At 41.7% G+C, this 133,041-nt stretch overlaps 20 protein-coding genes and 8 long non-coding RNA genes across 50 annotated transcripts; 12 read left to right on the plus strand and 16 right to left on the minus strand.

The window, feature by feature from the left end:
- The first annotated feature begins 4,327 nt into the window (after positions 1–4,327).
- LOC124328514 (probable Dol-P-Man:Man(7)GlcNAc(2)-PP-Dol alpha-1,6-mannosyltransferase) lies at positions 4,328–6,763 on the plus strand. Of its 2 annotated transcripts, none has more exons than XM_046787316.1 (9): positions 4,328–4,402; positions 4,596–4,737; positions 4,795–4,927; positions 4,987–5,160; positions 5,229–5,382; positions 5,447–5,591; positions 5,678–5,904; positions 5,958–6,203; positions 6,273–6,763. In XM_046787316.1, the coding sequence occupies exons 2-9, from the start codon at positions 4,612–4,614 to the stop codon at positions 6,685–6,687; spliced, it is 1,620 nt and encodes a 539-aa protein (XP_046643272.1). In that variant the 5' UTR covers positions 4,328–4,402; positions 4,596–4,611; the 3' UTR covers positions 6,688–6,763. The 2 variants fall into 2 exon arrangements, with proteins under 2 accessions (XP_046643272.1, XP_046643273.1); XM_046787317.1 differs by having other exon boundaries at positions 4,397–4,418.
- A 3,227-nt stretch (positions 6,764–9,990) lies between these two features.
- On the plus strand, positions 9,991–12,710 carry LOC124328556 (endoribonuclease CG2145-like). Of its 3 annotated transcripts, none has more exons than XM_046787398.1 (10): positions 9,991–10,192; positions 10,316–10,523; positions 10,585–10,899; positions 11,002–11,130; positions 11,215–11,417; positions 11,472–11,616; positions 11,685–11,884; positions 11,941–12,173; positions 12,246–12,517; positions 12,575–12,710. In XM_046787398.1, the coding sequence occupies exons 5-9, from the start codon at positions 11,333–11,335 to the stop codon at positions 12,477–12,479; spliced, it is 897 nt and encodes a 298-aa protein (XP_046643354.1). In that variant the 5' UTR covers positions 9,991–10,192; positions 10,316–10,523; positions 10,585–10,899; positions 11,002–11,130; positions 11,215–11,332; the 3' UTR covers positions 12,480–12,517; positions 12,575–12,710. The 3 variants fall into 3 exon arrangements, with proteins under 3 accessions (XP_046643354.1, XP_046643355.1, XP_046643353.1); XM_046787399.1 differs by having other exon boundaries at positions 12,580–12,710; XM_046787397.1 differs by having other exon boundaries at positions 9,997–10,192; positions 12,246–12,710.
- A 568-nt stretch (positions 12,711–13,278) lies between these two features.
- LOC124328501 (endochitinase A-like) lies at positions 13,279–17,207 on the plus strand. Of its 3 annotated transcripts, XM_046787292.1 has the most exons (7): positions 13,279–13,907; positions 13,986–14,156; positions 14,251–14,671; positions 14,749–14,866; positions 15,000–15,847; positions 15,938–16,033; positions 16,101–17,207. In XM_046787292.1, exons 2-7 carry the CDS (start codon positions 14,135–14,137, stop codon positions 16,603–16,605), a joined length of 2,010 nt encoding a protein of 669 aa, XP_046643248.1. In that variant the 5' UTR covers positions 13,279–13,907; positions 13,986–14,134; the 3' UTR covers positions 16,606–17,207. The 3 variants fall into 3 exon arrangements, with proteins under 3 accessions (XP_046643248.1, XP_046643250.1, XP_046643249.1); XM_046787294.1 differs by lacking the exon at positions 15,938–16,033 and having other exon boundaries at positions 13,386–13,907; XM_046787293.1 differs by lacking the exon at positions 15,938–16,033 and having other exon boundaries at positions 13,387–13,907; positions 16,098–17,207.
- A 168-nt stretch (positions 17,208–17,375) lies between these two features.
- On the plus strand, positions 17,376–20,561 carry LOC124328526 (protein pellino-like). Of its 2 annotated transcripts, none has more exons than XM_046787343.1 (9): positions 17,376–17,905; positions 18,217–18,291; positions 18,716–18,845; positions 18,932–19,033; positions 19,096–19,347; positions 19,417–19,605; positions 19,678–19,776; positions 19,845–20,170; positions 20,253–20,561. In XM_046787343.1, exons 1-9 carry the CDS (start codon positions 17,895–17,897, stop codon positions 20,377–20,379), a joined length of 1,311 nt encoding a protein of 436 aa, XP_046643299.1. In that variant the 5' UTR covers positions 17,376–17,894; the 3' UTR covers positions 20,380–20,561. The 2 variants fall into 2 exon arrangements, with proteins under 2 accessions (XP_046643299.1, XP_046643300.1); XM_046787344.1 differs by having other exon boundaries at positions 18,220–18,291.
- On the minus strand, positions 20,403–21,494 carry LOC124328580 (ADP-ribosylation factor-like protein 2). The gene is made up of 5 exons (XM_046787433.1): positions 21,339–21,494; positions 21,125–21,235; positions 20,888–21,050; positions 20,748–20,828; positions 20,403–20,681 (listed from the first exon to the last, which is right to left on the minus strand). The coding sequence occupies exons 1-5, from the start codon at positions 21,401–21,403 to the stop codon at positions 20,547–20,549; spliced, it is 555 nt and encodes a 184-aa protein (XP_046643389.1). The 5' UTR covers positions 21,404–21,494; the 3' UTR covers positions 20,403–20,546.
- A 202-nt stretch (positions 21,495–21,696) lies between these two features.
- Positions 21,697–23,719, minus strand: LOC124329475 (lactosylceramide 4-alpha-galactosyltransferase-like). The gene is made up of 4 exons (XM_046788534.1): positions 23,477–23,719; positions 22,819–23,372; positions 22,109–22,749; positions 21,697–22,045 (listed from the first exon to the last, which is right to left on the minus strand). Exons 2-4 carry the CDS (start codon positions 22,957–22,959, stop codon positions 21,697–21,699), a joined length of 1,131 nt encoding a protein of 376 aa, XP_046644490.1. The 5' UTR covers positions 22,960–23,372; positions 23,477–23,719.
- A 454-nt stretch (positions 23,720–24,173) lies between these two features.
- LOC124328609 lies at positions 24,174–25,685 on the plus strand. The gene is made up of 3 exons (XR_006916355.1): positions 24,174–24,271; positions 24,675–24,784; positions 25,231–25,685. It is a non-coding gene; the product is annotated as an uncharacterized LOC124328609 (long non-coding RNA).
- A 615-nt stretch (positions 25,686–26,300) lies between these two features.
- Positions 26,301–28,078, minus strand: LOC124328625. 4 transcript variants are annotated; one of them, XR_006916387.1, is made up of 5 exons: positions 28,008–28,078; positions 27,789–27,916; positions 27,593–27,707; positions 27,228–27,504; positions 26,301–26,413 (listed from the first exon to the last, which is right to left on the minus strand). It is a non-coding gene; the product is annotated as an uncharacterized LOC124328625 (long non-coding RNA). The 4 variants fall into 4 exon arrangements; XR_006916388.1 differs by lacking the exon at positions 28,008–28,078 and adding an exon at positions 27,954–27,966 and having other exon boundaries at positions 27,789–27,893; XR_006916386.1 differs by lacking the exon at positions 28,008–28,078 and having other exon boundaries at positions 27,789–27,959.
- Positions 28,079–30,473: 2,395 nt separating this feature from the next.
- On the minus strand, positions 30,474–32,928 carry LOC124328619. Of its 2 annotated transcripts, none has more exons than XR_006916376.1 (7): positions 32,849–32,928; positions 32,149–32,367; positions 31,983–32,060; positions 31,860–31,914; positions 31,678–31,779; positions 31,344–31,596; positions 30,474–31,271 (listed from the first exon to the last, which is right to left on the minus strand). It is a non-coding gene; the product is annotated as an uncharacterized LOC124328619 (long non-coding RNA). The 2 variants fall into 2 exon arrangements; XR_006916377.1 differs by having other exon boundaries at positions 31,848–31,914.
- Positions 32,929–33,578: 650 nt separating this feature from the next.
- LOC124329476 lies at positions 33,579–38,646 on the minus strand. Its single transcript, XM_046788536.1, has 5 exons — positions 38,348–38,646; positions 36,797–38,285; positions 36,539–36,726; positions 34,667–36,478; positions 33,579–34,565 (listed from the first exon to the last, which is right to left on the minus strand). Exons 1-5 carry the CDS (start codon positions 38,537–38,539, stop codon positions 33,849–33,851), a joined length of 4,398 nt encoding a protein of 1,465 aa, XP_046644492.1. The 5' UTR covers positions 38,540–38,646; the 3' UTR covers positions 33,579–33,848.
- An 884-nt stretch (positions 38,647–39,530) lies between these two features.
- Positions 39,531–42,702, minus strand: LOC124328539 (transmembrane protein adipocyte-associated 1 homolog). Of its 2 annotated transcripts, none has more exons than XM_046787366.1 (8): positions 42,599–42,702; positions 41,206–41,532; positions 41,006–41,138; positions 40,785–40,947; positions 40,530–40,726; positions 40,206–40,453; positions 40,014–40,143; positions 39,531–39,948 (listed from the first exon to the last, which is right to left on the minus strand). In XM_046787366.1, the coding sequence occupies exons 2-8, from the start codon at positions 41,319–41,321 to the stop codon at positions 39,802–39,804; spliced, it is 1,134 nt and encodes a 377-aa protein (XP_046643322.1). In that variant the 5' UTR covers positions 41,322–41,532; positions 42,599–42,702; the 3' UTR covers positions 39,531–39,801. The 2 variants fall into 2 exon arrangements, with proteins under 2 accessions (XP_046643322.1, XP_046643323.1); XM_046787367.1 differs by lacking the exon at positions 42,599–42,702 and adding an exon at positions 41,849–41,933.
- LOC124328497 (sphingomyelin phosphodiesterase-like) lies at positions 42,373–47,258 on the plus strand. Of its 4 annotated transcripts, none has more exons than XM_046787286.1 (11): positions 42,373–43,051; positions 43,783–43,887; positions 44,184–44,636; positions 44,699–45,231; positions 45,292–45,464; positions 45,526–45,717; positions 45,793–45,963; positions 46,025–46,195; positions 46,260–46,472; positions 46,537–46,934; positions 47,022–47,258. In XM_046787286.1, the coding sequence occupies exons 2-10, from the start codon at positions 43,836–43,838 to the stop codon at positions 46,787–46,789; spliced, it is 2,211 nt and encodes a 736-aa protein (XP_046643242.1). In that variant the 5' UTR covers positions 42,373–43,051; positions 43,783–43,835; the 3' UTR covers positions 46,790–46,934; positions 47,022–47,258. The 4 variants fall into 4 exon arrangements, with proteins under 4 accessions (XP_046643242.1, XP_046643243.1, XP_046643241.1 ...); XM_046787287.1 differs by having other exon boundaries at positions 42,373–43,021; positions 43,798–43,887; XM_046787285.1 differs by having other exon boundaries at positions 42,374–43,049; positions 43,798–43,887.
- LOC124328553 lies at positions 47,241–49,028 on the minus strand. Of its 2 annotated transcripts, none has more exons than XM_046787394.1 (2): positions 48,863–49,028; positions 47,241–48,698 (listed from the first exon to the last, which is right to left on the minus strand). In XM_046787394.1, exon 2 carries the CDS (start codon positions 48,694–48,696, stop codon positions 47,785–47,787), a length of 912 nt encoding a protein of 303 aa, XP_046643350.1. In that variant the 5' UTR covers positions 48,697–48,698; positions 48,863–49,028; the 3' UTR covers positions 47,241–47,784. The 2 variants fall into 2 exon arrangements, with proteins under 2 accessions (XP_046643350.1, XP_046643349.1); XM_046787393.1 differs by having other exon boundaries at positions 48,867–49,027.
- A 1,222-nt stretch (positions 49,029–50,250) lies between these two features.
- On the plus strand, positions 50,251–58,544 carry LOC124328478 (transcription factor HIVEP3-like). Of its 2 annotated transcripts, none has more exons than XM_046787252.1 (6): positions 50,251–50,544; positions 52,573–52,668; positions 52,749–56,971; positions 57,036–57,487; positions 57,549–58,035; positions 58,095–58,544. In XM_046787252.1, the coding sequence occupies exons 1-6, from the start codon at positions 50,499–50,501 to the stop codon at positions 58,209–58,211; spliced, it is 5,421 nt and encodes a 1,806-aa protein (XP_046643208.1). In that variant the 5' UTR covers positions 50,251–50,498; the 3' UTR covers positions 58,212–58,544. The 2 variants fall into 2 exon arrangements, with proteins under 2 accessions (XP_046643208.1, XP_046643207.1); XM_046787251.1 differs by lacking the exon at positions 50,251–50,544 and adding an exon at positions 52,208–52,421.
- Positions 58,545–58,713: 169 nt separating this feature from the next.
- LOC124328509 (guanine nucleotide-binding protein-like 1) lies at positions 58,714–61,152 on the plus strand. The gene is made up of 10 exons (XM_046787310.1): positions 58,714–58,922; positions 58,984–59,279; positions 59,337–59,504; positions 59,561–59,710; positions 59,770–59,895; positions 59,957–59,984; positions 60,050–60,141; positions 60,204–60,288; positions 60,352–60,392; positions 60,451–61,152. Exons 1-10 carry the CDS (start codon positions 58,805–58,807, stop codon positions 61,090–61,092), a joined length of 1,746 nt encoding a protein of 581 aa, XP_046643266.1. The 5' UTR covers positions 58,714–58,804; the 3' UTR covers positions 61,093–61,152.
- On the minus strand, positions 61,126–66,969 carry LOC124328484 (nuclear pore complex protein Nup153-like). 2 transcript variants are annotated; one of them, XM_046787260.1, is made up of 7 exons: positions 66,618–66,969; positions 66,308–66,551; positions 66,142–66,234; positions 65,792–66,079; positions 65,562–65,707; positions 65,148–65,499; positions 61,126–65,087 (listed from the first exon to the last, which is right to left on the minus strand). In XM_046787260.1, the coding sequence occupies exons 1-7, from the start codon at positions 66,687–66,689 to the stop codon at positions 61,915–61,917; spliced, it is 4,368 nt and encodes a 1,455-aa protein (XP_046643216.1). In that variant the 5' UTR covers positions 66,690–66,969; the 3' UTR covers positions 61,126–61,914. The 2 variants fall into 2 exon arrangements, with proteins under 2 accessions (XP_046643216.1, XP_046643215.1); XM_046787259.1 differs by having other exon boundaries at positions 66,142–66,237.
- A 396-nt stretch (positions 66,970–67,365) lies between these two features.
- LOC124328500 (double-stranded RNA-binding protein Staufen homolog) lies at positions 67,366–70,629 on the minus strand. Its single transcript, XM_046787291.1, has 12 exons — positions 70,451–70,629; positions 70,045–70,301; positions 69,898–69,973; positions 69,443–69,825; positions 69,194–69,371; positions 69,027–69,133; positions 68,863–68,955; positions 68,624–68,785; positions 68,090–68,563; positions 67,939–68,025; positions 67,777–67,875; positions 67,366–67,694 (listed from the first exon to the last, which is right to left on the minus strand). Exons 1-12 carry the CDS (start codon positions 70,509–70,511, stop codon positions 67,593–67,595), a joined length of 2,079 nt encoding a protein of 692 aa, XP_046643247.1. The 5' UTR covers positions 70,512–70,629; the 3' UTR covers positions 67,366–67,592.
- A 700-nt stretch (positions 70,630–71,329) lies between these two features.
- On the plus strand, positions 71,330–72,575 carry LOC124328574 (alpha-ketoglutarate-dependent dioxygenase alkB homolog 6-like). Its single transcript, XM_046787427.1, has 5 exons — positions 71,330–71,570; positions 71,651–71,766; positions 71,863–71,923; positions 71,996–72,097; positions 72,164–72,575. Exons 1-5 carry the CDS (start codon positions 71,547–71,549, stop codon positions 72,494–72,496), a joined length of 636 nt encoding a protein of 211 aa, XP_046643383.1. The 5' UTR covers positions 71,330–71,546; the 3' UTR covers positions 72,497–72,575.
- LOC124328593 (ribonuclease H2 subunit C-like) lies at positions 72,494–73,178 on the minus strand. The gene is made up of 3 exons (XM_046787447.1): positions 72,905–73,178; positions 72,610–72,842; positions 72,494–72,546 (listed from the first exon to the last, which is right to left on the minus strand). Exons 1-3 carry the CDS (start codon positions 73,065–73,067, stop codon positions 72,529–72,531), a joined length of 414 nt encoding a protein of 137 aa, XP_046643403.1. The 5' UTR covers positions 73,068–73,178; the 3' UTR covers positions 72,494–72,528.
- Positions 73,179–73,329: 151 nt separating this feature from the next.
- Positions 73,330–76,384, plus strand: LOC124328499 (exostosin-2-like). Its single transcript, XM_046787289.1, has 6 exons — positions 73,330–74,259; positions 74,334–74,718; positions 74,791–75,381; positions 75,443–75,537; positions 75,630–75,890; positions 75,961–76,384. The coding sequence occupies exons 1-6, from the start codon at positions 73,700–73,702 to the stop codon at positions 76,241–76,243; spliced, it is 2,175 nt and encodes a 724-aa protein (XP_046643245.1). The 5' UTR covers positions 73,330–73,699; the 3' UTR covers positions 76,244–76,384.
- A 1,477-nt stretch (positions 76,385–77,861) lies between these two features.
- LOC124328524 lies at positions 77,862–91,117 on the plus strand. 3 transcript variants are annotated; one of them, XM_046787340.1, is made up of 8 exons: positions 77,862–78,021; positions 78,202–78,305; positions 78,520–78,734; positions 88,132–88,343; positions 88,418–88,522; positions 88,591–88,770; positions 89,437–89,812; positions 90,141–91,117. In XM_046787340.1, the coding sequence occupies exons 2-8, from the start codon at positions 78,241–78,243 to the stop codon at positions 90,338–90,340; spliced, it is 1,353 nt and encodes a 450-aa protein (XP_046643296.1). In that variant the 5' UTR covers positions 77,862–78,021; positions 78,202–78,240; the 3' UTR covers positions 90,341–91,117. The 3 variants fall into 3 exon arrangements, with proteins under 3 accessions (XP_046643296.1, XP_046643294.1, XP_046643293.1); XM_046787338.1 differs by lacking the exons at positions 77,862–78,021; positions 78,202–78,305; positions 78,520–78,734 and adding an exon at positions 86,691–87,198 and having other exon boundaries at positions 90,144–91,117; XM_046787337.1 differs by lacking the exons at positions 77,862–78,021; positions 78,202–78,305; positions 78,520–78,734 and adding an exon at positions 86,692–87,198.
- Positions 91,118–91,456: 339 nt separating this feature from the next.
- LOC124328620 lies at positions 91,457–93,247 on the plus strand. The gene is made up of 5 exons (XR_006916379.1): positions 91,457–91,585; positions 91,658–91,808; positions 91,868–92,083; positions 92,145–92,373; positions 93,194–93,247. It is a non-coding gene; the product is annotated as an uncharacterized LOC124328620 (long non-coding RNA).
- A 1,432-nt stretch (positions 93,248–94,679) lies between these two features.
- LOC124328604 lies at positions 94,680–97,099 on the minus strand. 4 transcript variants are annotated; one of them, XR_006916338.1, is made up of 9 exons: positions 96,964–97,099; positions 96,764–96,906; positions 96,618–96,697; positions 96,047–96,518; positions 95,819–95,968; positions 95,365–95,610; positions 95,156–95,300; positions 94,819–95,001; positions 94,680–94,721 (listed from the first exon to the last, which is right to left on the minus strand). It is a non-coding gene; the product is annotated as an uncharacterized LOC124328604 (long non-coding RNA). The 4 variants fall into 4 exon arrangements; XR_006916337.1 differs by having other exon boundaries at positions 96,618–96,906; XR_006916340.1 differs by having other exon boundaries at positions 95,819–95,974; positions 96,618–96,906.
- Positions 97,100–97,894: 795 nt separating this feature from the next.
- On the minus strand, positions 97,895–99,742 carry LOC124328611. Its single transcript, XR_006916357.1, has 6 exons — positions 99,455–99,742; positions 99,300–99,388; positions 98,763–98,841; positions 98,173–98,699; positions 98,025–98,110; positions 97,895–97,971 (listed from the first exon to the last, which is right to left on the minus strand). It is a non-coding gene; the product is annotated as an uncharacterized LOC124328611 (long non-coding RNA).
- Positions 99,743–111,494: 11,752 nt separating this feature from the next.
- LOC124328641 lies at positions 111,495–113,195 on the minus strand. The gene is made up of 7 exons (XR_006916411.1): positions 113,005–113,195; positions 112,718–112,816; positions 112,381–112,601; positions 112,167–112,235; positions 112,070–112,095; positions 111,934–112,007; positions 111,495–111,770 (listed from the first exon to the last, which is right to left on the minus strand). It is a non-coding gene; the product is annotated as an uncharacterized LOC124328641 (long non-coding RNA).
- A 9,764-nt stretch (positions 113,196–122,959) lies between these two features.
- Positions 122,960–124,729, minus strand: LOC124328545. Its single transcript, XM_046787377.1, has 4 exons — positions 123,480–124,729; positions 123,293–123,411; positions 123,145–123,234; positions 122,960–123,085 (listed from the first exon to the last, which is right to left on the minus strand). Exon 1 carries the CDS (start codon positions 124,627–124,629, stop codon positions 123,622–123,624), a length of 1,008 nt encoding a protein of 335 aa, XP_046643333.1. The 5' UTR covers positions 124,630–124,729; the 3' UTR covers positions 122,960–123,085; positions 123,145–123,234; positions 123,293–123,411; positions 123,480–123,621.
- A 42-nt stretch (positions 124,730–124,771) lies between these two features.
- Positions 124,772–129,084, minus strand: LOC124329477. The gene is made up of 2 exons (XM_046788537.1): positions 124,953–129,084; positions 124,772–124,887 (listed from the first exon to the last, which is right to left on the minus strand). The coding sequence occupies exons 1-2, from the start codon at positions 129,082–129,084 to the stop codon at positions 124,772–124,774; spliced, it is 4,248 nt and encodes a 1,415-aa protein (XP_046644493.1).
- A 484-nt stretch (positions 129,085–129,568) lies between these two features.
- On the minus strand, positions 129,569–130,248 carry LOC124328649. The gene is made up of 3 exons (XR_006916418.1): positions 130,178–130,248; positions 130,030–130,119; positions 129,569–129,970 (listed from the first exon to the last, which is right to left on the minus strand). It is a non-coding gene; the product is annotated as an uncharacterized LOC124328649 (long non-coding RNA).
- Positions 130,249–133,041: the final 2,793 nt, after the last annotated feature.

Genomic DNA, 133,041 nt, shown 5'->3' on the forward strand with positions numbered 1-133,041 from the left:
TCATCAAATCAAATTGAAAAGACTCAGAAGAAGGGAACAGTCCAACTAAATTTCTCATTCCAGTCCCTTTACAATTGTGAAGTCAGGCTGTTTAGGAGAATTTCAGTTGGACCGTTCCCTAATAATAATTTAACTTGTTGAAGTAAGGGAAACCTTAACTCAGAAGAAGGGAACGGTCCAACTAAATTCTTCATTCACAGTCCATGACTTCAATACTATAAAAGTACTGCGAATGAGAAATTTATTTGGACTGTTCCCTTATATTGAGTCACTTCAAACATATTCCTGATGCAAAGGATTGAAGTGGGACCGTTCCCAATGATACAGTCAATGTCTTCTTCAAAAAGAAGATATAATTACTTCAACAAGTTAAATTATTATTAGGGAACGGTCCAACTGAAATTCTCCTAAACAGTCTGACTTCACAATTGTAAAGGGACTGGAATGAGAAATTTTCAAATTTAGTTGGACCGTTCCCTTCTTCTGAGTCTTTTCAATTTGATTTGATGACAAAGGTTTGAGTTGGACCGTTCCCATTGATCAGCTATGAAACACACATTTTCCTCCTTCATCCTTATTACCTTACAAAAATATCAATATCTATGAACAAAAAACAGCAGTTAATATTTGTTATGGTTACAGGCTATATTTTTTATGCTGGAGGGGGATTGGCAACTTACTCTATTCAAGTCCTCCAATGAGTTGAGGGTTTCCCTTGAAATTTCAAAATCAGCCGGGGCCAGAATTGCTGGGAATTCGGCTGCTAATGATGAAGGGAGGGCATTAGCCGCTAGATGGCGCGCGGAAAAGTGTCATGGCCGCTTTAACACGGCAGTGTCGCATCTCCTTATCTCTGTATGGGACACTTTACTTTTAACACTGTATCATTAAGAGAAAACAAAAATGAGTTGTTATCAATGGCAACTGTTAGTCTGTTACTAGTGCGATTCCGTCACTCTGAGATGCACCCGTACGAATACAGTCAGGCATAACAATACGAAAATGCCAAGCATATGGTTCTGTTATTGATAAAACGTGAGTGAATTTGCTATATTTTGCGATTTTTTTTGTTTTTCACGGTTGAGCGCACTTGGGTACTGCCCCCAAGGCCCTGCCCGTGCTCCTTATTTGGTCCGTAGACCGAGGCGGAAGTTATTTCCTCTTGATAGTTATTTTGACATTCGTAGGCTACCACTTTCGCTGGCAGACAGCGATTCTGATACCTGGATGAAGTATTTCTTTGCCTGGCCAAACAGCAGCCAAAAATATCAACGATGGAACCCATAATCTCGTTACGGTTATCGAAATTATGGGAAGAAGAAACTGGCTGGAAATGATTTTGAAAATCAACCTCTCCGTATCAACCACCAACCCCCAGAAGAGAGATTGTAATATGATAATAAATGCGTGTATGATCACCGTTGATCGAATCACACATGTATTTTGATGTACGTAGATACTGAAACTGCAAAAAAATCAGCCACCGCCGTAAAGCACGCGTTCAAACACAACGTGACAATACTAATTAGTATTGGCTATAGTGTTACCACTTAGCCAAACCACTTAGCTTTTTAAATGATTTTTTTAAGGCTTTTAACAAATGGCGAAAGCAAAAAGGCCATTTCGATTTCTACAATTATTTTCGAAAAATGCGCTAAACGTATTTTTTGAATGATGGACTGCTGCTTGACCTCCAACAGATTTGGCAGCAGTGCCCTCAGGAAGTAGATTTTCGTTCGGTTTTTCACCGATTTTTCCCAATTTTCCCCGCGTGACATGATTTCATTTTGTTCATTCACATTGCCCCCCCCCCACCCCACCCTCGGTAGAAAAATCAACCCCTCCTTATTGTCCACCCACCCACCTTAACCAAATGGCTGCCGAAGAGGCAAAGAGAAGTTTGGCTTCACGCGGTTCAGTTAAAAAATATCAACACCGACAGGCTCCTGCCCCGAAATGTGCGTGAAAGACACAGGCTCCTCCCCCCAAAAGCTTGTTCCCGCCAATCTGAAAAACAGCATTGCCATTTTTATTCGAAATTTTATTCGAAATGGCTATCACCGCAAAAAATTCCTCCCTGCCCAAACTTGGGTGGTATGGCAATAAAGTAAATTTTAGCCCGTCCAGGGCCGGTCATCAGTGGGCCTAGTGTAAAGTAGGCATTTTATGCAAGTTCCCTTTCCCGTTCTGTTTCCCTTGCCCGTGACAGTCTTGCCCGTGAGCGATCGTACCCATCCCCTGTCACGCCGATATACACGATAAACGATGTTGGCGGGAGGCGGACATGTACCACCTTTTCTTTGAATCGTGAAGCCAGAGCCATAGCCATCACACCAACAGCAACTACTATGAAGCGACCTTTGCAAGAGTGCATTAGCCTCCGGCGGTAAATTTGCAGGGTAGAGGGGCTTCACGCTTAGTCTCTTGCGTTACATTTGCACGACAGAGGATATTCACGCATGGCCTCCGGCGGTAAATTTGTAGGGTAGAGCGGCCTAAAATAATTTAAATATTTTAAATATGTCCGTACAGGTTATAAAGCATCACAGACCGCACACATATGTTTTTTGGCGGAGCGGGTAACTGGCTTCGATAAGAAAGGATTTATTATCCCTTTATATAAGGTAAATTTGTAGGGTAGAGCGGCCTAGCCTCCGGCGGTAAATTTGTAGGATAGAGGTGGTGACGTATTGCCTCCGGCGGCGATAATACTCCAAATTAACAAATTACGACGCAAACGGCTACGTCTTAGGTCCAGAGATAAGACTGGGACCCTGATTTCCGCCAAAGCAAGAAATATTCAAATCAGCCTCCCCACCCCCCGGTAAAAAATAAACCCCTCCTTGTCCACTCACCCAATAAAATAAACCCTTCCCACCCATTTTCAAACTTTCAAAAATTCCCGCCAATAGAAGTTTTTCGGCCTCAAGAGAAGAAAAGCAAAAGAAAAACTCTGAGTTTGATTTTCAAACTCATCCAGCTATAACGGTATTATACCCAATAGCCCCTTCGAAAAAAATGCGCTCAATATGGGAGATGGGTATTGCTTTATTGCTACCCCAAAAAATTAAAATTTTGGAAATTACATCCATTACAGATACAGTTAAAAGATCAACCCCAAACTTGTGGCGTGGTATGGCAATAAACTCAAATTGCAGCAACTGTGGAAAATTATTCCACACTTTGCTGCGACTTGACTCGCCGACAACAACCAAAAGTTTTTTAGTTTTTTTTAAATGAATTTATATTTAAATTCAACCAGCCTACCCTGTTGAGAGCACCGGTGATGTGGCAATCAAACTCAAATGGCATCAACTGCGGAAAATTATTTCCGCACTTGCTGCGACTTGACGCGCCCACACCACCGACTACTCTGAATCGTTGGCCCGTTTGACAAGTCAATATTACCCACACACGCATGGCGTGAATCAACTGCAATACGATAACTAGACCTCCTCATCTAGTAACAGACCCAGCACCTTTGGACGAAATTGGAGTGACTATTGTTGTTGCTGCTGTTTAGAGTAGGAACGTGGGTTTTCTTTAGGTTCTTGTTTCACCATCGATGTTGGGAATCAGCTGAAATCTGAAACTCGTTCACCAGTTCAAGACCTCCTTCTTCACATTTTAAGGCCCAATTCAGAGAATAGTTAAACGCTGTATTGAGAGAAAACAAACGATAGCCTACTGATTTTTACCGCTCTTTTTGGCCAACTCTTTGGCTCTCCAAAATGAACTAAAGAGTTGGCTTAATAGGAGTTCAAGGACATATCTTTTTCAATACTGATTTCAAATGTGATCACGGGATACTATAAATACCTTCTTCATTTTTCACCGCTCTCTTTTTTTCTATTTGAAACGTTTTGGCCGGTTTTGGCGTACGTGTCATATGACATATATAATAACGGTAACACAAATAAATAAAATGTACAAAAATAAAAACCATTTTAAAACTTTTTATTTTATTAAAAAAGTATTATAGTCGGGATTAAAAAAAGTGATATAACATCTCGAGAGAATGGTCATTTGGCATATTATTAAAAATAGGTGGAAGCAAATGAAAAGGAAATATAATGAAACGAATTCATTTGGGTGTGTCAAGTGTCGTTTTGAAATTGCGTCACACATTGAGAGCTGAGAGGGGCCGGAGGGGGTTGAAATTCATTTTTTCATCTTTTTGAGTATCTGGGAGGAACTTTTAATTTGAAAAAGAAGGAAAGAAATAAAAGATAAATTGGAAAATCAAATTAAATTAAAACAAAATCAACAAAAGTAATTCAGTTTGGCACACTCGTCTTCTTTATCTATGGTCTGGTGACGTTGGATTTGCATATATTTCTATGGCAACCGCGATTCATTGTGCAGACGAATTAATCTGTTATCAAAGTTAATGGCGTTAATGGTAATACATTTAAACGGTGATTTTCAAAGATTATTTTGTTTGTAACTGTGTGAACAATAACCTTTAACTTTTGTGTTATATAACATCATTAATTCCAATAACATTTGTCCTTCCAAAAAATGAGGCTAGCATGAGGATGCTCTATTTATACACCTCGACTAAAGAACTGCGAATATTTTGAATGGTTCTGCAGGACGCGAAGTGAAAAAATGGATTGGCTTCTGATTCTTTGCTCTCTAGTCCACATATTCCTATGTCCATTCACCAAAGTTGAAGAGAGTTTCAATCTTCAAGCTATACATGACATACTTTACCATCGGACAGACATTCAAGAGGTAAATTTTACTTTCATTTCAGCTTCAGAAATGTAATAACTTTTGGTATTTCACTAGTATGACCACTTGGAATTTCCTGGAGTGGTCCCACGCACTTTCCTTGGCCCAATAGCTGTTTCGTTTGTGTCTGCTCCATTTGTGGCCTTGTTCCGTGCCTTGGAAATTCCCAAAGATGCTTCCTTGTATTTAGGTAATACCCTTTGAATCCTTTTTGGTTTTAATCATCTCGTAACCCAATCAATTTCTTAGTGAGATGTGCTTTGGGGGCTATTGTTCTATGGCCACTCATTAAATTGAGAAAGAGGATCCAAGAAATGTTGGGCCAGGGAACATCTAACTGGTTTGTTTTTATTACCGTTTCCCAGTTCCACTTTCTTTTCTACCTCAGCCGGCCCCTTCCTAACACTATGGCTCTCCCTCTTGGTAAAGTTTTGTTTTACTTGAGGAGAACTATTGAACACTCTTTTACCAGTGGCTTTTACCATTTGCAGTGCTGCTTGCTTATTACTACTGGCTTGGCCAGCAGCACGGGAAGTTTATCGCTTGTTCAGCGGCTGCTATTCTCATCTTCCGCGGCGAATTGGCCATCCTTCTTGGCTTGATATTGCTGGGTGAATTATTGACCCGGCGTCTGTCTTTAGTCAAGTATGTAACACGATTTTATTGTTTAATTAATGAACAACTAATAGATTGAAATTCTTTCCACTAGAACTGTGATTTTTGCCGTGCCTTCTGGACTCATCTGGCTGAGTCTAACTGTTTTGGTTGACTCTTTCTATTGGCAACGACTTTTGTGGCCTGAAGGAGAAGTTCTGTGGTTCAATGTCGTTTTGAACAAGAGCGGCGATTGGGGTGTATCCTTTTTGAAATCAAGAAAAATATTATCTAATCAAAATATTGTTTAAATGGTATATCAACCTTAACTTGAACTCGTAACTAGACTTCTCCGTTTCTTTGGTACTTCTACTCGGCCATCCCGCGAGCTATGGGCACGTCGCTGGCCCTGGTACCTGTGGGCATGTTTTTGGAACGAAGAGTTTTGCCTTTGACGCTACCACCGCTGTTCTTTGTCCTAGCCTATTCGTTCCTGCCTCACAAGGAGCTGCGATTCATCGTCTATGCTCTACCGCTGCTCAACGTCGCAGCTGCGGCCGCCTGCAGCCGATTGTAAGAGCCAATCCATATTTTAACTATTACCAAACTAATTGTCTAAATTGTAGGTGGGAGAACCGGACGAAGGGCAAATGGCGAACGTTACTGGCACTAGTGGCTATCGGTCATTTGGTGGCCAACTTGGTGTTGACTAGTTTCCTTTTGATGGTCTCGCGTGCTAATTATCCTGGCGGAGAAGCCCTTTCCCTACTTCACAAAATGGAAAGCTACGAATCCAACGTGACTGTCCACATTGATGTGCTGGCTGCCCAAACAGGCATTTCTCGTTTCGGACAACTTCACGATAATTGGATGTAAATAATTTTATATTTGAAGCCAATTACTGTTATTTGATAGTTGCTAATGTTTTAAATTTCAAAAAGGTACGACAAGACGGAGAATCTCAAAGCCGGAAGTCCGGAATTGAGGATGTTTAATTATTTGATTGCAGAAGCGAAAAGTAAACACGCCTACAATTTACGACCCTACTCGGACACGCATGATATCGTAGCCCATATCGAAGGATTCTCTCACATCCGTTCTAGCTACAACCATTTCCCGCCTATTCGAATCAAAACCAAACCTTGCCTCTTTATTCTCAAAAACAAATACCCACCAGAAGAACCAGACTTTTCATTTACTTTGAGAAAACATCCAGTAGATATTCTTGAGGAACAAGCTACACCACCCGCAGCAGATGTTGAAGTACCAGATCTTGAATTGACTCACCACTCTGAAACTGAAGGATTGCTACCTGATAACTCTACTGAAATCCCTGTTTCGATTCAGAATGTGTAAGATTGAATTATCTGATACTTGGGTGTGTTTTACTGTTTTGTATCTATCTAGTCAGATTACAGCTGCACAAACTGCTCACAGTCTTTTTTTTTATTTTTCAGCAAACTTTGCCTATATACAGTCTAATCAACACAAACTTTCATGATGTTATGTTTAGGCTTTCTTGGGGAAAGCAAAGTCGTAGTAGAACTTCAGTGTCATTCCCATACCAACAGTAATCAGCGCAGAGCTCAAATAAAACCCCACACGGTCAGCTGAGGTCTTTTCATGGACCATGTTTCCATCAGCCATCTAAAATAAAATAAATTGTTTTACTAACATAAATTGCTTGTTGAAATCCTCTGTTAAATTTAACTGCACTGAAACAAGATCTGGAGTACCCAAAAGTAGTTTCAAATTCTAAATTTTGCTAAGAACTGTTACTTTCATAGGGCTTGAGTTCTTTGTATCTAAAACAACAGCATTTGTCAATAAAATACCTGAAAGAATTCTTGTTTGGCTCTGATTTTGGCCAGTTCTGGTGTCATTTTTGCCGAACTCATTTGGCGAGTACCAGCCAGGCGCGAAACAGTTGCAAGACGCTGAAATAAGGAAAACAACAAACTTAAGTAACGAGTAGGTTTAATTTAACACACTAAATCAGCTATTTACCTGAACAGCATTCATGATTGTAGTTTTTCAATATCGACGTGCGAGAAATGTAGACTGTAATGGCGACTGGAGCTTATCGACTAATGCGACGTTGAGTTTCAGCGGTGAAAAAACAAACTAAAGTTGGTGTGAACGATAAGCTTGAATATCGATTATTATATCGGCCGCGCCAATTTTATAAGATCTTCAGACAAAATCCGCATTCGTTGCATTTCTGTTTTTAATGGATTTTCTTTCTAATTCGAGTCGGATTTGAAAAGTGTGTCGCGGATATAAAATGTAAATGTAAGTGGACAGGAGAGATTTACAGAACAATTTCAAAAGTAATAAATAAAGCTAAAAATAAGATTACATACCACCGTGTTGAATCAATTTTTAAAAGTAATTTCAAATAATCGGACGTGGGCCAAGTTTTCCAAGTAGGATCTTTTGTTTGTAACGCCGCTAGGTTCTCTAGTAGTAGATCTATCCCGCTATCCGTCCTCCTGTCAGTGTGGCAGGATTCTTCGTGGAACACGGACGACCAAAAGTGTAATAAAACCTCATCTCAAACCTCATATAAAACTTGTGAGTATTATTATTGTACCTCTAACGTTTAGCGTCTGATAATAAAGTTATAAGAAGGTTGTTCAGTCGATTGAAATAAACGGTTATGTGAGATGTGTGTTTATAAATGAATCGATTGAACAATCTCTTTTGTGTGTTCCTAAAAGTAATAATAAAAGAAAAGACGAAAATTTTGTTTTGAAATTTTTGTTTTTATTTATTGATATCAAACGTATTCCATTTAATTTAAGACGAATAAGAAATTTTGACATTTCAATATGTTGTTCAGCTCCGGTGTTTATCCTTTCCACTAGCCCTCCAGATCGTCTTTAATCTTCTGATACAACACCAAGCTGCCATAATCCGCTTGTCCGACAAGTGCCATCCGGATTTCATCACCAAGTCCCGTGCTAGTTACCGTAGTGTCAGATGAAACGGTGCTGCCCGACTCTGTGGGGGTCCCTGCTGACTGCGGGTCTTTGAATTTCGTTTCATCAGACTCCGTGTTGCTCTCGTTGCCGTCAGGTTTGAACGTTTGTGTCGTTGCATCCGATTTCTGTATTTCCACGGCCGGTTGTTGTTGAGGCTCTTTGTGTGCCGCTCCTTCCAGATGAACCATGCTGACGCAGGCCAGCAATTGTCTCTGTCGTGAGGACGGGGTGATTGGATCACAATTTTCTCCGGGTTCAGCGATGAAAAGCGTCGTCAGGAAGCAGATGAGTTCTTCAATCGATTGTTCAGTGTTGACTCCGGTCCCGAGACGATGGACCAGCGCATCGGCACAATCTGTGATCCAACCGTCCGGCACTCCTGGAATTTCTCTCTTGAAAATGGCGGCCATCAGTTTGAGGTTGTTCAATTTCTTGAGTTTCGAATCGCCATTTATTTCGTCGTCACTGGGAAGCGGCCGGTTGAATTCCTCGACGGCGAGTTGGAACAAGAGACGGGCGATGTTTTGTGTCCAGCCTTTCTGGTTGCCGCTCCTCAGTCGCTTCAACAGTTTGGCGTAAAGGTGAGAAATGCTTCCGTTTTCTAAAGCTCTGCTGAAAATGATATCGACAAATTCTTGTTCCACTTCCGATCGACGGGATTGGTGGTTAAACATCAGGACCTCGATGATGTCACTAGCCACCTTCTCGATTGACTCTGGCGTATTCTTCAACTTGCTCAGGTAGTCGTCGATTAATTCGATTTTAAAATAAGAGACGCAAAGAGGTGCCATTTCATCCCACTTGCGTCCCTTGAATAAATCTCTCAGAGGTAACGCAGTCATCTGTTCAAATTCTGATTCCATTAGACTGACATTATGTCGATCTTCCAGCTTGCGAGTCGGTTGTAGTACTGGTAATCCTCGCAGTTTCAGCTCCGATTTGCATGGAGATTTTCTCAAGTTGCGTAGAGTGCGAACGCACCAACTGGCCAAGAGACCCGCAATAAAAGCGACAGAGACGAGAGAAATAATCATGTTGGTGGTGAAAGACATGGTTGTTGAATTCATGTTTTGATCTCTGAAATTCAGTTAATTTTTTAGAAAACTTTGGTACCCTATAAGTAACCTTTGGTGGCCAACAGTCGACTGGCAACTCCATTTTTCCTAGTTTGAGTGGCGCCATAATTAAAATTTAATTCATTTCAGGTTGCAAATTATGTTAATCGAATGTCAAATATTTTTTCGAATATTTATCAATTAAAATATTGGCAAATGGTTTAATATCACATGTGTAAATTTTGATTCGAAAATTGCAACATCTCAATCCGACTGAACGTGAAGACCGCGAAATAATCGTGCAATTATTTAACCCTCAGTGTCAACGTCAGTGTGTGGAATAAAGATTGTCCTCGTGGAACACCGACAACGAGAAAACGTAAACATAATAAAACCTCGATTAACATCTCATTATTAATTTTCCGAATCTCATATAATACTTGTGAGTTTGTAAGTTAAAGCTTGATCTTTTAACTCATTTGATTAAGATGGATGTTGTGTGAATCTTTGGAAATGTTTAGGCTTCAGTTGGCTAGCTATTGTGCTTGCAAACAGCTAGCTGAAACAGTATATTACCATGTTATTATTGTTACCAGTATATATTATTGTATATTATGCAGTGTAATTGGCACCCAAGAAGTTGGCAACACAACAAACTTTGTCATCACCCTGGCTCATGCATGGCTGCTGCTGCTGCCTGGCTGAATCGCAAATTCACATAAATCTGACTTAAAATGAAATTGTTGGAGGTTTTAGTTGTACGAAAAGGCATTAGGAATTCTGCCCAGTTTGTTGTGCCTCAAGATGTCTTTACGATAACCAGTAAAACTGCCTATTTCCTGATCTTTTCATTACATTATTGTGAAGCTTGTAGTACATAAAATGTAGATATAAGAGAACTATTCCTTATTGTGATTTGTGACAAATTCTAAATTAAAAAAACAGTATCGATCCTGACGAACAAAGAAACGACGACATTCAACGACGAAATACGAGTTTCCAAATTCCTGTTTGCTGCCTGCATATCAATCACACGTCGTGCAGTGAATGGTTTTCAATCGTCAAGTAAAAGTTGACTTTAGAAAGTCAAAATCGTCGTCTACAAACTTGTTTCCATCGACTCCATGTCCTTACTAAGACAAAACCACATTTGGTAAATTGCCATTTTAAATTAATTCAATTCATGGTATATTTATTTGTCTCTTTTGTTTTAGATTCAACAATTAGCCGAGGAGAATTGATATGGCTGATCATATATCTACACGGACTGGCTGGGCCAGGGGTCTGATAGCAATTGGATGAAAATGTTGCATTTTGTAGTTAACAATTAACTTGCTTTGTAGTACGATGGGCAAGAACTAAAAAACGGAAATCAATTGCTATACAGCCAGTTGGTTGTTGGACGATATTAATGCATCTATTCAACTTTCAAAGTAACGGTATTTCGGTACGGAATTGGAGTTGTACAACATGGACAACTCGTCTCAAATGTCGATGCGCAGTTTCCCTGTCAACAGTCTCAATCAAAAGTAAGTTTATTATGTCTCCCTAAATTTTCAATTAGATTTTCTCCATCGTAAGAAAATTTCATAATCTTGGACTGATCTTAAAATTTTAAATATTCAATGCAGCGATCGTCATCTGTCGTCATCCGTGCGTGTTCTATTTATTAACGAAAGAATTGACGCATAGAAATAATAATGGCCGCAACATCTGCACGGCACATCTGTTAATAACACCGCATCCGCATGAATACATAGGTACACAACACACAGATTCGTACTGCACAGGTGAGGTCAAGTGATGCCGCAACTAATGTATTCTCAATTGCGTGTCACATTTAGAAATTCGAGCGATGGAAATGCTTACACACCCAGCTGCAGTCATTGTACGAAACTGCCATAAATAAAGGTAGAAGCTCAAGGTTCGTTTCAAAAAGATCCACAAGCTGTCCAGTTCGCCATGAAGTGCATTGCTGTGATGGCCGTTTGCGTTGCTGTGATCGCCGTTTGCTTCATCAGCGCCCTCCATGTTAAAGCCAATGCAGGTAGAAATAAGACAATTCTGTCGTTATAGATTGATTTATCATTTTGTTATTTAGTTGAAAGGGCCACTGTAACTGATGCCGAGCTTCAGGCTCTTTCCCAACAGCTTCACATTGATGACGTCAACGCTGTCCAGGGGATCGTTTTGAACGTGCAATCCACCACGACATCTGGAAGCACCACCGACAAAGCCCCATTGCCGTCAGTCGATCCTATTAGACCCTTAATGATTATATAGGCTATTGATTTTTCTAAATATTTTGATGTAGGTTGTTTTCGAGTGTCCCGGCTGGTGCATTTTCCGGGCCAACAGTAAGCAAACTGCTTGCTCTTTTCGACAACTACGACGAGAACTGCAAAGTGACTGAGGTCATCACAGCTGAAGAACAGACTGAAAACGATGCCTTCCTCGATGCCATTTTGGGCACTAGCGTAATGCAACAAGCCCACCAGTTTCTCGTCTCTAAAGGTTAGTCCGTCAAATAAATAAAATACCTGTGTAATAATAATTTCATCTTAAATCAGGCTTGGCTGACTCCAGTGTGGCTGTTTTCAAGGAATACCTGCGTCAGATTTGGCTCGGCCAATACAACCGCGGAGGCGGGTATCAAAGTTCATCCGGATTTGAACACATTTTCCTCGGCGAAAAAGACAACACGACCATCCAGGGCTATCACAGCTGGTTCAAATATTACCGGGACGAGCAAGCAGGAAAGATCAACTACCTGGGCTATTTGCGTAACATTAATCTGGGAGTGGTACGTCTATACATTTATTAGTCTACACACCCTTTTTTATTGTTTTAATGTTTTATTTCTTGGATATGTCAGAGCTCCGTCATTGGTCTGCCTATGAGTTGGAATGGCCTTTACAAGTCAATCAGTTCCATCTCTATATCTGGCAGCCCCGAAATCGAATTGGCGTTGGCCACCGTCTGTTTCCTGGCCAGGCCCAACGCCAAGTGTCCCCTGTACGGTGCCAATGCAACACCTTACGCCTACCAGACTTATACTCTCACTTACAACAGCAAAACTTATATCGGTAGCGCTTACCCCACCTATTAGTCTTCTAACGTAAGAGGCCCTGCAATAGTCTTACATAGGTGATTTAAATGTTTAATATTTGCTGCTTTCCTGGACAAATGAATATTTTCATTTAGTACAGTAACTAAATTGAAAGCCTGCAATTTACCACACAGACCACTGAATCTTAAATTGTCACCGTATAGTGCAAATCGACATAATTAACAACTTATTACAGAGAAATAAAGTGCTTTATTTGCATGGCCTGTTCAATCAAGTTCTCCTTGTTCATTTTATAATTTTAATTTTTCAATTCTGCAGTATCAATTGCTAAATTAATTTATATTGACACGACCCATCTAGAAGCCCATTAATTTATACTTTGATCGGCATCTCAAGAAGAAAACAATTGCGTAATGGAATTTGGTTATCGAAAAAGTCAAATGCGCATCTATAGATTGTCATAACTCCAAAATGCCACGTGCCATCTAACCGTGTCGTCGCCGTTTTATCCGACATCCTTGCCCAAAGCAGTTGTTTATTTGAGGAATGTGAAAAATTCAGTTTTCATTGACGTTCTTATTTCAGGTCATGGAACATAAAGATTACAGCAACTGGTTATGTTTACTATTACCAAAATTTCAAAGAATGAAATATGCCGGTTGAAGGACAACCGACTAGTTTTAGAAGCCTGGACAATTTATGCCAAATATGTAAGTCATACATAGTTTTGAAATCCTTGTTATTATATGCATATTGGTTATACCTATAAATTATTCATCACAACTTTGTTCTTTCAGCAGGTATTTGGGAAGGGCAGCCTACATGTGATATTGATTGCATTCATTTGAGATGGCGAATTATTATACTTGCCGTTAAAGTTTTAAATTAACATTTTAAATTCAGCTGATTATTTGGTTTTATTTTTCCTTGAAAAAAAACCCGACAAGCAAAATATATAAAAAGGGTCTCGTCCTCTATAGTTTTAGATTATAGTCGGTGGAAATGCTATTAAGGAGATAACCGTTTTAATGATTCAAAAGAAGTTTCATAATATCCGTCTTTTCAGCAGACCCCTTTAATAGGAAAAAGGACGGAGCGGCCATGAAATTTCCCAGCAGCAGTTTGAGCTGGTGGTGGGCCATCACCTGACTTTTTTGGGTCTCTCAACACAACCTGCTGCAGAGATAAAATTTGATCAGACGTTTTCGCCGAGAGAACGTGCGCGTTAAAAAAGGCGTTGTTCATTCTTGTTTGGATTGATTGTCACGTGATTTAGATTCTAACCAATCGTCGTCCACCTGTTTTCACAGTGTACACACAACGTTGCCCCGGGCAACCTCTGGCTCGACCGTTTTTAACTACAGATACACTTGCCTATTTGTTTATCAGCCACTCTGCACCGAGCGAGGCTGCTTCGTTTTCGACGTTTCTCGGCCGTGTTGTGTCGTTTTTCTCATCGGTTTTCAGGTAAATCTCTGTATTCAATCTCCATAATGACGATGCAATCGTTTCACTGACGATTGCAATCTGATTTCACCTGTTTAGTCGATTTTTCGTCGACATGTGTGAAGTTGAGGGCCACTTGTTCTTATGGTGAACCTCATCACCAGTCTCGGCTCTCCCCCGGGCACTGGGTGAAGGTCTCACCGCCGTGAAAGTGTCCCTGCTCTTTTCATCACACACACACAGCAGCCATGTACAAACTATTCAACAGAGGTAACGTAATCTCTCTCTCATTACTCCACTTTCTCAGATTTCTCAAATCTAATTACCATGTTCATTGCGTCTTCTTTTTTCACGAAACAAGCAGCTGTGGAAACACCCAAGACCACCACTCTTCCTCCTCCCCCGCCCAAGACTGCCGTAGTCAATGCAGTGGAGGAAGAGCCACCTGCTCAGCTGATCCTGCTACCTTGCCCGATATGTTTCAGAACTTTCAAAGTCGAATCTCTGGAGCGGCACAAAAATGTCTGCCAGAAGGTGGCCACCAAGAAGCGCAAGGTGTTTGATTCCGCCAAGCAGAGGCTGGAAGATCTGCCAGATGTGCCCAAAGTCAGTCTGTCGTCACCCCAGCAGCAGCCAAAGGTCCCGTCATCACCTCTTCTGGTCAGAAGGTCTCTCCTCGATTCAAACAAAAAAGTCCCTCCATGGAAGGAGAAACACCTCAGTTTGATTAAAACGGTCCGCCAAGCTAGAGGAGCCGACTCCAATCGCTGCCCTTGCTGCGAGAGGTATATACTATATTTTCGATGATAATTCTGGTCCGGGTTGGCATTGACAAATAAATGTCGTCTTCTCGTGTGTCCAGGAATTTCGGCGATAAGGCATTCGATAGGCATGTGGAGTGGTGCAGGGAGCAGCAGTCACGGATCCCCAAGTCTCCGACAAACACAGAAGCCAAAGAGCGATGGGAAGCGCGTACCAAAGTGAGTCGGTGGGGTCTTTCTTTGCCAACAAGAGGCCGGACGTGACATGCATAATGATGCTACCTGCTGGCCTTGTCTTGTTTGTTTTTAAAACCTTTCTTCTAATTTTATTTTTACTTTTTTAAAATTCCAGTACCAAGCCCCGCTACTGCGTCGTTCCATTCGTTCCAAGTACTCACCGACCAGGAGTTTGTTTAGCACGTCGGGCAGCCCAGCCCCGTCGGTCGATGGCCGGCTCACCGTGCCCGACTGCGCTCAGAGTTTGAGCGGCAGCCGGGCGTCGTTGGACTCGCGAGCTTCATCAACTTATTCATACCAGCCAACCAGCACGTTCAGTCGCAGCTACAACAGCAATTACAACAACAACAACAATAACAACAACAGCAGCAGTAGCAGTCAGAAGAAAAACTTGTACAATAGCAGCACGTTGGGTCGGACGGGCGGAAGCGCTTTTTTGCGCCAGTCCAACGACCGTCGCTCACTTCGAGTGACTCCGCCGTCTCCGCCGCCCATTCGACGCGTCGTCGAACCGCCACCGCCGCCACCCGTCCGGCGTGTCACCGAACCGCCGGTGGCCGTCACTTTGACGCCCCTCAACAACAACCGGACGTCAGCGCTGAGGGCTAGTCTCCGAATGAAGAATCCTTTCACGTCCATGGCCAGTTCTTTCCAGTCCAACCATCCGCCCAACAAACCAATTCAGCGACAACCGACCCTCGTTGCTCCGGCCTCACTGCCGGCCTCTTCGTCATCAGCTGCAGCCAGTACCAATAAACGTCCGACCGTTTTGCAGTTGTTTACGTCAGCGTTCAGCCGCCCCAGTCCAGTAGCCCCGGCCAAGAATCGTGGCAACACGACGTCGACGCTATCCATCGGTCAATTGGGTCAAGGAAGAAGGGTGGAGCCGGAAGGAGTCGAGTCTAAACTCATGACAGGCAGCTGCTACAATTATCCAGCGCCCAGTAAAATCAAACCCAGCAGGTTAGTAATTTAATTATTTCCCTTCACGTTACTAACATAAGCCTCACCCTCTGTTTTTCTAATCTTATCTCTTCAACTAAAACCACAAAGATCAACTCCTAATCTTGGGAAACGTTTGGTGATTGGAACTTGTCTTCTCCCTAACAAAATCCGTCCTCTAACTTATACAAAACAAACAGGCAGAAGGTTAATATTTGCATGTTAGGCCTTTCATCTTTATTCCCTCTAAATGATTTCCCCTTTTAATCAGCAGGTTCGGGAGTGACAATTACAACCCGTATTTGTCTGCCGAGCGCCAGATGGCCGAACTGTTTGACGACCGCCCGAAACGAGACTCTTTAATGAAAGATCATCCGAGCGATAGTGCCGTCACGACTCCGACCACCCCTACTGCCAATAATAGCACAGCCCAGGCAGACGAGACGGCCAGTATGGAGCAGCTGGAACTCGATTTGAAGAGTATCCTATCGGAAATCAGTCAGCTGGGCCAGACGAGCAACAATGAACGAGAGACCAGCTGGCAAAATAAGAAATCGGCTGCTGCTGCCGCTGCTACTGGTCCGTCCACTATGACGCCGCCCGTCCGTCTATCAACGACACCCAGAGTGGCCACTGCTGTGACGACAGTGGAACAACCCAAGGAAGAGGAACCGCCGAAACCGGTCCCGAAATTCTGTCATTCATGCGGCGCTTCTTATCCGGAACGCCACACCGTCAAATTTTGCTGCCAATGCGGCGCCCGTCGCCTTTACGTTTGAAAAGCGAAAGGAAAAAAGGCGATGAAATCGTGAAGAAAAATATGTATAACAACTCTGGAAAAAAACGTGTTGCTTAACCCCAGATTATTTGTACTAAATCTGATTCAGGTTGGTGAAGGGGCAACCAAAGGAAACCCATTTATTTTTATCTTAGATTTTTCTGTTGTCAATGTATTATTTGTATTGATTTTTATTAGCCTTTCGGTGCCATTATTTCCGTCCAACAACAATAGCAGCAAAATGCTTTTTATTTTTTTTTTCAAATGATAACCGACCAAATCCAACGAGTTAGTAAAAAATTTCGTTCGTCGGCGTCTAATAACCAAAAGTGAATTAATTAAAAAAACGAATTGATGACAATTTTGTGTGCACAACTACCAAATGACCAATCTAAAACAAATTAATGCCGCCGTTAGATGGCAGACTTACGGCCTTGATAAAAACTCGTGCGTGTCAATTAAATTCGTGTGTGCGTGACTCTGTGTGTGTGCGTATTATAACGGACCAATTATTTTTGATCGTCTTTTTCATCCGTCCTTATATAATTTTCCCTTTCTGTCTTTAATCATTTATGCAAGAAATCAACTTTTTTCTGTTGGAAATTTTCCAAGGATTTTTTTGTTTTTTGTTTGTTGGGAACTTGCACATGACACACAGGATGGCTAGGCGCATTGCGCCATTTCGCTACTTTATTTTACAACATCGCGCGCGTCACTTTGGCGTTTCCTGCCGTCTAGTCGTTTCCTCCCTTTTTTTCGTGGATCAGTTTCCGGTGTACGAGTCCTAACGTCGTAATATTTGTCACACCGAGTCGATAATATCAACAGAGAGAGAAAAAAGGGCGTTTGCTGTGTGTATGCCATTAGCTGATGAAAATGCGACAATGCTCATAGAAAGTCATTTTTCCAAATCAACTTTTTTGCCATTGGAGGATCATTTGAATAGATCGCAGTTGTTGTTGGGGCGTTTTCACTATCATCATCCCCAAGGTTGGTTGGTTGGTAACCGTCACTCTGCGATTGCGTCGTCACACGAAATTGAGTCCAAAACAAATTTTGAATGGAATGCGCCGTCAGTAGTCCAAAGTAGTTGATAAAATGACCGCTAGGTGGCCTACGGCTGATTGGAATAGCCCAAAGCTTCTCCTCCTCCTCTCATGTACGGACTCGTCTAACCACGCAGCAGCAGCAGCGTAAAAAGCAGCAGACTCTCTTGTGTCTTGTGTGTTGTTTAATTCACATTGTGTTATTCATCTGCCAAGTGTAAATTGACCATCAGGGTTTTCATCAATGCCATCAGAGTGAGTTTCTTGATTCATCTTTTCAATGCGACTTGCTCATCTCTGTGTACACCTTTCACTAGAAAAGTGAAATGTTTGGGTCGTATTTTCACTGCTCTCCCGCAAGGTTTTTTCTTTTTCCAACACGCTCTTCGACCCTTTGTTTGGTTCCCTTACGTGTACACTGACCCTTTTCGTGTGTCTCTCATCTCATTAAATGTGTTGCTCATGATTTTGTCTCTTTGTTGTTGAATGTGTTGATAACGTTGGAGTATGTGTCAGCTGATTTCATTTCATCACATTTTTTTCTCTTGTCTTTTTCATGTTGACAGCAGTCGTGGCAGCAGCAGTGGAGGAAGCCAGGTGGGAAGCAATGGCAAGATTCATGGATACCTCATCGTTCTTGGGTGAGTTTCGCCCAGCACAAACTCTCTGGTTTGACAGTTGAAACACAGCTGACAGATAGTGCTTTTTTTTATTATTATTCTTCAAAAATTCCTTGGCAATCAGTTCAGTGTTGACTCTCGTGTGGGTAGCGCTTCGTTACTCGTATCAGGGCATGCCCGGACCTGTCCGTGTGTTGCCTGGACATTCCCAACCCGCCGAGGGGATCAGAAAGGGGGAGAGAAACAAGGCAGGGCAGGATGAGTGGGGGGGAAGTTGTTGCAATCAGATACGTATAGCGCTGCTAGCTGCCTTTATACTGCCTCCTTAAATATTTTTGAATATATGGTGTCGTATTCTCGGCCACCTTTTTATTGTCATGTTCTTTATTTTTCCCCATTTTGATTTGATGGAATTTTAATCCCTTTTGAAATTTTCTTAATGCAGGAACAATGGCAGTTTACCCTCGGGCGACAAGGGTCGCAAGCGTTCCAAATACGGCGTGATGCAGCGGCCGAAACCCAACGGAGTCCAGCCATCCAACCAATACCGCGTCCAAACACCTCAAACCCATCCCGTAAATATCCCAAACTGCGTCATTTCGAGAGAAAGAGAGAGGGTGTGTTTTTCTTTTTTCTCTATGTCATGTGATATATCTTCCAGGCTGTAACGGATGTGAATCAGCACACGATTTTCTACACTTTGCCCCGGCACCAGGCCGTCATCGTCGAGTACACTTCCGATCCTACAAAGGACATGTATCAGGTAGTCCTCTACTTCCGTTATCTCCTTTCCAGGATTTATTTTATTTTGTTTAAACTATTCAGATTGGCAGATCTTCAGAGGAACCCATCGACTTTGTGGTTGCCGATACTGTGCCGGGGAATTTAAACAAGTCGTCGGTGAATCGGACGTCTTCCTGCCCAAGCAATGGTGGTCAAGTCATGGCAGTTGGCAGAGTGGCACAGAGCACCATCAGTCGCTTCGCTTGTCGTCTTCTAGTCGAAAGAGACAGTCTACCTGCCAGAGCTTATGTCTACGCTGCTGGATTCGATTCGTCTCGCAACATTTTTCTAGGCGTAAGGAATAACAATTAAAAACCCCACAATTGTTTTTAGGATAATATTGACGTTCTTTTTGTTTGACAGGAAAAGGCGACCAAATGGGAGACGGACAAAGGCATCGATGGCCTCACGACAAATGGAGTCTTGCTGCTGCAACCCAAAGGAGAATTTGAAGGTGGGGCCTCTTTGCCTGGACAATGGGTCGAAGTCTCAGTCGGAGGAGCCTTGTACCATTTAAGAGATTCCAGATCTGCTCCGCAAAAGAAATCACAGGTTCGTTTTCACCTGCTCCTATTTTTACTATCCAATTTTTCATCCATTGATTTTTTTCTAAAATTTGGTTAGGTGGAGAATGAATTGAATTTGCTGGTGGATGGATCATTAATCGATTTGTGTGGCGCCACTCTGCTGTGGAGGAGTGCCGAAGGCCTTGCCAAAGGACCGGTACTATTGCTTTTCAATAAATCATTAACAGTTTATTTGATGTGTTTGCATTGGTTTGTGTATTGCAGACGGCTAGACATTTGGAAAAGATGGTTGACGAGTTGAATGCAGGCAAACCGCAGTGTCCAGTCGGTTTGAACACGCTGGTGTTGCCGAGAAAGTCGACTTTACCACCACCCGATCAGACTCCGTACGTTTATTTGAAATGTGGGCACGTTCAGGGCCAGCATCACTGGGGGAAAGAAGGAGAAGATCGAACATGCCCCATCTGCCTTAAAGTTGGCCCTGTCTCACAACTCAGCATGGGTCTCGAACCAGCCTTTTGGGTGGATCGCGAACCACCCACGTACGCGTTCAATCCCTGCGGTCATATGGCTTCCGAGAAAACAGTCAAGTATGCAATCGCTTTTTAATTTGCACACTCGGCCTTTTTTGTATTGATCCGACTCTTATATTATTATCAAACACAATTATAGATACTGGGGAGCTATTCCTATTCCTCACGGTACTAACGGATTCATTGGCAAATGCCCGTTTTGCGCCACACCGCTGGAGGATCGAGGCTTCGCAAAATTAATATTCCAGGACCATTTAGATAGTTAATTAAAATAATTGAATGAATGCCGTTTTGTTTTGTTGCCTTTTTTTTCCACGGTCTGTCTAATTCTTTTCATCGATTGTACATTATAAAATTAAGACGGCCACAATTTCTTATAACCTCCCAGCCCGTACTGACTTTTAGAGAGAACGAGAGAGAGAGAGAATACACATTACTCTAATGTAAATATCCTGGCTCCGATATCTTCGACTAGCCAATCGATTCCTGACAATAAATTGTCTCCGTTCATGGCGCTGCAGCCGACGATACGCCAGTGATGAGTTTCAATGCTGTCGAGATTCAGTGCCTATTGACATTACAACGTGATTAATTTAACTGTAGTGACGTGAATGGATGGCAGTGGACAATATACCTCTTTGATTTCATCAGCTGTCATTGACCCTGGGAGATCTTGCTTGTTGGCAAAAACAAGCAATGTTGCACCTGCCAATCTCTTTTAAAAGGTAGGAATGTAAAAATGTTTTTTAAAAATACCAATAAGTAAGGAACTACCTCTTCTTGTAGTAAGGAATGTAATTCTTTTGTGCAATCTTCCATCCTCCTTCTGTCAATGCTGTCGACAACCCAAACTAGGCCATCTGTGCTTTCAAAGTAGTTTCGCCAGTAGGACCTCAACGATTTTTGCCCTCCAACGTCCCATATATTGAGCTGGTAACTTTTAAAAATAGAAGCATGTTGTTAATTACAGTAGTCTAAAAAGTAAGAATAATGAATAAGGTCAATTGGCACTTTTGGTGTTCCAGGGTCTTGATGTTGAATCCGAGAGTTGGTGAAATCGTATGGACATCTTCTCCATTGAATTTTTTTAATATTGTGGTTTTGCCAGCATTGTCAAGGCCCCTGAAACACAGTTATAAATTGTACAAGTTAGCAATCAAACTCTGAAAGAGGTTAATTTTTTAAGAGTTATTTTGAATAGAAAACGATTGAAGGAAAAACTGACAGCATAAGTAGACGCATTTCTTTCTCTTTCTGTTTCAATTTTTTTAGTATGGTCAATAAGACCATTCTGGTTACTGAGGCAAGTAGCAATTTATTTGATTTCACTTGGTTTGACTTGTTTGTTGTTGACAGTTTGTTTGCAAGGGGCAGGACTTGAACAAATAAGACCCGCCCTTTTTTCAAGTTTAAACAGCGCCATCTGTTGGCTAAAAATTGTATCGTGTCATCTCGACAAACGACCGGAAGAAAAATACAGGACAGGTCACTGTTTGACGTTTAAGAAAGTCGATTGAAAATTCCGTCCAAAACTAGGTGTATATTTGCAAAGAGATGTAGTAAATTTACAAGTCATTTATTTTTTAAAACTCTTCAGGTGCGACTTCGAAGATGAGAGGACAAGAAGAACGCGCCATCTGCGCGTAATACTGATTGGAATTCTTGTTGACTAACCAATGAGAGCTCATGCTGTTCCAAACGTGAGCCCCGACAACAGACTCGTCCCAGTTCACCTTATCCACTGGTCTGTCGCCACGTTTGTAAAAGTAATCTCTCCATCGATGATAGTGCACTGGGTAAAATGACTTTGGCGCTAAAATCCGGAACCCTTGGCATCGCTCCGGAGTCATCCAGCTAATGTAGTAAACTTGACACAAATTTTGTAGGATCCGCGTTACCAAATCGGGCCCATTGTGAGACCAAACATACCACCTGTATTATCAAGAATTCTATTGAAAATGAGATCACTAAAGGTTTTATTAAATTATTTAGTACTTGTAATCAGCTGCAAATTTTTCGACAGCAGTTCGAATGATTGGATGTTGATGGTCGACGTGAATGACACTCGATCCGAGTTTGTCACCGTCTTCGGCCACCACAAAATTGCGGTACGGCGTCACGGGTCGGAGTTGGATCACGTCTAAATCGAAATAGTATCCGCCGTACTTGGACAGGGTTAGAAATCGTAGAGCATCGCTAAGATGAGCCACGGCGTACCATCCGCGGTTCCACTCTGTGCAGAAATACCAACGCTCCAGCGGAGTGGCGACCATGTAGTCGCCCAAATTGATGCTGGTGATTTGCACGTTGGGGTAGTTGAGCCTCAGCGTTTTCATCGTCACTGAATTTAGATCTAAATGCTGGCCCGTCATGAGGAGGTGAACGGTCAAGTTGGGATTGTGAAAGGCCAGCGATTCGACCACGCAAGCCTGGCGGAAGTTGAGAAAAGTGGCGCCGGAAGTTTCGTGAAAAAACGCCTTGTCCTGAGTAACATTTAAATGTTTGTATTCCTGCAAAGCAGGATATGGGCACGGCCATAGGCAATCTGGTCGTCCGCACATGTCGGAACCACTGGTGTTGCCCGCCAGACAACATCTGGATCTTCCAGCTCTACGAACGTTCACTCGAGGATCCATCTTGCGTGTGATTCAAATGCGTTAATTTACAGAAATAATTGAAGATATAAAAACACTTTTGATAATTACCTGGTGCAGAAAGATTTCTGACGTGAGGTAATTATAAACTATCAAGAAAAGAACCGAAAATGAAAACATTCCATAGTAGAAACGGCGACGTGTGACCGAACGGCAAATACGGGAACGGTTATTCGAAAATTTTAGATCCATTCTTCTGGCGATTGGCCTTCAAAATGGTAAGTAGATGCAGCACTTTGACACAGCCGCATTGCCACCAAAATTTGATGGTGATTTCTTTAAAATCTGATGAAATAAAATCGTAGTTTGGCCGAGGCTTTGCACCCGCACGTCCCTCAGCACCGACGAATGTTTTCTTGTGATCTTTGGCTTTCAGAATGAAGTCGGACGGTAGTGCCAGAAATAAAATAATTGAGCAGTCGTTATCAGCAGACAGCCAGATTTTTAACTGTGACTAATCTGGATAACAACTGATAAACGACTACGGTGGGTTGGGTCCGCATCGAATGGCTGCTCAAGTATACGTCAATAAAAACCTACGTACTATCAAATATCAATGTTGACGAAGCTGCCTTTCAAGTGTCAATTGTCACACGGCGATACTCCTGTTTTTAATTATAGTTCATTTTAGTATAGTGTATCTATAAAATTCAATTGCATTATATTATATTAGCCAGAACTAAAATGAGGAAGGGGTGATTGCATTTACCTTGCCTTATGGGGAAGAGGAAAGCCGACTCAGGAAATAGGGGGGACCCATAAAAGACGTAAAATATTTCTGTGTAAAACCAGTTTGAAGCACAACCTTTCCGTGTAACGTTGAAGGGGTCCTGACTCGTTCATTACATTTCCTCGACTGACTGATGCATAACATGACTAAATTGATTTTTCTTTCTTTCGTCATTGTTTATTCAAGAAATGGGCGGGGAGTTAAACCCAACCTGGCGGCCTTCCTTAATTATTCATCGGAAGTATGGGGGGGGGGGACAATGTCCGAAACGGGCACAGCTGTGGAAGGACACACCTGAGATCGAATAACCGTTATTGACAAACAAGCCGACAGGAAACAGCCGATCGCAATAACGCACTCACAGAAACGAGAAATGTACACACACACCAAGTCTAAATAGTCCCTCCAGAGAGGAAGTCTCGTTTTGTGTTTACTTAACCGCTTTGAAAGTTCTTCAATTGCACTACACGTCGAGTAGTTGTAGTAAAAAATGCTGGACTTATTTTTCATTATTAAGACATTTGCTGTGTCATTAGGGTAAAAATACTTTGCTTAGCTTTGTATTGTTGCAAAACCAACCCGTATTTAAACTGGAGAAATTTCAACATTTTTTGCCGCTTTATTATTTACAAAACGCCATCTAGAAGAATAATTGTGTACTGCTTCATGGGTTTTTGTTTTATCATTCGTCGTCTGCTTCGTTCTCGCATGGCTGTCTCCGAAGCGTGCTGGTTGTTCGTAATCTCCGAATGACGAATGTCTTTTCAATTCTAAGTATCTTTCTGACTATATTTCTAATTGTTTCAATGTGATTGAACTAGCACACAGTTATTGGTTTAAAAATTCCATGTGTAGAGTCAAGTTTATTTTTGAATACCGCAATGGTGGGTGTGACAACACCTCTTTTAGAACTTTCCTTCATTTTGCTTGGTTTCATTTTGAAACATGGCCTGTTTTGAAAATCTGCTTTGACACATTTACATTCCAGTTTTGTAGTGTAACTAAAACTTTCGCAAACTCATGCAAAATTAGGTATCACATTTTCAAAGAATGTAACACAGTTTTCTTTTTATGATTCAGAATGTAATTTTTGCTAACTAGTTCTATCCATTTATCATTAGATGTTATGATTGACAAACAAGCTGTGTGTAATAATTGTTTCTTTTCATATATCTAGACTACCTGACTGAAAGAAGTTTGAATCTTTTGTTGGATTGGTGGAGTACATGTGGTGAATCCAGAACAGAAAATGAAGATTGCCTTGATGGGGATTCACACCATTTATAGGTGTGAATATTTTATAGGCTTATTCCTTGAATATGTCTTTTGTTGAATCTTGAACTAGAGTAGAAGAAGGAAAACTGCCATGCTTGATTGTTTTGGTTTAAATTCCAGTCTCTCGTTGTGGGGCATAAAGTGCAAACCCTATTATTGGGGAACAATCGTCGCTTGACAAGACATAGTTTTGATTAAAGTTTAAAACTTCCTTGTCTTTACCTTTCTCCAACTTTGTTTCATTTTTAAAATCTTCTTTGACACATTAGCTTTCCAGTTTCCGCAATAAAATTTGTTGGGCTATTATATTTTAAAAGAACATGGTGCAAGCGTGCAACACAATTTCCTTTTAATAATTTGAAATGTAATTCTCATTAGTACCTATTTTTATCACTGTGATAATGTGGTTAAATATGAACATGCCAGGAATAATTTCTTTTTTCTTTTCTTGTTTCTAGATTCCCTGATTGAAAGAAGTTTCGAATATTTGTGTTGGAGTTGTGGAGTACCTGTGGTGATTCCAGAACAGAAAATGGAAAATGAGATTGCCTTAATCACCATACAAACCCCATGTCACTGACAATGTCTATTTTTTTAGCAAAATTTCTTAATACTTGTTATGTTGACTCTTTTATTTATTAAGTATTTGAACTAGAGAGGAAGAGGAAAACTGCCATGCATGATAGTCTTACTTTAAATTTCATTCTCTTGGTGGGGGGAAGGACAACCTATTTTCGGATTTTATTCTTTTACATCATTTACGTGAGTTTTTGTAAGAACTGCAATCTTTCTGTATACCGAATTTTAATCAATCATAATCGAAAGACTCGGGGGAAGGAGGTGATAAAGCGGATGGATGCTTTAAAATTAGTTCGGTTTTAATCTTAGAGAATGAAAATAAATAAAATTGTAAGTATGCAAAGTAGAATTGTTTTATTTGTCCCAACTCCACCCACAATTCCACCAATTTTCAACATATATACATACATACACACATTTACACATACACTTAAGGTAACCCATTGGCTGCCACGCCATACACCCCGTAGGTTGCTCTCTACTACTCTACGCGCCACGTCTGAAGGATCCATGGCCAAGGTGGGACTTGCCATTGCTGACAAGTCCGGGCTGACACGGTGACAGGAGAAGATGGAATGCACAACCTCTAGAATCCATCACCGTATCGAAAAGGGGGAAGTCCCTATGGTGCATTGCCTAACGGGGCCTTTCGGCGAATCTGGGGCTGGTGCGACTGTCCGACCCCGCGGCATGAAAACCACGAGACCGAACAGCGCGGCCCGTGCTAAGGAGCTAGGGGAGAACAAAGGCGTGGCAGCCAACGGGTTAACTAACACAAACGCAATAATACCAACAATACAATGATCCACGTTGATGACGAGTGTCGGTGTCCATTTCCAATTGCCAGAAGTATTTTGTTGGCGCATTCTAATCAGATAAAAAAAATTGGATTAGAATACAATACACACAACCTAAATGTGATTAACTTGTAAATGATGAACTTGCATCCATTCACTCCACCGAGTTTCGTTCGCACCAGGAGCAGGGGCTACATCCGACGGAGACCGGTGACGATTGTTAAAGATGAGAAAATCCATCTTCTCGACGTCTCTTCTGCATTACCTGAATAAAGACAAAACAATTCTTATTTAGTGACATGCCAATAAAAGTTACATAATACATGTACGTACATTGATCTGTTTTTTTCCTCAAAACTTCAAAGGCGCGCTTTACATTTGCTTAAAATCTACCAAACAATATTGAGAACTGACCACATCACAAAGCTCACTTGCTAGTCTTAAATAAAAAATTCCGGAAGTATACCGGAAGTAACCAGAGCACCTCAACCATTGAGCTGTCGTCAAATTAAACCACATATTCGTGATCTCCATGAAATTTGGGGTCGATTGAGTGTCATTTAAACGAAATCCAAAATTTGGCCAAAATCGAGAATTTTCCTGAACTATAGTTCAGGAAAACTCTCAAAACCGGAAGTACGAATACGTAAAAAATGAAACATGAACTTTACCACAAATTCGACGAGGATCACGAATAAGTGGTTCTTTTGTGCGTCAGATGAATTTTTACTGAACTACTGACTAAAATAAGTAAACCAGAAGTAGAAAAAAAAGACAATTATCGAAAATTTAACAAGTGAGCTTTGTTGCTGGAATAGTAATCGTCAGTTATCACTAAATATTTCAACAAAATAACTCCCAATAAATGTTTAAAAAGATGTGAAAGTAATTAAAGCTGACTGTTTTGACAGCTGCAAATTTTCAAAAAGCCATCTAGCGTTAGAAAAAAGAAACGTTCAGGTAAAACTTTTGTTTGCGCGCAAGAAGGGCCTGATTTTGGAATTATTACACAGACACAAAGTTTAACGCAACTAGATTATTAGTAGATAATCTACGAAAGTAAGTCAATTGTCGGTTACCTGGACATAATCCCGTGGCGAGTGACTGCAGGTATTTCACAGCGGACGGAAGCGAACACTGAAGTGATCTTATTCGCCAGTGAAGCACAAGAAGCAGCGTACGTCGTGAAGATAAGGATCCGAACGTTGGTAGAAGTCCCTCTTCTGTCATGGACAAATCCAGCATTGACTCAAGGATCTCCGTGCCAGGCCAGGACCTCACGATTCCACGAAGAAACTGCGTTGTAGATTGAAACTGGTGGCGGACTCGCGATCTTATGGGACGTCACAAATAGTTCTGTAAAAACGAGTTGGGAATTAAAAGGAAGCTCAAACAAAATTACCTCATAGTAGTAACTCGTGTAAAAGGTGATAATGATGTTTACCTTTATCATTTGGGTGACGAATTCAGTAAGGCATTTGACTTTCATCAAGCAGATCTAGTACATGCTCATGGCAGGTTATTCACTTCACACTCTTCATGTCACTGAAACTGGAACTCTAAGTAGCAATGAGATAAGGAAAATTATCTACATTACTTACAAATTTACACAAATTTACCGATGAAAAATAAAACTCTACCTATTTCTCAGCTGGGTGCTTTCCAGACAAATGTAGAAAACAGCCATAACAACAAACATGCTGCCACAGGTTACACCATCGACATTGCAAGATTCAGATAAGATACTATGGTTCACGAACAAGAAGACCTACATTGTTTGAAAATCTGAATTATAATGGTTTTACTGCTTCATTGTTCTGGTTGGTACTGCTTAGTAATGGTCAGTAATGGGAAAATACCTTGCACATTGTCTGATTTCCATTGTTTTTGGCTTTTGGCTTTTGGCAGCATGAGGAGCTAATGGATGGAAGGTGACTGCATCTGGAATTTGAAGAAATAAATGGGTATAATATAAAACAATAAGGAAACTAGGTAAAGAAAAACCCACGTTTGATATGCAGTTCAATTTGGTATTTGCAATAACAGAAAAACAAGTATAAATTAGCAACAATTTGTTTCACCATGTTTCATGATGCATGAACAACAATGGCGACACTGCGACATCTAGTGATGATTTTCTGAATTTTATACATTTTAAAGAATCCTAAATCCTACTAAAAAGAAATTGGTTGCTAACAGTACAGTAGAACTCCAGCGACAGTAGAACTCCTTTTTTTTTTTAAATATTATTAAAAATACCCGACAATAGAACTCCAGTGCCCGACAGTAGAATTCCACTACCGACAATAGAACTCCAATAATTTGTATAACTATTTTCATGGCCAACAATAGAACTCCAACGATTTAGCACTTGTGCGGACAAGGCGGGATGAGTATATACCAACTATCAAAGTATGTTATCCAGAGAACAACACACATTGTGCGACGGGAAGAATGAATCTTGTGAGTTTATTCAAGTCCGAATAAATAAAAGCAAAAGTTGGCAATAGGATGTAATAGCCTTGGGGGGCATTTTCTTTCTATTTTTAAATTCGATTTCATCCGAAAAATCTGATTGCTCGTTATTGGAATAAGAGATTTCATTACGAGAGAATTAAATGAACTGTTAATATTTGTGAACATAGATCGATGTATTCATTTTTCGATTACAGACGATCGATCCATCTTATTTGTGATGTAACATTTTTAATTTACTGTCTCAGCCCGTTCGCAAAATCAAGCCGGTCAAGCCATTAAATAGACCGGAATAGACCAACCATGGACCAACACAACACAGAAATTGAAAGTCGTACGAAAATCCAACCCATGAAGGTGTCGAAAGTCTCGATGTTTTCTTGTTCTTTTGGATACTGCTCGTATGTTACAATGTTGCCTGGTCCTTTGCATATGGGACAAGTTTCCTTGACCTGAATCCAGCTATAGAGGCAACTGAAGCAAAAGGTATGCCCGCAACGGGGCCGCGACGCGTTGACATGCGCACCCAAGCATATTGCGCACACTCCGTCGTCAAAAATCGCGAACGTTTGGTCTTCCATTTCGTCATCATTTACATTTATGGTCATGTTAAACTGCAGATCAATCTTGAAGTACTTATTCGTTATCAGAAGACAGGCGAAACACATGTGTAGGATGTATGGACTGAGACTTGGCAAGTTGAATTCATGGACGATATTCAGATCAGGCTGCAGGGCCTGCAGCGCTTGTATCTCGGCTTGTATTATGGACAGGAGGCCAGTTAAAAAAGATGTAATTCCAAAGTGGGCGAGATAGATCATACTGTAGTCGTTAAAAACCCTTCGAATTACTTGCTGACTTGGTGGAACGATTTTCAAAATCGTCCTTTTGAAAATTAATCCAAGAAAAAAAAAAGCACAGATGCTGGCGAAATAGGAATCATCCAAGAATCCATTCCAAAATACTCCGGCGATAATCCCAATGAAAATCTCGGTCACGAACGATGTAATTATCTTAATCATTTTGGTTTGTAAAAGTGAATGCTCAAGATGTGGTGTTATTCTACGTCACATCGTTGTTCCCTTAATATAGACATTTCGTTGCACTGCAAGAGGAGCAAACCTCCAATCTTCTGATTTTTCGTAATTAACGATCAAAATCTCAAATAGCAATTAGCAAGAGATGACATTTTCAGTAAATTAGTAATTTTACGCATATAATTCAAAATTAATCACACCCAATTTAAACAGAATTAAAAAACTAAATGAAAAAAAGCTATTATACCACGTAAAGGAGGGATCTTATGCGTGGACCAATTGTGCGCCGTCTGGTGTTGTTGCTTGGTAGCCATTCGACTGTACAGGCGATCGTGGAAGTGCAAAAGGATATAATAGGCTTGGGGCTTCGTCCATCACCTGCGCGATTTTCTAAACAGTTACAACAGGACTTACATACCGAATTCACATTCGTTTTCAACAAAACCAACAGCAATAACTCGCCAAGTAGTGAATGCGCATAGCTAAGAATTTAGCTAGAAAGCGTTTTGGAATCACAATGAAAAAATTCCGTGAAATTTGAGACACTGTTGCAGGTACGGCGTCACAAATGAATTATTTTAACGATTTAACCAAGGGTTTTTTCCCCTCAAGGTTGCGGGGACCACTTTTCGCAATAGCCGACGCCATCAAATTACAATTTGGTCGAATAAATAAAACGGTGGCCAAGCGCCAGGATAAACTTTAGCCATCGAATGCGGTGGGAGGGGAAAGGAAAAAATAGTTAATGGGAACGAAAAGTGGATCAACAGGCGCAGATGATCGAGGCAAAAAAACAAAACGAAACCACCAGAGTACAAAGAATTGTCGTCTAATTTGAAAAGAATGAGACAATACGATCAAAGGAGAAAGAAAACGAAAAAGAGACGGTTCGATGTGAAGAGCGCATACATTCCCTATGATAACATTTTTTGCACACATTCATCACTTTCCATTTTTAGAATGAATGAAAATTCGAAATCTATTCATAACATATTCGCAATGCACCATTTACCTAACAAAGGGGGGGGGAGGAGTTCAAACAAAAATGAACAATTTCGCATGTGAATTTAAGAAATTGAAAAATGGTCCGTACTCCCAGATTGAATTTCCCGATTCAAGAGAAAAAGGTAATCGGAAAAAAAATCCCTCGCATCAAAAACCCAATCCCAGGTGTCTTCTCGTCAAGTAATGAATTGTTCATCGTTTTGCAATTTTCGTTTTGTTTTCTGCTCCAAACTATTAGTCATTAGATAACCAAATAATTTTCTGTTTGCCTTTCACATCAAAACATATCTGCCACCCTGCCCAACAAAAAGGCACACTGATGTACAACGAGCAAAGAGAAATAGAATATCAATCGAAACAAAAAGAAAAGAAAGCTCAGACTAGTTTTTCTTATCTTCAAAACATGACTCCCCCCCCCCCCACACAAATCTTTGTCTAGAATCCTCAACGGAATCTTTTCTATGTCCAATCCGTCAAAAAGCTCTTGTCAGAATTTCTGCATAGAACCATTGTTACTTGTGCACATGTTGTGCAGTGGCTTCGCCACAACCGCCTTACGCTTATGTCGGAATTGCGACGCTAGGCACTCCCTAATAAGACGAAGATCTGAAAACCAACCAAAAATAACAAACAAATTCGTGACAATTTCTAATAAAATATGATAAATCAATCTTTTACCGATCACTGGAACTGTGGTGGTTTCCGATTTCGAATAATGAACAACAACTTCATTTGGTACGAGACAGGTACGAGATCGGAAAATCCGGCCAAAGAGTCCCCAAATGGCGGGAGTGAATAACCGAGTTGATCCTGGACCAGATATGTAAGTTGTGAGCGGACCGGGTCATCTGAGAAAACAGAGATCTTCTTCAGCCAAAGGAATGATGCGATCCACGATCCAAATTCGGCAGCACTTGATCGAATTCCAAATCTATCGATTTCAAAGGTGCCCGAAAATAAAATTAGAGTTCAATTCTAATTGCAAGTTCCAATAGGTATAATTTGTACCCACCAATTTTCATGGAATAACCACAAGAGGTTTGCGGCTGCGGCGAATTTTCTTCAATCAGTTTGACTGGAGGGCAAACTCAGTCCACACTGGTAAGAATTTGATCTAATGTAAAACCCACCACAATTGAATAGATTTGAGTCACACATACAGTAGTTCTAATGGAATTTTACTCGGTAGGATACCTCTGTCTCTTCCGATAACAAAATAGCGTTCTAGTTTCGAAATTTGATGAAGGTCCTTTCAAATTAAAATTCATCTTCAATTCAATAACGTTAGATTTTTAAATTATGAAATTAAATAGCTACTTTTGCAAGGCGATTAAATTGAATCTGAGTGAACACTTCCCGTGGATCGATTCTTTGGCTTGGATCTCCGACTAGAAGCTACTTTTTAAATTAATATCTCTATTTTGCCTAATTTCTGAGATTGCTAGTTCTTCTTAAATGAATTTAAAACAATCAAAAATTATACCACGGGATGAGGTGAGGGAATGTTGGAAGTGTCTGTTCTTCGTCTGGGTGGTCCAGCACCAGTGGTCTTGGGTCCGCCAACACCCTGCATCTACAGGTTCTCCATTTCTTACGTCATTTTGCTGGCCTGGGCTTGCAGATAACTTCAAGCCTCTTTCTTCTCATCCATTTGCCTTCACTAGTAATCGAACATCATCAATGGTAAACAGCATCATATTGACTGTAAAGAAAATATGTTTTGACATAAGAAATAGTTCAATGTTGTTGTATAATCTATTAAATTATTTGTTATGCTGTATTATTTTTAGAGAAAACTTTCATTAGAACACTAGAAGTGTCCTGTTTCTTTTCAAACCACAAACATTGTTCTATAAGCAAGAATGAAAAATACAAAGATTATCGAAAATATCAAAGCAATACAATATAGCCTAAAAATTGACGATAATTTACCTAAAAATGCATTGATGAATTTAATTAGGCCGCAAAACTATTTGTGACAACAAAACAGAAGTAAGAAAACCACCTACATGCCGCCATGATGGTGGCACCAAGGCAAGTACATAACAACGGTGTCAAAGGTCTTAAAATAATCTGTTAGTGTTGCAATAGAACATACCTACACATTCATGATTTTAATCTATCAGGAATAAATTATTTTAATTAAAGTATTACGCGAGAATTAGAACATAGCCATGACATACCAGCACGTATTCAAAGTTCCAACACAGACAGTGGTTCCAACATGACTGTACCGCCGCTGTACGATACGAATATGCGTGGGGGTGGCCGGTGGGGCCGTGCCGCCGTGGGCATGAGACGTTAACCGATTATCGGTTAACGTTTACCGATAGATTGTGCGATTCACATAGAATTTTCTTGAAATTATATTGGATAGCTTTTATTACTACAAATGCGATAGTCCTATAGTAAACGTTCGTAAAATCGCAAAATAACAACCTTAATTCCCCCTTATGCATTCCCATATTCATGGAATAAGTGCTATCAATAATATTGCCAACAAATTCAGAATGGAAAAAAAAAATTTCAAAGATCCTCTGAGGCAATCATTCCGATTGACAGAGGAGTTTTCACACGTTAAAAGTTAAAACTAAACGTTATGAACCTGAAGCTTAACAGTCTACGAATTTTTTTTTTTTTTTTTTTAAATACAAGGATCACAAATTAAGGTCACCGTACAGCAGTGGCAGCAAAATTACAGCATTAGAAATTCGAAACTCAAAATCACGCAACTGAAAGAGATATTCCGATTACTGCCACCAGTTATTGAGAGGCCACTTCTTCAACAAAAGGGTCCAATAATTATTAATTTTGTAACGAAACCAATCAGTCAATCACATAAAAAGTATTAACCATCACTTTTTTACTCTCGTTTCTTAGTTTTACACCATTTTGAAAGAATATCGTCTTTGTATTTCACTGATTACATGCATAATCCAATTAAGTACAGAGTATTATTTTTTTAAAGGCTGCATGCATAGGGAAGGTCACTTATGCCAGTTAAACTTATTTTAAAGGTACCTGAGATCGTCAACCAATAAAGGATGGGAATAATTTTAATGGGACAGCATTTAGGGCAATATATCACATAAAAGAGCGTTACTTCATTCAGCGAATTGTGTACCAGTTGACTGATTCAAGGCCTTTTGATGAGTTGAAATACAAACGATAATTAAATCATGATTAGCTAGCCTTATGAAAGTGAACCGTTAATCGATGTCTAGAGAGCTTGTCTCTCCGAGTAAAGGTCTTATCGCATTGATCACAATCTAGTCGTTCTCCGGTGTGAATTACGAGGTGGCGATTTAATTTGTCTCTGGTGACAAAAGCCTGTTCACATTCTTCACATCTAAAAGCTCTTGTACCTGAGTGAATTAGCTGATGGCGATTTAATTTGTCTCTGGTGACAAAAGTCTGTCCACATTCTTCACATCTAAAAGCTCTTGTACCTGAGTGAATTAGCTGATGGCGATCGAGTCGGTACTTTTCTGTGAAGAATTTGAAGCAAAACCCACACTCGAATGGGGGCTCCCCGGAATGAATACGCAGATGACTTTTTAACCGACTGCCATCGTAAAAGGTACGTCCACATTTCTGACATTGAAATGAACGGTGGCGTTGAGGCGGTGATGGAGTTTCTGTGGGATTTGAAGAGTGTCGTCGGCTTCTTCTCAACTTTTTGGGTGTGGATACTTCTGTCATCACTGGCCCATCATTCGTGCCGACAACATCAAATTGAAACGACGAAGGCTCGTCATCTAGAATCGGAAGCGTTCGAGCAGGAACAGTTTCGGATCCGCCACCGAAATTGGAAAATGGTGACATGAGGCCTACTGAATGGGTGGAGTCTGAGCTAATTATCTGGTGTAAGCCATCGACGGAAACCAGCATGTGTCCATCCTGTCAAATAAAATATTCGTAATTAGTTCAGAAAAAAATACGCGTCGAACCTTTTCAAAAGAAAAGACTCGAAACGAACGAAAAAGGCAACAATAACCGACCTTGATATTATTCGGAATGTCCATCTCGTTTTGCATATTCATGGGCAGGATTTCTGTGATGGGTGCAGTAGGCATCGTCGGTAAAACAGCTAAACTGAAATCAACCGGCACTTGTAGCCTGGTTAGTTGTCTTTCTGTCTGACTGCTGATTGATTTGACGCGTTCTTGTAAGTCAATGCGCAACTTTTCCACTTGCCATAGCTCCGATTGTCTGGCATGAAATGATTTCAAGACTATTTCACAATCACTATTGTTCTTCTCTATTTTGCAAAATGCCTTTTTTCCAATTCCGCCAAAGGATGAATGAACGCTGAATCCATTTCTTGGTCCTGATTGATTGTCGAGTAATTTGCCAAACTGACGAGCTTCATTGATGCCACGAAATTTTGAATAGATCATACTTTCTTCCGACGAACGAAGAAATGTTTCTACTTCGGGATAGGCAGGAAATGAAGCTTGGGGCATACTCCAGTCGACAGCTGGTGGATTCTTTGTCGGACTTGACTCTTCTATCCAGTGATCCAAGATGCGATTAAAAACGGTTAGACCAAGAGGGGCTTCCACAAGAGTTTCTTGAAGGGCTTCATTGCTGACTACAAACTGCACAAAGAGATTTCCTTCCTCGGAAGGAAAAGATTTACAAATTTGAACTTTAAAGCTTTCCCAGCAAAGTTCGTCGTTCAGCCACAAAAGGCAATCAAAAATCTTCTTTATTACTCCATCTCCCACGGAGTTAACCAAATGGACAAAGTCTTGCTTGCTAAAGAGTTGACAGGCATTACGATACCAGTCAATGCAGAGAGGTAATTGCTTGATGTCAGAAAGTGCAGATAAGCCAAGATTAAAAACAAGTTCCACTAGTTGTGGGGTCGATATCTTTTTCATCAGCTGCTGTAGAACTCGAGAAGTAATCAATCGATTATTCTCTGCATCAGAGAAATGATTTTTTTCGACGTCGATGAAGAATTGGACACAGTCGACGAGCAGAGACGTACTGCTGTTTGAAAGGTCGCTAGAGTTCAATAGTTGTTTAACTTCCGAGATCCCCAACAAAACGAGATCGCTACAAGTTTTCAATACCATCAACTTGGAACTGGAATTCAAATTCACCCATATGTCAGACGTTGACATGAGCATTCGAAATAGCTTCTGTTTTTCCTGGTGGGCCCAGCTTCCGGATATTTCATTAACACAGACGTGTTGAAGAAGCGTATGCGTTTGGGACTCGTCGCCTGCCTGTAGGAGCCATCTCACCATTTCCAGGATCACTTGTCGGCGTGGCATGGCAGTTGACTTGTCCTCCACAAGAGGTAAAAATGATCTGCAGATGAGAGGAATCATGACGGACTGGCCCACTTCAGAAGTGGTAGCCAACTGATAGATGACGGGCGAAGTAATCAGTTTTTCGATCAAATCCTTCTTCATCAGGATAAATGTTTGACTTTCCGATACAGTCGGCTCTCGGCACACATTAGAGATGAAAGTTTCAAGCCACTGGGCATTTCCAAGACGAAGAAAACAGCTCACCAAGTCCACGGCGAAACACTTGACGGACGGCGCGTAAATGTTGCAAGTAATCGCCAAAATCTTCTGGCATAAACCATGTAGAATGAATTGACAGGACGGGTGCTTCTTCGAATAATGTGAGCAGAATCTGGTTTCAAAATCGAGCACAAATCGACACTGCATTGTTAACTGGAGCTTGGAAAAGAATAGAAAAAATGAGGCGATTCTCTCTCTGCTGGCGGTTTCAGGATTCATCTCCAACGCCACAATCATGTCCATATAGGATTCTACATGGGACTGCTTTGACTGCAAAATAAAATATGATTCAAACGAAATTATATTATATGAAATTATATTATTAGATACTTGTGAAGCTTTAAGCAAGTCGATATTAGTGAATGAGGAAGATACAGCCTCTCCAATCATGATAGCTCCTTCCTTGAAATTGAGATCAAGAAAACATTTTCCCAGCTTGACAATCGGGATTAACTGTTTGGCAATGATCCGGCTCGAAGAGATAATTCGCTTAATTAATTCAGCGACATCGTCCCAATCTAAAAATAAAATAAATGTACAGTAAAATTTATCCCAAATTTACACAATGAAGAAACAAAGGCTTATTACCACTGACTTGGCGCACAAAATCGGCACACACGAATTCCGCAATTGTCTGAGCAACTTCCTCGGTTTGAATTCCTTCAAACTTCTCAATGCCGTGCCAGGACTCTTCATAAAAATTGGAGCAGACCAGTTTCAAGAGATCGATGCCCTCTTCACGAGCCTTCAAGGTGATGCAGAAACGGAACAATCTTAACGTCAGTTCACCATTTTCCATTCCAGCCAACGTCCAGACTTTTTCAGGTTCGGCGCAACAAAACGAAATAAGCTGCCGTAATTCGTTTTTGGCTTGTTGTCGCCTTTCTTCCTTCCAGTTGGGCGCTAACACCAATGATTTGCTCATCCGGATGAGAAGTGACTGAAGACCATATCGGCAGTACATCTGGAAAGAATGATGTTTGGGCCAAATTACTAGTACTCCGTGATGCTCAGTGTTTCCTCCTCGATTTTCCATTTTCTTATCTTGATCCAATTTGGTCCTACTCGATGAAAAACGATCTTCAATCCGTCCAACAAAATGCTGGTTCGAATTCAATTCGATGCTCAAGTTTCTAACCACATCATCAGAATCTATCCAACGCAATTTTTCAACTGAATTAAAGTCGACGGAATCTTTGTCGTCAATTTGTTGAATTGAATGTGTGGCCATCGCGAGGTGAATATCGAGGAAACCGCAGCTTTTGAATAGTTCGGCCGCTTTTCTATCTTGACTGCAAAGGAATTCAAATGCAAAATTTTCAATATCGTATTTGTCGTGTAGAACGAAGAACAAAATATTTTCTTTCAATTCCTTCTCGGAGTACAGGTAATCGTGCTGTGTGTTATGAGCAGAAAGTTCGATCTCTTCAGACTCGGAGTCTTCTAGTTCGCTTTCTTCCGAATCCAGGGAGTTTTCCTGCTTGACTTGAATCAACCACGGTTTAAGTACTTCTTTAACTTGTTTCAGAGAGGTAAGAAACACCGGAAAATCCTGGGGAATTCTGATCTTGGCATTCGTCCAAATGAGATCAAAAACTAGGGTTAATTGGTATCCTTGCGTTAAGGGTTCAGTAAAATATTCGCAACAGTCGAAAAAGGTAGTGATGTAAAAGTTTCGGTCACTGCTTGCATGGTTTTCAAAGGCTTGATTTCTTCCTTTATATTCGACACTCAAACACCCACCTTGGTGCCCTCCTTCAACTGGCACTTGAAGGATCGCAGTACCAAATTTACCATCAACACCACAGCAACCAGGGTTTATGATTTTGTTGCACGATTGACCACCATGTTTGTAAAGCACAAGTTTTTGAAGCTGTGCTTTGACATTCATCAGTTTAGTGGGCAGTCGAAAGAAGCAGCTGATCAAGGATGATAAACCGAGGCCTTCATAGGTTGAATCACATATTTCTGATGCACTGATCTCCCACTCGTGTCTTTCAGAAGGATCAACATGTCTGTTGTATCTCGCACTGCCAGCTGTTGATTTATTGGCAACCTCTTTCAGCCTCACGATATTCTAAATGAAATTAGCAGTAAGAAATAGGGTTCCAGTTGCTAAAACATAATTTTTTTTCTTACCTTATAAGAAACTGGTATCTTGACGTTTTTATTGTCAAGTTCTTTGATAGCTATAATGTTCAAAGTGAATTGTTCCGCTGACAATTGCTTTCCACAAGCAAAATCAACCAAACTACCTTGGTTTTCAAAATTCACAGCTTTTGTTAATAGCTTCTTATTAACAAAGCAGCACTCTTCATTTGAAGCAGCCATATTTTTTTTTGTTATTGACTGAGAATTATGCGCAATTAATGTTTACCAACAAAATAAAAACTATTTTTTCTAACAGTCTACCATCGTGCTGAAATGTGAAACAGAGGCACAGACTACGACAGTACGACGTCGACGTGCTACTGCGGCTGTGGCCCGGGACGTTTTTAGCGGTTTTTTTTTTTATGGGTTTTTTAGACGGGTTTTTCTTCTTCCGTGGGTCGGAGCGGGTTGGGCCAACTGAGTGAACGGGTTTGGCCCGGGCCAACCCATGGGTCAAAAAAATTTTACCGGCCGGGTAACGGCCCGGGTAAAAAATCGGGTCAAACACACTTTTTTTTTACAAACTTTAAAAAATTCCCTAAATTTCTTAATTATCTACTTCTTCCAACAGTGACACATCAATTCTGTCTTCTGAACACCCCTGAACGCCCTTTTCTACCACTTATCCTACTTTTCATGCTACGAAATTATCGTAGAGCATTTGGCGGCAATATTTTGAGGCCGCAGGCATAGAGAATAACGAGCTTCTCTATGTGACTACTAGATGGCGCCACTGCTCGGGTTGGCCCGCGGACCCGGGGGTTTAACCCGTCGCCCGCCCCGTTAAAAAAAATGCCTCGGTGGGTCGAGTCGGGTTGGGTTTTTTTTCGTTCAGCCCGGGCGGTGGCCCGGGTTTTCATCGCCCGGGCCACAGCCCTACGTGCTACTACGAATACGATTCCAATTTCATTAGAACCATAGCCAGTGACATCTAGCGTTCGGAGTTGAGGATAAACTAATTTGAATATTTATTTTCGATTACCGATGAATTTCCTTAGCTCGGTGAATATTCCGTTACCAATTAAGTCCTTTATAGCTGAGTGAATATTTTCAAAGTTAATAAAACGAGCGTTGTTCAAGGTTTTGAATTTCAAGTCAGTCAAGCACTGGATTTCTTTCGAGTTGTACACCTACACCAATGAAATTGAAACAGTAGCCGAGAATGTTTAACTGCTCTATAACACAATATATTACCTTCAAAGAAATAGCTCGATTACATCAATTAATTATAAGAAAAGGGTTATATAAATATACAAATAAGTATATCTGCGATCTCTATGACTAGGAATATATGGTTGAGCTCTTTGTGTCATCATATTAGCTTTTTAAACAATTTAAAGATTTCTTAAAATATACAAGTCGACATTTAAAAAATTGCGAAAAACATGAAGCAGGGCTCAGAGAATTTGAAAATTTCGAGTGCAATTTTAACAGATCTTTCTTTACTGGAAAGTGACGGAATGGTCAGCATTCACACTAGAGATACTATAGCCTGTAACACTGTCGGGACTTCGGAGCGAGACTGCGTACAACGGATGAATTGGAGTTGAGCTAATATCTAGCTGAGTACTGTCATAGAAGCCGTTTGCCTAAGAAAAAAATGAACAGTCAAAAGGAGTGAATGCTCAGCCAGTAAGAGAACCAATCTATTTACCTGATAGATGTAATCAGAATCCGCTTTGAGGGACGAGAACGAATGTTGGTGAGGTAGAGACACGCTCTCCTCCTCTCCAGAATCGTCAATTTGGGATTTGTACGAAAATAAAAGTACCGGCTGGGCGACACTACAATTTCAAAATATTATTTCATAACTTTTAACAGAGTAATTATGTAACTTGATAAGCACCTGAAAAAATCTGACAAAAAAGTGTAATAGACAAAAGGTGTCAGCAGAGTGTAATAAAGAAGAGTGGTGACGTCGACTATGCACAGCCCACATTCCGTAACACGATAGAGAAGTAGTCCACTGCCCACACATTGGATTCCGTTAAGTCCAGATAGGATTGCAACGTAGTAATAGAAATTCTTTTTAGTTGGCAAAGCTAGTCTTTCTCTTAATCTTGACCAGGGGAGAAGTGTGATGATTGCATAAACCTGAAACAAAAATTGTTTTTGAAAACAAAAGTGATTATTCTGTTGATCAGATTGATTCAAATTCATCAATACTTACTGATGCAAAAACAATGGATGAAACAAACCAAAACATCATTCCACCATGGCCAAACAGATCATAATCCTTGGTATGCACATGAAATGATTCATCTGGAGAAACAAATTCTAGAGCTCCTTGACTAACTGAGAATGCTAGAGAAATACACGAGGTTGCCAACAGGACTCTTCTTATACTTGTTTTACTTTCAAGATGACCTAAAGAAGAAATGTATTAAAAATGGCATCCTACTTCCATATTGTTGATAAAACCTACCAAAAGCAAGTCCAAAAATCACCACACTCATTTCTGTAGAGAGAAGGAAAAACCGCACGACTATCCACAACACCTTGTCTGCATAGTCTCCTGCAGCTAAAGAGGCGTTCACAGTCATTGAGACTATGCAACGAATCAGACTTATGAGAACATTAAGAACCACCTATGAAAACACACATGAATTATGGAATAACTATTTCATTTCATTTACTTTAAATTACCAAACTAAAGAATGTAGCGAAAATAGGGCTTGATGTAGCTCTTAATTTCAGTCTAGCTCTGTTGAATCGCACAAGCATAAACAAGAAGAAAATAAAGTTGGGGATGAAAATGGCCAAATCCCAAATCCTGACTCTGCAAAAATAAAAACACGTGAGACAGTTATAATTCGATTTTTCACTCCAAAAATGCAAGATTTTACCGTGAATATCCCACTTCATAATAAAGAATCCACTTGCAAAAAAAATCTTCATCACTAGGCTGAACTGGTTGAATTGTTGTGTTTTCCGGAGATTCTAAGGGAAACTCTGTGTTCATCCTTGATTAACTAGGATCAAAGGATCAATTACAACTTTTGGCACGAAACAAAATATCGTGATTTTGGGTAAAAAGTCAACAGTAAAGACCGTGGTAACTGGTAACGACCATTGGAGATTCGACTACTACAACAGAGACCCAGTCTCGTGTGACAGATCTCGGTGTGTTTACAGCTTGCAGGCCTGTAAGGTGGGCGGTGGGGGCGAATGGGCTATTCCACGGAAAAATAAAACAAAAATATCAATAAATAGAATATTAAACGCTGATTCAAAGTGGATCAATTGTTTTTAGTGAAATATATTAGTTAAGAAACTATTTCCATATTAATTTAAGAAGGAGGGGTAAAAATGGGAGCAACAGTGGTGCTATCTAGTGCCCAACATCTAAGCTCTTGGAAATGTACACAATACAAAAGTCAATAAGACATGAGCAAATGGCTATCGACCTATCGTTTGGACTTTGGATATCAGAAGGGGCAACAGCCGCAACATTTCACACGAAGGAAAAACGCAAATGAGTTTATTTACTCTAATATCGCGTACGGATATACGGAAGTTGAGAGCCGCAGTTGAGCATGCACCGGATGTGGTCAATTTCCGAATGTTTGTTGAAGACGAATTTAAGTAATTCACGAAAAAACGATCGGCGCTATGCACCAGTCAATTAGAGTCCCTAATTTTCCCGTGAGAAAATCGCCATTTTAGTTCCTTGGTGAATTTTATGTCGAATTCTAAACTATAAGTTATTGTTCATTATTTTCCGTTTACGAAAATTCGCCGGTATAATAAAGACACCCAATTGGCGTCACTGAGCGCAATTTGCAGTTAGCCGATGATGATCTTGTTATCACCAAAATAAAAATGACATTAAACTTTGTGTTTTCGAACCCCTTCTATTATTTGATGTGGTGATATCGTGTGAATTGGTGCGTAACTCGACGTACAGATGGCATTGGCCTTGTTGTTCGACATGGCTCATTATTGTTCTGTTGATTATATATCTTGCTACTGCGTACTGCTGTTGTTCTTGTTGATTAATCAAAATTAATTGGGCGTGACAAGTCAACGTACTTAACCCTTTTCAATTACAATCATTAGTGTGCGTCTAGCGTGAAAATGAGTTGATTTCAGGCATATTTCCAGTTGAGAGAACGATATGTACTCGTTTCCTCAATTATGCCAACGAATCTAACTGTCGATCTACATATTTTAGTCCAGTGTAGTCTACATGTAAATATACAGGCAACATGACATTTGAAAAGAGTTTCAATATAATACCTCCAAGTTGGCTGTGAAGCAAAACAGACGACGACAATAGATTCTTTTGTGTTGATTGTCAATTGCCATCGTCCATAGGCTAACGGTAAATTATTGACTGTATCGAAGAACAACGTCTACTACTACAAGAAAAGGTGCATACTCCTATGGTACAGGGGGAGGAGGAACAAACTTTAAGAGTTGGAGGAGTTGTATAGTTTCCTGGTGCAGCAACCAACCGGACCATCAGTTGCAAGTCCGCCGCGGTCCGAGTCGCACACAAACTCGAAACACGTCCGACCAAAATTCAATTTCTACAATTTAAAAAAAAAAAACAAGTGGCATTTATTCATAATGTACGTCGTATAAAGTTATCACCGTTATTCATTGTCATCACTTTTATAGTGAACGTGAGTTATTAATCCCGGAGCAGAGGAGGAGGAGGTGAGTTTGATCATCTGACCCACGACAGGTGGGTGCAAAGACCTTTTTCTAGTTCTTCATTTTTATTTTGTTGTTTTTTTTGGCTTCCTGGGTGTATATGACACTGAATGTTTCTTCCAAGGGACTTGTTGGGGTTTTTGTTGTTGGGTGCTCTAGAATCATTCGAGTTAAAATTGGGGTTTTTTCAGGGAAAAAATGTCGAGGTATAAAAATTTGTTGAGCTGCTAGCACAGGTGGCCGTGAATTGCCCATGAAGAAAATGGCTGATCTCGTAACGGTACTTTGCGATGTATCTCGTCGCCCCCCACCATTTTCTGTTTATACTTCCGTGTCTGTGTGGAGGGCACTGGCCCGACTATACAACACAACAGCCTTTCTTTCAGTAGAATAACAACAAGCCGTCGTTTTAAACGCTAGAAAGTAATCAATTGATGGTGTTGGTCAGAGAAAGAGAAAAGGACTAGAAAGTGTTTTCTCCGTGCTCTTATTGAACTCTTCAAACCATATCTAATAATAAAATAGTACCTCACTATTTCACATTTTTTAAACTGGCCCCCTCCCTGCGGATGGATTTAAAATTTAGATAGAAAAGAGAACTTTCTCTCTATATAGGAGAAAGGAATCCGACATCAGATAAAAATTAAAATACCCCATGAAGAGGTCATGAACCTTGTGGCAAGGATGAGTCGCCAAAGGTCAAGGAACCTCAAATTATATTTGTCTTTTATTAGTTTAAACCAACTTGTCTTTTATTTTGATCGTTTTATATCGAGCAGGAAAATACGACTGGACGTTTTCATCTGGCAATCTCATCATGACTATTTACATTCTAGTGGCACTGTCGGCCAGTTTCGTCACCATCTACGGTAAGAAAAATGTGATAAAATAAAACTATAAACAATTTCACCGAGAAAGTGACGAGCTTTCTAATAGACTTTTTTATCTTTTCTGAATTTTTTTGAATTTAAAAGAGTTATTTGATATTTGTGAAAATATGTCGAGTCAAGTGTGACCTAGATTTGCTTGTTCCATGTCTGTAGTAGTAGTAGATGTGCTATCGTTTTTCTTGTATTTCTAAGGCCAGAGGCGAGTTGTTGATCGCCTGACCCCGATAGACATTTGCGGGTTGTTTTTTTAATGCTGATTTTTCAATTTGACGCAGGCAACCCGCTGGACCAGCCATTGCCGCTCAATTCCGACTTTTGGGAGAAAAAGTCGCAATATTATTCGCACGGAACATCCAGCGACGAAGATGTCCGATTGGCTGAAGAAGTCGTCGCCCATCGACTCCAATTAAAACACGACGACAAGAGTAGACGATTAGAAGCTCAACTGGAACTTATCGCTCCGGTGGTGGACAAGGCCGAGCGCAAATGGGCCGAACTGGTCGACGATGTGGACCATTTGAATTTCACGGCTATCGAATGGGAAATTGAAAACGAATTGCCCGAGCCCAACGACCGGACTTGGCGTAAAGGACGTGAGCGGGGTCGAGGGGCACGAGGATTGCCGGCCTTCCTGGGCAACGCTGTCAAATTGTTCGACCTCAAACAGGTCGTCAAAGAATTGGAAACATCTGTGATGACGTCAGTTTCCTGCTCGGCTTGTAAAGCAGGTACAATCTCAAACGGGATAATAATCTAAACCCGTTACGTTATTTCATCAACATTTCAACAGGTGTCGGTCTGCTGCAGCATTACGTCGATTCCGGCAAGTCGACGGATGAAATCGTTCACGCCTCCACCAAACTGTGCATGAGTCTGAAAATTGAATCACGCCGAGTGTGCGAGGGCATCATCCTGGCCATGGCCGACGAAGTTGTTTTCGTCCTGTCCAGGCTCATTCTGACGGCCGATGAAATTTGCGGTTTCGTCATTGGCGACGTTTGCGCCATCCCTTACAATCCGTACCACGACTGGGAAGTGGCCCTGCCGCCCATTCCCAAACCGGCCCTCATTAGCCAACAAATGCCCAACGGCGGCGTCAGCAGCCCACCGTTGAAGGTCCTTCACCTGTCCGACACCCACTTTGATCCGTACTATCACGAAGGAAGTACAGCCAATTGCAACGAGCCGCTTTGCTGCCGGCTGACGGACGGCATTCCCGATTCGCCCACTAACGGGGCTGGACGCTGGGGTGATTACCGTAAATGCGACACGCCCAGGCACACCATCGAAAGCATGCTCCAACACATTGCCAACTATCATCAGGTTTGATTTCATTTATTATTATTTTACCTTTTTTGAATGAACTGATTGATTAAAAATTAGGATATCGATTTCATCATTTGGACGGGTGATTTGCCTCCTCACGACGTCTGGAATCAAACACGCAACGACAATCTTTACGTTTTGCGTGAAACTGTCCGCCAATTGACCTTCTACTTTCCCAATACGCGAATTTTCCCCGCCCTGGGCAATCACGAAAGCGCACCTGTCAACAGGTGAGTGCCTATTAAAAGTCAAAATAGCGTCGAGTAGAGTCTTAACAGCGTTGATGACTAGTTTCCCGCCACCCAACATCGAGGCCACTCACACGATGGATTGGCTCTACGACGAACTGGATCTCCTCTGGCGACGATGGCTGCCCGATTCCACTTCGCCCACCGTACGCAAAGGCGCCTTCTATTCGGTTCTCGTCAGTCCAGGCTTCCGAATGCTTTCATTAAACATGAACTATTGCAACAACAAAAACTGGTTCGTCTGTGCTAAACTTGTTTTATCAAATGTTTGATTCGATTTAAAAAAAACGAGTTTTATTTCGTGCCACAGGTGGTTGCTGCTCAACAGCACAGATCCAGCCCAGGAGCTTCAGTGGCTCGTTTATGAACTTCAAAGTGCCGAGCTCAAAGGCGAAAAGGTGCACATTCTAGGTCACATACCCCCTGGGCACAGCGATTGTCTCAAAGTTTGGTCTCACAATTATTACCGAATCGTCAACAGGTATCTTATAAACATGAATTCGATAAGTGAATAAAGATTTATAAAATTTTATCCGCGATAGGTACGAGGCTACCATTAGCGGCCAGTTTTTCGGCCACACACATTTCGACGAATACGAAGTCTTTTACGACGAAGTCTACCGCGGACGGGCCTCCAGCATCGCCTACATCGGACCTTCAGTCACGCCTTATTACGGCCTCAATCCAGGCTACCGAATCTACCACGTCGACGGGTATAGAATTTCAACTATTTAAAAAAAATTCCCGCGTGATTAAATTCATTTGACGGTTTATTAGCAACTACGCTGGGACGTCGCGAATGGTTGTCGATCACGAAACGTGGATCATGGACCTTCAAGAAGCCAATCGGCACAATGTCGATTCGCCACGATGGTACCGCCTTTACACGGCCCGAGAAGCCTTCCGCATGCCGTCGTTGACGCCTCAAGATTGGGACCATTTGGTCCACCGGATGACCTACGACGACAATCTCTTCCAAACTTATTACAAGTATAAAATCCATTTTAATTCCAATTTTGTTTTAGACTGACAGTTTTGTATCATATCATTGTAGGTACTATTGGAAGGCGTCACCTGTGCGGCCCAGCTGCGATGCGGATTGCAAGAAGCGGTTGCTGTGCGATCTGAAATCGGGTCGATCCAACGATCGGAAATTGACCTGCCAAGAAATCGAGGAGCGAATCGACAGCACCAAAAAGAGTTCCTCGTGGAAAACGTGGCTTTTCAATGGGTTCGCTATTTCATCCGTTTTCACTTTTTTGGGAGGATTTGGCTGGCTGGGCGACTCGGTTGGATCTTTCTTCTAAAAAATAATCTTCCAATTGCCTCATTTCGGTCGACATCTGCGGGAATCTGTTTTTTAATTTAATTTTTCCGGTGCTGGTATTTTTATTTTTCTTCCATTTTTCGAGCTGCTTGGACCCTCGCATATCAATTGTTATTTCCTTGGCTGTAAGTTTATAACGCTTATATTTCAGCCCACCAGTGTGTGTACAACCATTCCTATTGTCTTGTAACGATTCTCAATTGATTGGACAGAGTTTCAGTGTTGGCACTCGGTTTCACCTTACCACATCTGCCAGCCCTATTCGGTTGATCATCAGAGAGAGCCTTTCCGTCTGGATTTTGTTGAAAGTGATACTCGACCTTTTTCGTACCATATTAAAAGAGGAAACAAAACCATTTTCTACCGCATATTATTGTTGCCCGTGTACATAAATTAAAAAATGATGAAAAACAAATTAAAAAATTATTGAATCGTGTTTCCCATCATAATATGGCATTCTGTATTTATTCACGATTATTATATTTGGCATCAACACATGAGTATAGACACATACTTTAAAGAGGGAGAGCATTATTATGTTTCCAAAGAAAGTTGTTCGGTAAATTTGTTTGAAAAGAGTAGCGCCAAGGCACGAAAGAGAAATGCCAATTTCTGTTGGAATGAGAAGGTTGTTGGTCTTCTTTGCAAAGTTTTTAAAAAGGCAGTTTCGGATGAGCAAAATGGCGATTGAGCAATTGATAAAAAGGAAAGAAATTTTTTTCATGACAGATAAAATCACGCTCTCTGAAGTTTGATACCAAACCGAAATAGAAATTAAATATAGTATAAACAAAAGAGGACACAATAAGAAAATAATTTGCAATGTAAAAACCAATGTACAAAAAGAGTATTTTCCTTAAAAAGAAAAGACCGGGCCGTGTGCGATTCGGGCGCTCAAATAAATTGAAAAAATAGGACAGACAAGAATGAAGGAGAATAAACAAAAATAAAAACATTTTTAAGAGGAGCAATTTCTCATCTGTGAGTTGCAAACAGTTTCGCTTTCGTAACGGGCCGACTACTTCCGATTTTACGCCCGGAACGTTGAGAACAGCGTTGACATTCCACCAATTTGGGATGATGGAGCCGGACGGCGATGAGGCTACGGCAAGTGTGACAATTTGTGACGCAATGATGTTCAGACAATGTCCTGGTCATACCAATCAGTGTCTGAAGCTGGCGAGGAATGCTGTTCATGTCGACGCTTTCCAATGGAGACGGGACCGTCCAGACGACTCCACTCTGCGTTAGAGGCATCACATTTTGAATGGGGCGGAGGACTCCTCCATAAGGCCGGCCGTCGTTGTTGTGGCTCAACGTCGTTCGATTCTCACCGTTTTGCTGGGTGGAAATGAGAAATTTCGACAGCCGTTTGAGGCAAGATTGATCATCACATACAGCTCCACAATATTCATCTGAAACTTGACAGAGCCTCATGAGATCTTCATCTCCAAGGTACATCAGGATCCTTTGGATGGAGGGTGTACAGCGACTTCTGATCAAGCAACTCAGAACGTCATTTGGACACTCGGTGGAATCTTGATCAAGGGCAGTTGTCCCCCTGTTGAGAGGAACCCGATCTTCTGTGAAACTTGCCCTGCTTGACGAAACTGATTGAACAGGAGTATCTAGCACTGGGTCTAAATTGCTTGTTGTGTAGGGTAAAATTGAGTCTTCGGTGACTGGAGTGCTGCAATAAAGGCGTGATGACAAATCTGAGACATCTGACGATGGAGTGAAGGAGTTGGTTAATGAGGCAAAGCTGGACTGGTAGCCAGAATCTGCTGTCCGATTAAGAGAACTCTCATGAAGTCTCGAGAAACTGCTCATCATCAGTGGTGTAAGCCTAGGGTTGCCCCTTACACTGCCAGGATATCTTCCAGTCATTTCTAATGAGACAAATAATGGACAATAATGGAAATTATTCAACAATTTTGAACAAATTTGAAAATTTCAGTCAAAATGGCAGTTAACATTCGTTACAAAAATGCAGTTGGTGTGACGACCTTGGAAACATGGGTTTGAATAATTAAAAGTTTATAAAGTGATAAACTTACTGTGTTTTAAAAAGAGCCAAGTATTAGTTCTTGGTCAGCTTTTGCTCGTGTATCTAAGACATGAATTAATATTCTATAAAATTGCCTCACACCGATAACGTGACGTGAGGCACTGAGCGTCGACAGCAGTTTGGACTGTTTGGTTTTGAATTCGAAATAAGCCCAACGGTATCCTAGAGGGGGTTACTGGTTAGCGTTGCCATATTTATCAAATGTTGCTTACTTTTTCTTTTACTTCTTTTAACGTGCATTTTTTCTCTGCACTTCTTTTTATTTTCGTAAAATAAATTAAAGAAAACAGTGTTAATTTTTGGTAATTTAACAAGTAGGCCGTAAACGTTAATTATTTTCTAGCGTTTTCAACGGTTTATGCATCTGGATTTTATACTCGAGTGTCAAGAAAGTCAACGCTATTTTCGAAACTATTTGAATTCTTGGAATTTTGTCAAATTGGAAGTCGGTATTTCCGAAGTATTTTCGTAGGAAATTTTGCGAATAACGGTTGTAAACAACTAAATGTTATTTTATTTTTTAAGAAATCCTTGTGTAGTTTGGCCACAAATAGCAGAGTCCACCACTACTGGCGTGATCTTTATCTGCGGCTAACAGAAAATATTTTTTCCCATTTTTCTATCCCGTTTTTCTTGTTTTTTTCGTTTTCTACAAGAGTCTGACACGACGACCGTTAGATGGCTAGGATCAAAAACTAATTTCATCAGCCAATAGATGGCGTCTGTTCCAAAATGATAAATAATTCCCCTCCCCCAACTCCCCCCTTTTTTCTTTTACCGTGAAAAGTGCGCGGTGATTCCCAACAAACCTCCTTCCCATCCTTTTCCGCCTCCTACTCGTAGCGGAAGAGGGGGGGAAAAACTACGCAGTTAAAGTGTCTTGAGGGGGAAGGGGTGCTATCGAGTGGAGTGGGTGGGTGACTGGGTGAATGAATAAGGCTTTCCTCTGACTCAGTGCCAACACACATACGTTCTTCTTCCACACACATATCCCAACGCGTATACATATTTATATATAAATTGTTCATTTCTCTGCTCTGTTGTTTCATATGAGAAAAATGTCGAAATTTATTTAACGAGCAGCACAGCACATCCTTTTTGGCTGAACTTTCGTCACGACGTGGTGGCTGCTGCTGGTCAGATATAATAAAAAGAGATTTTCGGTTAAAAGGAAAAACAGTCAAGTGACGTACTACTAGGCTGTGGCCTGTGGGCTGGGGAAAATACCACCGGTGAATGGTCGCCCATGTTATATACACTCCTCCTCTCCCTTTATCCTCTCATTCGTTTCACACACGAAAGGAAGAAGAAAGAGGAGAGAACTGAGAAAGGGGCTATCCCTTTTGGCGTTTCAAAACAAAATCCCCAAAAAGTTTCGTTTCCCAGTTAGACGGGAGCATCTCACCCGGTTGGACTCGTTGAAATTTTGCGCTATACCTATTTGAGTGTGTTTTAATTTCATCAAGTTTTTTAATTCAACACAAAAGAGTTTCGTTTGGTGTGTCATGTGACCGTTAATCAATTTTCGACAATGGCCATGGGGATAAGATAGTCGCCGAAGAAAACATTTTTGTTTTTACATTTTTTAAGTAGACAAAAATTGTGTCTCCCAACACCTGTCATGCCACGACGGAGAGGATCGACCAACGCTGGACGTCGTACCACCAGTAAGTTTTTTTAATTATCTATTTCCGACGTCATTCCCCCATCTATTTGCAATGACGTCACTTGAAATTGAACTAGTAGACGCTTAAAGAATTTCTGGAAACTTGGTTTCAACCAGTTCAATCGTTAACTTTTTGTGTATATTTATTTTTATTTTGAGAAGAGTCGCCACGATGAGTCGTGTATGTGAATGGTTGAATAGCCACCCACCCACCCACCTCCTACAAGGTTGGCACAGTGCCGGCCACCAGACCCTCTCCAGACTGCGTCCTCCTCCCACCCTCGGCATCACCCACCGTCGTTTACTTGTCCGCTTTTTTTATTCCTGTTTTTCTCACGAAAAATAGATAACGATTAGTCCCGATAATATTTTGATGCAACTAGTATGAAAAATAATTTTTAGTTGAAAATAATATTTAAAAAAATGAATAGATTCGAGTTGAGGAATCCCCCGCAGTTTTTCGGTTGGTTGGTGGCAGCACTGGGCGTCCTTGAACGAGTACGTCCGAACCCATAGACAAAAATTGTCGTTGGACGACTACGACAAGGAAACGCACAACTTGTATTTTGTGTGTCGGGGAATTCAAGTGCCCTGAATTATAATCGGAATGATTTCTCCTTTAAACTCGTGAGGTCAGACATTTTTTTTTAACAAAAAGAAGATTGGGCGCCAGACGAAATTGGCAGTTGTCAAAATGGCGCCGACGACGTACGACGGAGAATGTGCGGGCAAATGGCCAAAACGTCGAAAAAGATTGTCGTTTGCTACTCTCAACTAGTGAGAAAAGAAAAGCCCCAACATGGGGTTTCTCATATTATTATTTTTCAGGCCTCCTTTTTCTACGAAATTCCGTCCAGCACACACACACACACCTGATGTCGGAATGTTGTGGAAAGAAGAAGGAAGAAATAAAAAAGATAAAGGAAAAAAGATGGCGGTAGCCACCAGGCCACCACGTTAGGGGGGGATAGCCCGGGTGGGTTCGCGCAAGGGTTTCCCTCCCACCACACCAGCCTTGCCTTCAACCTTGACAGCCTCCGGGGGAATTGGACTCTGTTCTCTCATTGGTTCAAAACTATCAGCAAAAGATTGGGAGGAATGCGCGCGCCCTCCCCTTTTTCCCGCCGACAGCCACGTCTCCCCCCCCCCATTCACCGTGGTGGCGCGCGATGTTGCCACTTTGCCCGTAATTTTAATTTCAAAAAAGATGACGGAATTGATAATGAAAAATCAATCACACACACACACACGCCGAGGTCATTTTATATAATAATCTGTAAACGATATTTCTCTCATATCATCTTGACGCAAGTTATTGGACTTTGATTGGCATAGGAAAAGTTAAAAGCCGCTGCTGTTTTGGTTTGGCTGGGGTCGCCCCTAGTCTATTTTCTGGTTCTAACGGATCCGTCCAAAAGTGTCTGGTTTTGGCTCGTATATTTTAGGGCTTTTGTGTTGTATTCAATGGAGAATGAGGAGGAGGGTGGTGGTAGAAGGAGGAGGTTGTTGTGTGACTACATTCCATTTTGACTGCTGTTCTCCGCAGACCCGCCATTGAGGCGCCAACGCGTTACCCTGCCGACAGTCTCATCTTCTTTTCCAAAAAAATATTATTAGATTTAAATTAATTCATAACAAACACAATCGGGTTATTATATTATTTGGTCGTTTTATTTTATTTAAAAAAAGAACAAATGGCGTAGTTGTAACACACAAGTGGGTGAATTTAGTCATCCGGTCAAATACCTTGAGGGCATTAGCCAGAAGGAGAAAGGGGCCACATCGTCAACTCTGTAAATAAACAAAGTGCACTGCGGATGGAGGAATGGAATGTGACCTTGCCAAACAGGTCATCCGGCAAGAGCCCCCGTTGTCAAGGTTTCCTTCTCACCTCAAGGCTCTTTTCACCTGTCTCTCTTTTATCCCCCCCATTCTTATACCCACCACTACTTGATGATTCAATTCAATGGGATTTCCCTCACACACTAAGAATTAACATTTTTCCTTTTTATTTTGGACATTCTCGCAGTTGACGATGGACGTTGCAACGGCAATAATAAGAAACCCATGGCGCCTATCCGAGCTGCCAAAGTCACGGCACCCGCCGTCTCACCGTCACAATCAGGTACAATCATTTGAAAATCTAAATTCCATTATCAGCTCTTATCTAATCTTTAATTCTTTTGTCTTTTTTGTTAAATAAAGTCAACGAAGCTACTCCGGAAGCCACTCAATCCAGCGATCTTGGCTATTTGCACAAGAAATTCAAAAAAGTAGCCGCCACTTTTTCAACTACTCCGGAACCGGCTCTTCCAGCGGTGGCGGCTGATCCGCCGACGGATGAATCATGTGCTGTTGTTGTTGTTGATCCAGCCAAAAAGGAGGATCAACAACCCGATAGCAATGGCTCGTCAAAATCTTCCAGTAAAGGTGGCCGGTATGTTTGTCACTACTGCCAACACGCCTGCGCAAAGCCCAGCGTCCTGGAGAAACACATCCGGGCGCATACAAACGAACGGCCCTACCCGTGCGTTCCGTGCGGATTTGCTTTCAAAACCAAAAGTAACCTCTACAAACACTGCAAGTCACGCACACACGTTCTCAAATTGGAAGAAAACGGAACGGCCCATCCGCAGTTAACTGGATCAGCCGGAATCATCATCGATCCAGTCGAAGGCGGAAGTGATGATACTTCAGACGACAATGTTATGCTCGACGATAGCGACGAGGGAGAGCCACTGGTTGTTGCTGTTCCGCCACAGCCGGCCGAAATCATCGTGTCCGTTTCATCCGCACCATCCACTCCGGAGAAATTCAAAACGCCGTACAAACCCAAATTTCATAATTTAAAAAGTTCAGACGACATTTTAGAAACTCCACCGACCACCGACGAAGGACGACCCAGCCCTGGATTCCTCCACGAAAGGATCAGTCAAATCATCAGCAAGAATCAAGCCATTGTCGAAACGCTGGATCCAATTTGGCCCAGGCGATATGTCCGCCAATCCAGTCGAGACAATAAAGAAACGGCCAAAAGTCCCCGGCCGGACATTGTCATTTCATCTCCATCAATCAAGAAATCCGGTCTAGCCGGAAGAGAAAGAAGTTGCAGTTTAAGTTTGGTTCCGCATGCGGATCAGACGACCGACTCGATGGTTCTGGCCGTCCCCTCGTCTGTTGCTCCATCGTCGACCCACCGACTGTTGCAAGAAGATGAAAATCAGAGGAAGAGATGCTACTCGGAAGGTCCAGCCGTCACCGAAATTCGTCATTCCGTCCGGAATTTATTGCAACAGTCTCCCAAGCCGCCGCGAACGGACGTTTTCAATCCACAAAATCCGGAAGGTTCCATCATTAAGGATATTTTGTTAAAAAGTCGCGGATTACTTCCGGCCAACTGCGAGGCTAAAGAATCGGCGGTGGCCGTAGTCGATCCGCCGACGAAAATGTCATCGTCATTCACCGTGAGTGCTCTACTGAATCCGTCCACGACCCGTGCCAAACCCACGGTCGAATTTCCCCATCCACATATCAGTTTAGATCCGGCGGATGATCCGGCAGAACGGCCGCCATCAAAACGATCCAAGATTTCAGACGTTACGCAATCCGCTCCATTTCCACGTCCGCCAGTCGATCCTGAAATGATCCGATCAACATCGTCGTCTTCTTTTGTGGCCGATCGAATCCGGACGTCGCTTCCGCTTTTCGGAGGTGAAGTGGAGATCCATGACGGTCCCCAGAGGACAGTGTTGCGAATCGATCCGGCGGGTTACGTTGAATCAAATCGATCCAACGGCCAATCTACTGCAACCGCCGAGTCGCCGTCCTCAGTTGTCGTGACAAAAGTGTCGAATTTAAATAATTCCGGTGGTCTATTTCGTCTGCAACCGCAGGAATCCCGCATTTCCGTTTTCCCCGTCATGAAAACCGCCGAAACCAAATCCGGCGGTGATCCAGCCCGTGGCGTCATCATTCATCAACCTTCCGTGCCTTATATTCCGGGAATTCCCGGCCCCTACAGTTCAAGCGGATGGCTTCCGGCTTCCACCATGACGTCTGTCACCGTTTCCTACACCACCACCACCACGGTGTGTACCAGCCAATCAACAACAACATCACAACGTCCGGTTCCATCGATTACGGTGCATCCGCCAGCCGCTAGTCTCCTACAACCTCCGCACCCGGAAGAGCGAACGGATAGCGGATTCGACGATGAAGATCCATCGACCCAGGCGTCACCCAAATTCCTTCGCCCCAATTCTTTATCGTTGCAGCCGGGCACGTTCAATTTGAAAAAGAACAACATGGCCGGCCTGGATCCCCAGAGCGGACAGCCCAACATGCTGTGCGTTTCGGGAGCGGGAATGACGCTCATCAGTCCCGAGACGCCTCGTCCGCGCAAGCTATTTCGCCAGTTATATCTCAACGGCCACGCCTACACCTATTTGGGCCTCAAATGCTCGACCAGGGTCTATTTTTGCTGCCTGTCCCGGGCCCAGCCCATGTACGTCCCGCATCATCCCAAATTGTCCATGTATTCGCAATGGAAGACGAGAGCTCCAGCCTCAGCCGGCCCGCCGGGATTGGAAGCCTCCAGCCCGACTCAAACCATGTCCCTTTACGATTCCAGACAACGCCCGACGACTTGTACGACGGCCCAATCGACCGATCACGGCCGGATGATTTTGACTCATTCGTCTTATTGGACCAATCGCGACAGACCCACAACGACGCATTTCAAATTGCAAGTAACCGCCGCCCAGGACGTCGTTCACATTGAAATTCCTCCTCCTCCTCCTGCTCAATCGACTCCGGAAGAATCCCGTCCGCCGGATCAAGTCATCAGTCCAACGGCCCAGGCCCAGACGAAACCGGTTCAACCCAAACGAGTGCGGATCTTTGCCGGCGGCTACAAATCCACCGAGGACTACACGTACGTTCGTGGTCGAGGGCGAGGCCGTTACGTGTGCGAAGAATGCGGCATCCGCTGTAAGAAGCCATCCATGTTAAAGAAACACATCCGCACGCACACGGACCTGCGCCCCTACACTTGCCGCCAATGCAATTTCAGTTTCAAAACCAAAGGCAATTTGACTAAGCACATGAAATCTAAAGCTCACCACAAAAAGTGCACCGAGCTGGGCATCGTGCCCGTCCCTACCACCGTCGACGAGGCCAACATTGACGAGGACAGTCTGGCCCGGCAGGAAACGCTCAAAAAGATGAAACTGGCCGGCGGGTCCGGCAATGAAGGCGATTCCGATTTGGACGACGATGAAGATGAGGATGAAGATGACGAGGAAGACGAAGAAATTGAAGGTGAAGAGGAGGAAGATGAAACGGAAGATGATCCGCCAGTGACGACTAAATTATTGCCAACTGGACAATTTGAAGATGCCACAGCAGCCGAACCGGTTCGTGAAGAACGTGAGCAAGAAGTGGCCAGGAGTTTACTGGATTTAGGTGTTATTGCTCCAGCTGGATGTAAACCCACGACTTATCCTTACGCCAGCCATTTCCATCCGCCGGAAGAGGAACAACATCCTTCGGTTGAAATGAAGGAAGAGCCTCCAGCGCCCGTTTGTAAACAACAGCCGATGGATTTATCCACTTCAACCGCTGCTTCATCGGCTCTTTTGGCTTCCATCTATTCGCCCATCGTGAGCGAAACGGCCGCTCGTCGATTATCTCCCGAAAATTCCGTCCAGCCGGCCACCAGCGGTATGCTGCAAGCTTACCTGACGGAAAAAGCTTTGAAGGAGGGACTGATGAAACGTCACCAGGTCAAATTGATGACTCCGCCCTCAGTCGTGGTCGAGAATCCCGTCGTCACTTTATTCCCGACTCAATCCAAATCCAGTCGTTCGGAATTTGTGGTGCCTTTGTCGTCGACTTGTCCGGCGGCCATTCCGACCTCGGTGACGGCCTACAAATTGACAGATGACGGCAAAACGGCGTGCAGCATTTGCAACAAAGTTTTCACGAAACCGTCGCAACTGCGATTGCACATCAACATCCATTACTTTGAGCGGCCGTTTCGGTGCGAGGCCTGCGCCGTTTCCTTCCGCACCAAGGGCCACCTGCAGAAGCACAAGCGATCCGTGACGCATTTCAATAAAGTCAACATGAATTTGACTTTCGGCACGCCCAGCACGGAGAATCCTCGACCGTTTAAATGTTCCGACTGCATGATCGCCTTCCGCATTCACGGCCACCTGGCCAAACATCTCCGCTCCAAAATGCACATCATGAAACTGGAATGCCTGGGCAAATTGCCCTTTGGCACTTATGCCGAAATGGAACGATCGGGAATCAATCTCAACGAAATTGACACGACCGATTGCCACAATTCACTCGAAAGTCTCCAATCATTGGCCCATCGTCTCTACAAACAAGATCCATCCAAAATCCAGCAATGGCAACAAGAGGTATATATCTATTTAATCCATTTGGAATTCTTTTTAATTAATTCATTTTTAACTACTTATTTAGGCTCAAGTGGTAGCAGAGGCTAATTTGAGGGAACGGACAATTAGCGAATCGTCGGAAGAATTTTCGGATGTTGCGGATGATGAGCTGGATGAAGATGGGGAAGATAGCGACGGCTTGCCGGATGGAGCCGGTGTCGAAGAAGCTCCTCCTCCACGAAAATTGACACCAGTTGAAACGCTTCCGGCACAGCCAGAAATGAGCCATCCGCCTCGTGCTGCTGCCATGTCTCCAGACGCCAGAAAGGCTCCGCCCCCGCCACCAGTCATGTATTGTTCCGCTTGCGGAGATTCGTGCGTTTCCATGGAAGCGTTCCAATCACACGTCATGGAAAAACATCGGCCTCTGTCACCACCTACGACTAGGACACCCTTCAAGGCTTCTCCTCCCGCAACGGCTCCCGAGTCTCCCGCCAAATTGGCACCACCGTCCAACATCCAGCCAGACATTGGCAGGTATATCTTGTTGCACTCGACTTGGTTTGTTCTTTTTACAAATCTCATTTGCATTCAAAAGGGTCGTCAATTTGGCTGTGGAATCGAGACGATCTCCATCCCGCGTGATGGAGACTGGCCCCAAGCCTGGCCCACCCTGGAACCGTGGTCCAGGTGACCTGCAATATGCACAACCCCGTGGTGGCTTTTACGGTGGCCCACCGCATTCATCTTCGACCATGTGGCCACCACCACAACCGCGACAGCCAACAATCGGTGACCTCATGAGCCTGGGCAATCCGCTGTCGGCTATTCCACCTCAGTGGCATCAGGATCCAGCCGCCATGGCCTGGATCGCATCCCGCCACATGATGCTGCCGGGTCATCCGCCCACTTACACTACTCCGCACCACTCTGGCGGCCATCACACCACCAACGGAGTAGCCATGCAGCCGCGCCTCTACAGTCCCACCTCCTCGAGTTCTTCCATCGCAGCCAACGACGTCGACGTCGTTTTCCCCTGCGAACTTTGTGGAAAATCTTTCAATGCCAAAGAGACACTCCGACAGGTATATTAACAATTAAAGAAATGTAATCATCTCATCAATTAATTAATTTTTCTTTCCAGCACATGTTGGCTCACGCTCAACCGCGACCGTTTGTTTGTGAGTTTTGCGACGCTGGGTTCACGACTCAGAAGCACCTTGAATCGCATCTGGTTCTGCATCGGCCTCGTACATCCTGATGATGCCAGTTTGATGACGTCACCCGGTGAAGTGTCCTCTCCACGATGTATATCTCTGATATATAAGCCTCACGATTTTTCGTGAACCGAGAACGTTTTTGTTTGTTGTAAATAATTGGCTTTTGCTATAGACACTGTTGGTCGCTTTCTTTTTATTCTTGCTTGTAAATCCCTTTTGCGGTATTTTATCACGTTCTTCAGACATGGCGTAATTCAGAAACATATCAGATTGACCCTAATCTTAATCGAAATGTATAGATGACAACTAAGTTTTGCGTTTACTTTATACCTGCTCAATCAAACTTGTTAATAAACTTATTTTTCAATACGGGATTTATTTTCATTTTTCTCGACTTTCTTTATTTTCCATAGACAATAAAAATAATTTATTTTATTAATTAATTGTTTAATTTTATCAAATGAATTTTGGTTGGAATGAATTTAATCTTTTTAAAAAAGCGAAAATTTAACGAATTGGCATCGTTAGGTTCTAGAAAAAATCGTCTGCTTCGTGTGTTGACATCATTCCGAACATCTGATTTTCCGCATGCGTTCAATCATTCCACGTTGATCTTCAATTTAACCCAAACAAAATGGCTCCACCAAGTCGTCGCGTAGCTTTTTCTGCCAAAGCAAAGAAGAAGCAATTACAGAACAAACGAGAAGAAAACCGAGAACGTGACAAGGGAGATGGAGACTTTTTGGAAAAACGTAATACAAATTTATAGTTATTTGTTAACTGTCTCTTGAAAAATTTGTTGTCTTGAAACAGGTAAAAAGAACTATGTTGCCCAACACCTGTTGACAAATGACAGTCAGGTTGCAGCAGGTCCATCAATGGAGGCAATTAATCTTCAACCCGGAACGGGCAGGAATGTCAACCGATTCAATTTGAAATTTCACGTAGAATCCAAGGAAGAAATTGAAGCGAGGAAAGAAATTGCCAGACAGGCAATTGTCCCTGAAGCAGAATCAGGTCTTGAACTGGGAACAGATTTCTGCTTCGTTCCAGGGCTTGAATTCCCCCAGAGACCAAAATGGGACTATAATCTAACACAACAAAAGCTGGTATTGTGGTTTTTCTTTTAGTTGCATTAATATGACTAAATTTTTATTATATTGCAGGACATGAAAGAAAACAAGTATTTTCGTGAGTACATTGATGAAATTGAAAAGTCTTTTCCTTTAGCTGAATTAAGCTACTTTGAATTGAATCTGGAAACATGGAGGCAGTTGTGGCGTGTTTTGGAAATGACTGACATATTGCTTGTTGTCATTGATTCCAGATTTCCAGTAAAGTTTCACTCAGTCCTTTTATAAAATCATTGTTCTAATTTTTTATTTTGTAGTCTTTGCTGTTTCCTCCATCTCTGTACAATTATGTTTCACAGCACCTAAAAAGAGATGTCATCTTGGTTTTCAACAAAATCGATTTGGTTCCCGCATCTGTTTTAGCTGCATGGAAACACTACTTTCAAACACAGTTTCCCTTACTACGCGTAAGTATACTCACTTTTATGTTTTCCCCGAGTTGATTACTGATTTTCCCGGTTTTTAGATTGTTTTCTTTACGTCTTTGCCTTCTTATAACTTGAGAGATGGAGGTAGCAAGTCTGGTATGAAAACACAGCGCCGTAAAGGAACTATGAAAATGGCTGCTGAAGGTGCCCAAAAATTACTCGAGGTACCATTTATTATTATTGTACGTTATGCAATTATTTTAAAACTTTGTCTTTTCCACTCAGGTTTGCGAGGATATCTGTGGAACTCAAGGCAAGTTTCATTCAGTTGTTATGTTACGGTAAGGTCAGGATATAACGAAATAATAATTGATGCAGTTGATTTGAGCGCTTGGCGGTCTAAAATCACTGAAGAAATGGCATTAAAAGGTGACGATGAAGAAGTCGAAATCGGAGAACTTATTCAGCAGGTTTGTGCCATTTAATATTGCAAACTATTGAAATCTTTGATCAAGTAGTCTATCGGTTACAGGTAAAGAAACCTGATGTAGGTTTTCATCAACAAGAAAGATTCCAAAGCGGTATGCTGACTATTGGATGTGTTGGACAGCCTAACGGTATATTTGTTATACTTAAAAACTTGTAATATTCTTTTGTTTAATTCCCGTATTTAAATTTAGTTGGAAAAAGTTCCCTTATTAATGCATTGATGGGGAAAAAGGTAAAAATCCTGTCAGTTTCAAAGTCAATGTTTTAAATAACTTGTTATCGATATACAGGTTGTGAGTGTTTCCAGAACTCCAGGTCATACCAAACATTTCCAAACCATCTTCCTGACACCCAATGTGAAATTGTGCGATTGTCCGGGATTGGTTTTCCCCTCTCAACTTCCACGTACGCTGCAGGTGTTGGTAGGAAGCTATCCCATCGCCCACCTACGAGAGCCTTACACAGCTGTTGGTTACGTTGGCAAGTATTTGAATTTGCCGGAATTGCTAAAGATGGGCCATCCTAGTGGCGAGAAAGCAACAGAAGGTCAAGAATGGTCGGCCTACGATATCTGCGAAGGATGGGCTATCAAACGAGGTTTTATGACCAAACGGGCTGCCCGACCCGATGTGGCTCGTTCTGCCAATCATCTTCTAAGGCTAATATTGGAGGGGAGAATCACTTTGTACTTGCGGCCACCCAACTATAAAGCGGAAGAGTCAAAATGGCAGTCACACCCGGATGTAGCCGAAATTACCAACATTCAAGCACTCGGTCAAATGAAAGACGATGGTTGGCTGGAAGCAGCCGCAGAGGTGGTGGAAGAGGAAGATTCTAATGAAGAGAGTGAAGAAGAAGAAGATGATGAAAGCGAAGAAGAGCAAGTCCCTGCGTCTTCGAATAAATTTGCTTTATTGGAAGATGATGATTAAAATGTATCAGATGTGTGAGATATATATACCGAATCACAAATCAACGTCGTTTATTTGAAAGAGCACTAGTTGGAACGCTTTTGTTTCTATAACATCGGTTCACATCGCCGTAGTTCCAAGTAAGATGAGAGCCACTGAGCAAGGAAGAGAAAATAATTCATTTTATAGAGTCGATCCGCTTACAAAATTTTTCCCACAAGTTCCACAAAGTAAAACTCCCCGACATTATTATATCTAACTAACCCCCCGCAATTCAGAAGAAATGAATTTGTCGGTTGTTCCGGTAATGTATGACGACTTCCAGATTTGAATTTTGTTAGGTAATATGTCAAGAAAAAAAGCAAACAGGATAAGAGGTTGAATTTAGAGCATTTCACACACCATTAAATTCAACCCCTGGTAAAGAGCAGACACATTAAATATAGATGAAGAAAAAGGCCGAATGGAAATGCCATGCACATTCTCTCAGATTGCCAAGTATAAGAAATCAGATTGATCTAATTTCGCATTTTACTAATTTCTGTACAGAAAAATCACAACGGGTCATCGACGTGTCCCTTCTAATGTAAAAAAAAAAAAGAGCCCTGAAGCTCCAATTGGCCCCGAGAATGTGAAAGGCAAGTTCAATGCCACATGAAAAGTTCTGAAAAAGGTAAAGGGATGAAAGAGAGAAGTAATTACACATGGGAATTTCATACATACACTTGCGCGCACACACGCTCTTCCGCACACACACACACACACACACAGTTTAAAAAAAAAAAAATGTTTTCAAGTCGCTTAATGTTGGGTCATACCCCCACCAAAGGGCTGCTCTCTTGTCTATCTTCGTCGAACTGCCTTGCGCATTTTCCGGGCTCCACCTACACTGCCGGTGTTGTCAAAAGGGTTGGCTCCAGGAAAACCCGCAGCGAACCCGGGAGACGGAGCATCAGGCGGATTAAACGTCGCAGCCGGTGGAAAATTGAAACCCGAATTGACGGCTGGTGGAGCGGCATTCATGCCAAACTGAAAGAGGCCGGGCGGTTGTTGAGGCGGAGCAGCGGAGGCAGGAGCAGCAGCAGACCCACTAAAATTGAAACTAGATGACGCAGTGAAGGCGGATGAAGCAGAAGCCGATGGGGCACTGAATGAAAAAGGTGCAGCAGCAGCAGCAGCAGCCCCAAAACCTGTCGGTTGTAATGAACCAAACGGAGACGATGCTGCGGCTCCAAATGCAGGAGTAGAAGATGGTGTGGCATTGAATCCTGAAAACGGAGCCGACGTGGTCTTGGGAGCACCAGTACCGAAAGTTCCAAAAGTAGGAGCAGCGACCGTTGAAGGTGTTGTTTGCTGGGAAGTTGCAAAGTTAAACTGCATTTTGGGTGCCTCTGAAGGAGTCGTGACCGGAGTGGCAACGTTTGAAGCTCCAAAAGCAAATGACGATGGGACGGACGTTGTTGAAGCACCAAACCCGAATCCACCACTACTAGCGGGTTTGGCGGCATCTTTAGGAAATTGATACGCTGGGGGAGCAGGTGATCCGAAATTGATGAACGATGCGGTCGTAGTCTGTGGCGTTCCAAACGAAAAAGACATAGACGGCGCAGCGGCCGTAGACGTGCTAGTCGTAGGCGTAGCTCCCGCACCTGAAACAAAATTAAAAAGGGAGCTAGAGCTTGCCGGAACAGCCGATCCCAAGGTAGATTTCGTGGTAGTAGTAGGTAAACTGAAACTGGGGGGAGCAGCCGTCATTCCAAATGCCGTGGGGGCGACGGCCGTTGCAGTTTGTGAACCAAAAGTTGGGAGAGATGTTGTAGAGGTCGATAGACCGAAAGCAATCGACGACGCAGTAGTAGTAGGTAATCCAAAAGTGGAAGGAGCAGGTGCTGAAGTTGTGATGCCAAAGGGCGGGCTCGTAGACGTTGCGACAGTTGTTGAAGCACCGAAAGTTGGTGCCGATGAAACTGAAGCACCAAATACTGTTGGGCCACCAAAATTGAAAGACGGCGCAGTAGCCGGTTTGAATAGCGATAGAGAAGGAGTCGACGTCGCACCTCCAGTGAAGCTAAACGGAGTTGATGTGGTGGTAGTAGTAGTAGGTATCGACGATGTACTTTTGGGAATCTGCGATTCTTTCTCGGTGGCCTCACCAAAATTGAAGGTTGGCTTTTCTGTCGATGTCTCTGGTTTGCCAAACGCAAATGTAGGCTTTGTTTGTTCCGTTGCTCCAAAAGAAAATGAGGATGCCGAACTGACAGGAGCCTGTTTAATGTCCGATGGGGCCGTGGGTTTCTTCCCGAGAATATCCATCACGCTGCCGGTTTCCAGTAAAGACACCTTCGAGTCAGGAACTGCAGGTGCAAAGCTAAAAATGGGACTCGATTTAGAGGCTGACGATGTGGTTGTCGGTGCAACATTGAACGCTGCTGGATTGGATAGGACCGAAGTTTTAAATTGTGAATCCGCCACTGTTTTCTTCTCGTCGTCTGTCGCCAAGTCCGTCTGGCGCCCAAACACAATTGGTTCTTCAGCTTTCTGTGTTGGCTCTTTTGGTTTGATTTGGAATAATTCGATGGGTCCTGTGTTTTGAGAAGCTACAGGCGCAGTAGAAGTGATAGCTTTGGTTTCTTCTAGTTTCTTCTCAATTCCAAATTTAAATCCACCACTTGTTTCTTCCGTTTTCTTGCTTGGTTCAATCGATGTACCAAATTTAAAGCCTGCTTTTTCAGGAATTTTACTGGGTTCAACGACTTGAACTACTGATTCGCTAGAAGACGCTTCTATTTTCTTAGAGGGTTCTATCACATTTCCAAACTTGAATCCAGGGGTGACACTTTTATCTTTCGATACTTCAATGCTGGCGCCAAATTTGAATCCTGAAGAAGAACTTTCTTCCTTTTCGCTAGAAGTCCCAAAAGAAAACCCTTTTGTTTGGGTCAAAGTTGACGATTCCGTTCCAAACTTGGGAGCTGTTTGTTGTCCAGGTTGAATGCCGAATTTAAAGGTTGAAACCGAACTGGGTTTAACTGCAGGCTTGGATCCCGGGCGTGCTTCGTCGCAAGATTTGCATCGATCTTCTTTATCAGCGTTCCTGATCATACACACAGAACATTCCCATTGAGCGGCGGTCATTTTAAATTGATCACCGAATCCTTTTGTTGGAGGTACAACAGGAGCAGCAGCAGCAGGAGCAATAGGCATTGCTTTTACTGCATTGGGGGCTGGAGATTCGCATGCCACACACGAAGATTTGTCCTTGGAATTGGGAACGCAACAGACAGAACAAGTCCAAGAATCGGTAGGTGCCTTGAATTTATCTCCAAATCCTGAAAGAACCGGTGGTGACTTTGTTACTGGCTCCAAAACGGGCACAGCTTCTTGACTTTTCCCTCTGAGAACATCAAGGACACTTCCAGATTTCAATTCCACTTCTGCGGGTTTAGTTGGAGTCTCCTTCTCTGGTGTTTTTTTCGGAGAAGCGTTGACGAGCAATGGGGAGCTGAAGTTGAAACTGAGCGGCTTCGAACTGACGGCTGCATCTACCTTGTACGGACTGACGGTAACCAACGGTGCTGAAAACGTGAAAGCTGGACGAGCTGCTGAGGTACTCGTCATTGAAGAACTAACCAATCCATTGGAACTCATTACTGCTGCTGTTTTCACTGAAGACTTTGTCGATACAACAGTTGCTTTTTCTACCACCGAGGAAGGAGGTAGCAAGTTGAAACTAGGTAGACCTGCTATACTAATGGGCATTGGCACAGCAGTGAGCTCCTCCGACTCTACATCTTCATCCTCTCGAATACGAGGAGCCGATTTACGAAGTGGTGCTGACATCCTCATTCGCATCTTGCCACCAACTTGGGCACTGATGGGGGTGCTCGATACTAGTGCTGGTTCTATTTGAGACAAGTTTGCTGGAGCTGGTCGGGTGACAATCTGTGCCGGAGTACCGACAGATAATTTGGAAGTTGGAGGTCCCAAATTTGGACGTCGGCGACTCAAACCAAACCCTTTAAACACAAAGCGAAATTATTATAACGTTAAGCCATTCATAACTTTTATCAATTTACCAGTGAACGAAAGTTCTTCGCCTTGTAAAGAAGTGGATCGTTTACTGTTGGATGCAGCAGGAATCCTTTTTGCATCTCTCACTGGTGTTGACATGGCTTCGAGTGCTTGAAGGATTCGTTGAGCTGAACTACTAAGTACAACATTTGACGAACTGGTAGAAGCAACAGAACTCGAAGTGGATGGAGCTGAAGACGCAGGCCTAGCCTGAATTCGACTTCGCACGTATGGGAATAGTGCAGCTGAAGGTTGTAAAGTGGCACGGCGATAAGCTGAAGCACCACCGTAAGTCGTCTTACCAGCATAAAATGGTGAGTCTACAACACTCTCGTTCATTAAAGACCGCCTAGCCTCCTGTTGGAAGTAATAAAAGAATAGAGTCCAGACTTTGTTTTCAAATTAAATTTAAGACTTACAGCAGCCGTAGGTCCAAATGAAGTTATATTGAAGCGTGGTCTCTTGCTTCCATACGATGAAAGTTGAGGTTGGGAAAGGTCTCGCTTGGCAGCTGAACGATTGAGTGAAGTGTCGTCTTTGTCGAAAAATGAGCCACTAGCCTCTTCTACAAATCAAAAACAATACATTAGACTCATTTGAAAGCAAAATTCTTGACTACAAAATGATGAAAATGTCATTAGAAATCTACCTGTATCCTTGTGGAACCTTGATTCTTCTGTGGGAGTTATACCTGAACTTGTATCATGACCAAAAGTATGAAGGCTGAGAGTTTTGCGTCCACGGCTATTTTTGAGGTCAACTGCTAGGGACTTGCTCAAAGAGCTTCCAATGATTTGCAGTGAAGATTGATTAATAGAGAGAGGTTCAGCAACTCCCAAACTTGATAGTTCTATATTTCTGCTCTCCCTCTTATGCTCGAGATGGGGTAACAATGAGGAACATCCGCTAGTTGACTCTGAGTTGGAGTCATCATCACCTGTCAGAAGAAATGAGATGTGAGATGTCATAAAAGTTTGAAAATCAGTGTTTAATACAAACCATTTGTTTGAACGATTTGTTCTCTTGAACTTGATTCAACCACTACTGGCTCTGGAAGTAAGTCCAAAGAAGGGACATTTGGACGAGCTCTTACTGCTAGTCAAACAAAAAAGAAGCATGTGTTACACAGTTTGAAGGAAGCAGAACATTGATGAAAAAAACTTACTGTTGCTTTGTTCTTTGGATGTCCCAGGTGGTCTGCGAAATATGAAGGACTCTCTTTCAACACCTTCTCGGTGGGAGCTGTTACCATTGCTGGATGAACTGGTTGACGGCACAGGTTGTTCTTCCTCAACTTCATCATTTTCACTATCTTCTTTTTTAGCTGATGTAGATTGTAACCAGTTCACCAGCCAAGAAGGTTGTGGTAACAATCCAGTAACTGAATCTGTTACTCGCCTCAAAATCGACTGATAGACAAAAAGCCGGATATAGTTGGGGTTTCACAAACTCACACAAACGTATTTTAGTCTTACCTTGGGCCTTTCGTATGGTTTTGAATTTTTGCTCCGCCTTGCCTTGACTTTACCTAAATTATCTTCCCACATGACTGTTTTAGAAATTATCAATCAATACGGAAATCAGATACTGTTGCAAGAAAACAGCTTTAACCCGTCGCACCACGACCCACACGCGGCGAGGAAAAAAGTGCCGAGAAAAGATGGCGGATTTTTTTTAAGTTTAGAAAGATCTGATTGGCGGTTACGAGAAACAAATGAAGAACGATGTTGCTCAAAGAACTTATAAATTTGTCAGTAGAGGGCGTTTGTGACGGGCTATAGTTTGGCTCCAGCGGAACACTTCTCGACCATTCTCGATGAATCAACCGATCGAACTAAAAGAAATTGCCTAATTCGCATGCGGTAACCCCCCCCCCTCCATGCATGAAATTAATTTTCATTTTGGCTAGCGCTGTTACATAAAACATCCACTAGTAATGTGGTATCACGCTGTGCCATGTAAAAAAAAAAAACGTAATTTATTTATTTCAGTAGTGCAGTATTACGTAAAAGTATGATCAGTATGATTGCATAATCGCTATTTAAACGGTCTAAGCTTGGAACTTGCACCTAATCATTTTCTGATTTTCGTTCTTTTAGTCAACGGTACAGATTATTCATTTTCAAAATTCTTCTTTTTTCTTCCACACATGATAAGAGTCAGCAAGAGATAAGCTCCTGATTTTATTTGAAAATAAATACAAATAACCGTTAAATGAAAAATAATGAAATAAAAAGCTGAACCGTGTACAATGTAGAAGGGGGAAAAAAAGAGTGAAATACAAAGAAAAATAGTTTTGACTGCAAACCCACAAAGGAAAAACAAAAGAAAAATCGTGATATCGTGCTTGAATATTAAGTTAAATGACACAAAAACTAAATTAAATAGATATGAGACAATCTCATTTCAAATCTCAACATATCAAACAGGGCATTATAGGAAAAACAAAATTATTGGGGTCCTGTGCTTCGTTGATCTGCGTTTTCTTTGTTGGGACCAACGGTGTCATCTTGAGACCCTTCAGAAAGCAATTTCATCATATTGGAAGCAGCCTGTGCAAAGAATTAAGAAAAAGAACATCAATTAAATAATTAACTTAAGCTGATTGCCAAAATATAGTCAAGTTATGATTACGTTATCATGGGCTTCTTCCAAAGTGGCACCCAGTCCGTGCGACACTTGCGGAGGATTTGTATTCAAGGTCACAAGGCTAACGAAATCTCCTTTCTTGCCCTAATAATATTACATTAATTCCAACAGTAAATTAAAATTAGTTTTTTAAATGTTTATTATTACCTTTGGAAAATCGGAAAATTCGACCTCGTATTCCAGTACTTGGGCCAAGTACCTTAGACGTATTTCCGGGCGCAACCCTCCAGAAGTCTAAAGATTAAGTAATAAATATATGATTTTAAGAAGTGTTGAGAGAGGCATAAGAAAAACATGCCTTGGGCGGACGAGACGATTGAGTAGTTTCTTTAATTCCAGTGGCATTCGATGAATCGGTTATGAATGGAGAGTCAATTTTCCTACTCTGTCCGCCTCCTAATAAAAGAAGACCCGGAACCATTTGACGACCTGTGCAATTGCTGTTGGAGAGTGGCGCATCCTGTAAGAGCGTCTCAACAGCAACTGATGTATCGCTAGAAGCAGATGACTTGCTGGAATCACCAAGAGCATCCAGCGCCTTGAGAGCAGCAGCGCGTTTGGCGTCTTTTTTTTTAGTTCCAACACCTGTTGCCGTTACTGAGCCAACAGCAACTTCTACAACAAATTCGGGGGACTGACGGGGGATTCCCCTTTCTGACAAAACAGTAAATACTGGTTCCTTTTCTTTCCTCGCCTGCTGCAGTTGAACTAGTTGAGATATTGGATCTTGAGGTTTTGTGCCAAGGCAACCGTTAGATGCAGATGTAACATCCTATTAAACACACGGTATAAATAAGCAAGAATGATATTATTTGAAAGTAAACAGACAAACCTTGACTAAATTGCGTGGCTTTTTCCTGGCGATGGTTGATTTATTTTTGACGCGGATGCGTGGTGGGCTTACGGTATTTCCTTCCAAAGGACGCAAGACTCCGTTAGGGTGGACCTTCTTTAATTCATCGATCATGATCTCTGCTGCTTTTCTTTTGGCCACCTAACCCGATCAAATGAATAAAAAGAAATTTCAAGATTTAAAAGCGGAACGTATTAAAATTATAACACACGACGCACCTTTTTACAGTTTCCTTCTCCTTGAGTAGTAACTTCCCCTAGTTTGCATTGCACGATGAAATTTCTCATGTGGGGCGGTCCACTCTCATTCAACTAACGATAAAAAAAACTCAGTATTTATTGGATTCACGAATTCTCTTAACGAATCAATTAAAGAAACTTACAACTGTAAATTCTACAGTTAAATTTAACTTTAGTGCCAATTCGTGAACTAAGGAGACGGGAGATTTTAAATCCGAGTCCGTGTTGGCTTCGCTAATAACTGCAGCCTCTGTAGAATGATGATAAGTATAAACGAGGGTACTAAGTAACATTTAATGAGAGAACTTGCCATCCAATTGCACTTTGTCAATCAACGTTTGGCCCCGTAACTGCTCCAGTGCCTGTTGTGCAGCGTGGTGCCGCGCTGCTTGAGGTTGAAGTCCTTCACCAGTAACGAAAACATGACCAACTGCTAAAGTAACTCTATGCGTCACTGGTGCTTGTTGGTAACGATTAAAGTAGTATCTCTAATTAAAAGAAGAAGAAAAAAACGTAAGAAGAATTACATGTTTTGCTTGGCTACAAACGAAAAGTATACCTGATTTGAGCTTGAGGGAAATCGCTGAGACGTGTGAGTATGTTGACGCTGAAAATCGGCGTTTAAAAATCTTTCGTTTTGATCCACTTGATTTAATCGAAAGTCACCTTTACACACGGGTGATTGCTCACCATCTTCTTGGATCTTGGATTTAATAGACAAAGGCGCCAGATTTGTGTATACAGGTTGAAAATTTAGCTTCATAGCCAAAGCATTAAGTTCCACAGTTGGGGTAATAGGTTTGTCACATTGAGAGTTTGACATGCATTTCACTTTAGGTTTAGGTTCAGGAACTTGGTAATCAGTCTTCTTAAGGGCTAGTTCAGCAGCAGCATGTTGTGCTTTCTTAATACTTTGTCCAGTTGCACTATACTGCTCCTCACCTATAAGATATAGAATATTTCAATCCTAAATATTACACATGTAATGAAATTGCTTTTTTAAAGAGATTTTACCCAATTTCAGGTTCACAACAAATGTTTTCTGATGTGCAGGTCCTGATTCCTCTGTCAGACGATACTGAGGCTGTATCTGGAAAGAAGAAATTCAAAGGTGACTGTTTAGAAATTTTCTTTTGAATTTTTTAGCAGGTGAAAAGTAACCTTATGGTGGCGAGCAAGCTCATTGACTAGACACATTGGGGTTTTCTTTTTCCCATTCTGCTCAGATTTGTCTTGTAAACCCATTGAGAAATCAGTATCATCAGTAGATTCACACCGATTTTCTTTCTCAATGCATCCAACATTCTCAAATGTTTCAATTTTGTGTATCTCATCAATTGTGTTCTTCAACTCTAGACCTTGAACTGGTATGAGGGCTTCTTGTGCACCACCTGACATTTTCCAATTAGGTTCAAATACTGTGAAAACAAAAATATTTATTTAGTTTTAATTTAAAATGAGCAACTAATGTTATATTTTCCTCTTTAATCTTTCACATTTCAAGATAGATACTTGGAACACATCACATAAAACAATTTCAAATATTTTGCAAATATATGAAACATACCCTGATCTTTAACATCTCTGTTTCTTGATTCATAAGCACTTCTTTCTTGAACATTATTCATTATAAACAATGAAAACAAGTGCCTTTTTTAGTTCAATCATAAGAAAACCAGGAGTTTGTTTAATCTTCTCGACACTTGAAATAACCACAAAAAGTTGGTTTGACTCACAGAATATGTTACAAAAATGTTGAGGAATATTTGAGAAAAAAATATCAGTACGATTCCATTACAATTAATAGTTAATAAGTGTACGACGAGGAATTTGACATACTATAGTCTCAACTCTCAAATAAATCCGTTTCCTATGATTTATGGAATCAACTTATTCGTTTACGCATTAACTATTCCAATATTTTTGTAAAGTTTCGCAGTTCCTTTTGTAAAGTTTCGCAGTTCCTATGAATATTCGTGCACGATGTACTTCACTAAATTATACAGGTCTTTCTAATGTAAATGTAATTAGCAGTGCGTCTGCAAGAACTGCCGCATTTCCTATGTTATGTTACCTCAACAACACTGTTTATACGTGGAAAGGAAATATGGAAGTGGGAAGGGATCATAGCCTACTCTATTTGAAGAAGCCGAAAGGTTACCGTGTCGGAAAGTGAAGCAAATTTTGATGCTTATACCCTTTCCTCCAACTTTCCTGCCTGGATATTACTCTGCCATCTAGTGGTCGATATAATATTTCTTTGAAAAAATTCGGACGTTTTTCTAGAAAAGCAAGAAGTTAACGAAACGAAAAAGTGGGTGACTCAATGAAGCGAGAGATAGCCTTCAAAGTTTAGTACCAATTTTCCGTAATAAAATTCATTTTGGGATTAGACATTTAGACATCCATAACTCCTCCTCCTCGGATGGTCTATGTTGATTGGTCCTGCTCACTCCCGTATAGTCCCGTAATTACGTCGTCTGCTATTCAAGATTTTTATGTTTGTTTGTTTTTTTCATAAAGGTCCTGTCTAATTCGCTGTGGAATTAGTGAATTACATTTTATGCCGGTTGGATTTCCTCAGTATCATTGATCATATATATTTTATTGTTGCATTACTTAGTAGTTAGGCTACTTGAGATTGTTTTCAAGAAACGACGGCGATGGAAATACATCGGCTAGAAAAGGTAGAACAATATAACTGAATGTCATGAACACAGGTCTGATGAGTAAATGCTAACCTTATTGTTAATGATTTCTATTACAGTGTCCAAGTAGTGCATATTACATTAAAGATTTTCTTACTGTGGAAGAAGAGGTGTTCTTATTGAAGAATGTATACAATGTTCCTCAAACAAAATGGACTCAGTTATTAAGAAGAAGGTATGAGGTTGATCATGTTGCACTCTTATATGGAAGTAGTTTTTACATATTGTAACCTTCATAAATACATAAACACAATTTGTCTTAATTTATTAGGCTCCAAAACTGGGGTGGTGTTCCTCACCCTAATGGTATGATCCCTGAAGCTATTCCACAGGTATAATTATAGTTACTTATTGTCAGTTGTGAGGTACCATGAATAACTTTTGATGTTTGATGCATTATACAGTGGCTTCAGACATGTATAGACAAAGTAGTGGCACTGAATGCATTCTGTGATGCTCCAAACCATGTATTGATAAATGAATATAAACCAAATGAAGGAATAATGGTAACAATTTTCTTGGACAACCTAGTAGTTCTAATTTAAGTTTTGATCATTTTCTTTAAATAAAAGCCCCATTTAGATGGACCACTATACTCTTCAACAATTGCGACGGTGAATCTTGGCTCTCACACAGTACTAAATTTCTATGATTCGAAAGACAGAGAAAAGGTTTCATTCTCGTTGTTTCTGGAGCCACAAAGTTTATTAGTCCAACAAGGGAATATTTATGAAACCTATTTACACGGAATCGATGAAAAATACGAAGACATTCTTGACAACTCAATTTTTAATGTGCCTAGCAATTACCAGATGAATCAGTCTTTGAAGAGGGAAACACGTGTTTCTCTTACAATAAGACATGTGCAGAAAGTATCAAAACTCAAGATAAAATTGGGGAGATGAGATTAATGATAAATGTTATGTTGAAATCTTCTTCATTCAGTTTCATGAATCTAAAAATAAATACACAATGTTAATAAGGGCTAAAGAAAATTTTTATAAAAAAAGCTTTTAACCATTTTAGAGAGTGTGAGCCAATCCATGGATTGATTAATTGAATCATTGTTGACTGGGAAGCAATCCCAGTTCCAATATGTAATTTTATCAAATTTCTTACTGACAACAAGATTTCTCTCCTCAATGTCAGTCAACGGTTTCTTCATTTCAGTGACCACAATTCCTGTGAAACCATCTGGTATTACAGTTTCTTTTCCTTGCAAAGGATAACCTCGGAATGAAGCTTGTTTAACTAGATGTAATTAAAAGTGTTACCGGATCCATAAAAAAATATACTTAAGATAAAAAAATTACCTCCATCACTACTATCATCCAGCTCTTTATTTTCAATGTAGGGTGAAAAGAATCCTGAAACATTTGCTTGACCGTCGTGATTGATTTTACAGGGCATCGAATGAACCACGCAATTTTCATCAAGTTTCAAATCAGGAGAATTCACTTGGATGTGTACAGCCATGTTTACAGTGTTTTTTTTATTTTTTCGTGTTAAAGACTAAATAGCTGAAAAATAACACAAAGATGTTAAAGAATTTTACAAAGCCTGATTCCCGCCAATTTCATTGAAAAGAAAAAGTTAAAAGATGTTCTGCTGTTTGCTTTATCACACGAGGAGAATTCACAGAGATGGCGTTGGGGCTGGCTGGTTCAGAAATTTAGAGGATGGGACGGTCACGTGACTTTCGAAGGGCGGGACTTATTGGGCGATCCATCTAGTGGCAAAAGTATCACTAGTTCCGTAGTTCGTTAGCTGACAGATTGACAGTTTACAATCACAATCACAATATCATATTCAGTCTATTTGATATGAATATACTAAGTCCGAAACTCCGAATATTACATATTAGATAGTACACTACACGCTATAAAATATTGCACAATCAATAACATAGTCGTTTCGCTGGTACCTAAAACTAAATTCTTTCCCTTAATCTGGTCACTTTCAAAACAGAATAAAATATCATAGCTAACAAGATTGCCTGCAATTAATACATCCCACAATCAACTGTAGTGTTTCTCATCTAATCTTAAATTTTGAATGCTCATTCTAGGGATCCACTTTGCTTCCTTGATTATTTTTATGTAAAGAAAATGAAAGGAAAATGTCCCAAATCATTTACTGTTTTCACTGAAAATTCCTCATCCTTTACTAATCGGACCATTGTTACTTTTAATTTCAGGCATTTCTTCTTAGGATTTGCTTACCTCTTGCTGTTTATCTTTCTAGCGCTATCAATTCTATTATGGGTTCCGCTGCACACACGTCATAGCCTAGAACCTTCAGTTTTATTAGAAAGAGCTTCACTTGATCATTTACCAGAATTAGTTGTCTTAAATAACTCATTATCATTTGCCACTCAAAAGAATTGCACATACTACACATGTTTTGATGTTTACAAATGTAGTCACACACACAGTGGAAGAATAGGAGTCTATGTGTATCCTGTAGTTGAATTTGTTGACAAAGATAAAGTACCCATAACCAAGAAAATTACGTCAGAGTTTTACAACATTTTAAAAGCCATAACCAAGAGTATGTACTTCACATCTAACCCAAATGAAGCATGCTTATTTATCCCTACAATTGATTTACTCAACCAAAACCGAATTCGCCCCAAGGACGTAGGAAAAGCCTTGAGCTCACTACCATAGTAAGCAAATACTTGAATTAAATATCCAAAGGTTCCAAAAGTAAATAATAAAAACTTCGTCTGTTCTAATTTAGTTGGAACGAGGGACGCAATCATTTGATTTTTAACATACTTCCTGGATCCATGCCGGAGTACCATCCGTTTTTGGAGGTTGACATTGGTTATGCCATGATGACTAGCGGTGGATTCTCATCTTTGACGTACCGTTCCGGATTCGACGTCTCCGTCCCAGTATACAGTCCGCTAGCAGCCGAGCTGAGAACACAAAGTTCACTAGATCGAAATTGGCTCGTCATTTCTTCTCAACCCTATATCCATGAAGACTTTCGTGAAGTTATCTCGGAAATGGCTGCCGAACATCCTGGATTTCTCGTTTTGAACAGCTGCGGATCGAGTCCGTTGGATACGAAACTTCGCTGCCGAGACGAAGAAACCTACAATTTCCCAGACGTATTAATGGTATTTGAAGAACTTGCTGTATAGTTACATTTCATTTAAACACTAACAACTTTGTACGTTTTTCTGTTTCAGAATGCAACTTTTTGCTTGGTGGTTCGTGGCGCTCGACTGGGACAACCCACATTAATGGAATCTCTAGCTGCTGGATGCATCCCAGTGGTAGTGTCGGACTCGTATGTCCTTCCCTACGACGAGGTGATTGACTGGAAAACTGCTGTCCTTCAGCTCTACGAGGACGATCTCAGTAAAATGATGGACTTGCTACGGGGTGTGTCTTCTGACCGTATTAGCGAAATGCGTCAAAAAGGAAACTGGATTTACACTCGATATTTCACTTCTATGGAACGAATAGCCTTGACAACGTTGCGCATCATCAACGATCGTGTCTTCCCACACATAGGGCGGTCCTATTCCGACTGGAATGATCCTCCCATTGAACGTCGTCATTTAACTTACAAGACCTTTGCTCTGCCAATGGGACCGCCACGTTCGCAAGGCTTTACAGCCGTCGTATTGACGTATGACCGTCTCGAAAGTCTGTTTCACGTTCTAGAACGAATTTCAAAAGCGCCCAGTCTTGCCAAGATTGTCATTGTTTGGAACAATCAATTCAAAGATCCTCCGCCTATTTCTTCTTGGCCACGTCTGCCAAAACCACTTCAGGTACAAACGTGTTACATTCATGATTTTGGTAATTGTTTTAATGGATTCTTTTCGTCCTTAGATTGTTCGAACTAAACGGAATCAACTCAGCAACCGCTTCTATCCATTCCCAGAAATTGAAACAGAGGCTATATTAGCAATGGACGACGATATTATGTAAGAGAAGAACAGTATATTTTCAATTCAGTTTACACTTTGGTTATATCGCTAACGTTAAATATTCTCCCAATTTTTCTGTGTACTTTCAGTATGTTGACTACAGATGAATTAGAGTTTGGCTTCGAAGTCTGGCGCCAATTTCCAGATCGTATTGTAGGATTCCCTTCGCGAACCCATGTCTGGGACGGATTTAATCATCGCTGGAAGTACGAATCGGAATGGACTAACAACGTGTCAATGGTACTGACCGGTGCGGCGTTTTACCACCGTGTTTACAACTACTACTACAGCAGCGCTATGCCTGGCGACATCAAAAATTGGGTTGACGATCACATGAATTGTGAAGACATGTAAGGATCATTTCTCAAAGTTTTATTATTTTAAAATTTACTTTACTTATTAATTATTTGCGAATTCTAGTGCAATGAATTTCTTGGTGGCCAATTTAACCGGGAAGGCACCCATCAAGGTGGCTCCTCGCAAGAAATTCAAGTGTCCCGAATGTGTCAATGCCGATCTCCTGTCTGTCGATTTGTCAGACATGACTGCGCATATGGCGGAACGATCGGAATGCATCAACCGATTCGCAGACATCTACGGTCGACTACCCCTTCGGAGTGTCGAGTTTCGAGCTGATCCCGTTCTTTTTAAAGACAATTTGCCAGATGCATTTAAAAGATTCAACGAAATAGGCAGTCTTTGAAATAATTTAATAATTTGATAAAAAGTTCAATATATAAAGCGTTAATTGTTTGAATGTTCTAACTATAAAGTGCCAAATTCAATGACTTCATTTCTTTGATGTGTAGTAGTTTAGCCTGAACTAATACAATCTATCAGATTTCCAAAGGTGTCTTGAACCCAACCAAAAAATAGTGTGGGATTTTGATAAGTCAATTTTTTTTAAGTGTAAAACTTATTTTTAGGGCATTGAATGTAAAAAAATCCTTTGGGGTTCGATCCGCACCGAAAGAAAACCGATTTCCACTGCAACTGAAAGGCTTTTTGGCTTTCGATCGAAAAGAGTTGTCGTGCTTTATTGGTCCATTCACGTCGTCTTATTGTTTGAAGTTGATGTGTCATGTCGGTCCAAATATCTAAGAATAGGAAGGGAAGACCTATTCAAATAATGCAGACATAGGTTGTCTAGGATTGGAACAGCACATAAAATACCCAGCTGAAATAAGCTGGGTCGTGTAAGTAGTGTCAAATAAATTTTCTGTTTCAACAGATAAATTAACGGCGAGGTATGTGTTATTGGGTCGTTAGAAATTCGTTTGCCGCTGCATTTCCCAAAGAAACAACGGTAGACAATTTGGATATCAGCTTTATATCTACTTTTATTTATAACGGAGTGAATTGTATGAGACATTAATATCACAAATAGTTTAATTCTAAGCCTGAATGTTTCTTAAATTAGGTTAAATTGAGAAAGATAATATTTGATAGTTGTCACCTTAATACGAGCAACGCCCGATTATTAGTAGGCACATTTTTTGGAATGATGATACCTTTGACTAAATTTGTATATTGTTCAGAATTTAGCCGGATAAGACGCTGTTTTTTTATTTCACTTTTAAAAAAGGAATTGTTTTGCATTTTTCCAGGTTCTTTTTTCTTTTCTTTTCTTTTCGGGAGGAGGGAGGGGTTGTGAATCATCGGTGATGGCGTTTCTCAAATTCCAGTGGATATTTTGTAGTAGAAACCGGAGCAGACTGTCAATGTTTTTGTTGGCATGTAACGTCGAGTGCCAAACTACCCAACGGCACGTGACTTGGATGCCAAACCACCACACATATTTTCTTACTGTAAAACATGCGAGATCCTATCGTAGGGGCAGCGGTAGAATGTGTTTAAAGTTTTTCGTAGAACAATTATTGTGCATCCGGTTTTCCTTTTAACTTTTCATTGTAATGGACGGAAATTCTTCATTTAAACAATTCATTTGTGTTTTGTAAAAATATTGGCCCAGATTATTTGCTTAGACGTGAGTTTTAAATTTATTCCCTATTGACTTCCCAGAGGGTCCCAAAGGGTCTTATATTGTAGCGGTCTTAAAGTAATTATCTGAGGGTTTCGTTTTTAATTTAAACTTAGTGTAACTTTTTCACCAACTATTAAATAATCCCGACTCGTTCAGCGGATGTCGAGCACCGGTGAGAAAACTGCTTTTGATCGTTTTTAAGCGGTTTGGATTTAGCGGGGATATTTTTAATATTTCTATCAAATTCTTTACAAGATGGCGCTAATAGAATAATAGAAACAAAAGGGTCGTCTGCTTACGTTTTGTTTCCAAGTTTCGAAAAAGAGACTCAAGTTCAAGATTACAAAAGAAAACGGGACGATCACATTTTGGGAAACGTGCACGTGGCTGCACACAAAATAACACATAAAATAAGAAAAATGTGGTCGTCGTGTCAACTCTGGTGTCGTGGCTCTTTAAATAGAATCGCTTCATACACACTCCATGCTGTTTAGCAGGTAAATAAAACTAAAAATACAAATAGAATGATAATGGAAGCTTAAATAGATGAGGTAAACCTGTTTAATGGTTAAACCCAAAATTGTGAAATGTTAGCTCCTGACTAACACTTATCATGAAAGGCCCCCTGTCGATGCATGGCAGTTTGTTTGCACCGTATAACCTTTTTCTTTGTGCAGATTTGAGGCCTGAGTCAGTCATCATAATAACAACATGATATGCAAGTTTTGCTGGTGCTGCTATTGTCCTGTCAATCAGCAACAATCTCAGTCTCATCGCTTGGGTATATGATTTTCGTTATTTATTCCTGTGACCTGCTAGATAATTGAATAATGCATGACTTGCACAAATGCAATGTATTACATTAAAACCTTAAATTCTCCTGTTTATTAAAAATTAGGTTTACCCACTATCTGCCCATTTTCAATTTTTCCTTCCTTGTTGAGTTGTTGTTACTGTCAATATTTTTCGTTAACCCATTTTTATTTTTTACTTAGGCAAACAGCATCCCTGTTGATTGGAGATTCTACCCATGGCCGAGCTACGTATCTCTTCCTTCTTTCTTTAAATGTCCTCGTGTACACTTCATGTGAATGTGGGTGTATTCACGAGGACCCCCTTTTCTCCCTATCCCGACTGGTGGACTCAACTTTTCAGCGGATGGATGGATCACTTGTGGATGGATGCCTGGATGCATTTCCCAGACATCAAGGTAGGAAACATTTATCTCTTTTTTTCCTACTACTCCGACTATTAGGTAGCGTTGATTATAAATAGTTGGTATGATTATTCCTGAGCTAGGCCGTTATTGACTGGAACTGTTTTCTCTTGCCGTTTTCGTTGACTCGGTCAGGGTTCATTAATTAGCGCATAATATGTAGAACGACTGCAGATCAGGCTTGTTTTGTTTTGTTTATCGCAAACTCTGCGAGGAAAACAATTTTCAAAATATTTGAACTTGGACCCAAAAGAGACCTGCCCCCACACCTGCAGCTGCCCCCTCTTATTTGCAGTTATATTGCACAAATTTGAAATGGTCAAGGATATTTATGTCTATTTTTCTGTGTCATGATCTGCCATTCTTTACTGATATTATTTTCTGTTCTGTTTTCAAATTTCCACTTGGCACTCGCTTCCGTGTGTCACGCGCGTTACCCTTGTGTTCTTGTGCAGACACGCAAAGGTGCTTTATCAACCTAATACCAAATTGAATGCGTAAACCACCATAACTTTCATTTAGGTAAAATTGAAAATACTAAATTCTCATTTTTACTTCAATTATTTTTTTGTTTTGTTTTTTATGTCCTTTGAAACGTTCAAAATAAGCTGATTCAACAATAGTTTATTTGCAGTTAGTTTCATTGGCCATGACTAATTAGCTTCAATCCGTACAGCTTTATAATCAAATTAATTTACGGTCTTGGACTACTTGGAACTCGACATTGTGTAAATGGGGAAATCGGGCATTAAAACTTGGGATTTTGACTTCGACTATCAATATCCAGGGCTTTAAAATCTAGTTTCTGCCACGCCTATTTCTAGTTTTGTCAGCTTGACTAGAAATCTGGTCAACCAAATTGCGCCAACACGTTATAGTTAGGTCTAAAAAAAGAGTCCACATGTTACAGCTATGATTCGAGAGCCTTTTGAATTTATTTTTCGGTCATAATAAAATCTAGAGCTTGGGAAATTGAATTGATCTTTTCATTCAAAAAATGATCTCCTTATTTAGACATTTTTTGAAGGACTAAATGGCCTTGACGAAAAGTGTGCGCAATTCCCATACATCAAACGGTGAAATATTTCATTTCCTTTCCATCAAACTGAATTATCTACGCATGGCTTGAATTGTCTGCGTGCGTGTCTCCGATTTCTTGTGTCGATGTACAACAACCATTGTATATAAGATCACAGCATGTTTGTGTGTGACCATCACGGGCGAGTTAGGTGGACTAATGCAATTAAAACGACTGGAAAGAGAACATTGCGCGCGTGCATGTGTGTGACGGTGGTGAAGGTTAGTCTCTCATGCAATGGACATTTTTTATTCACGATGAGTCTCGTGTTGTAGGTATCCTTTTTTAGTTTGATTCGTCACTCATCAAAATAGATAGTATCACATCTAGAACTTTGATGAAAAACCCGTTTGCGGGCGTATTCGAAAATTTCGAAAAAACAACCTCCTTTTTATGTGCATCTAATAAATCGGTTGTGGACAAAATAATAATAAAAAATTAAAAAAAAAAAAGGGCGACGAATAAATCTTTGAGCGTGAATTTTGCAGCGATATTTTCTTTGAAAATAAAAAATAAAAAAAGCTGGAATGGATATCACCTGCGTAGGAGTGACTAAAATGGTTTTTAGGCCAACCGTTTTCCAGCCTGAGTTTAAATGTCTTTTTGTTTTTTGTTTTTCTATTTTCCCGAGAACTTATATATCCCGAACTGCGTCTGACTATCATTACCAAGCATCTGGCCTGCATTCTGTCAAGCCCCAAAGCAGTGGAGATCTATTTCGGTCGACACGGTAACGAAAATTTCCCTAATTAGTACAGTTTCTCTTAAGGTTCCCCACCTCTCTCTCTCTCTGCTGTATGTTTACTCCCGTTAAATGAGTCACCTCTCACATCTCCAAGGTATCTGCGCGCGCTAATACCAACATTTCACCCGACGACCCTCACATTTTTGTCTCATTACTTTGCGAAAAATTTGTCTAGTAAATATGGGATCCAGACTAAACAGGCGAAAGGATATCAATAGACATATGAAGTTCATTTGACGTCACTTTGAGCATTTTAGTTTACAATACGGTTGATTTGTTTCATTTCCTTGTGGTGAACGAAAACGTCTCATTTACACCCTCTTTCTTTCTTTTTAAACGGGAGTAATTGGCCTTGTTTGGACGACTATACTTTGGTGCAAGCGAAATTTTTGCGGCAGCCCTTGGTGATTTTAATATTTCCGTTCTTTTTCCCCAGCCAAATTTCGAATGACCATCATTGTATAGCGCCTATTAGAATCATTCCGCTGGCCGAAATTTTTGGTGTGTGAAAATGACTCAACCGTTACATTAATTAACGCTTGATTTCTTTTAATTTTTTTTAAACTCGTTTGAAATTCAAAAATCTTTCATCAACTTTCATTATACCGAAAAGGAAGTCGACAACAAAGTTCCTACGCCCATTGTTGTCGCATTAAAGATTTGACCGATTGTTGATAGGCCTACTTACATGGTAGTAAACACGGCACGCAACTTATCCATTCAAATGCAAACGCGATTTAAAAAAAAAATTTGATTAAAGTGATTTGTAATTAATTTTGAAACTCTCCTTTCCAAACAAAGTTCAAAAATGTATTCCCGTAAAAGTAATTGATGCGGCTGTGCGATGTTATTAAATATCATTCGTATTTTGACTATAAAGAAAGTCCAGGAAATGTATAGCGACAAATGATCCGATCGATTAATTCCCCGTAAATAAATTAGCGAAACAAAATCTCGACGTAGTATATTTGCTTTGGCCTCGACTGACTCGTCCAATTGAGTTTCATAATAATAATCTGATTTCAACATCTCTCGCCGATCGGCCACTTGAGCGGCTTGGCGGTCAAGCCGGTCATCGTAAATCCTTTCACCAGAGCAGTCTCGACCAAAGAAATCGTATATAACCCAATAGTTATTGCAAAGCTGATGAGGAGAAGGAATAAATATACAGGAACCGAAAACGCACAGCAGCAGCAGCAGCAGCGAAGGGGAAAGAGTTGACCCACTTCCATTTCTTTTCAGCGCCACCTTCAACACACTATATATCCAAACAGGAAAATAAAACAGAGCCCAAAATGATACTAAAAACGAATATAAAACTATCAAACACATTTGACGTTGAAGACGCGCCAATTTCAAAAAAAAAGGTTCGAGCCTATAAAACGGCCAAGTCTAATTGAATCATACACAAATTTGATTTTCCTTATTACTAGTGGTAAATACAGCAGTTTCGCCTTGTTTTCCCTTGAAGCTGCTTCCCAATTTTGCATGTGGCCTCGGAACCACCTCGGGGTAGTACAGTATAACGTTGTTTGAAGAAAATAAAAAAAAGCCAGGCTCTCCTTTATATATGGCCTCATTTTCTTATTTCTTGAAAAAGTCTGAAAAATCAACTGAATTCGCACGTGGTAGTCATAACGTGCTGCGGACGCGATCGTGATGTATGCGGTACTTTTTGGGCAGAAACACATACCAGCAGCAGCAGCAGCACGGGCTGTCTGACATTGACCCACTTGCTGTTTTCTAACCAACAGTTTGCAACTTGTCCCAACACATTCCTTCCTGCCACTTAATTATTCGCTCTCTCGCTATAGCTATAGCTATAGCTGCCTGTATTATGTTTCGCAACCTTAGTGTTGTTACTATCTCTTCTCGTTTGATTAAACGATTTCCTTGAAAAGATTCGGACGTGTAGCGCGCTAGCATAGCCTCCGGTCTTGTTTCACTTTTGCCAATAGAAATTCTTGGCCTTTTCCGCATTAGAATCAAGCGCGTCATTTGATTTGATTTTTTGTTTTCTTGATTCAAAAAATCTGATGCAAGTTGCAAGAGTGACCTATTAAAAAAGTCCCTGCTGCTGCATGTGGTCTGTTGTTTCTTCGCGGGAAACTCAAAGTTGTACAGCTCGGGTCCCGCCAAATCATTTGAATAACAAGACTCTGGGCTTTTGAAAATAACAGCAGAGCCCGCTGATCACAAAATGATTCTGCAAGATATTACAACAAGAAAAAATAAAATAAAAAATCTCGAGTCACTCATGAGCCAAGCACATCACAAACACTCCTTCAGACTTGTCTTGTGAAAGCTGCACACACACACGCCATTCACCATACAGCGCCCATTTCTTATTTCAAAAAAGTAGAAAAATCACTTGGGTATTTTTATTTGAAGTGCCAAAGAAGATTTAGATGCGATTCATTCAAATCTAATGTGATTAGAATGGGCGGCTGCTGCGCATCTACTCCCAATCAGCGAAAGAAGAAAAAGTTGCACGAATGTTTGTGTGGACACAGTCGACCGACGAGGAAGGCAGGCGCAAACCGTGTGGGCATCTCTCGGCATTGACCTACTAATTGAACCGCTCCTCTTTGCTCTTGCCGATTCTTCACGAGATATGCGCGAATTTTTTTTATCTTTTTTATCTTTTTCTTTTGTTGTTGATGTCACGTCACGACATTTTCTTGACGTCAAGCAAACTCACGACTTTGTTTCATCATTTTGATTTCCACCGGATGTCCATCGCAAACTTGTGTCGGATCAATTATTATAAAAAGGAAAAAGTTGAGGAATGGATGGATGACGTAATTGAAATGGACAATTAAGTGATTGCCGAGAACTGTCGATTTCTGTTACTACAGGTAGTAGTAGCCGAATAGGGAAGAGTTGATTTTGTCTGATTTAAAGGTTGTCAAGTGGTTCCTGTTGACCTCAATATAGTCTAGTGAGATGAAGGAATTAAATGTTGGTTGTGGCGCGCGCCAAAAAAGGGCCCCGCAGATGCCGACGATGTCCTGACTAATCGACGCCAAATGGGCCGATCCTTACACATTGATTCAAGGCCTCCTTCTCCGAGACGAGAGTTCACCTTGGGAAGTAGAGGTCGCAGCTTTTGGGAGTTTACCACCAGCAGCAGAATCAGCAAAACAATAGAGTCTCACACGCTTTTCATCGCCCCAGCAGCACACAGCGTATAACCTTGCTCATGATGGAACCTCAATGGGTCCGGCGTCGTCACGTTTAGTGGCCAACAACTTTTTTTTTTAAACATTCGAAATTCGCGCTCATCGAATTTGCCAAATGTCAAACATAATTATAATTTAATCTTTTTACATCATTGGGAATTAGAATATAGAAGCGGACGCTACAAGTTCCTAGCGCACCTTAGGTGGTCTCCCGTTTCGGGTATAGAAGACCAAATGGGTGTAATGCCTGTCTCAATAAATATGCTATTTCAGTCTCATGTAAATATCCAAAAGAATCATGTTTTCTTTATTTTTATGGCTGGATATATTTTTGTTTCAATCTGTTTCTTCTTTCGTGGGCACTTATTTTGTATCACTTGGGGCTTTCCTATATATGGTCGGCTACCGGAAGTTGTTCTGGTCGACTCTGAGCTCTGCTGGGCTAGCCAAAAAAAGTGAGGTGGGTCGCACACACACACACACACTCAAGTCCCAGTCAATGAAAATGTTCTCCGCTGTGGCTCAAGTCACTACCAAGGTCGGATACTATTCCCCTCCAAGCCCACAGCCAAAAGAAAATCAGAAAGAATAAGACATGGGAGAGAGGATGACATGAGTCAGCAGCAGCAGTTGTATAGAAGCTAAAGAACATACAAGAGGTTTATCCTATAGACTCGAAAAACTTGTAAGACACGGATGAGGCTGCCTAATTCAACCAACTAACATGCTTTAATATTTTAAAAATATCCAAGTCTATTTTGCACAGTGAAAGGTTGATGGCACCTCAGATAAGACAGCAGCATTTGGTTTTTATGAATTGTTTATCGTCGTCGCAAGGCAAACAAGAAACTCTTTTCGGGGTGGTATAAGAATTGGAACCAAGGCTGAAAGTATTGGCGGAATCACAGATCTAAAGGTTAAGGTAAAAGGTGCACACCAAGTAGAAGAAGAAGAAGGTCGTTATTTATTTATAATATGCGGATGGGTTGTCTACCAAAATGACAGTCGGTCATGGTCTCTGATGCCTCCCTTGTCAACTCACCGATAATAACACTGAGCTGATACTTACATCATTTAAATTTTTTAAATTTTCCCGCGCGTTGGACAAATTCAAAAAAAAATGTTTATCAGGATTATATCTGGTGGAATATCTAATAGACTGTAGAGATAAAAAGGGTGTAGTAAGAGCGGCACTTAGTGTGGGGCATCCATCATGTCGTAGAAAAGTTTTGATTTGTGTTTCCCCTGCATCCCGACGTGGTGGTGTCGTGATGCGTAACACCTGCACCGGTGCATTAGTATGCACCGGTATCGGCTGCACCCAGCCCCAGCTGCTGCTTAGAATTTCAATGAAAAATGTATAAAGCCCATTACGAGTGTTTTTCTTCTTTTTCTTTCTTAACTAGAACCTTTAGAAAGTTGGTTTTCTTTTGTGTGTGTGGATGTACGTACGACGCGTGGGCAGTTTCCTAGGTGCTGCCTTGTTAACTCGCCCATAAGCCGGCCACAACGTATTATGTATACACCATATGGAAAAAGGAATACATATCTATAAGCCCAGGCACAACAAAAGGCCATGCAATTATAATAATACAAACCAGAGAGAGAGAGAGATGAATGTCCAACAATTTCTCGTTTGTGACAAATTTTTGTGTCTGTTTGAACTGCGCGTTTTTTATCATGTAGAAAGTTTGGCTTGGATTGAGGCCAAAAATCTTCACTTCTTCTTGGGGTTTCATGTACACATTTTTGTATTTTATTTTCAGTCCTTCCGGAGGCCACACGACGCTTTTTTGTTTATTTTCTTCTTCTTCTTTTTGCGTAAATACCCGACTAAATCCCAGGCGCCAAGCTGTCTAGCAACAGCAGTCTCAGCAGCAGCCGTTTGGGGGGATTTTTATAAAAAGAGTCCCGTCTTACTTGTGTCTTTACACTAATTTTCCAACCTCGGAATTGATGTGCGTCTACTGTCGGTCGCACCCAAGAAATGACAATGAATGTGTTACGGATGTGACGCAATGAAACCAAATGATGAAAGACTATCTAGCTCAGCTCTAGTGATATTGAGAAGTGTGGTGCTAGTGTCAGCAGAGTCTGATGATCAAAAAGGAGAGTCGATTACCTTTTTTAGTCACCATCAGATAACCCGAAAAAACTCAATTGTTGTTCTGGTTGGATAGTTTTTTGAAAAACTCCGCCTTCAGCGCACCTTAATAATATTCCAGTTCCTATACTTTCATTTGTTGCGTTGTTGAGTATATCTGTGTGTGATTTAATTATCACTGTAAACAAAGGCTTGATTAAACAAGCCCATGTGCTGGTATTTAAAAAACCAAAACCCGAAGAAAGAAACAAAAAGGGCCTTACAAAGACAGATAGGGTAAGTGGAATGGAAAATGATAGATGTCTTCTTAATAATAACAACACCGGGAGGGAAATGACGAAGAAACAGTGGCCAAGCCTTGGTAGTTTACGTCATTATTTTTTCTCAGCAGAGTCGCGGTTGGTTGGTTGGATCATTCAACGGGTTTTTATGAATAAAAAACCCAACGAAAGAAAAAATGGGCGCCACCACACATATACAACTCTTCAATATGCATAAAGTTTACATATACAAAGGCCTACCCCTTTTTTTTTTTGGCCAGCGTCAATTATATAATAATACAAGCGAATTAGCCCGAAATCCCGTGACAAATCTCATCATTTCATTTTTCTGTTGTGCCATTGACAAGAAAAAACGGAAAGGCCAAAAAAAGAGAAAAACGAATTTTGTTGGTCAAGCCCCTTCAATTGAACTCGCCTTTGGCACGGAAATGAAGGATATGTGTGTGTGTGTGAAAATAGCGTGACTAGGTATCCTACACACACGCCCGGCCTGCCCTGGTGGCTGTGTCCCTTACACAACGTGAGCTAGCGAGCAAGTCTCAGCTCTTTTAATGGGTTGTGTGGCCACTATCCGAGCTCAGTCGCTAGCCAGACGGCTTGCAAGTCACTGATACTTTCTCCTTCTCTCTCTTACACATTTGTCGATCCGTGCCAGCCTGTTAGGGTTCCCCTCAACTGCGGCCGCGCCAATTTCTCTCTATTTCTCTCTGCACATTCTCAACTCTCTCACCCGTTTAGAACCTTTACTTCTTCGTCTACTACTTGTATTAGTCACGATGTGGTATGTTGTCAGAACAACGAGCCATGTGCTTCCATTCTTGGTGATTTTGCTGATCGTCAGCCTGGCCACGGCCAAGCCGCGCTCCACCAAGCGATCGCCGCCCAGCTCATTCGTCTCCACCGCAGCAGCCGCAGCCGCAGCCACGGCCAAAGAGAGGAGCCCTTTCCTCTGCGATCCCGACAAGTTGATGGTCTACAAAGTGACGCTGGCAACCCACTGGTCGCGAACGTTGTTCCCCAAACAATATCCGGAATGGCGACCTCCCGCTCAATGGTCCAAAGTCATCGGTAAGCGCAAACAACTCCTTTCGCTATTTCTTATGAATGTCAAGTTCGTTTCGGCCTTGAACTAGTTGCAAACCCGAAGAAAATATTGCACACACGCAAACAATTTCGCCATGTACATATATGTGCGAGTCATCAACCGCTTTCTCATTCAGCAGTTTGGCCTTTTTTTTCATTTTGAAATATTTGCATTGGCCTTTTTGGCGCGCGTGTGTGTGTGCGAGCATACGTCATCTTCTTTTTTTATTAACCAAATTAGAATATTTGTCGAGTACACTACTCTTGTCTTTATTATTGAATAGCTCAGCTGCAATCTTATATACAAGGTCGATTTCATTCAAGGACACCTTCCATGTATCATACAACATATATACGTTTTAGATCTGGTAAACTAATCAAAAGAGGTTAGGCACTAGAGATCTAATGAGGTCGACTCGTCGCTTATGCCGCTCCTTAAAAACATTTCAAAGCTTCCTAGAGCTCCTAAAATTAAAAGAGTCTATATGCCGAGAGCTTTTGATTAAAAGTTGTTAGGGTTGTTTCTACCAGAGACAAATAGTTGATGTACACACCTTGATGTGTAGCTGTGCTGTGGGGGATATACCAATTTAGAGTCACAGATGTGTGCCTAGTTTAGATTTATGGTTGGGCCGGTTGCACACGAGTGCCTTGAATAACTTGCTGGGATGTTGTTGGGTTTTTTGATGGATGATATTCTTTGAAATTGTTTTTTTTCGTTTCCCCCTCCCTCCCCAAAAAGTTCTTTCACGCTCACTGATATACACTGTAATTCATTCTTTTTTTTCTTAATTTGATATTCATCAAGTAACAGCCCCAATTTTAGTTTTTTGTTTCTTTCGTTTTTCTATTTGGAATTTAAATTAAAACGAGCCTTCAATTAATTGCTGAAATTAAATACCGAAATTGCCACAACAGGTCGGTCTCACGACTCGAGCTACACCCTGTTCCGAATCAGTCAGGCGTCCACCGAAGGATTCAAGGAGTTTACCGAGACGGGCAGAAGCGACACTTTGGACGCGCAGTCGCAAGGAGAGGGCGGCATCTTTGACGAGTTCAACGCCCCGCCCGTCACGGCCGGCGAAGGCAAAACTGAAGCCGAATTCTTTGTAGACAGCAATCATTCGAGGGTAAATTTAATTTTCATAATTTTTATTTGTTCGCCCTCGTTTACGATTTTGAATTTTTGAAATTTAATTTTTAGGTGTCGCTGGCATCGCGAATTGTTCCTTCGCCGGATTGGTTTGTCGGACTAGACAGTTTCAATCTGTGCATCGATGGCCAATGGGTTGACAGTGTTGCGATCAAGGTACGGATTTTAATCAATTTAAATTGAATGCCAAGTTTGGTTAATACTTTTTTATTATTATTTTTAAGGTTGGACCCATGGATGGTGGAACTGACAACGGATTCACTTTCACTTCTCCCAATTGGCCGTCGGATCCGACGGAAAAAATTTTCCGCATCACGTCCAACATGCCAAACCATCCGGCCAATTCCTTTTACTATCCAGATCTCAACGATCTGCCTCCTATTGCCACATTTTTCTTTGTCAAGGTAATCAAAACCTTCATTTTTATTTTTATTTTTTAAAAAAGGTAAAAGGATTTGCATTAGCCTTAATTGCGCTGTGCTAGGAAAATGGCAAGTGTGTTGCGTGTGAGACCCTCACCTCATTCCGAGGTCGGGATTCCGGAAATTCAACTCGGGGGTTTTCTTAGTCACACATGTTTGATATCAGCACTTGGTAGAGCTCATATTGAATGCTGGGAAATGGGACTGGGTTTCCTGGCTTTTGATTTATGTTTACGCAAATGGGTCCGCTGTAGATTATTGAATGGACACTTGACTCTACTGAACCATTTATTTATTTTTCATCGACTTATAACTATAAAATATGCTAAAGTAATCCAAGTTGATGCCGACGATTCAGTAGCATCAATTTACAGGACGCGCTAATTATTTTTGGTTGACCCTAATTACTTGCGGAAGTGATGCGCATAGCACTGTTAAAAATGCTGACGAATTTGTGAGTTATTAACAACGAGTTATTTGTGCAAAGGCTTGGCCTCCCACCAAAACATTTCGTTTGCTGACAACTAAAAATGAGCCCTAGAAACATTTCAGCAATTTAAGTTGAAGCCATCACAGTTAAAATAAATTTGTTAGCATATATGCAATGTCTATAATAATCTATCCTATTTGTTTTGTTTTTTAAATTAGGTGAAAGAGTACGCTCTGGCTGAAATCTTTGACGCCGTGACTCTGGCGCCCACCAGTGATACGCCAACGCCGCAGCTGGAAGATGTTCTTCTCACACAGCAGGGAGTTGACACGTCGTCATCAACTTCCAGCACCACCTCAACGACAGTTCCTTCTGAGAGATACGTCGAGCAAGCCGACCGTGAAGAAAGCGAAGACGTGGACGAACAGAACAACGAAACCCTGCGGAAAAAGAGCAACAAGAAATCGTCGTCTGGCGCCAAATCCAAAAGCGAATCGACCAAAAAATCGTCGCTACTCAAATCACTCGTCACCGACTACAGTCGCGACGAAAGAGCAAAGAAAAATAGACGAGGGCGCAAGTGGTCGAATTTGAGTAAGTCACGCCCTAAAAATAGAAAAAGCATCTCAAATTAATAAAGATATCACCTTGTAGAATCATCTTTGATTTTTCTGGTTTTTGATTATTTCAATTTTGGCTTTTTTTTGCCTTGTCGTTCAACCTGGTTTGATTTCAACAATTGTATTCATCAGCTTTTAAAAAGATAATTTGGGCATTTTCAAAATTACACTTGCATTTGGTTTCGTGCATTCAACTATTTTACTTGTCCAGTCAGAATCCGATTGTTATTCATTTTAAATCTTTTTTTTTAAATGCATGCAAGTTTTATAAAAATTATTACTTTTTTCTACCCCCAAATAAGCAGGTGGGCCACGCCATTGCATCGTCAGCGAATGGGGAGCTTGGTCTGCCTGTTCCAAGAGCTGTGGCATCGGTGAATCTACACGTGTTCGAAGAGTCTTAACTCACGCCCGTCGAGGTGGCAACCCGTGCCCACCCTTAGAGGAAAACAAATGGTGCGGGTCCTCTCGCGATTGTTCACACGCTTATTTCGACTGGTAGTGCAGCTGGCGGCTCTTTAATTTTATTTTTGATTCAAAAACTGAATGTTAATGAAAAAACGTAAGTCCCGAGAATTTATGCAAATTCCCTTTTTCTCCATTAACCAAAAAAGAAGAAATGGGAACTAGAGTAAATGTCTTCATGGACATGATTGGATGTGAGTTTATTTAAGGAAAATGGACGTGTACGATAACTAAAAAAAAAAAATCTAATCTTTTTTTTTTTTTTAAATGAATAACCCCCATGCTGCTTGTGTTGTATTTATGAGACTCGTTTAAATTAGCAAAGTAATCGCGTTCAACGAACTCATCTTACATTTTTTTTTTTATTTCCTACGGCCATCAACTGCTACCCGTTCAAAAAAAGACAAAAAAATTTTTGTGAATAGTCGTTACCTTCATTGATAGTGCACGTCCCCATCATTTCGAAGTAGTTGTTATTACAAAATTGAATTGACTTGAGCCAATTGTTGTTCGAAAAATATGGCGAATAAAAGGCGGATGAGAAGAGCCAAGTCGATGAGCTATCCACACGCTTTTGATGCTGTTTTTATCGCAATTGAAAATGTTTTTCGAAATCACAAAATCGACAAAAATATAAATGACTGCAATTACATCCGAGGGTTTCCAATGTAATGCGGACGTGGCCATTTCACTGCCATAATATTTGATCAAACGAATATTTGTGTCCTTTTCGAGTTCTACGTTGTTCGTCGTAAAATTGCACACTGTATGACTAACCAGAAACGTCCATAAATATATACTTGTACCAAATTGACTTTTCATATCGTCTTTGAATTTATTTTTTTATGTTTTTTCATCCGTAAAATCAGAATCCATAAAATCAGTTCTTCAGCAATATTTTATTGGTGAATTTTCTTTTGAAGATAAATTGCCGACCTAGTGACAGAAATGTGAAAGAAAAAGAATTAAATTAAATTTTATATACAATTATAAAACTAGGAAAAGCTTTGGAAGGCCAAATCAAAGACCATTTTTGTGTAGAAATGTGAAATTCAAATTTTTGGCCGACTCCACTCAAATGCCCAACCCTAGATGGCGAAAACGTCGAGCTGCGACTGTGCAACCAACTTAGGATTCAAAACTCAAGATGTCGCCAGTATCGCCTTTGTTGTTGTTAGCTTGTTACAAACGAGGCGAAGCCGAAAAGTGCGAAACAAAACTGTAGCTAATTTATACTTATATTCCTGCGATTTCAATTACAAAATTGAATTTCGTATCATGTGTAGGTTTATCTTGAGTCTTGACCTAGTTTCCTTATTTTTATACTGTACCAACTTATTTCTTCAAATTCTAGTCTTCTAGATGCATACTGTCAGTGTAAGTCATTCCAACAAGTTGACTTAGCACTCAGTCAACTTCCATTCATTAGCCCCATCATGCTGTCAAAAGCCTAAAACTCATGTTTGAAGACCACATGTAGTAGAATACAAATCTGCCGAGATAAGGTATTTCCCCATTATTGCTACCAGACCATTACAATTCAGATTTTCTTATTATTACATAGGTATCCTGAACCATAAGACTTTTCTGAATCTTGCAATTTTTGTGGTGAACCCTGCAACAGCATGTTTGTTGTTATGGATGCTACTGCAATACTTCATGACACTTTCTTTGACATCAGGAAATTTACATCAACCTAAGGAGTAATGCTGTTTGTTGCTGTGAATTCAATTTTTACAGTTTTTTCATCGTGAACATTTCAGTGTGCTTCTTAAAAAAGGTAAATGGTAAATGCTTTATTCATTGTTATATTTTCAATAATGTAAAAATTTGTTTTACAGAGCACGGAGATTCTTTTGCCAATGCTGACCTTTGTCAATGACGGAAGAAGGATTTTCAACAACATTCTTCTCCATCCTTATCTTCGCGACGCACGCTCATCTAGCTTCACTGCTTTTAAACAAGATTTGTTTTACTTCACTGACGACTTGGCGAGTTTCTGGACCACTTCAAGATCGCTTCCGTCAGCTGTTACACACCTGCAGTCACTCACCACGGGATTATGCCTAGGTACCAACAATTGACTTAATTTCTTAGGTTATCTACCAATAGTCTAGTTGCGTTAGACTGTGTCTGTGTAATAGTTTCCAAAATTAGGCCCTTCTTGCGCGCAAACAAAGTTTACTTGGACGCTTCTTTTTTCTAACGCTAGATGGCTTTTTGATAATTTGCAGTCTAAACAGCTGTCAAAACAGTCAGTTTCTGTTACTTTGAACATCTCTTTAAACATTTATCGAAAGTTATTTTGTTGAAATATTTAGTGATAACTGACGATTATTATTCCCCCAACAAAGCTCACTTGTTAAATTTTCGATAATTGTCTTTTTTTTCTACTTCTGGTTTACTTATTTTAGTCAGTAGTTCAGTAAAAATTCATCTGACGCACAAAAGAACCACTTATTCGTGATCCTCGTCGAATTTGTGGTAAAGTTCATGTTTCATTTTTTACGTATTCGTACTTCCGGTTTTGAGAGTTTTCCTGAACTATAGTTCAGGAAAATTCTCGATTTTGGCCAAATTTTGGATTTCGTTTAAATCACACCTAATCGACCCCAAATTTCATGGAGATCACGAATATGTGGTTTAATTTGATGACAGCTCAATGGTTGAGGAGCTGTGGCTACTTCCGGTTTACTTCCGGAATTTTTTTTAAAGACTGGCAAGTGAGCTTTGTTATGTGTGCAGTTTTCAATATTGTTAGCTAGATTTTAAGAAATTTAAAGCGCGCCTTTTAAGTTTTGAGCCAAAAATAACAGATCGATGTACCTACATGTAATATGTAACTTTTATTGGCATGTCACTCTAATAAGAATTGTTTCTCTTTCTTCAGATGATGCAGAGGAGACGTCGAGAAGATTGACACCAAAACATCGCCGGTATCTCCAAAGTGTCAGCGCGGATTATTTGTTGTTGGTAATATGTGTTAGTGTTAGTTAACCTGTTGGTTGCCACGCCTTTGTTCTCCCCTGCTCCTTAGCACGGGCTGCGTGCGCTGTTCGGTCTCGTGGTTTTCATGCCGAGGGGTCGGAAAGTCGCACCAGCCCAAAACTAGCCGCAAGGCGCCTGTTAGGCAATGCACCGGTGGAATTGTGGGTGGAGGTGGGACAATAAAGCAATTCCTTTATGTTTTTGTTTGCTATGTTGCATAATTTGTAATAAAAAAAATGTTTAGTTTACGACTTTGTGTATTTTTTACAACTTTCAAGTTTTACATAAGTAATAGGCAAGCAACTGATAAATAAACTTCTATGATAAACCACACATAATCTCCAACTCTTTTGTTACGCCAACTTAAGTTAAAAAAAGAGCTGTCAACATCAATCAATTTTAGTAAACACCACACAGTACGTCTCTTTCGTAACTTGCCCTGTAAATGAAATTTGTTCAAACACTAGAATATGTCGGAATGCGGAGCGACTAGAGCAATAATCACTTCCAACATGCGAAATAGGAAAGACCCAACCAAAATAAGAAAACGTCGCAATGTCTTAAGGCTTTTAGGTGGCAAGCGAAGTCGTACACAATGATAACCCAGGTTTAAAAAAACTATTTCCCTATTAAAAATCAACAATTCCCAGTGACTAGTAACTATTAAGATATGACCGACAAATCTGAACATACTTATAATATTTAGGAGCGTCCCTGTAGTAAGTTGGAGAAGCGTAAGGTGTGGTGTAATATTCAGGTGCCTTAGTGGTGTAGTAACTCGGGATAGAGTAATACTTCGGAGCTTCGGTGTAGTTGGTCGGAGCAGCGTAAGTAGTGTTATAATACTCAGGTGCCTTGGTAGTGTAGTACATAGGGGCCTCGGTGTAGCATAGGTTGTGGTGTAGTAAACTGAAGCCTAGGTGTAGTATTCCGGTTCAACGTAGTACGAAGGAGCAGCCGCTGTGTAGTAAGTTGGGGCTGCGTAGTACTTGGCCGCCTCAGTTGTAGTTGTGTAGCTTAGGGCAGAGTAATACTTCGGGGCTTCGATGTAGAGGCTCAGGGAAGCAAAAGTTGTGGTGTAATACTCTGGAGCCTTGTTGGTGTAGTACTTGGACGGCTCGGTGTAGTATTCAGCCGCTTTGGTGGTGTAATAAGTTGGAGGCTCGGTTTAGTAGCTAGGAACTAGGGGGCCTCGGTGTAGTACGTTTGATGATGTAACTCGGGGCAGCATCAGCTTCGGTGTAATACTCTGGAGCCTTGGTGGTGTAGTAATAGTGTGCCTCAGTGTAGTAACCGTTTTTTGCGAATGTTGAGGTTGTGTAGTATGGCGTCGGCGTGATGCTTTGGTACCCGCCATACCCAGGAGACATCGGTACACCAGTGATCGGCCCAGCTTTCAACGATACGGCAAACGGCGACATCACAATCAACTATTCAGCAAATAATTTGAACATTAATATTCAATGTGGTACACAAACAGATAGAAAACAAATAATTTATAAAAACTCCGTGAAACAGAATATTTACCCGATTGCGTACTGATAATACGACGAAGAATCCACTTGGTAATAGTGCACTGCAGTTTTTCATCCATATTTCTTTGCCAGTATTGTTCTCTCCAGCCAATCGCCCTGATACAACAGCATGGTGAACATGTTCCATACAACAGCGACCCAATTTGATATCAGAAAAGAACGTAACATCTCCAGTCTAATAAAAAATAAAGTCCAAACCCAATAATTAAAATCTAATTTAACAAGAACTTCATATACTATCTAACAACAACATTAGAGCAGTCAATGTTGGTAAAGTTTTAATCACAGTAGTACAATTAATATGAAATAAAATGTTCAAGGATTCTCACCAAACAAACGTTCGATTGTGCTTCAAGCTCGGTATTGACTCGATAACCACCAAAATCTCCTCTCCTCTATTTCCAAACCAAAAGCAACAGCCAAATCCGTGTTTACGTCCCAACCGACAGCAACGACGACATTGTCAGTTTAAATCTGATGAAATAATTTTTAGATTTTAATTAACATCGCTAAAACATGTACAGAAATAACTGTTTACCTTTTGACCATTGTTTAAGGACAATGCGACCTTGTAGTCTTCCAAAATTACACCCTCAACATTAGCTTTGGGCAAAACATTAACACTTTCCGCTTTCACTTTCTCGGTTGTCCATTGGCTCAAATATTTAGGGGAACGGAGAACTCGACCTATGTTACCACCATCGATGTTGCGGAACAGCGCTACGTGCTCGTGGGCATCTTTAAGGGCACCGCTCAGGGATTGGAAAAGATTTTCGTTTAACACCTAACAAGAAAATAAAGGCCATTTTAGAGGAATTCGTAGAACTAATTCTATTCGTAGAACTAATTCACAGAAATAAATTGCTACCAGTTTAAATAGACTCTTAGATACTATCGAGCAGGAAGATTATCAAAGTTATTCAGCATTCCATAAAGGTGTTATCATTGAGACTTTTAAAGGCAAATTTCGTTTGGCATAAAAAAATGTTTACCTGTGGCAATAACGCCCTTGTCGTAGGTGATGGTACGGCCATCGTCAAGTGCGGCTTGCCGACCGCAAATGTCAAGTTTAATGGCGCGGTGTACACGTACGAATATGTTATCTTTACTATTCAATTCGACGCGATTGCAGTCGAATTCGTCTTGTTCTAAAGACGGGCAAAGAAGGAAAACAAGTCATTAGTACATGTTGCACAAAATTACAATAATAAAGAACTCACCTTCACTCTTTGCCGTTCCACTGTTTGAAACGAAGTTTATTCGAAACTTCGGGGTTGCCGTGTTGGGTGTCGGAGAAGCTCACTTGACTGATTTCTGTCGTACTTGGGCGCTCCAGTGTAGAATTCGACAGCCTTGGTGATGTAATAAGCTGGAGCCTCGGTGTCGTAGGTTGGGGCAGCATACGTAGTTGCGTAGTCTCAGTAGGTGCCTCGGTGTAGTACTGTAGCGCTTTGGTAGTGTAGCTCGAGGAGCAGCACAAGTTGTGGTGTAATAATTTGGATCCTTGGTGATTTAACTGTAAACCCAACAGTGCAACCTCGGTGTAGTATCTGGTCGTTGCGTATGTTGTTGTTTAGTAAGGCGGTGGCGTTGCGGTTTGGTATCCGCCTTAACCAGGATACGTCGGTACACCAGTGATCGACCCAGCCATCGACGATACAACAACCAATAGCAGCATGACGGCATTGTTAACTAGACAATATTAAATATTCAACAATATAACGGACATATTATCAAATAGAAAAAATGGAAATTGATACAAAATTCCACGTAGGAATACAGATTATTTACCCGTGATTGCGACCTGGTAATACGACGAAGAATGAAGTTGTCGCCGGGTCGGAGATGCTCACTCGACTGATCCCTGTCAACTTTTCTCTCGCCTTTAATACAATTTTTTCTCACCCCTCCTCTTAAGCCTAATGGCTATATTTTACCTTCTTGATAATGAAGCAAAACGTCCCGTTTTCACCCAACCTCTACACCAATACCTGACACCTTTTACGTAATGATCTTCATGACCTTCGATTGAAATGCAAACTGGCCTTTCCTTCTGCAGGTGACTTTGCCGGGGATGGGTCTACAATAACCAATATCAAAATAAATACCAAAAAGCTTACACTTGCTGCTATTGTACCTTTTTGATAATGAAGCAACACGTGTCATTCTCACCCAACCTCTACACCACTGCATGACACGTTTTACGTAATGATCTCCGTGACCTTCGAGCGTCAAGGTAATCGAAACTGGCCTTTTTCTTTCAGCAGGTTGACGTGGCTGGGGAAGGGACAACAAAAATCAATATCAAAATCAATATCAAATCATAAATGGTAATGGCTTAAATTTTAGTCACTTTAAAAATACCACATTTTACATTTGACTCGTTTCTTCGGTGTCAAATGAATAAATCTTCCATTTCGAACCGTTTGAAGGACAGTTGGCTTTTTAAAAATATTCTACTGCAAACTTTTCTAAGTTTCAAACATATTCCTTGCATCTGCGGTCGGAGAAGAAAATCTAAAAAAAGATAAATTATTAATATAACAAAATAGAAATCAAAGCTTCTCATAGAACGGTTGAATAAAATAAGAAATTAGACGCAATTGTTAAAGCTCGATAGACTGTCCGCTACGTTCACAACGAATAACTCAAAAATGAACTTAAATGATCCTAAGTAACCACCCAGGAGAAGCGGGGGGAATCGTATTTCCACAACTGATTTAGGAGTATCTAAAACGCAAATCAAATGATTGATTGACAATACCTGAAGTCTAGGGCTATGGATTTTGTAACCGCAAATCAACAATGAGATCCTACTAGCAGCTATTTAACATAAATGAATAACATTTACAGGAGCTACCCTTACCCTGTCTTTTACATTGACATGTCTACCATCTTGGATAGCTGATTACCGCCAGAACCTATCGCGTGTCGTTTGATGCTGCATGAACAAAAGGGAAAAAAATTCCACCCTGTTACATGACCAACGCGTTTCTGCCACAATAAAGTATACGCAAGTAAAACAATGTTTTGACACTCGCTTTGTTTTCGTTGCTAAGCAGTAAATGTGTTGAAATTTAGGTTTTACTCTTCATACCGAATGTAGACGGAAAGGACTCGGCTCGGATATATAAAGGATCGTTGGCTCCAAACAAATTCAAATTATTTCCTGCGAAAGCAAAAGCTTCATGTCATTACCTTTCTTATTTTTTCATTTGGTTTAGCGTTTCGTTCAGTGACTCCTTGTCACCAAAACCCCTCAATGGGCAACCCCTCCGCGTCATCTGGGTAATACAAACAATTGAATTTGTAGCTTTAACAATTTGACTAAAGTGTAATTACGTACCCTCGTTTAAGCCTCGATGGAATGGCAACCCTAAAGGATTCAGGATTGTCCGGGCCGCTCAAAGGAGGCGTTGTTCTAGATTTAAATTCTTATTTTAACAGACCGTCCGGTTCAAACTGCAGCCAGTCAAGCAAGGGAAGACACTGCCCGCACTGACTCGACAAGGGAGGTTACCCGGCCATGGTTCAAAGAAACCGGAAAAAGAGCGAAGAGAGCCGAGGAACAGTTATTACGAGAGCGATTAATCTTAGTAGGCTTCCGGCTTAGATTCATGACCCTCCAACAAATTTCATCGAATCATGCGCCTTGCAAGTCCCTGTTCGACCAGTCCACTCCCTTCCTCCTGGTTGTCGCAGCGACTGGTTAGTGGTTAATTAGGGAAACGGGGCCACTGAGAAGGGAGTCCAGATATGCACTTGTAATTTCTAAACATCTATATAATTTATCGATCTTGAATTTCAGCGCGGCCGACCACTTGTCATCTTCCACCAATTGATAAAGTCTATCGAACAGCGGCGAGGGTAAACCTGATAAGAGAATTAAGAGATTAATTGCGAATGCAGTAAATTAATAAAATCAGGGGAATATACCGTGAACAAATCTGCCATAGTTGTTGGAGGAATGAGATCCTTGGAGTATTTTCTCCTCACTTTCTCTTCAAAAGTTAACCTGAAATAAAAATAAATATTCTCATTAGACCACAATGACAATAACACAATACCATCACTTATGAAGGACATCTGCAACTTTATTCGGAATATATTATAAAATTAACAGGAATGTTCAGTGTGTGGTGAAGCTTAAACATTCTTGGTATAACAATAAAGACAGTAAATAAAAATTTTAAAAACTAAACTAAATTTTCTCGTTTCATTTTAATATTCTATATGAACCGGAGAAACTACTCTCTTGACCAGTGTTAAAAATTTGAATCCAGCACAGACTTAAAGATTCAGAAACAAATTGAAAGGAGTGCCAATTTTTAACGGCAAAAATTCCCTGAATAAACTTAAACCCTCCCATCCGGGTTATCACAGTGGAAGCATGACTAACAGCTGGATTATTAGAAGTCACGGAGAAATGGCAACAAAAAACAAGGAATCAATTAATTTATCAAATCATATTACCAAATTATGAGTGCCAAATGTTCTCTTCCATTCATGCAAGATCAGAATCGTCAGATGTTGCCTTGTTGCTTGTAGGCCAATGAGCGATACTAAGAGAATACAAAGACTTTAAAATTAATGCTTAATTTCTATGCAAAAAATGTCACACAACTTACAATTTAGAGAATTTCAGCCTGTTCAGTGTTAAGTTCAGAAGTGATATCTCCAGATTCTCGACCCTCCCAACATTGTTTCGTTTTCCATCTTGCCACACTTAAGTTTTCTTTTCTCTCCTTCCTCCTTACGTAGTTTTGACTTTTGATTGAACTCTGTATCGTCTGGAGTTTTCTTTAATAGCTTCGCGTTAAATAAAGCCGAACGATGATTTCTGGAAAACTCAATTCCTTCTGTCCAGAACAAAATGACGTGTAACATGCTGTCTGGCGTCTGCTCAATGGCTGAAACTTATTCGCCATGCGCCATCTAGGGACAAATAAAACATTCACGTTAAAATATTATCAGTTACCTGCGTTAGCAAGGTACCGAAAGGATGTTATGTTTGTGATTAGTTTTCCAATTAAAAAAATCAAAATAGCATATGAACTATAAAAGTTTGGAAAAAAATTATATTAAATCTACAAAATAGCTTTTTTATTAAAGCTATTAAGATACCTATTGATGTGATGGGATGGCCGCCCATTAATCGCGTCATGGATCCATCATCCGATCCTGTGTGCATATCCTACTGCCCCCGACTTCTGTACCGAAACGAAACGCAATTCATTTCCATATAAGCTCCTTTTTGGTCGATTCTTTTTTCCTTCTCAGAAAAAACTACGAATGATTTCTGCGCTGGACCGTTGACGACAGTAGAACTCCACTACACGACAATAGAACTCCAATGAATTCTTTAATTATTTTCATGTTCGACAAAGTAGTGGAGTTCTACTGTCGGGTATTTTTAATAATACTTAAAAAAAAAAGGTGTTCTTATGTCTTTGGAGTTCTACTGTCACTGGAGTTCTACTGTCGCATACTCGCATACAAATAAATTTTTGAAAATTATTTAAAATATTTGGATAGCAGTTGATAAAAAGAGTGTACGACTGAGATAGACTTGCACCCCTGACCCCAGGATCGCCCAGGATGTTAAAAATAAAATAATGAACAACAATTAATACCGAATAAAGCAAGTCTCTTTTACTATTAGTGTTCTCTTGTACATGACAATTGATTAATATTCTAGTGTTAGTTGAAATTAAGCGTCGAATTGTTGTTGCTAATATATTAGGCCAATGTATGTCCACGATTTTTCAGCGTTATTTCCAAAAGGGAATTAATCTTGTCTTCATTGTCTTGTGTAACAGACTAAGTGAACTTGAAGACAACGGGGGCGGTGAAGTCGATTGTTTTTTGGGTTCCGTCCGATTCGGCGACGACGCACTGGGTCTTGTTCCGATAAAAATTGTCGACGGCCGAGTGGGTGACGAATTGATTGTCGGTCGGCCACCCGACGAATTTTCGCAAATCACACGGCGGCGGAACGGTTGGCAGAGGACGATAAAAGACACTTGAGACAAAAATAAATAATAATGTTTTTACAAGAAAATGAAATAGTTGTTATTTTGGGGATTGATGGATAGAAAATAAAATAAAAACCTGTGAGTGCCTGTGTAGAATATTGCTTCTTGACCTAGGCTGTTTCCCTTTTTTAACACATTCCGGTTAGGAAGACGTCCTCGAACTGGAGATCGATTCTGTTTTCAACTCCCAACATAACATTTATGTTTTCGTTGATGATTGTCTATATTTTTCAAGTGCCATTCAACCATTTTCTTTTCTTTTCGAAAGCTTCATTTTACGCGCCGAGGTCAACTGGAGATGAAAAACTTGCCGACAGCAGTTGTACTAATGCCAAGACTACCGGTAATGCAGTTAGGCCTAACGTTCTGAAATGTTATTATAAAAACAAAACGATAGATTAAGGTGGGATTCTCTTTCGTATCACAGGCGATTGTTTAGCAATTTAACGGTTGGTGAGGCATAAATAAATGAATAAACCAAAATTTTGGGTTTTCGACTCAAGGTTACACACCTTCAGTTTGATTAAACCCTTTTAAAACAGTATACCCAAAAAGCGCAAATAGTATATTTTATTAGCATTGGGATTCTCACCTTTCAAGACCGAAGCCACCAGAATACTATTCACTAATAAAAATGTGAGTTGTAGCCCAATTCGATGCGATTGTGCAAAAGTGGCAACTCCTCAAATAACAGCAGATGGCGTCTGTGCCCCTCCGTTTTTAGATCGGCGGTGGCGACGGTTGCGGCGTCTCGGCACAAGGAACACAAAAAGCGGAGGGGGGAGAGAAGAATGAAATGCCATCGCCACCGAAATGCGTCACGTTTTTTCCCCTCTATATTACTATATACTCGTCGTCTTTTATTCTTTTTCCTTTAGGGTTTTGCATCGGCGTCTGCTTTTGGGTTATGCACAGCGGCAGCAGCAGCCAGATGATGTATCCTGCCTTTGTTCAACCCCCAAAAGAGAAAAAGTCTGAAAAAGAGTAGGTACCGTACTTTGGACTGTGTTGGCCCTATACAAACACACACACAAAAGTAGAACAATTGACGTGACTGTTAAGTCCATTTTCGGAAGCTACAAGACATCCGCGCCTGTGTTTGTCTCCCGCGAGACATTTCGACGCTGTTTGCGCCGTTGTCTATTCTTTTTTCTCGACTTGATTGAAGGAAAAATCGCAAAGATTGTGGTTTTCTTTATTCTCTTTGAGCGCTAACTGGACAGGGTCATTTCCTTCTGGTTGTCGTTTGATGGCCAACGCACACAGACGCCTCTCAATTCGTCTGCTGGCCCTTTTTTGGTTTGTCACTCGTTCCAGTACCTCGGCGTCCCATATCTCCCCAGTCAAAACAAGGAAGAACTTACTTAAGAGAGAAAACTCTTGTGGATGATCAACTTCTTCTTCTTCTTTTTGGGAGGGTGGCTAAAAAGACCTCGGCTCTTCTTATTCTCCCTCCGTCTCAGGAGATTTGGCCTTTTTTCATATACTCATCTTCTCGACTGTGAGCTCTGCTGCTGCTGTTGTCTGTATGTCATTTGTCTCACTCGGATGAATAAACAAGGAGGGGACAGACAAACCGGCGCACAGACCACATCTCTAGTCCGCCAACGCCGCCAACGACCATAAGGGCACAGGACCAACAAGTCCGTCCTTCCTACATCCACACACGCGACAGCTTGTTATTTTGTTTGATTTTCTCTCTTTTTCGCAGAGAGGGTAAGAAGAACAAGAGGAAGCCCACCGATAAGACTGTTGAGCCTGTAGTTAAAACAAAAAGGAGCTCCATCCAGCAGGAGCAGAGAAAAACTCATTAATTTTATTTCCCGTTTTTAATGTTGCGCCCAGTTGTTGTGCCTGTAACATTTTCGACTTTTTTCTTTTCTTTTGATCGACATTCAGACGTGCTCGGGGTAGATCCACAATGGAATGCCCATAATACAGCAGATATACAGCAGATTTACTTTCCTTTTGTTTTAGGAGCCCTTTTTTTCCTATTTATATACGATGTATTTAAATGTATACCCGGACGGCGGTGGCTTATTATACTTCTCCGGGAATGTGCATAGGAAAAGAAAGAAAGGAAGAAAAATAAAAGATTTACATATTGTTTGTCCATGGACACGAGAGAGATTCCCATTTGGAAATTGTCTAAACTGTTAGGATATTTCGTGTTGTTGCCTATTTGGTCTGAATTCGAGTTTGTCCATGTGCGTGTCGTGTGTGTGCCTATCGAGTTAGTTGCATGACATCTCTTGATATGGAAGAGATCTACAGACAACTCGTTACACATAGACGACCGTGATGGTGCGTGTCGATGACGTCACCGAATCTCTTAATCAAATTGTCCAAATTCGGTGCCAATTTCGTCTCCAAGCGCAAAGCCATTGGTTATGTAACCGGGCCCGAGAGGAGAGTCTCTTATCGAATCTGCAACATCTTCACATGTGTCACTTTAATTAGACAATTGGGAGTTGAAAGTATCGACTCGTGCGCAGTTGTCGGATGTGACGCAATGGACGCATATATATTTGTGTGTGCCGTATCGGACTCGTGGATCTCAACTAAATTGGCGCAAGAAAGAGAAAAGAGAAAAGAGAGAGAGTGGGGGGGATATAGAAAATATCAAATAATAATGGATGGATGGATCGCCCGTCGGTCAATCAGATTGCACCGGGCACACACCTGGAAAAAAGCAATGGAAAAATAAAAAAAAGTGTGCCATCGGCGCCTATCCACCACATAGTGCTGCTGGCCGCCCAAAAAAGAAAACCCAAAAATTCTAACAGAAAGCCCATAGCTGAAAGTCCAGCCCCGAAGAAAGTCCAGTGGTTTCCCATTTAGAAAAAAAAAATTGGCCCAATCGCTATACGGTTGCCATTGTTTATATATGAAGCTGTCAATGGCTAAATAGATCTAGGCAGTGACGATTCAACGAAATAATGGGGCAATCAAGTGTGTGGAAATTAACGTGCCAATTTGGACTTGGACCATAAATATAAAAATAAAAACGACGACGGTGTCGCATTTTTTGGTTATTTCAGTCGTGAATGTCCGTCAAGTTCGTCCCATTTGGTTGTCTTCTTCTCCTGAAATGTTTGCCTCTTGGTTCTTATGTAATAAAATAAAAAAAGGAACGACCAAATTGACTCAAGGTGTTGCCCAGCCAAACTCTCGACAGCTATTTGTTTTTTTCCCTCTCTTTGGCTGGCCATTCCTGATGTTTGATTCCATTTCATTCCGTGTTGATTGTTGGAAAATTAAAGCCCATAGCACAACAAGAGGGGAGTATACACCGCACATTCATATTTTGTAGAGCTAACTAAATATAAGAACGGCGCTCCCTCATCGGAAAAACATCAGAGGCTCCCACACACACACCCACAGCCAACAACCCCAGCCAAAAGCATCAGTGATAGACGGCCACAGCCGAGTCAAAATCACTGGGCAATGTGTGGCCAGACAAAGACGTTTTGCTGCATCATCCATGGGCTGCTCCATGCACAACAGCCGAGACTCTCTTGATCAATGTCTCCATTCAGCTCAGCCTCGAAACTTGAAAAGCTTCTTTTTTGGGTGTTGGTGTGTGTGGGCTGTGAGGTCCGACCTCTTGAACCCCTTGCGAGTTCGACTGCTGGCAAGCCGATGCTGTGTGGCCTGACTGGCCTGTCATTAATCTAAACATGAGGCAGCGTAGAAGCGGGCAGCCGTAGCGGACGGACCGCAGCCACAACAGACAGAATAAAAGAAAAAGTAAAAAGAAAAGAAAGAAAAGAAAAGAGAAAAAGGGCTAGTTGTTTGTATGCTAACATGTGTTCAACTCGATCGCATTATTCACAGCAGAAAGAAACAGCAGCAGAGAAACAAAAGGGCAAAACCAACCGACCGACCAACAACGGCACACCAGAAAAACCCGCAACTCCGGTGCACGTAAAAGGAATCAAAAGAACAAAACGGACAAACACACACACAAACGCCAACCAGCAGCGGCCAGCCAACGAATAATAATAACAAGTCGCTCTCTCTCTCTAATGCAATCGGAATTTCTCCCGAGTCCCCTCGTCGTTGTTGCCGGTTGTTGCCTATTGGGCCGATTGGTGACACGCACATGCACCCGTTGCATGTGCGCCAAGGAGCTGCTGCTGCCGTTGGATTATTCTTTAAAAAAAGAAATCTGGGGACCCCAAAAACCACTTGTCCAAATCGCTCGATCTATAAGACGACGGTAGCCAAGCAACAGATGGCATTTCTTCTCCATCGCATTCATTTTACAGGGGGATAGACATTCACGTTACCTTTTATCAATACACAAAACGTTGGCAGAGATTTCAGATGGTGGAAATTCAGAAAAAGTTTAGTGTGGATGATCCGTACCGTACCACAATGGCACCAAAAGTCCCATTGTGCTGTAGATATTTGTGTCTCATCTCTTTCCTGTTCAAACGAAAACACTAACGACAGATCGATTGCGGATCATCAGTGCAGCGCAAACAATTCAAGTTTGAAATATTTTTGGGGAAAAAACAAGCCTGATCTGTAGTCGTCCTTTGAGCTGTTTAATGAACCCTGAACGAGTCGACGAAAACGGCAAGAGATAACAGTTCCAGTCAATAACCGCATATAGATCAGGAATAATCGTACTCGGTAACGATTCATAATCAACGCTCACTCAATAGCCAGAAAGAGGAATAGAGATAAATGTTTTTCCTACCTTTGAGCCTGGGAAATTCAGCCAGGCACCACATCCACCAAGATCCAGCAAGTGCTCCATCCATCCGCCGAAAAGTTGAATACTCCAGTCGGGATAGGGAGAAAAGGGGATCCTCGTGAATACACCCACACTCACATGAAGTGTACACGAGGACATTTAAAGAAAGGGAGACGAAGGAAGAGATACGTAGCTCGGCCATGGTTAGAATCTCCAATCGAGAGGGAATATGCTGTTTGTCTAAATGAAAAATAAACATTTAGTCACGAAAAATATTTGGACAACAAGTAAGGCAAAGTTGAAAATGAAACATTAACTGGCAAGTCACAGGAATAAAAGTAAATTGAAAGTCATTTACCCAAATGATGATGCTGAGGTTGTTGCTGAGATGACAGATCCAGCAAAACTGGAATATCTTGTTGTCACGATGGCTGTGCATGGTTCAGTACTCAAATCTGCTTAAAGAAAAAGGTTAGACAGTGCGAACAAACTGCCATGTATTGACAGGAGGCTTACATCACGAATGCTAGTTAAATCCAGTTAAAGGCTAGTCACAGGAACTACATTTCTCAACTTTGTAACAGGCTTAACTGTTTTACTTAAGCTCACACCATAATCATTCATTTTGTAAACTTTATCTTATTTACCCGCTAAAAAGCATGGAGTGTGATTTAGGCGATTCTATTGAAAGAGCCATGACACAAAGTTTACTCGACGAACACATTTTTTTTTAATTTGATGTGAACTGCTATTTTTCGTGCAGCCACATATCGTTACAATTGCTTTGAAATCATACTTCATCTCTTTAGTCTTCTGACTTTTCTCCAAAACTTAAACAAATGAATCACTGAAACTTTTAACAAATTGAAAGCAGACGACACTTTCATTTTCTAAAGATATCGATAGAAAAAACAATCGACCCCTTTCCAGCTCTCCTGATCCTGATTAAACAAACAAATAAAAAATGAATGGGATTATTTACGTATCTAATTATTGATTGTCATCTCAACAAGTTACACTGAGCCCCCCTACCACATTCAAGATAAAAATACAAATAAAATTTACACGAATCCGTGCAGATAATTACTCTAAGACCGGCCCAATATAAAGTAATGGAAACGTTTTGTATAATTACGTATGTATATAATGTGGTAACGTTCGTCCTCTTCCCCGTCGCTTGATCTGGTCAGAATGACACGGTCGAACGGGATCGACTGGACCTGGTATAAGTTCAGACCTTTTTAACCTGTTACCCGCGTCAGATGGGTGGCGACAGCTTGCTAGATCGTCTCGTTCCACATTTGAACGCGGAAGCCGAAATAGTGCTGGCTGTTGACTCCGTTGTACCACTGGGTGATGCTTGAGCTGTCCAGAATGGCCGCTGGACTGAACTAGTAAAGGCCGGGACTTGCTGTGGTATTTTTTCCGCCCTTGGACGCGAGTTAAATGTTGAGCCCAGTTTGTAGTCTAGAATCTTAATTCTTAATTCAATGAAAAATGATACGTAATTCTTAAACTTTTATTCTTCTTAGTTGGTGAATTCACCGCTACGGGCGCCCTGTCGTTTTCCAGACATGTCCAGACCGGCAACATTTGAATCCCAACCGGAATTCCGAATAAACTTCATTTCAAAATGAAATTAAAAGAATCAAATGAATTGCAATAAATTTTAAACGAATTGAACAATGTTCGTTACACCTTAAAGTATGATTACAATTTAATACAAAAAGTAAAATAGTATAAACATAAGTAGAAATCTGATGAAAACGGTGGAAATGGACAGTGCAAAACGGAATTCCCCCTGGCAAGTCTATAAAGGCAACCCCAACGGCAATAGTCAACATCGCAGTTTTCAATTGCAAACAAACCATCTAGGGGATGTGGTGGTGTAGTGGATTAGAGCGTCAACGCTTTGGAAAAAGGCAATGAGGCTCTGGTTTCGAAACCCAGCTGAACCCGTCAAAAACCTGTAGCAGTCGCGCCGTGGAGAAAGGCAGCACGCATAACACAGGGATCCTTGATTGCTTTCAAGGATATGACGTTAAACATACGGTGATGTGTTTAATCACATCTTTCCAAATTGGAAACTAACCAGCGTCATTAGATCGGATTAGATTATCTGCGATAGTGCGCTATATAAATTGATACATACATACATACATACATACATCTAACAGCAGTGAAAATGATCATCCTTTTGGCAGTCACTATATTGGCTTTGCTTTCGCTTATGGCTGCACTGTATATCATCTTGGAGCTCATATGGACAGTGAATGCACTGTATACCTTAATCATCAATGCACTGTGTGCCTTCATCCTCAGTCGACTGACCGAATCACCAACTCGGCATTCGGCTGATAACCTGAATATGATTGAACCTGACTTTGCATGCACTAACCAGCATGCACTTCCCCGACCTGTAATTAACGATGGATTTCCGACTGCCAGCGGAGAAGACTTGAACAACCAAAGTTTTCTTCGTTTGATGGCAGAAAACCACCTGATTGTATTGGAAAATGAACGCCTGGAGAATGAGTTGAGTCTAGTTCAATCACAACTGACAGACTCCTCATCAAAGCTGCAAATGTTTCAGAACGTACACGACGAGTTGGCAACTACCAAAAGTGAACTGGAAGAAAAAAAAATTGAAATGACTGACATGACAGAGAAAAATCTTCGCTTGGCAAATTATGATTCGCGTCTAAGACGAAAAATTGAAGACAGGGATAGACTGATCGCATCCAGTCGGGCGGAATTGGAAAATCTTCGCGTTTGCCTTGCCGAACAACAATTGAACACTCGCGAGTTGGCCGTGAATACACGTGAGCTTGAGTCAAAGAATAAAACCATTTCTGAACTCGAAGCGAAAAATGTCACCTTGGACGAAAACGATTCACAACTGAGGCGAATTGAAGAGCCAAGCACTCCAGTCATTGAAATCCCCGAAATCGAAACTGCATGTTTAGCATCCAGTCGAGCGAATGAGAATAATCTATTTGTTTTGGATAAAGAACGTTTGGAGAATGAGTTGAGTCTGCTTCAATCACAATTGACAGACTCCTCATCAAAGCTGCAACAGTACCAAAATGTACAAGACGAGTTGGCAACTACCAAAAACGAACTCGAAGAAAAGAAACGTGAAATTACTGACATTACAGGGGAAAATTTCCATTTGACAAAAGAGAATTCGGGGCTAATGCGAAAAATTGAAGCCAAGGACCGACTTATCGCATATAAACGAACGAAATTGCAGGAACTTCATAATTGTTATGAAGAAAAAAAATTGCACAAGGTACACAATGAGCTGGCTTCGAGTCAACGTGCTCTGGTATCCAAAAACAGAGCCATCACTAAACTTCAAGAGCAAAATCAAGAAAGTCGAGCAGAATTGGAGAAACTGCGCACTTGCCTAAGTGAACAACAATTAGACACCTCGCAGTTGACCGTGGCTACACGTGAGCTGGAGTCAAAGAGTAGAACCATTTCTGAACTCGAAGCGAAAAATCTCCGTTTATCCGAAAATGATTCACAGCTGAGGCGAAAAATAGAAGAAACCGATCGTCTTCTTTTATCCAGTAAGGCGGAAGTGGAAGAAGTACGAGTATCCCTTAGCAACCAGACCGACACAATGAAGCAACTAATGGATCAAGTAAAAAGTCTAGAAAAGGAAAAAGACGAGGCCCTCCAGAAGTTGGCAGAAATGGAAAATAATCAGAAAGAAATGAAACCAAAGTTGACAGTGGACGTTGGATGCGGCAACGATGAGGAGGTATTCAACCAACTCCAAATCGAAGAGCCCATCATCCCTCCAGTCACTGAAATTACTGAAATCTTAACGTCATTCTTAGCTTGTAATTCCACTGCAGTTCAAGCTAAATCACCAGTGACCGAACCACAGCCTCTAGTAACTGACGCAATGGAAAATACCCCGGCCAACACCTTTAATGAAAAGAAAGCCGTCAAACAGTGTACTAAACAACCGCAGGCTGCATTACCCGAATTTTCAATCACAACCACTATAGAAAAAGAAGTCTACGTCGATCGAATCGTAGTGACTGGGATAGCGAATAAGGATTGCGGGCGAGTTATTGGACGCCATGGGAGTAACGCCAAAAGGCTAGAAAATGAATACTGGGTAAGTGTCAACTTTATCAATGGGAATCTTTTCATCACCGGCGGAGATGCTGAAAGCCGACTGGCAGCTTGTAGTGACGTCATCGACAACCTACCAGTCACCATCGAGTGTCCTACAATCAATTTGAGAAGAAACATTTTTTACGAGGATTATTTGTTGAGCGAATTAGCGTTTAATCATAATGTACAGATTTATCGTCCGTGTCGAGAAAATAAGTACGTCACCATCTGGGGTACGCTAGCCAATTGCAAAAGAGTTTATGAAATTCTACAAAACGGAACTCGCTAGTTTTTGATTATTTTTTTTTCTTAAATTAAAATTAAGTTACAATTGAAGCTGGACGTCAGTTTTGCCTATCAGTATAGTTGTCATCTTGCGATGACGTTACCTCCTCTCGTGACAATCCAAAGGGATTGATGGATGAACCCGTCGACGGAGTTGGTGAGCTGGTCGCTGGTGTGATGTGAGTGAAGACTTTCGAAATTCCTGGCACTTGTGTACGAGTTGAGTTATCATGACTTCTCTATACACGGTGAAAGGAATTAGATCGTCTTCACTCGCACGCCAGTGTACAGTTGACTAACACCTTGACGGGGGGTTTCATTACCCTCAAACGAGTCCGTCAGTTTCTAATGTGCGTTCGGGTGGAGGTAGCCGAGCAAGATGACGACTATATCGATGGTAGGGCTGGTCCAGTAGTTTCTTTTGTTTACCCTTTGATTTTGTTTTGTTTTTCCCTCTCTTTTTCGACCCAAATAAAATTTCATTTTTAAATTTCAAATCTTTTAGTTTCGTTGTGTCATTCATTTTACTAGACCAAGGGGAAAAAGAAAAAACAGATTCCTAGCTGATTTTATGTTGAATATTAAACGAAAATGGTAAAAAGGAGAATACGTCAACAAGAGGTTGTCGTATTTGCAATGTCTAGACTTTTTTTTTCCATCAAAGCCAATATTGAGGAGGAATAAAAAAGTCAAGAAGCAGAGTCACAAGATCTTGACGAAAAGATGAAACGATTTACTTTTGATTAAAAACAACGAGCAAAAAAGGTCTTCGTTTTGTGCTGTACGGCTATTACACGACAATGTGGAAGGCTAGTTTCGGGCAATTCGGCAATAAAACTATTGAAAATGGCGATATTGAGCTGTCGACAATTTACAACATTGTGATGGAACGCCATCAACAGAAAACCTTGGGGAGCAACGTCGAAATTCCCGGCACGGAATTGATTTGCGATTATTCCTCTTTTGAAAATAGGCAAGACTTATTCGTGCCATAAAGTGACACAATGAGGAAAAGATAATTAAAGAGCAAAGTTTTTTCCCCCCAGCAGAGCCAAACCTTTTCCAAGAACGAAAGACAACCAGAACGCAAATAGCTGCATCCTTTCAAGAACGTGTAAAAGAAATTCCATCCAACTATGTAGGGAATAGGGATGGAACCTTCCACCAAAATGGCGAAAAAGCTACACATTATCCTCGTGTCATGGCAAATCGATATTGCTTTTGATCAATGACTGATTTCCTGAGTTTTAAAGTCAACACAAAAAGGCGCTATATTACGCAACGATCAACGAGAATGGCCACGGCGAAAGAATTGCCAATTTGTTGAAAGAGAAAAGCGCAACGGAAAAAGAGAAAACAAACCGGCGAATGCGATGGTAATAATGAGAGTCTACAATAAACGTCCTAAGATAAACGTTCGTCAACAAATTCAACTGGGAGCCGACCCCGGCATTGTTAACAAAAATGGATTCATCACCTTTCTTTGCATGTCAACGTCTATATGCAAACATTGAACTTTGAATTTCCAGGGCAATTAACTAAATAATGTTACAATAAATGACCTGTTTTCGCTTTTCAAAACCAAAGTCATAGAAAAGTGTCTGTGTCATCGAACAACTAGGAGTAACATGCACCAGAAGTAAATAAACTGTTTTCACCTGAACAAAGGTATAGTGGCGGTGTGTATCAATCACAGATTTCGTGGTCGAGGAGCACAGGCGGGAACACAACAAGTTGAAGAAAACACAGGGCGGAATCAGAAGTTGAGGTCGGGATGAATATTTCCTGGAATGAATTGTCGTTGTTAATATTAGGTCATTGAACACAATATCCTATCAAGAATAAAACGCAATCGTGTTAAACAAAGTTCCATCTTGATTTAAACTGGATAGAATTCAACCAACAAAAAGTATAGCCGGCAAACCAACGAAAAGAGCTATAATAATACCTCAGCCTCTAGAGAGTCCCGATCCGTCGTCCGGAAAACTTAAAAAAATCCTAGCACAATGGTGAAGGGTGAACCTGAAATTGGATAAAAAGACTAATTAAGAGTGCAGTAAAAAAAAAATATAATGAGAAGATACCTCGAACAAGTTCAGCATCTCCTGGTCTATGGAACAGCAACAACCCAACAATTTCCGAAATCAATTGATAAAAATTGAACTTTAATACTTAAATTACCGAGTTGAAATGTTTTTGGGGAAAAAAAATGTCTGATCTGTAGTCGTCCTTTGAGCTGTTTAATGAACCCTGAACGAGTCGACGAAAACGGCAAGAGATAACAGTTCCAGTCAATAACCGCATATAGATCAGGAATAATCGTACTCGGTAACGATTCATAATCAACGCCCACTCAATAGTCAGAAAGAGGAATAGAGATAAATGTTTTTCCTACTTTTGAACTTTGGAAATTCAGCCAGGTATCCTTCCACAAGTGATCCATCCATCCGCTGAAAAGTTGAGTCCACCAGGCGTGATAGGGAGAAAAGGGGTCCTCGTGAATACACCCACATTCACATGAAGTGTACACGAAAACATTTAAAGAAAGGGAGACGAAGGAAGAGATACGTAGCTCGGCCATGGTTAGAATCTCCAATCAACAGGGATGCTGTTTATCTAAATGAAAAATAAACATTTAGTCACGAAAAATATTTGGACAACAAGTAAGGCAAAGTTGAAAATGAAACATTAACTGGCAAGTCACAGGAATAAAACTATTGAAAGTCATTTACCCAAGTGGTGATGCAAAGGTTGTTGCTGAGATGACAGTTCCAGCAGAAGCAAAACTGGAATATCTTGTTGTTACGTTGGCTGTGGTTCAGGACTCAAATCTGCACAAAGAAAAGGTTAGACAGTGCGAACAAACTGCCGTGCATTGACAGGAGGATTACATCATGAATGCTATTTAAATGCAGTTAAAGGCTAGTCAGAAAATAACTATTCAAAAATTTGTAACAGGCTTAACTGTTTTACTTAAGCTCCCATGAACTTTCTTTTATGTAAACTTTATCTTATTTACCCGCTAAAAAGTATGAAGTGTGAATGTGATTTAGGCGATTCTATTAAAGAGCCACGACACAAAGTTTACTCGACGAACACATTTTTTTGTAATTTGATGTGAACTCACTGCTATTTTTCGTACAGCCCACGTATCGTTTCATTTAATTTGAAATCTTAAACTTTGTCTCTTTTAGTCTTTTTCGAAACCGAAACTGTTGGTAAACTTGCAACAAAATGACTGAGAGCAGACGACACTAATATTCTAATCAGCTTAAGATATCGATAGCAATTTAAAAAATCGACCCTATTCTAAATAAACAAACCAATAAAAAACGATCAAACCTTTTTTCTCAGTTTAGCTCTCGACATCCTCGATAGCTGAACGGATTGGGATGATTTTAGTATCTAATAGTTCGTGAACAAGTTACACTGAGCCCCCCTACCATAGTCCAGATAAAAATACAAATACAAATTGGCACGAAACCCGTGCAGAGATAATTACTTTAAGACCGGCCCAATATATAGTAATGGAAACGTTTTGTATAATTACGTATGTATCATATGGAAACGTTCGTCCTCTTCTCCGTCGCTGGATGCCTGAATCTGGCCAGGATGACCGATGACCCGGTCGGACGGGATCGACTTAACCTGGTAGGTTCGTAGTCTTCGGACCTTCTTACCGGTTCCCCGTCTGAGATGGGTAGCGACAGCTTGCTTGTGTGTGCTGGCTGTTGACTCCGCTGTACCACTGGGTGATGCTTGAGCTGTTCAGAATGGCCGCTGGACTGAATAACTGGTAAAGGGACTTGCTGAGGTAGTTTTGCCGCCCCTGGACGCGCGGTAAATGTTGAGCCCAGTTGTGTCGGCGAGGCGAACGACATGACAGTCAAAGGTTTTCCGAGCAAATAATCCAGATTTTTCCAAATTTAAACCAAATTTGTAATTTAAAGAATTGAATTGAATAGATATTATTCAAATTTTGTACATATTTTGTACACCATATTTCATACATCACCACCAGCCGGTATGATGCATGATGCATTCGACTATGAGACAACAATCATGAGCTAGTCTCCCAAATCTTCATCGTTAATCGAACGGGAATTAACACAGTTATCGAACTAGGAGGTAAGAGGCTTTTAATTTTTAATTAATTAATTTTCATGAAAGTTGAGATTTTTCGAGCAGCCATCTATGAACCATTTTTGAAATAAGATTCGCAACCTTGATTTCGCAACCTCTACAATCTAACCCAAGTCTTGGCCCATCATCTACATTCAAATCGACGTAAAAAATAAAGATAATAGAATTAAACGAAATTTCTATATTAAAATAAATTGGAATTCAATAAAAATAACAAGATTTGGCTACTCTAAATTATGAAATGCTTAACAAAAAGTGAATTTCCGATAGCTGCCGCGTCAACAATCTGTTCCGTAGGTATAAAGGGGGTTGACCGTTTGTCTTCAGTTATATCGTCTTTGAGCGTCTTTGTCTGATTTCCATTTTCAAGGCTTGACGAATCAAACTAACTGAAGAAGTAGCCATGGCAAATCTATCGGATGAGAAAATTCCACAAGAACTCCTCTATCCGTGGTCACTTCTACAAAAAGATCAATATCGTGATAATCGTGGAGATCCCCATTCATTGCCCCCAAATCCCGAAAAGTCTGAATGCGAGGAAGGAGACCAGACACCAAAGCATTTCAATGTCACAGTTCTGAGAGGAGTAAACCTTCCGGAAGCCAAGGAAAAGGATTCTGACAAATATTACCTTTCAGTTTCCACGCGGGTCCAGGAATGGGGCGGCAAGATTCGCGAACAGGACAAGAACAACAAGAAAGTCAGCAAAACCAAAACGATCCGCGGCAGCCAGCCGGAATGGAATCAAGACTTTCCCATCAAGACTCTCAATCCGGAAGCGTGCCTAATAACAATTAAACTGAAAAAGTCATCGAAATTGGGTTTAAAGACGTCCACGGTCGGCTCCGTCAGAATTTACGTGTCTGCCTTGGAAGTAAATCAAGTCTATAAGCTGCAACTGTTCAAAAACAATTTCTATCCAATCGGCAAAGCTTGTCTTGAGGTAGAGATCTTGAATTCGTCTTGAACTTGAATTCGATAAAGGGAAAAAAGAAACAACTAACACGCATATTCCCGGCAACTTTTGCAATATTCATTGATTATACGGAAGGTACTTTTTTTCATGATAATGTCCAATTATTTCCATTATATAAACAACACCAAAAAGATCTCGAAATAAACCAATTAAAAGAAGAAGTGATTAACGTTAACGAGTTTTGTTACTGATTTTAGTTTACGGGAAAACGGTTGTCAAACAATATTTGGTCAGATATGGTATCAAAAGTTTCACGTCGTCTCTCATCGAGTGGAGTATGGAGTAACTGAAATTTGAATTCTTAAAATATAACCTGAACGATCTTAACGCCCTAACGAGCTTAACACGGCTTACCTCGTTACACACTTACATTAGGCTAGACAACACGCAGACGATTAAATTAACGACCTTCACGGGGTCATGTAACGTCATTTATAATTTAGTTATCGGTTTTAGGGCAAACCCACCTAGAAACAAAATAATTGCCGTGTAGAATCTCAATTCAATGAAAAATGATTCCTTTAACTTTTATTCTTCTTAGTTGGTGGACTTACCGCTACGGGCGCCCTGTCGTTTTCCAGACCGGCAACATTTGAATCCAAACCGGAATTCCGAAAACTTTCATTTCAAAATCCAATTAAAAGATTAAAATGAATTGCAATACATTTTAAACTAATTGAACAATGTGCGTTAGCCCTTACTGTATGAATACAATTCAATACGAAAAGTAAAAACCTTTTTCGTAATTAGAAATCTGATTAAAACAGAGGAAATGAACGGATGCTAAATGGGATTCCCCTGGCAAGTCTATATAGGCAACACCAACGGCAATAGCAGACATAGCAGTTTTCACTAGCAGACACCCTAACTACCAGTGGTGAAAATGATCGTTATAGACATTTTGGCAGTCACAATATTGGCTTTGCTTTTTGCTTATGTCTGCTGGGATATAGGCAGAGATTGTAACTTGATGGATTTATTCAGTCGATCGACCGAATCACAAACTCGGCTTTCGGCTGTTAACCTGAAGATGATTGAACCGCATGTTAATTACGCAACCAAACTTGCAATTGACAAAGGTGTTTCGATTCCCAGCGGAGATGACTTGAACCAACAAAGTTGTCTTCCTTTGATGGCGAAAGACGATGATAAAAACCTGACTGTATTGGAAAATGAACGCTTGGAGAATGAGTTGAGTCTGCTTCAATCCAAACTGACAGACTCCTCATCAAAGCTGAAAATGTTTCAAAACGTACACGACGAGTTGGCAACTACCAAAAGTGAACTGGAAGAAAAGAAACGAGAAATTTCTGACATAAAAGAGAAAAATCTCCGCTTGACAAATGACGATTCCCAGCTAAGGCGAGAAATAAAAGACAAGGATAACCTTATCGCATCCAGTCGAGCGGAATTGGAAAATCTCCGCGTTTGCCTTGCCGAACAACAATTAGACACGCGCGAGTTGGCCGTGGCTACACGTGAACTTGAGTCAAAGAGTAGAACCATTTCTGAACTTGAAACGAAAAATCTCCGTTTGGCCGAAAACGATTCACAGATGAGGCGAAAAATGGAAGATACCAATCGTCTTCTTCTATCCAGTAAGGCGGAAGTGGAAGAACTACGAGCATTCCTTAACAACCAGACCGACACAATCGAGCAACTGGGAGATCAAATGAGTAGTCTGACCCCAAGGAATGGCGAGGAAGTCGGCATTAAAGTCGAAAAACCAAATGAGATAATGGTGAAAGAACAATTTGAAATGCTCCAAAACAACCCGAAGAGTCTCAACTTTCAAACACGGGAAGCTATTTACGCCACCGAGAGTTTATCCAACGAAATGCAAGCCGAGAATCAGGAACTGGAAGCGCCAGAAGAGCCAGTTTCTAAACCCAAAGACATTCCGGTTGAAGAACGTCCATCCAACCAACAACTTGAAATGGACGAGAAAAAGCCGAAACCGGAGAGTTTGGCCGAGATTATTGACGATATCGAAAATATTTCTAACAAAGATCCGGTGCTGGGTAAAACTGAACTAACTGAAATCACCGAAGAGACGATTATACCTGAGGAAAGTGAACAAGTTGAGGAACAGTCATCAAAGGCTCAATCCAATAAGAGCACTGATAATCAATTCCTTCATAAGCCTGAAAATCCACAGGTACAGTCCCAAATTCCTGAAAAACCTGAACTTCTAAATGATCAGACATTGGATGAGAAACCGGAAGAACCCAGCCCAGAGATCGTTTCTAAACCCAAGGTAACTCCGGCTGAAGTACCTCCGTCTAACGAACAACTTGAAACGGACGAGAAAAAGCCGGAACCGAAGAATCTGAACGAGAATTTGCAGAAGACTATTGACGACGGAAAAAATATGACTAACAAAAATCCGGTGCTAGGTGAAACTGAACCACTTGAAATGGCCGAAGAGACGATTATACCGAAGGAAAGTGAACAAGTTGAGCAACAACCATCAAAGGCTCAATCCAAGACCACTGCTGATAATCAGCCCCGCCAAGTACCAAAAGACCCACACGCATTACCCTCAAATCCCGAAAAATCTCAACTTCCACAGAAACAGAATGGGGCAATGGATGAGAAAGCGAAAGCACCAGAGCCGCTGCGTGATTGCAAGCAAGGAAAAAGGACGCCCAAGCATTTCAAAATCAAAGTTGTGAGAGGAGTAAACTTTCCGGAAGCAAAGGATTCTGACAAGTACTACTACGTTTCCATGCGGTTAGAGGAATGGCACGGCATGAACCGCGTCCAATTCAAGAAAATAAAAACCAAAATCATCCACGGTAGCCAGCCACAGTGGAATCAAAACTTTACCATCAAGACTCGAAATCCGGAAAAGTGGGTGATGGTCATTAAACTCAAAAAGTTGTCGAAATGGGGTTTGAAGACGTCAATCACGGTCTTTTCATTCGTTATTTGCGTATCCCAAATGAAAGTCAATGAAATCAATAGGCTGAAACTGTACGACTGTTATTCTCCAGTGGGACATGCTTGTCTTGAGGTTGAGTACAAGATCGACTACCTGCCAGAAGTAATTCCCAGCTCAAAGATCATTTCTGAACCCAAGAAGACTCCGGCTGAAGTACCTCCGTCTAACGAACATGAACTTGAAACGGATGAGAAAAAGCCGGAACCGAAGAGTCCGACCGAGAATTTGCAGCAGACGATAAACGACGGCAAAAATGTGACTAATGAAGATGCAGTAGGTGACACTGAATTACTTGAAAAAGCCAAAGAGACGATATTAGAGGAAAGTGAACAAGTTGAGGAACAGCCATCAAAGGCTCAATTCCGTGATAATTCTGGAGATCCACAGGTGCAGTCCCAAATTCCTGAAAAACCTGAACTTCTTAATGATCAGACAATGGATGAGAAACCGGAAGAACCCAGCCCAGAGATCGTTTCTAAGCCCAAGGACACGCCTGAAGCTGTAGAACCTGCGTCTAACGAACAATTTGAAACGGACGAGAAAAGGCCGGAACCGGAGAGTTTGAACGAGAATTTGCAGCAGACGATTGACGACACCGGAAATGTAACAAAAGAAGATCCGGTGGTTGAAACTAAACTGCTTGAAATCGCCGAAGAGATGATTATACCCAAGGAAAGTGAACAAGTTGAGGAACAACCATCGAAGGCTCAATCCAATAAGAGCACTGATAATCAATTCCTTCATAAGCCTGGAGATCGACAGGTACTGCCCTCAAATTCCGAAAAATCTCAACTTCCACAGAAACAGAATGGGGCAATGGATGAGAAACGGGAAGTACCACAGCCGCTACCTGTTTGCGAGGAAGGAAACCAGAAGCCTTTCAAGCATTTCAAAATCAGATTTAAGAGAGGAGTAAACCTTCCGAAAGCAAAAGATTATGACAAATATTACGTTTCCATGCGGGTCGAGCAATGCCGCGGCATGAACCGCGTCCAGGACAATAAAATTAAAACCAAAATCATCCGCGGTAGCCAGCCGGAGTGGAACAAAGACTTTACCATCAAGACTCATAATCCGGAAGATTGTCGAATGACCGTCAAAGTAAAAAAGTCGTCGATATTGGGTTTAAAGACGTCCACGGTCGGATTCGTTAAACTTGACTTGTCCAGCTTGGACGACGGCCTCAATAAGCTGCAACTGTACGACAAGTCTTACAATCCAGTGGGCAAAGCTTGTCTTGAGGTGGAGATCGAATACCTGCCGGAAGTCATTCCAAGCCCAGAGATCGTTTCTAAACCCAAGGAAACTCTGGCTGAAGTACCTCCGTCTACCGGACATGAACTTGAAACGAAAGAGAAAAAGCCGGAAGCGGAGAGTCTGAACGAGAATTTGCAGAAGACGATTGACGACACCGGAAATGTGACAAACAAAGATCCGGTGCTGGGTGAAACTGAACCACTTGAAATCGCCAAAGAGACGATTATACCTGAGAAAAATGAACAAGTTGAGAAACAACCATCGAAGGCTCAATCCAATAGGAGCATTGATAATCAATTCCGTCATAAGCCTGGAGATCGACACGCATTACCCCCAAATACCGAAAAATCTCAACTTCTACATGATCGGGCAACGGATGAGAAACGGGAAGCGCCAGAGCCGCACCATGATTGCGAGAAAGGAAACCGGAAGAATTATAGAGAGATCCAAATCAGAGTTATCGGTGGAGTAAACCTTCCGGAAGCCAAGGAAAATTATTACGTTTCCATGCAGGTCGATGTATGGTACGGCATGATCCACTTCCAGTCCAGGAATTTCAAAACTAAAACAATCCGCGGCAGCCAGCCGCAGTGGAATAAACAATATACCAGTACCATTACTGAGCATCCGGAAAAGTGGATGTTAACAATGAAACTGAAAAAGTCGTCGATATTGGGTTTGAAGACGTCCACGGTCGGCTTCGTTAAACTTGACATGTGCAGCTTGGAGAACGGCCTCAATAAGCTGCAACTCTACGACGAGACTCACAATCCAGTGGGTAAATCTTGTCTTGAGGTGGAGATCGAATACCTGCCGGAAGTCATTCCAAGCCCAGAGATCGTTTCTAAACCCAAGGAAACTCTGGCTGAAGTACCTCCGTCTACCGGACATGAACTTGAAACGAAAGAGAAAAAGCCGGAAGCGGAGAGTCTGAACGAGAATTTGCAGAAGACGATTGACGACACCGGAAATGTGACAAACAAAGATCCGGTGCTGGGTGAAACTGAACCACTTGAAATCGCCAAAGAGACGATTATACCTGAGAAAAATGAACAAGTTGAGAAACAGCCACCGAAGGCTATATCCAATAGGAGCACTGATAATCAATTCCGTGATAAGCCTATAGATCGACAGGTACTGCCCCCAAATCCCGAAAAATATGATTGCGAGGAAGGAAACCAGAAGCCTTTGAAGCATTTCAATGTCAAAGTTGTGAGAGGAGTAGACTTTCCAAAAGCAAAGGATTCTGACAAGTATTACATTTCAATGCGGGTCGAGCAATGGCACAGCCTGATGTCCCGTGACCTGGTCAGGAAAATAAAAACCAAAACCATCCGCGGTAGCCAGCCGGAATGGAACGAAGACTTTACCATCAAGACTCGAAATCCGGAAGAGTGTCGAATGAGCATCAAAGTAAAAAAATCGTCAAAATTGGGTTTGAAGACCGTCGGCTTCGTTAAAGTTGACTTGTCCAGTTTGGACGACGGCCTCAATAAGCTGCAACTGTACGACAAGTTTTACAATCGAGTGGGCGAAGTTTGTCTTGAGGTGGAGATTCCCAGTCCGACCGAGGCCAAAAGGCAATAGCTCACAAGAAAGGCGAATTGACGACTGCTCAAACGGTGGAGAATGTGATACCGGATGTACAAAAAACCGTTAGCCTGACGCGAAAGCTGAATGAGTTTCTCACCAAACGCCAGTTTCTCCACCCAGATGATCGTTACACGCGTCGGCAGTACAAATCTACAGGGCTACCATTGTTCGATATATCTCTGGGGGAACTTGCAGGTTTCGTCCAGTTTGGTACCGGATGGGAGGAGAGTTGGAGGGCGGAAGGAGGTTGGATTGGACCAGGAGCCAAGAGAAGAGGAGATGAGGAAGTTGAGATCGAGAGTGGATGGGAAGGAACTGAAAGAAAAGAGAATTGAGGATCCGAGAAATGACGGGAAGGTGGAAACCGGAAGTAGACAGGAAAGGTAGATGATCGGAAGATGAGAAAATTGATGACCCGAGTATTCTTTCTTTCTTATTCTTTTTCTTCCCCTAAATTCTTTACCTTCATAATTTTTTTTCAATCTTTTTCTTCATCTTCTTTCATAATTGGGTCGGATATTAAAAGTTTCATCCGACCAAACTTTAATTCGACACCGATTTGATGTACCTTCCGACATAAGGCAAACTTTATTTCGACTGGTGACAAAATACGTCGACACAGTGTAGCAAAAAAGTACTTTGACAATTCGTTTTTAAGATTAGGTTAAGTTAGTTGAGATAAGTTTAAGTTAGGTTAGGTCAAAGTAATTGTACGCTACATCTCTGTTGTCGAACTATTTATAGACCATTGTGGAAATGAAGTTGCTTTGCTTGTTGAAGATGCGTCGAATAATTGGTGTCGAATTATTAAGTTTTGTTGGGTGAACGTGTTAGTATTCCAACCCGATTTCTTTTCTATCTTTCACTTTCTTTTTCTTTTCTAGCTTTTAAACTTCAAATGTTAACCCCCACTCTCCATTACCTCTCTTTTCCCATATACCTGCACCCCCGAATGAATAAAGCTCCCCATCATATTCCATCTAAATTCTTTTGACTCGCTCCTATTACTCACCAAGACCTATAGCTGACAATGTGCTTCAAATTTCAAATAAAAATATGAAAGCAAACTTTAAAAAAAACTTCGGCAGTAAGGCAATAAGAAAAGCAGCAAGTCTAAATCAAATTCGAATGATTCAAGTCAACAAGCCTAAAAATAAACACGATGGCCAATCACAAACTTGAAGGAAAAATAAAGAGTATAGGAAGAAATAAAGAGGCCTATCATAGCTGTAGATCAGCTGGACTTCCGTCATCCATCGATTCGACCATTGCCAACGAATTCCAAACTGAGCTGCGCAATATTCTATGGTGGTAAATGAATTGACATGATTTCATACCTTGAACTGATTGGATATCAGCGATGGTCGACGAAACAGCCGGACTCTGGATTGGGTGCCGATCCAACCGTGCAGACTGCAGATCCAACTCGTCTATAGTTGCGTCCATTCCGGGCTGGCCTTGGATTTTCTGCATTCCATTCGGATGTCGTTGGAGGTGATGAAACGGCAGTTCATTTTCGTGACACAGTTCGTCCTCAGTTTACGTCACCATAGCGATCTTTGGCGGATCTATAACTAATAGAAAAATCAGTTTCCCTTGATCACATTGATTGGGAATTGGGATTATTTCAATTCATTCCACCAACTACTACACCTTGATATACTACGCTTCGAGAAACTGGCAAGGTGAAAAAACAGAAGAAAGATCCGATTTTAACTCAGAAACTGCTATTAGAAAAGGAGGATAGGCTTGATAGGGAACGGCCATTATGGTCTGATTTACTACCCACTTCCTCTTCTAGAGAAAATAATTCCAAATTAGCCAACCTTTTCGCCTTCTTTTTTTTCACGAAAACAGCTGTTATTTCTCATTTTTTTATGTCGACTAGCAAGTTCCAGAAGCCGAACCGATGAGCTTGTGACCCTGTAATGCTTAGCCACTCGATCATCATTCATCAGTCGACAAGTCATCATCATCACATCCTTTGATGGAACAGCGAGAATGGAGGAGAGAAATGAAAGAAACGCAGGGAAAACAGGACGCCACAAAAGCAACACAACATGATAACTCGAGGTCGGACAAGTAGAAGTGGACTGTATTTAAAGCAATCAATGTCTGTCGTGTAACTTCAAGTCACTGTCAGAATCAGAACATCGACACACAATCAGGCATCCATCATCATCAATCCTATTCGAGTAAAAAGGGGGTCACTAACAATTCAAGTAAAGCACGAGAGATAAAAATACCTGGGGACCAGTCTTCGATGGGAAAATGGAAATAAGAGTGGTCCGTCCTGGACACACTCATGCACATATAGGGCACAACACACACACAACCTGGGAGTAGCAATAAAACTTAGTGAAGTCGACAGAGAACAAACAATGAAGATAATACCTAAAGGAGGAGGTGTGAGAATTGCCACCTTGTCACAAATTGCATGTGTCGACGACGTCTGAGACTGCACGTCAGAACAATTTGGTCACAATATTCAAAACGCGAATACAAGTAATTATCTAAAAGAGGAACACAGACATGGTAAATCAATATTGGTTAGGAATAACATGGTCACAACTTAAAATACCTGTCAGGGCAAGAGTCACTTCAGTTCAGAAAAATTGGAAAGGACGAGATCACAAAGAAGATGACTTAGATTGACAGGGGAAAGGGGGGAAATAGGGCTAAACAGTGGTAGACAAGTGGCGCCATTAAAATTAACAAAAAGGCTAAACAGCATCCGCCGAACCATTCTCCCCCGAACTGGATCCGGCTTCCGGAGCGAGTGAGCTTGGTTCCAATAAGGCGAGTTGATTAGCTCCACGGCGCAATATCCCTGTAGAAAACTCGACGTCTACCGCTCGAACTAGTTCATCCTTTCCCGGATACGTTCTCACAACTCTTCCGGTCCGCCAGCGTCCTCGCGGTGCATCCTTCCAATCGTCGAGCACGAAATCGCCAACCGCTAAGTTCCGGGCTGGTCTTGTCCATTTGCGTCGCGAGGTCATGGACTGCAGGAATGCTCCATGCCACAGCTCCCAGAAGCGGTCCGCCATCCGTTGAACGTACCGGTAGTGGTCCCGTGGTAAGGCACGAGAGAAATCACCCGCCGGTAGATCCGCAATTGGCGCGCGATTCAAAAAATCGTTCGGCGTCAAGGGCCGAATATCGTCAACATCTGAGCTGACATAAGTCAGAGGGCGGGAATTGAGCAGTCCTGACACCTCAAACAGGAGCGTCCGAAGAATCTCCTCGCTCGGATTACGCTGTCCGTTCAACTCCTTGTCCAGCACGGGGTAGAGCGCTCGCTTGACCGAACGCACCAGCGATTCGTGAGCTCCGCCAAAGTGGGGTGTCTGGGCTGGCTGGAACCACCATCGAATCCCGAGAGCTTTGAGCTCCGTCTCCAACGCCGAACTCTCCTTTAGTCTCTCCAGCTCTTCACGTAATAGTCGCTCTGCCCCGGTCAAATTAGTTCCGTTGTCGGAGAACATCTCAGCTGGTTTGCGGTAGATAGAAACGAAGCGGCGCAAAACCAGCAAGAAATCGTTGGCTGATAAAGAGATCGCCACGTCGACGTACACGGCACGCGTCACTAAACACGTAAACAGGGCGCCCCATCGCTTGGCCGTCCCTCTGTGGTAGGCGATGTCAATGGGGCCAAAATAGTCGACGGAGGTGTAGGTGAACGGAGGCTGGTGAGCACCTAGCCGGGCCCTGTGAACGTCCGCCATCATCTGTAGCGCTGCTTTTGGTCGGAAACGCCGACACGCCAGACACTCGTTGCGAGCTCTCTTGACCGCCTCTCTTCCTGCTGTGATCCAGAAATGTTGTCGCACCTGGGCAAGCACCATGTCAGTTCCGGAATGATGAAGCTGCTCATGAAAGGCGCGGATGATTGCTCGCGCTAACAGATGTCGGCCATTCAGAATCGGCGGATGAAGAACCTCGTACGGTAAATTCGCTCTGCTGAGACGGCCTCCAAGCCGCAACACCTTGTCAGCATCCAAAAAAGGGGTCAAGGGCTGCAAGGGTGATGTAGGGCGAATCACTTTTCCACGCTCCAGTCTGCTTATCTCCTCGGGATAGGTCTCCCTCTGGCACCGTCGGACGAGATCGAGATAGTCATTCTCTAATCTGATGAGAGTAGGCACGTCGCTGGCAGCTATCTTCACCGTCTTCCAGTCGAATGGCACTATCTTCTCCGACACGACATCACTCACATGGGCGCGGGCCCCACGCATCTCCGCCTTCTCCAAGGTCCAGGGGAGGTCTTGCGGCCAGGCCGTCTCATCTTGATACAAGAAGGGTGGTCCGTCCAACCACCACGCTGGGATTGCCCGGTCATCCAGTTGAGAGCGGGTCGCCGCATCCGCTGGGTTTAGGACTCCCGGGACGAAACGCCACTCTGAAGGGTCCGATAGGGTCTGGATTTCACCGATACGATTGCTCACGTAGACCTGGTAGTCACCAGATAGCGCTCGAACCCAGTTGCGCACCGTACTGCTATCGGTCCAGAAACGACGCGCTGCGATCTTCCGGGTCAATGAAGATTCCACAAAACGGGCCAAACGCGCTCCAAGAAGTCCAGCGTTCAGCTCCAACTTGCACACGGACACTGTTTTCAGCGGCGCCAACTTTGTCACGGCCTTGATGAAGCGCACGATCACTCGGTGGTCACGGTAAACATTACGGATAAAACATACGGCGGCGCAGGCCTCCTCAGAGGCGTCCACGAAAGTGTCCAGTTCGGTCCGGACGATTCGGTCTTCATCCGGAAAGAGGCAGCGGGCAAATTCCACCGTCTTTAGCTGCTGCATTGTGTCAAAATAGCTCTCCCACCATTCACGGTCCGGACCAGTCACCACATCCTCCCACTTCAGGCCTTTCACGCCAAGGTGGCGTAGTCGTATCTTGGCCTTAACGGTGATTGGAGCAGCGGCGCCAAGGGGATCGAATAATCCGGCAACCTTCGAAAGGAGCCCGGCCCGGGTGTAGTTGATCTCTGACAACCGGACACGAAACCCCAAAACATCAGTGGCTGGCCTCCAGGTGACGCCCAGGACCATCTCGGCGTCGTCAGCGCCAAGGTTGACCGTGTTGACGCTGCTCTCCTTTGGATCTGGTAGCGAGAGCTGCTCCAGCAGGCGTGCGTCGTTGCTCACCCAATGATTCAGATGGAAATCGCCACTGCTCAGAGCCTTGTTGACTGCTGTCGCCCGGCGCATCGCCTCGTCAGTGGTCTTGCTGGAATCCAGGTAATCGTCCACGTAGAGGTACCTCCGGATGGCGGCTGCCGCCTCACCCTGGTCTACGGCGGCGTCGTCTGCTGCTCTCCAGGTCGTTCGGATGGCCGTATAGGGCGAACATGAGACACCAAAGGTCACCCGGGTCATCTCACATGTTGTCAATGTTCCGTCCTCTTCCGGCCAGAGGAATCGAAGGTAGCGTCGATCCACGTCGTCTAGTCGGATCCGGCTGAACATGGCTCCTATGTCTGCCGACCACGCCACCTCTCCTTCCCGGAAGTGCAGAATTACCGCTGGGAGCGGATTTTGAAGTGCTGGACCAGGTGTGACGTAATCATTAAGGCTCCTCCCGCGGTACTTGGCAGCTGCGTCGAACACCAACCGCAGCTCAGGACGACCGGCAACCTTGGGTACTGCAAAATGGGGCAGCCAATATCGAGTTGGCCGCTCCTCGACCTCTGTGGTAGACAGCCGCCTTGCATAACCTTCAGCAAAGTTCTTGGCCATCGACTCTCGATAGTGTTTCTCATAGGCTGGATCTCTTGTAAATTTGTTCAAAAGCGGACGAATACGGGAATCAGCTACACTCCGGTTGTCGGGCAGCAATGGAGGCTCTTCATCCTTCCAGAGAATTGGGGCCTGGTAACCCACATCCAGCTTCTTGGTCTCAGCGTCCAGCTTCGCGACTGCCCGTCGATCTTCGGTGGACATTCCGGCACCCTGGTACTCGGTACCGAATGATTCGGTGTCGCAGAACCGTCGTAGTTGTTCCACCAGCTCCGCTGTGATGTGTACGTCTGAGGAGGCAAAGGCACGGTGGCAGAGGGCCTCCGTCGTCGATCCTGATCCCAGCACACCAAGGATTGTCCATCCTAGCCTGGTCTTGATAGCTGCTGGCTCGTCGTCGGCTCCAAGTCGATAATCTGTCGGTGTGATGAGAGTTGTATGGTTTAAACCAATCAGGACGTCAATTCTTCCGCCGGAACTGCGTAGCGGCGGCAAGTCGTTAAGGTGGGTCCAACGGTGGCGAAGCTGCTCCCAATTGTACACGGGAACTGGCTGTGTCACGGTCTTTAAGGTCGAGCCCTTAAGGGTCACCATGTCACCGAAGGCCGTTTTCAGCTGGAGAAACAATTCTTCTGAATTCGGATGCGTTGAAGCCGCATCAGCTACTCCCTGGATCCGAAGTGTCTGTCGCTCGCCTGAAATCCGTAGCGAACGAACTAATCCCTCACGGATGAAAGTTGTGTTGCTCCCGGCGTCCAACATGACATTAATGGGCACCAGCTCCCCGTCAGTATTCAGGGCGTCGAGGCGGATCACCCCAAAGGCGATGGTGCCGGACGTTGCTCTGGCGGAATGTGACGTGCCCGTTCTCTCCGGAAGTCCCCGGTCAGTGTGGATCAGAGGGTGGTGGAACGTCTTGCATCCGTCCTTGCCGCATTCTTTCTTGAAGCTACAGTTGCCAGCTCCATGTCGTACGCCGAAGCAACAGTAACACAGGCCACGCACCATGATGAAGGTCATTCGTCCAGCAACGGGCATATTCTTGAAGAATTGGCAATCAGCCAACCGATGCTCACCCTCACATTTAAAACAATATGGAGGCTTGGATGCTGGTGTCGTTCCCTCACGAGGCGTAGGGGCAGGAGCCCCTCGAGCCGGTCCGGCTCGGTGATTGGTGGAGGCCTGGTGGGCCCGTGAATGCCTCTTCTGATGATGCGGGTTGTTTCCCGTCTGGGGTGGCCGAGCTGGATTGTTGCTTTTCTGGTGCTGTTCGGCGGCAATGGAGTATGCATTCTGGTAGGCAGCCGCTCGCGTACATAGCCAGTGGCCGAACTCGTTCATGGTGCGCCGCTCCAATCCTCCACGCTGGCCGTCATTCCAGTGCAACCGATCCTGGGGCTGAAGTTTCTGCGTGAGCCGCTCGATCAAATCAGCATGGCCGGTCTCCCCGATCCAGGTGAGATTGAAGAGGTGAGTCCTCACCTTTTCGGCAAATCTACGGAAGGTAGCGGGCGTCGGAGGCTCGACTCGATCCAAGGCTTGAAGGTGTGCTGCACGGATAACTGCACGGCTGCCACATGTCTCTTTCAAACGTCGGAGAGACTCCTTGTAGGCCAGCTCACCTCCACCTAATCCGTAAACTAAATCGGCCGTCTCTCCCCGTACGTTCCTCTTCAAAATCGCCAGCTTCTCTCCAGGTGCCTTGCCGGTCTGGTGTACGAGTGAGTGAAAGAGGTCGATCCACTCAAACCAATCCAGAGCGCGCCCAGAGTAAACCTCCAAATCAACTCGAACCGATGTATGGCGATGATCACCGGAATAAACGAAGGGCTTCTCTCTTCCACTGCAATAGTTGGTGATCCATTCATCCGGAGCATGAACTCGTGCTACCGGTTTGTACGGGGGTACGGAGATAATCGACTTAAAATCGTCCTCTCGATCTCCATTTAAGTCCTTCTCCTCCCCTAGGTCCTGAACGGACTGCTTTGCTGCCTCCATCTCCTTCAATGCTTCTTCGGCTGCTTTGGCGGCCTCCTCGTAAACCTTCGTGGCGTCTTGGGCTCGTTGTCGGGCTGCGATTACTTCCGGATCTGTAGGATCCCATCCAGGGACGGAAGCTGAATCCCCCTCTCGGCTAGAGATATAAGCAGCCACCTCGTCCGCAACTCCGTCAACATCTCCTCCGTAACGCAGGAAGGCTTCTTGTTGTTGCTCTCCTTCAGCCTCCTCCAACAGCTCCAATAAACGGTCATTAATCGGGCCGGAATCACCAAGGAGGGTGCGAGCCTCATCCAGGAGGCGCGTGGCTTCACGGCGTGAAAGCTTGTTGGTTATAACTTTCCGCATACGGGTGCAGCATCCGGTTATCTTAAAGCGCAGTACCTTCTGGCGGGCCCTGCATTGGTCGATGGTGAATGCTGCAATATCCTCCGCCATGATGAAAAGGGCTAGGAGACAGCGAAGGATCAGAGCTAACAGCAACGTAGTGGATGGCAGCTCTGCTCGTCGATGGAGAATCTTCGTCTCCTGGGTTGCCTGCTTAACGGCAGGCTCTTAGTCAGTTCAAATGAGGGTAAAATTAGGATCCTGGAACACCGTCGGTCTATAGCTGAACTCCCCAACTTGGTTCTCGTCGAGTAGTCGGCTCTGCTTGACGGGCAAGGATCCTCTTAGCTGGAACTGGTCAGTTCCTTCCAACTTGGTTCTCGTTGGCTTGGTCGGGTCTGCTTAACGGCAGACAATCTTTGTCAAGGCGCCACAGCGCAGGTCAATTCAACGCTGATCAGCGTGGCCGGTCGGTTTTAACGGCAGGCAAATCAAATCAAATAATGGAAGGCGTGGGCAGGTCTGCTACAACGCCAGTCGAAGTCGAATCAGATGCTGAAGAGGCGTGGGCAGGTCTGCTACAAAGCCAGTTGAAGTCAAATCAAAACGCTGAAGGCGTGGGCAGGTCTGCTACAACGACAGTCGAAGTCAAATGAAATGCTGAAGATGAGGCGTGGGCAGGTCTGCTACAACGCCAGTTGAAGTCGAATCAAAACGCTGAAGGCGTGGGCAGGTCTGCTACAACGCCAGTCGAAGTCGAATCAAATGCTGAAGGCGTGGGCAGGTCTGCTACAACGCCAGTCGAAGTCGAATCAAATGCTGAACAGCGTGATTCAGAACGATGCCGGTAGCTCCGGCTCGAAGGACCAGATGATAACTCGAGGTCGGACAAGTAGAAGTGGACTGTATTTAAAGCAATCAATGTCTGTCGTGTAACTTCAAGTCACTGTCAGAATCAGAACATCGACACACAATCAGGCATCCATCATCATCAATCCTATTCGAGTAAAAAGGGGGTCACTAACAATTCAAGTAAAGCACGAGAGATAAAAATACCTGGGGACCAGTCTTCGATGGGAAAATGGAAATAAGAGTGGTCCGTCCTGGACACACTCATGCACATATAGGGCACAACACACACACAACCTGGGAGTAGCAATAAAACTTAGTGAAGTCGACAGAGAACAAACAATGAAGATAATACCTAAAGGAGGAGGTGTGAGAATTGCCACCTTGTCACAAATTGCATGTGTCGACGACGTCTGAGACTGCACGTTAGAACAATTTGGAAAGGACGAGATCACAAAGAAGATGACTTAGATTGACAGGGGAAAGGGGGGAAATAGGGCTAAACAGTGGTAGACAAGTGGCGCCATTAAAATTAACAAAAAGGCTAAACAGCATCCGCCGAACCACAACACGAACCCAAATAAACCGGTATTTCAGTACAAACAGAGAGAAAAAAAAAAGAATCAAAAATTCACGAGGGGCCCTTTTATTCTTTCCCGAAAGAAAAAGAAAGAAAAAGTCTAGTGTGGATGATCCGTACCGTACCACAATGGCAACATAAGTCCCATTGTGCTGTAGATATTTGTGTCTCATCTCTTTCCTGTTCGAAAGAAAAAACAAACGACCGATCGATTGATGCGCATCAACAGTGCAGCGCAAACAATCAATGTGTGCGCAGTACATTGTTCATTTGTTCTGTTCTCCTTTCCCGGAAAGAAGAACCGAAAAAAAAAGTGACTGCAATCAAAAACGGTAAACCGACAATGACCGACCAGCATCTATATACAAGGAGGTGCACGCAGTGTGGCGGAAGGTCCCCCTCTTGCTCAATAAAATCTCCTAGTTGAACTTTTATTGAACAATTCAAATTGGAAATATTTTTGGGAAAAAAAACAAGTCTGATCTGTAGTCGTACTATAAAATGCTAATAAATGAACCCTGACCGATTCAACAAAAACGACAAGACAAATCAGTCCCAGTCAATAACTGCCTATATCTCAGGAGTAATCGTACTCGGTAACAATTTACAATCAACGCCCACTCAATAGTCAAATAGGAAGAATAGAGATAAATATTTTTCCTACCTTTGAACCTAAGAAATTCAGCCAGGCACCACAACCACAAGTGCTCCATCCATCCACCGAAAAGTTGAGTCCACCAGGCGGGATAGGGAGAAAAGGGGGTCCTCGTGAATACACCCACACTCACATGAAGTGTACACGAGGACATTTTAAGAAAGGGGGACGTTAAGGAAGAGATACATAGCTCGGCCATCGGGTAGAATCTCCAATCAACAGGGATGCTGTTTGTTTATCTAAATCAAAAATAAAAATTGGGTTACGAAAAATTTTGAGACAACAAGTAAGGCAAAGTTGAAAATCTATCAGTTGACAGGAATAATAGTACTGAAAATAATTTACCAAAGCGATGATGCTAAGATTGTTGCTGTTGACATGTGAAGCATAAGCAAAACTGGAATATCTTGTTGTTACGTTGGCTGTGGTTCAGGACTCACATCTGCACAAAGAAAAAGGTTAGTCAGTGCGAACAAACTGCCATGATTGACAGAAGGCTTTCATTAATGCTGGTTAAATGCAGTAAAAGCTAGTAAGAAACTATTCATAACTTTGGATAACTCTTTCACTTAAGATCCCACCATAATCATTCTTTTTATGTAAACTTTATCTTTTTTACCCGCTAAAAAGCATGGAGTGTGATTTAGGTGATTCTATTAAAGTGCCACGACACAAAGTTTACTCGACGAACACATTTGTTTGTAATTTGATGTGAACTCACTGCTATTTTTCGTGCAGCCCACGTATCGTTTCATTTAATTTGAAATCTTAAACTTTGTCTCTTTTAGTCTTTTTCGGAACTGGTAAACGTGCAACTTGCAAACGAATAACGAAATGAGAGCAGACGACACTAAGCTTAAGATATCGATAGCAATTTAAAAAATCGACCCTTTTCACAATTAAACAAACCGATCAAAAACGATCAAACCTTTTTTCTCAGTTAAGCTCTCGACATCTTCGACAGTTGAACGGATTGGGATTATTTTAGTATCTGTTCGTGAACAAGTTACACTGAGCTCCCTACCATAGTCCAGATAAAAATACAAATTTGCACGAAACCCGTGCAGAGATAATTACTTTAAGACCGGCCCAATATATAGTAATGGAAACGTTTTGTATAATTACGTATGTATATAATGTGGTAACGTTCGTCCTCTTCTCCGTCGCTTGATCTGGTCAGAATGACTTGATTATACAGAAGGTACTTTTTTCATGATAATGTCCAATTATTTCCATTATAAAACAAACACCAAAAAGATCTCGAAATAAACCCATTAAAAGAAGAAGTGATTAACGTTAACGAGTTTTGTTACTGATTTTAGTTTACGGGAAAACGGTTGTCAAACAATATTTGGTCAGATATGGTATCAAAAGTTTCACGTCGTCTCTCATCGAGTGGAGTATGGAGTAACTGAAATTTGAATTCTTAAAATATAACCTGAACGATCTTAACGCCATAACGAGCTTAACACGGCTTACCTCGTTACACACTTACATTAGGCTAGACAACACGCAGACGATTAAATTAACGACTTCTTGTGGTCATGTATTCATGTAACTTCATTTATCATTTCGTTATCGGTTTTTAGGGCAAACCCAACTAGAAACAAAATAATTGCCGTGTAGAATCTCAATTCAATGAAAAATGATTCCTTTAACTTTTATTCTTCTTAGTTGGTGGACTTACCGCTACGGGCGCCCTGTCGTTTTCCAGACTTGTCCAGACCGGCAACATTTGAATCCAAACCGGAATTCCGAATAAACTTCATTTCAAAATGAAATTAAAAGATTAAAATGAATTGCAATAAATTTTAAACTAATTGAACAATGTTCGTTACACCTTAAAGTATGATTACAATTTAATACAAAAAGTTAAATAGTTTAAACATAAGTAGAAATCTGATGCAAACGGTGGAAATGGACAGTGCTAAACGGAATTCCCCCTGGCAAGTCTATAAAGGCAACCCCAACGGCAATAGTCAAC

Source organism: Daphnia pulicaria, chromosome 3 (assembly GCF_021234035.1).
Source record: "Daphnia pulicaria isolate SC F1-1A chromosome 3, SC_F0-13Bv2, whole genome shotgun sequence".
Classification (NCBI taxonomy): Eukaryota; Metazoa; Arthropoda; class Branchiopoda; order Diplostraca; family Daphniidae; genus Daphnia; species Daphnia pulicaria.

Bases quoted from the DNA above. Each gene is read 5' to 3' on its own strand.
- LOC124328580 (XM_046787433.1), bottom strand. From the start codon at position 21,403: ATGGTCTTATTGACCATACTAAAAAAATTGAAACAGAAAGAGAAAGAA. The intron at 21,236-21,338 runs GTCAGTTTTTCC...ACTGTGTTTCAG, and splicing joins GAAATGCGTCTACTTATGCT to GGGCCTTGACAATGCTGGCA. The intron at 20,829-20,887 runs GTAGTTCCTTAC...ACCTTTTAAAAG, and splicing joins ATTCCTTACTACAAGAAGAG to AGATTGGCAGGTGCAACATT.
- LOC124328556 (XM_046787398.1), top strand. From the start codon at position 11,333: ATGAAGTGCATTGCTGTGATGGCCGTTTGCGTTGCTGTGATCGCCGTT. The intron at 11,418-11,471 runs GTAGAAATAAGA...TTTGTTATTTAG, and splicing joins CCATGTTAAAGCCAATGCAG to TTGAAAGGGCCACTGTAACT. The intron at 11,617-11,684 runs GTCAGTCGATCC...ATTTTGATGTAG, and splicing joins ACCGACAAAGCCCCATTGCC to GTTGTTTTCGAGTGTCCCGG.
- LOC124328500 (XM_046787291.1), bottom strand. From the start codon at position 70,511: ATGAATAATGTTCAAGAAAGAAGTGCTTATGAATCAAGAAACAGAGAT. The intron at 68,564-68,623 runs GTTTGTCTGTTT...TGTGTTTAATAG, and splicing joins AGCCACGCAATTTAGTCAAG to GATGTTACATCTGCATCTAA. The intron at 68,026-68,089 runs GCATGTTTTTCT...CTTAATCTTTAG, and splicing joins AATCGTCTCGTCCGCCCAAG to ACTTCTGGAGGGTTGCGCCC.
- LOC124328574 (XM_046787427.1), top strand. From the start codon at position 71,547: ATGGAAATACATCGGCTAGAAAAG. The intron at 71,767-71,862 runs GTATGAGGTTGA...TTAATTTATTAG, and splicing joins ACTCAGTTATTAAGAAGAAG to GCTCCAAAACTGGGGTGGTG. The intron at 71,924-71,995 runs GTATAATTATAG...TGCATTATACAG, and splicing joins TCCCTGAAGCTATTCCACAG to TGGCTTCAGACATGTATAGA.
- LOC124328524 (XM_046787337.1), top strand. From the start codon at position 86,907: ATGTGGTATGTTGTCAGAACAACGAGCCATGTGCTTCCATTCTTGGTG. The intron at 87,199-88,131 runs GTAAGCGCAAAC...TTGCCACAACAG, and splicing joins TCAATGGTCCAAAGTCATCG to GTCGGTCTCACGACTCGAGC. The intron at 88,523-88,590 runs GTACGGATTTTA...ATTATTTTTAAG, and splicing joins TTGACAGTGTTGCGATCAAG to GTTGGACCCATGGATGGTGG.
- LOC124328509 (XM_046787310.1), top strand. From the start codon at position 58,805: ATGGCTCCACCAAGTCGTCGCGTAGCTTTTTCTGCCAAAGCAAAGAAG. The intron at 59,896-59,956 runs GTACCATTTATT...TTTTCCACTCAG, and splicing joins GTGCCCAAAAATTACTCGAG to GTTTGCGAGGATATCTGTGG. The intron at 60,393-60,450 runs GTAAAAATCCTG...ATCGATATACAG, and splicing joins ATGCATTGATGGGGAAAAAG to GTTGTGAGTGTTTCCAGAAC.
- LOC124328593 (XM_046787447.1), bottom strand. From the start codon at position 73,067: ATGGCTGTACACATCCAAGTGAATTCTCCTGATTTGAAACTTGATGAA. The intron at 72,843-72,904 runs GTAATTTTTTTA...AATTACATCTAG, and splicing joins GGATGATAGTAGTGATGGAG to TTAAACAAGCTTCATTCCGA.
- LOC124328484 (XM_046787259.1), bottom strand. From the start codon at position 66,689: ATGTGGGAAGATAATTTAGGTAAAGTCAAGGCAAGGCGGAGCAAAAAT. The intron at 65,708-65,791 runs GTAGATTTCTAA...TTTGATTTGTAG, and splicing joins AAGGTTCCACAAGGATACAG to AAGAGGCTAGTGGCTCATTT. The intron at 65,500-65,561 runs GTAAGTCTTAAA...TACTTCCAACAG, and splicing joins CATTTGGACCTACGGCTGCT to GAGGCTAGGCGGTCTTTAAT.
- LOC124328526 (XM_046787343.1), top strand. The intron at 18,846-18,931 runs GTAAATATCCCA...TATATCTTCCAG, and splicing joins AAACACCTCAAACCCATCCC to GCTGTAACGGATGTGAATCA. The intron at 19,606-19,677 runs GTTCGTTTTCAC...AAATTTGGTTAG, and splicing joins CTCCGCAAAAGAAATCACAG to GTGGAGAATGAATTGAATTT.
- LOC124329476 (XM_046788536.1), bottom strand. From the start codon at position 38,539: ATGGCTGCTTCAAATGAAGAGTGCTGCTTTGTTAATAAGAAGCTATTA. The intron at 36,479-36,538 runs GTATCTAATAAT...TTTATTTTGCAG, and splicing joins ACTTGCTTAAAGCTTCACAA to TCAAAGCAGTCCCATGTAGA. The intron at 34,566-34,666 runs GTCGGTTATTGT...TTTATTTGACAG, and splicing joins ACATTCCGAATAATATCAAG to GATGGACACATGCTGGTTTC.
- LOC124328497 (XM_046787286.1), top strand. From the start codon at position 43,836: ATGACTATTTACATTCTAGTGGCACTGTCGGCCAGTTTCGTCACCATC. The intron at 44,637-44,698 runs GTACAATCTCAA...ACATTTCAACAG, and splicing joins CTGCTCGGCTTGTAAAGCAG to GTGTCGGTCTGCTGCAGCAT. The intron at 46,196-46,259 runs GTATAGAATTTC...ACGGTTTATTAG, and splicing joins CGAATCTACCACGTCGACGG to CAACTACGCTGGGACGTCGC.
- LOC124329475 (XM_046788534.1), bottom strand. From the start codon at position 22,959: ATGGATCTAAAATTTTCGAATAACCGTTCCCGTATTTGCCGTTCGGTC. The intron at 22,750-22,818 runs GTAATTATCAAA...ATCACACGCAAG, and splicing joins CAGAAATCTTTCTGCACCAG to ATGGATCCTCGAGTGAACGT. The intron at 22,046-22,108 runs GTACTAAATAAT...TTGATAATACAG, and splicing joins AAATTTGCAGCTGATTACAA to GTGGTATGTTTGGTCTCACA.
- LOC124328545 (XM_046787377.1), bottom strand. From the start codon at position 124,629: ATGATGGCGGACGTTCACAGGGCCCGGCTAGGTGCTCACCAGCCTCCG.
- LOC124328539 (XM_046787366.1), bottom strand. From the start codon at position 41,321: ATGAACACAGAGTTTCCCTTAGAATCTCCGGAAAACACAACAATTCAA. The intron at 40,144-40,205 runs GTGCTTATCAAG...TTGAAATTGTAG, and splicing joins TTTTTGTCAGATTTTTTCAG to TGTCGCCCAGCCGGTACTTT. The intron at 39,949-40,013 runs GTAAATAGATTG...TTTTTTTCTTAG, and splicing joins ATTCTGATTACATCTATCAG to GCAAACGGCTTCTATGACAG.
- LOC124328499 (XM_046787289.1), top strand. From the start codon at position 73,700: ATGAAAGGAAAATGTCCCAAATCATTTACTGTTTTCACTGAAAATTCC. The intron at 74,260-74,333 runs GTAAGCAAATAC...GTTCTAATTTAG, and splicing joins GCCTTGAGCTCACTACCATA to TTGGAACGAGGGACGCAATC. The intron at 75,538-75,629 runs GTAAGAGAAGAA...GTGTACTTTCAG, and splicing joins GCAATGGACGACGATATTAT to TATGTTGACTACAGATGAAT.
- LOC124328478 (XM_046787251.1), top strand. From the start codon at position 52,361: ATGGAGGAATGGAATGTGACCTTGCCAAACAGGTCATCCGGCAAGAGC. The intron at 52,422-52,572 runs GTTTCCTTCTCA...ACATTCTCGCAG, and splicing joins CAAGAGCCCCCGTTGTCAAG to TTGACGATGGACGTTGCAAC. The intron at 57,488-57,548 runs GTATATCTTGTT...TGCATTCAAAAG, and splicing joins ATCCAGCCAGACATTGGCAG to GGTCGTCAATTTGGCTGTGG.
- LOC124329477 (XM_046788537.1), bottom strand. From the start codon at position 129,084: ATGGCGGAGGATATTGCAGCATTCACCATCGACCAATGCAGGGCCCGC. The intron at 124,888-124,952 runs GTGGAAAAGTGA...GATGCTGACAAG, and splicing joins GGAGATAAGCAGACTGGAGC to GTGTTGCGGCTTGGAGGCCG.
- LOC124328501 (XM_046787292.1), top strand. From the start codon at position 14,135: ATGTACAAACTATTCAACAGAG. The intron at 14,867-14,999 runs GTGAGTCGGTGG...TTAAAATTCCAG, and splicing joins GATGGGAAGCGCGTACCAAA to TACCAAGCCCCGCTACTGCG. The intron at 15,848-15,937 runs GTTAGTAATTTA...AAAACCACAAAG, and splicing joins AGTAAAATCAAACCCAGCAG to ATCAACTCCTAATCTTGGGA.
- LOC124328553 (XM_046787394.1), bottom strand. From the start codon at position 48,696: ATGACTGGAAGATATCCTGGCAGTGTAAGGGGCAACCCTAGGCTTACA.
- LOC124328514 (XM_046787316.1), top strand. From the start codon at position 4,612: ATGGATTGGCTTCTGATTCTTTGCTCTCTAGTCCACATATTCCTATGT. The intron at 4,928-4,986 runs GTAATACCCTTT...TCAATTTCTTAG, and splicing joins AGATGCTTCCTTGTATTTAG to TGAGATGTGCTTTGGGGGCT. The intron at 5,905-5,957 runs GTAAGAGCCAAT...TCTAAATTGTAG, and splicing joins GCGGCCGCCTGCAGCCGATT to GTGGGAGAACCGGACGAAGG.